Here is a 144,179-nt window from a genome sequence, read left to right as displayed (position 1 = left end):
CCTGAAAGCTAGATGTGGTGGCATGTCCCAGTAGTCCCAGCTATAGGAAGATTACTTGAGATCCCATCTCTTAAAAAGAAAAAGAAACTAAAGCCAGAGCCAGCTAATAAGCCATCTTATAGGACTGTTGTGAGAAATGAATGTGATGTTCAATAGTACTCTAAGCATGATGGCCTTTTATTAAACACTCCATAAATGACATTACCAAATTATTCCTAGAAGTAATAGTAGGTGATAGGTGACTGGCCAAGTAGATGAGTGATTGATTGAATAAACTATCAATTTGTTTGATCACAGAGCTCTTTGCTTTATCTTACTCTAAAAGCAAGTTTCAGGGAATATTATTATTCATCTAATAGTAAGTCAGCCCCCTTAATGCCTATCGAAGCTTGAATAAAAGCCTGAATTAAAACAGTGGAAACTAAAAAAAAAAAAGAAGGAAAAACAAAACAAAAAAAATAGCTTTATGCATAACATCATGCATAATAGATAAAAACCAGAAAACACCCACATTTTTTTTCACCCAAGTTTCTATCAGAAAGGTAAATGGATAAAGAGACTATAATGCAATGGGATAGTAGTAAGCAATAAAAAAGAGACCATTGATAATATGAAATAATTAGAATGAATCTCAAAATTATGCTGAGCAAAAGAAACCAGACACAAAAGGGTACATACTATAATACATGGTTTTGTTTACATAACAGTCTAGAGAGGGCAAATCTAGTTTATGGTTAGGAAGCACATCAGCCCTTGCTTAAAGCCAGGAATGAGGGTGGGATTAACTGCAAAGGAGCTGGTGGGGACCCTTCAGGGTGACGGAAATGTTCGAGATCTTAATTCTGGTGGTGGGAAGGCGCACAGTTGTTTCAAACCATGAAAATGTATACATTATAAATGGACTGACTTTGTTGTCTGCAAATTATGCCTCAATAAAGTTGACTGGAAGGAAAAAAGAAAGAAAAATAAACAAATAAGTAAAACTAGGAACAGTCTCTCTCCTACCTACGCCTGGAAGGTAGGGGGCTGGAGGGTTTGGAACCTGCACGCGGATCCGCTGGGGTGCACTAGGGAGGACCTGCATTCTGGGTGCCTCTGGATGCAGGCCACGCCCCTTCCAGGCAGCGCGATTTACCAGGGCTCCTCGCCCCTGGGAAGGCCACCTTGGAAATCACAGTACGGTTGAAAATGAAGTGCTTGTTCCAAGTAGATCAAATATTTCAAGCTTGTTCCTCAGGCTCTCGCCTGTTTTGCTGTTAAACTAAATGTTAACCTCTGATTGCAGCACCGACCTGGCATGGGTCCAAAATGCATTTAAATTCGATGCTGCAAGGCCCATAGGAACTATTCGGGGGCCCCAACAAATCTTAACAACTCGAGTCATCTTGAAAGCCTGTCTTGAAGGAATCGCTTCCCAGACTCCTACAATCACAGATTCCATGGGACTCCCAGCCCCACCGTAATGGAACCACCGTGGAGATTCACCCTTAAAGAATCCAGGCCAAAGTTGGGGACAGGAGATGAAGGCCCAAAGGGGGACTGCCTCTGCCCTCTGCCTCCCAGCTACCGTCTCCTTAGTCATCCATCTAGATCTTTCTCAAATAAAATTTCACAATCAAATTATAAAACCTGGTTATTTGGCTCATTTGAAGCATACAGAAAAACATGCACCAAATAAAAATCACTACAAATATTTAGTTAACTTTCGCTCTTTTTCTTTCTTTCTTTTTTTGTTATTAGGATACAACACACCAACTTCTTTAAAATAAAAATATGATCATAATGTATGAAATTGTTTTATCTGCTCTTTCTACCACTGAAATAATTCATTGGGAACATTTCCTCATGCCATCAGATAGTTTCAATCAACCTTCTATGAGTCAATTATAATTACATAACAACCTAAAAGCGCAGGATACAAGGCAGGAAGCATTTCTTTCTCAGGTGCTTGTGGATCAGTGTGGGTGACAGTCGTCATGCTTCCCTAGGATCAGCAAGCTAGTTCTAGCATGCACTTAGGATGATGAGAAAGGCACAAGGGGACTTGCAAGTGACACACTCATCTCTATTCATTTCACATGTGCTCACATCCCATCAGTCAGAGCAAGTCACATGGGTCAGTCAGAAGCTATGGGGCAAACAAACAGACTTCACTATTTGTGGAGAAATTGTAGGTATATAATGAAGGGCATAGATGCGGGGAGAGGGTTAAAACCGGGGTCAATAATTCAAATTACAACAAAATTCATTTTTCTATGCCAGATTCACACGGGTGTTTGCAAATTTATTTACCAGTCATGTAGTGCAACATATCAGCTACTGCTTTATAAATGTTTAGTGCTTGCTGGGCATGAAGGTGCACACTCATAATCCCAGTGACTTGGGAGGCTGAAGCAGGAGGATCACAAGTTCAAGGTCAACCTCAGCAACTTAGTGAGGACTTAAGCAACTTAGTGAGACCCTGTCTCAAAAAATACAAAGGGCCGGGGTTGTAGCTCAGTGATAAAGCACCCCTGGGTTCAATCTTCAGCACCCTGTACTACCCCTCCCCCCCAAAATGAAAAAAGATGGTTTAATCCTTAAAAAGGGCCTATAAAATAAGAACTATTTTTAACTCATTTTATAGATGAAGGGACTGAGACAAAGAGACAACTTGCCCACCGTCACTCAGCTAGTAAGCGAGGAGTGAGGATCCATGTCCAGAGTCAAGTTGATAAGCACCGTGCTAGACCCCTCTCTTCATTTTTTCCCTATCTCCCTGTCTCCACTAGACTGTGGGCAGGGATCAGCATCCAGTGCACACAGCATGTATTTGTTGAATGAGTTTAATAATGACCCTGTTGTTGGGTATTTGAGTTGGTTCTTATGTTTTCAGCTATTACATATTGCTATGGACCCCTGAGTTCCTCCTATCCAAGTTCCAGCCTTAACCCTCACTGCCTTGGAGTGCAACTGTATTGGGAGATAGGACCTTTAAAGGATGGTTAAGTGAAAACCATCAGGGTAGGTGCTAATCCTGTCTGACTGGTGTCCTAAAAAGAGCACAGGACAGACAGAGTGACACCAGGAGAGGAGGACAAAGTTGCAAGAACAGAGTCATTTGCAAGTGAAAAGAGAGGCCCCAGGAACTGAACCTGCTGCCACCTTCACCTTAGACTTGCAGCCCTCTGCCTCACAGCTACCAGGGAGGAAATATGAGGAAATAAATGTCTGCTGTTTGAACCATCCAACCAGTGGTACTTTGCAATGGCAGCCCTAGGAGATCAACCTATAGACTATGTTGTTATAAGCATCTTCGGTTTACATAAATTTATCTAAATCTGTGCATATATCTATAACTACTTGGGAGTTAGCCTTTGGGGAGAGAAGTATAGCCTTTTTTTTTTTTTTTTTTTTTTTTTTTTTGCAGTGTTGGAGATCAAATCCAGGGCCTCATGAATGCTAGGCAAGTGCTCTACCACTGAGCTACATCCCCAGTCCTTTTAATTTTTTTTTCTTTATTTTGGGTTTCATTAAGTCACTGAGGCTGACATTGAACTTGTGATCCTCTTGCCTCAGCCCCTGAGTTGCTAGGATGATAGGTGTGTATTACCATGTCCAGCAGTTATGTTTTTAATTCAGTAGAAATTGACTGTTTTCTCCATAAACCAAGTCATGTGACAAGGAGCATAGAATTCATTCTCTATATCCAATGACTCCTGAATATTTGAGACCCACTCAGCATTCAGTGAACATTAATCACAGGATTTAACAGAATCATACTTCCTTCTTTCTTTTGCCTCAGCCAGAACCAAGGCAAATAATTTACCAAGGGCTTCTGGTCAGAATGAGTGGGAAGAAGTGAGGCAATGGATTATGGAAATAAGGTCTCCAGTCCAGTTATCTGCTCATATAGATCAAGTGAGAATTAAGTACTCTTCCTGTCTCACTTCTAGGAATACGATGATGATTATGTAATGCCCTAGGTATATAAGAGTCAGACTATTTTGATTGTTGCTTTGACTTCCTTGTCCATTTTGGTAACTGTGCCCACCTTGACTTTGGGAGTTTAGTGCTGCCATTTGCCCCCTGACATCCTGGTATCTAGTTAAGTTTTCCAAATTGAATAATGGTGGTACCTACCTGTATTAGTCAGTTTCCATTATTATAATGAAATACCTGAGGCTGAGTACTTTATAAAGAAAAGAGGTTTCTTCAACTCACAGTTTTGGAAGCTGAAAGTCCAAGATTGGGCAGCTCCATTGACTTGTCTTCTAGCGTGGTGAATGTTACCAAGGTAGAAGCATGTGTGAGAGGGAGAAATCACATAGCAAGACAAGAAGCTGAGGGAGACTGGAGTCCCATGGGAACAATGTTGATCCCTTCTGAGGGCATGCCCCCAAGGACCTATTAACTTCTCACTTGGCCTCATCTCTTAAAGGTCCCACCACCTCTTCACATTAGCACATGGAGGACCAAGCTTCTGGCATGTGAACTTTTGGGAGACAAAATACATGCAAACTGTAACATTCTCAGGTCTAGCCTAGAGAGAAGAGCAACCCAACTGCTCTTTGGATACAGGGGCTCCCGTCCACAGTCTGGAGTATTGGTGAAAAGTATATGCTCTGGATCTTCCCCTTTGGGTGAGTAGCAGTCTTAATACCACACTAGTATTCCAATCTCCCCGGGGCCTCTGAGTTACTTTCTCTGTGCTAAACTGGAGGAGATCGAGCCTCTCTAACGTCATGCGGCCAGCTTTTGATCCAAGTTTCAGCCAGTCAATCATCACACAGGTAGAGCCCTTTCTAGATCCCCAAGCCACAATATTAAATGCAGAATCTCTGCTTCATGGGCTCATATCATGGATTTGGCCTGTTCAAACTCACCTTTAAAATTCTGTTCCTCTAGAACAACTCCTAGAACAACTCTGGGTTTTCCAGAGAGAATCAACAGGATATACACAGCCATGCATTGCTTGATGCCAAGGATATGTTCTGATAAATGTGTTTGTCGCCAGCTGATGGGGTTGACAAGATGAGCTGGGTTCAAAGGAGCTGGCTGCAACAATAAACGAAGAAAACGGTGAAGAAACCACGCAACACAGGAACACGAGTTTCAAGGGTGGGACTGCTCTGTGACCCCAAGGGTCAACTCCTTGCTATATAGCTCTGGAAGGAGCAAGAGATCGAGCACACCCCAAACCCACCCCCACCCCCCGTTTATTGGGGAAAAGACATTCATAGAATATTCCACCCAAATAAAGCAAGGGATAGGGTTTTGAAAGGTGAAATCTTGCTTGGTGATGTCTTGTCGTCAGCAGATTGATTGACATCTTGGCAAGTTACACCCATCTCAGGTGCTGTGAGGGATCACAGGCAGAGCAAGAGGAGAGGTACACTTGCATTGCACAGCCCAACCAGCACCCAACGCCAGACCAGTCCCCTCATACGCTCAAATGTGCGTAGCTCATGCACACAGCCCAGGGATGGCTCGCAACATGTGTTGTCCTGCAAACATCATAGAGTGCACGTCTGAACTATAGGGTATAGCTGATGGTTCCTAGGTTACAAACTGGTGCAGCATGTTATGAGCTGATACTGAGGGAAACGGCAACATAATGGTATTTGTATCTAAACATAGAAAGGGTATAGTAAAAATACCATATAAAAATCCTGATATGCCGCAGTCTGGCTGGGCACAATTCACGAGCCACTTGTCAAGCAGAAACAAACTTTATTTTTAGAACACACATCCGCACCACAGGAGCTCTTCAGGAATTCCCTCAGAGCCTAACTGCCATCAGCTTCCCACAAGCCTCTCAACCCCCCACTCCTCCTGCTCTTGAGGCCGATTGGCTGGGTTGTGTGGGCGGAGCCAAAAGAGTCCCCCAATGAGCAGCTCCGTGGTCTGAAAGGGCGGGGAAACAGCCCAATGAGCATCACCGCAGAGGAGCCAATCAGCTGGCAACTGGAAGTTTGCTGGGGCCATGGTGAGTCAATCAGCTGGAAGTTTGCTGGGGCCCCTTTGGCTGTGGCTCTCAACACTGATAAATAGTGGTGCTCTTGGGCTGGGGATTGGCTCTGTGGTAGAGTGCTTACCTAGCATGCAGAAGGCCCAGTATTCAATCCTTAGCACCTTAAAAAAAAAAAAAAAGAAAAAAAAAAAGAAAAGAAAGAAAAAGAAAAGGTGCACTTAATGTGAATGGAGCTTGCAGAACTGGATATTGTTTTGGGTGATTCAATAAGTGAAGAGTGAGTGGGAAGGCCTAGGTCATTACTGGGCATGACTGTAGACTTTGTAAATGCTGTACACTTCGGTTGTACTAAATTTATACAGTATAGTTTTCTTTCTTCAGTAATAAATTAAGCTTACCCTACTATAAATCTTTTTCACTTTATAGACTTTTTAGTTTTCAAAATGTTTTGATTGTTTTGTAATAAAATTTAGCTTGGACTACACATTGTAAAGTTGTGCCAATTGTTTTCTTTATATGCTAATTCTAAAAGCCTTTCTCTATTAAAGTTTTTTTCCATTTATTTTATTTTTTACCTTTTTAAGTTTTTGCTGTTAAAAACTAAGACACATTTGCCAAGGATCAGGATCATCCATGTCACTGTCTCCCAAGGGCTATCTCTCAAAGGACCTGCCTGGGGCTGCTTTAAAGGAGTATATGCTAAAGTAATGATAAAAAATATAGTATAGGGGCTGGGGATATAGCTCAGTTGGTAGAGTGCTTGCCTCATATGTACAAGGCCATAGGTTCAATCCTCAGCACCCCCCCAAAAAAAAAAGTATACATAGTAAAGATATGCAAGTCTGTATTGTGATCATTTATTATTATCAAGTATTATGTACTCTATGTAATTATATGTGCAGTAGGTTTGATTATACCAGCATCAGCACACATGCTGAATATGTGTTGTACTATGACACTATGATGATTATGACATCACCAGGTGATAGAAAAATTTTTTGTGTTTTTGGGGATTGAACCCAGGAGTCTCCTGCATACCACGAAAGTACTCAAGCATGCAGTTATATCCCTAACCCCTCATTCCCTTCCTCCCTCCTTCCCACCCTTTTTTTTCTTCCTTCCTTCTTATTTTCCTGTCTTTCTATAGGAATTTTCAGCTCCATTATAATCTAATGGGGCCATGGTTGTATATATGGCTCATCCTTAACTGAAACATTGTTAAACAGAGCATAACTTACATTATATGAATATATGAAAGAGGATCTGTTAGGGAAATTGACTCTACAATTGTAGAACATGAGAAGTCCCACAATAGGCCACCTGTAAACTAGAAAACTAAGAAAGCTGGTACATGGCTCAGTCTAAGTCCAAAGACCTGAAAATGAGGGGCTCCAACTGTAGAACTCTCAGTCTGAGGTCAAAGGCCCGAGAACCTAGAACTTCTGATGTGCAAAGGCAGAAAAAGATGAGTGTCTCAGCTCCAGAAGAGAGGGAGAGCGAATTCAGCTTTCCTCTGCCTTTTGGTTTTATCCAGGACCTGGACAGCATGATGCCTGCTCCCATGGGTGGTGGGTGTCTCTGTCTTACTTAGCCCACTGAGTCAAATGCCAGTCTCTTCCAGAAACATCCTTATGGGCATATCCAGGAATAATGCTTTCCCAGCTATCTGAGATTCCTTAATCCAGTCAAGTTGATACCTAAAATTATATCCATCACATGACCCTTGGCCCATCTGCTATGATTCAGGGAAGGGAGGGCCAAAGTGGCTGCCAGGCCACATCCCTGAAGGTGAATGAGGCAATTCTCAGGGAGCGGGGGGAGCCACACTTACACTCCAGGGTGTTTTCACAGTGTTCAAGAATGAGGAATTGAACGATTAATTTAAAAATCACTCAGGTGATCTGGCAGCACATAAGATGGAGAGTAGTAAATACCAGAGGCCCAGGTTGAATTCCTAAAGCAACAAGAGTAGATAAACCCCGAGGGACAGTAGAGTAAAGCATGGGGGGCAAACACTGTATCAGGGGATCAAGTAATAGAATGTTGGGTGATTTCTGTCGTTGATTTAACCAAGAGAGAGGAAGGATAATCAAATTTAGGGGGTCAGGCAGGGGCCTAAGTAAGGAGTTTGAAAGCTGGGAATAAGGGGGTAAAAATAAGCCAAAAATTAGAAAATTAAATCCGTCCATGTGGGAAGATAGTCGAAATAGTGGAATGGAAGAGGGTCTGGAATTCCCGTCTGAGGCACGGCAGGACGTGTGTGGTCACTGTGGATCTCCCAACCTTGATACTTGTGGCCATTTCAATGAGAAAGAATCAGACAGACAGCCTTCCAGAGAAGGGACATTCCTCTCCCTTTCAGTTCAAGAATTTCCCAGAAGCCTTTGGGACTGCTGGAATCTCTGTTATGAAAATCAGAAATCCTGATGATTTTTGGGCAGCACAACAAAAAAAAAAAAAAAAAAGAAAAGAAAAACTTCATAAAATATGAGTAACACCAGCCAAAAGGTATCACTTTAAAAAATCTGACCACCAGAAAAAGGGAAAGATGTAAGTTATAATTCCAGCTTACATTTTCAGACCTCTGAGGATATTAAACAGAGTCCACTGTGTCATCCTTGAATTCATTGCTTTGAGGACCTGCCAATGACTAAGCTGAGATGATTAAGAGAAGGAAGAGGAAAAGAAAGTAACAGAGTTCAAGGCTGGCCCTCCATGAGGCTTCTAATGTTTCTCAAAATGTGGTCCCAGGAACTCTGGGGGGGGGGGAGAGGAGTGATTCCTCACAAGTGTTTAAGGGGGTCTATAAGATCAAACCTTTAAAAAAAGTTTTTTCATAGTTGTAGATGGTCAGGACCTGTGTGGTCACTGTGGATCTCCCAACCTTGATACCCGTGGCCATTTTAATCATCTTTATTTATTTATTCTTTTATGTGGTGCTGAAGATGGAATCCAGTGCCTCATAGGTGCTAGGTAAGTGCTCTGCCACTGAGCTAAGCCCCAGCCCAAGATCAAACCTTTTTTATAACAATACTAGGACCTAATTTGCCCTCTTCACTGTGTGTGTATTTGCACTGCTGGTGCAAAACCTAGGGTGGAAGTTCAGGATGAATCAAGACAATGCTACCACCCATCCCATTTTTTTTTTAAACTCTCAAGTGTACTTTATTTTTCCACTATGCCATATTTAATAGGCACACGGTGCTTTTACTTGGCATCAATTATGAGATGGTTTTGAAACAATTCAGTATTACATCAGCTGGCATGATTACTGACTTCTCCATTCCTTTAGGATGACTCTGGCAACAGGGCACAGGTTTCTGTTCTATTCCAATTCCTGTTGCTGCCTAAGTTCAGACAGCAATAAGGAAAGTGGCTCCACCAGCTAATACAGAATTACCATATTTGTCATGGAAATCAGGTTTATGAGTCTGGTGGCTCTGCCTTGCTATGGTTTGCTGAATGCTTTGAACTTGGAGAAGGTTTACTTTGTTTTTGGCCAAGGGAAACTTCATGGAGCTAAAAGAGAATGGAAGCAACTGCAGCTGCTGGTTTGGTGCAGATTTGCCCCAGGTACCCTTGAAAAGAGCGCTGACGAACACAATGGCCTTGGCTGAGATCCTTATTGAGATTTGATGCCATCCCATGGTTTTGGTGATCCTTAGATTCTTTCCCATCATGCACTCACAGTGGAGAGAAATGCCAGTTTGACATAAGAGGGTATGTGATGAGTAAGAAAACTTGCTGATGCAACCTTCGAATGTCTGTGTTTTTAATATTCCACCAGACAGAATGGGAAGTGTGCACACAGCAGCGATCTTATCTAACAGAGTCCCTGGTGGGTGGTTTTCTTGGGGAAAAAGCACTAATACAATGGAGTTGTGACCTGAATGAGCTAGAGCTTTCACAAGGCACATCAGTTGTACCTGGAAGAATAAATGACAGACCAACTATCACCATTCAAGCTGGGGTGTCGGACAGACATTTTACTGAACAAAGTGAGCCTGTCACTTTAAAGAAAACAAATGTCAGTGTTTAGTCAGCCTTTTTGCTGCTGTGACTAAAAGATCTGACTAGAACAATTTTAAACTAGAACAATTTTTAAACTAGAACAAGTTTATTTGAGGGTTCATGGTTTCAGTCCATATGCAGCTGGCTCCATTCCTTGGGGCTCAAAGTGAGGAAGAATATCGTGGTGCAAGAGTGTGGCAGAGAGAAGCAGCTCACATGATAATCAGAAAGCAGAGACTCCACTTGCCAGATACAAACTATATACCCAAAGCCACGCTCCTCAGGGACCCACCCCCTCTAGCCACACCCTACCTGCCTTCAGTTAATTCCATCACAGGATTAATCAACTGATTGGATTAAGGCTCTCTATTATTTCACCTCTAAATCGTCTTGCACTATCTCATAAGTGATCTTTAGGGGGACACCTCACATCTAAACCATAACAGACAGTATATGTCACCAGTGACAATACTCATGCTTTCAAGTGAAAATCAGAATTATGGAAAACTTATATCTACCATTTTGAACCTTGCTTTTTCTTCATATTTAAAGATTTTTTTCAAATCAGGTTGGTGGTGATATTAACAAATGTGATTTCTTCAAATATTGTACAACAAAACGTGTCAACATTTGAAAGATCTGCATAACTCATTATCCAAATGAGCAATGGATGATGTCACAAAATCATGCCTGGGTAAAAGATCCATTCTAAGTACAAGATAAAAACCAATAGATTTTTTTCATATAATGAGATAAGAAAAAGTTCGCCAATGTGTTTTCAGATCTCACATTGCAAAAATAACCTTTAAGAACCTATCACTTGTTGCTGGTGCGGTGGTGCACACCTGTGATCCCCGTGACTCAGAGGCTGAGGCAGGAGGATTGCAGGTTTAGATATAGTATCAATGAAGAATATCCACAATTTTCTAAAAATGGCTATTAAAATACTCCCCCTTTTCACTACAGAAGTGTAAAGGGCTTATGGTTGAAACTAACAGGGTTTTAAAAAATATATTTCTTTAGTTGTAGATGGACACAATACCTTTATTTTATTTGTATGTGATGCTGAGGATCAAACACAGAGCCTTACACATGCGGGGCAGGTACTCAACCACTGAACTACAACCTCAGTCCCTAAAAGGGTTTTATTTCTTGTTGATGTACTGGGTCAGAGCAAGACCTGATCACCCCTAACTGATGAGACACTATAGCTTCTTCCATGTACTGTGGCCCTACCATCCTCTAGAATCTGTCAATCTTCTGCTTTCAGTTATCGGGAAGGGAAAGAGCATGGGCATGGGACATTGCAAGAAAAAGCATGGAAGTTGGGTAGATTTCACAGATCAGAGCTGGAAGTGGTACCCATCCATTCCCATCCATTCCTCCTTCTGTTGGCTAGAACTCCCTGATACCGCCATTCTAAATTCTAAAGAAGTGGGAAAATATAGTCTGTGTAACCAGAACAGAGAATAAATTGACTACTAGATCCTGATATATGACATTCAAGGTTCCTGTTACCAATTTATTTTTAAAAGTATTCCAGCCAGGTACAATAGCACATGCCTATAATCTCAGTGACTTGAGAGGCTGAAGCAGGAGGATCACAAGTCTGAGGCCAGCCTTAGCAATCTACCAAGACCCTTAGCAATTTGGTGAGAACCTGAGTCAAAAAAAAAAAAAAAAAAAGGACGGAAATGTAGCTCAGTGGTAAAGCACCTCTGGGTTCATTGCTCAGTACTAAACACACACACACACACACACACACACACACACACACACATACACACTCACTCACTCACATTTATATTTATAGACTATAGGAAGTTACAAAAATAGCGTGAAAAGTTTTATGCGTCCTGAACAGTTTCTCCCAAAAAGAGACTTTTTTTTTTTTTTTTTTAAATCAAACCCAGGGCCTTGTACATTATCAGGTGCTCTACCATTTAATCACACTCCCAACCAACAAAAGACTCATCTCATATAGCTGTAGTACAATAATAAACCAGGAAATTGATAATGGTTGACTATACACTTTGTGTAGTTTTCATCATTTTAAATCCTGCAATCATTTGTGTTACCTTAGTTTTTTAAAAAAACTGTTCTAATTAGGTATTGTAATACTTTTTTCACTGCTTAAGATTGAACTCAGGGACTACAGATTATAAAGGAATGAAAGTACCAAATAGGATATATCTTTACTCCTCTCACGTGAAAGGGATTCACGTCTTGTTAACATTGAAACTTGAGCAGTCAGCCGCTATAGAAAGGACTCATGGGAATTAGAGACCAATTTATTTGGGTTTAAATCTAACTTGTACCACTTCCCAGCTAGATGATTTAGGGCAGGCCACTTGCCCTCCCTGACTCCCCTCTACTACCATCAGCTGAATAATAAATAGTCTTCAGCTCTAAGAACAAAATGAGTTCACACAGATGAAGAATTTAGCACAAAGCCAGGCGTGAGGAGCACACCTGTCATCCCAGCAGCTTGGGAGGCTGAGGCAGGAGGATCGTAAATATAAGGCCAGCTTGGGCAGTTAAGCAAGGTCTCCAAATAAAAAAATAAAAAGAGCTGGGGCATAACTTAATGGTAGAGTGCTTGTTTAAAATATGCAAGGCCTTGGTTTCAATATCCAGTACCATTAAAAAAAAAAAGAAAGGAATTAGTACAATGTCAGACACAATTGTACTTAAAATCATAATCAGGAACATTAAAGAATTAGAAGGGTTGCCAGGGGCTGAGGATGTAGCTCAGGGGCAGAGTACTTGCTTAGAGTGTGAGAGCCCTGGGTTCAATCCTCTATACTGTCATAAATAAATAAAGCAAAAGGTAGAAGTGTTGCCAGGGCTTCTCCTAGGTTATCTGGGAACTCAGTGCTGGAACTTGGATTCTAAAACCCAGATTCAATAAAACAGTGCACCCAGTGAAGAGGTGAGTGTAAGTCCCAGCCTCTTGGGCATGAGGATGCCCTTCTAATGTCAAAATTTCCAAAAGACCCTCCTCCTTGCTCATGGCCTAACACAGACAGGACCTATGACCATCATGCCAATCTAACAGATTCTGGCAAGGGGCGAAGGGGGATAAGAAAAATAAAGACTCACAGACTCAGATTTTGAAGATAACAGCTGGGGTCAGGTGGGGCACTGCTCTCTGATGGAGAAGCAGGTCTAAGGAATTATGCATTCAGTCTTTATATATGTCTCATTATTAAAGACTATGCAAGTATTATTCTTTGTACTCATGAATGTTAACGAGATAGCAGCATTATGCAGCTTATTCCCCAGTTACATTCATTCTACAGTTGCAACGTGCAGTGTTTGGAGCTTTCTGTTTCTCTCAAGAAAGTCCATTGTTTAAAGTCACTGTTCTACAGGCCGATTCAGGAGCAGGGAGCTGGTGAAACACTGTGGTTGTCTAGCATGAGAGTTCCTCTATTCTCTGGAGCTGTGTGCCCGAGATCAGGGTCGAGGCTGATAAGACTCTAACACAGAGCCTCCTTATGGAGGGCATTATCATAGCAGCTAGGCATCCTGCACCTTTGCACAGAAATTTTCCCAGGCACTAAGCATGCCACAGCCATAAGGTCATCAGAGACCCCAATTTCAGACACTGCTCTCCCATTCTTTGTTACCACTCTCCATAGTTGTTCAGATCTCTGATTACACAGAATTCTGAAATCAAAGACTGAAAGGAGTCTTAAATAGCATTGGCTGGACACATCCCCAAATAGAGGCTAACACATCACAAGACCTTCTCAAATAACATGGAGGAGATGGATTTCCTCCTATATTTGAGGACTAGTCTCCATCATGAAAGTAGCATGGGGTCTTTATTTACTAGAACCTTCTGACCACCAGCTGACCTCCAATGCCCAGACAACTTAGAGCTGAGGGAATAGGGGTCCAGAAAGGTGAAGGCTATTGCCCAAATTGCACAGCTAACTAGACGACAAGATCAACCAAACCCAGCCCCCTACCTGCCTGTTCTGAACCCTTCCTCTCACACCATGATCCCTGTATCCTGAAGTTCTTTGTACTTTCTCTTCTTGCCTTCCCCCATTTTTTTGAGCCTCGCTCTCAGGAGTGGGTCTTACAGCTCCTTGGGTCTGAACTTCCTTGATTTGAGTACATCGTTCTCATCCCAACATTCATGCATTCTTTTTTGCAGGCCTCTATCCACCCATCACCCATTGACTGGTCTTTGGTACCCAGTACCACTCTGGGCACTGGGTGTAGAGCTGACTGTCAGAAGGTCCTAGTGAATGAAGGTTATGTGTCATCTCCATTATCGAGACTGGTCCCCAAATGTAGAAGGAAAGCCGTCCCTTGAGACCACCTAGGGACTTATAAGCACCCTCATTTCAGGGTTCTGAAGTCCTATAGGCTTCAGAGAGACTTTAGATCAGCCAGGTGGCATGTTTACACTGCCTGGTCTGCATTTTGGATCTGGTTTAATAAGGATTCTTTCTCCAACTAGCCATTTTGACATTCTCCTTTTCCCCCCTAGTGCACAGTTAAGGAAACTCAGTGAAAGGCTCGTGTTTGATTAATCAAGGAGAAAACAGCCATTCACAGGACTAAGAGAGTGAGCCATCCCAGGTACGTGGATTTTCTTAACCACATATTCATCTCCTGCCTTTAGAATAGCTGAAGTCTGATGGGATGTCAAGACATATTCAAGACAAAACCATATAAAATCAGAGCACTCACGACATTCTTTCCAGGCAAATATTAAATCAAGCACTGGTTTCTTATTTCTAAGATAACACATGTTCTCTTTTCATGTAATTTCAGTTGTTAAAGAGACTGATGAAACTGATGGCTGTTTGGCTGAAAATATTTTTGTTGGGTGATGTCCCTACCCTGTCCTTGTACCCAAGACCTTTATTCAAGAAATATTTATTAAATGATATTATAGGGGTATATGGGGTTTTCAAGATGTGGGCCACGGTATTATTGCTGGGTCATGAACTCTATATATTTGAGATTTAAGCAGTGTTTGTTTTGTTTTGTTGTTTCTGCAAGCAGCATTTTAAACAATGCAATAGATCCAAATAAAATAGAATAGAAAACATCAGTGTAAATTACCTGTGTGGTAAGGATCAATACAGTTGAATGAAACTCTTGATTTAATATGTATACATATGGGCATATGAGCATTGTGTTGTGCTATAAAATTGATTTTTTATTAAGGGTCATCTTAAAAAATATTTGGAACACACTGAAGTACCAGTTAAGAGAAGAGGCTCCGGAGTTACACAGAACAGAGTCAAATCCTGCCTCTACCACAATCTAGATGAAGGATTTCTGGGATGGTCTGAAGTTCTCTGTGAATTGGGGAGGGTGATAGAACTGACCTGTGGCCAATTCGCCCATTAGGCCCAGGAGACACACGGGCACAACACCAGGGTCCATGATATTTTTGGGAGGCTAGTATAATGCTTTGACTCCTTCAAAACCAGAAGAGAAAAAATATAAAACTTTAGCCCTGAAGATGTTTTGATTTTTTTTTCTCACATCATTGAAAAAAATGAATTTTATAGGGCCTGTGAAAAAACATGATGATGGATGGGCCTCAGATTAGGGAGGCCTGGGGTTGTGGTTTAGGCAGCTGGACTCCATCCTGAGGGGGTACTGGGAGCCTGTGAAGGTTTGAAGCAGGGCAGGGGAGCATAGGGAAAGCTCATTTCTCCGTGTTGGATATGCACTTTCTGGGCTCCTGGTGATATGATTTGGGTTTTTGAAGCCACAGGATAAATGGGTGCATATTCTTGCAAGTAAAGCATCAAGGGATAAAAAGTTAAGAACTATATCCAAGAAGCCACTTAAAGTTTACTTTTATACTAAATCAAGCACCCCTACAACATAAACGAAGATACAAGATTTGCAGAAATCATTTGCAGGATAATGATTATGAGTTTGTGGTAGTCCCCATTGGGCTATGATCCCAGTCTGTCTATACAAGTGAATTTTCTCTATAATCAAGGGGTTATTGGTAGAAAGTTGAAAGCCCTGGAAAAAATAAAACTATGCCACCAGGAAAATATCTTAATCCTCCTACCCCATATATTCCTTACCAGACTGTAGAGTCTGAGACTCCTTTGAGCTGAAAATCTTCCTTAACCGGAAAGCATCCCCCTGAGTAGAAGTATCAGAGAATACAATTCATTTGCAACTTGGAAATTTATCGAAACATACTGATCTGGATTGTTCTATTGCTAACTTGGATAACTGCGAATTTGATTTCCAGAATTCAATTTCCTGATTTCTGGTTAGAGTTGGCCAAAGTGTAACTTGCTTGCAGGGAATTGCAAAAATGGAGGAGAAGTGACAACCATTAGTCTCAGGGGCTCATCACATGGCTAGACGCAGAGAGATGCAGAGGTGGCCAGCAGCTACCAGCTTGTCCTTGCCCTTCTGCACTCTGTGACCTGCTTTTCTAAGACCCATTACCAGATGGATGGCTGTAGGCCCATAACCAATGCTGCCAACAGCTTCTTACAGATTTCTCTACCCCTTGACTTTGACAGTGGGATGTACTTCTCAGGTTAACAGGTTATTGACTCTCATCTTGCTGCTCCTCTGACCCTCCTTTTTCATCATTGTGTGAGGCATAACTCCCCTGCTCTTTGCAGGTCTGCCTTTCTGAGCCTGGATTGATAGAAATAATTTCCTTTTTGATGCTGTACTCAGCCCCGAGGAAGGAGAGGTTTTGAAAGAAAATAAAAAGAGGAGTTAATTTTTTTTTTTTTTATGTTACCAGGAATTGAACTCAGGAACACTTACCCACTGAGCCACACTCCCAGCCCTTTTTTGTATTTTATTTAGAAACAGAGTCTCACTGAGTTGTTTAGGGCCTTACTTTTGCTGAGGCTGGCTTTGACCTAATAATCCTCCTGCCTTAGCCTCCTGAGCCGCTGGGATTCCAGGTGTGTGCCACTGCATCCAGCCAAGAGGAGTTAGTTTTAAAACAAACATGGTGGTGGTGTTTGAGAAGGTGAGCCTCCCTGGAAGGTGGTAAGCCCAGTGAGCAGTAAGGACCAGCAGGAATTGGAAGAATCCAAAGCATGGGAAGTGAGAGTGTTATCAAAGGCAAAATGCTCTGGCTTTCTGTTTTTACCAGGGCCTTCTCTGAGCACAGTCTCCTCCTCATTCTCTTCCGACTTGTCAAGGTGGTTTGTAAAATGATGGCTTGTAACAGGCAATGCTTTTGTCCCCAGGAGAGAAACAGGATCAGAGACAAAGTAGAAACACAGAAGCAGCATAAAGGGGAACAGTGAATAAGAAGAATATTGCAGGATGGATTCAGGAGTCCAGACAGGACTTCTAAAAATTCTTTTTGTAGCATCGACTTTATCAAACTACCTCTTGCTTTAACATTTTCCCCTTCGGGAGTATAGAAGAAACAGGGATCAGTAAATCTCTACTTATTTTTTAAAATATTTTTTATTAGTTGTTGATGGACCTTTATTTTATTTACTTACTTATGTGTGGTGTGAGATTCAAACCCAGTGCCTCACAACTTGATAGGCAAGCGCTCTACCACTGAGCCACCACCCCAACCTCTCTACTTATTTTTTTGTTAATATGGTTACTGAGAATATTGCCTATTCCACTGCTCATGATCCCATACGTAATGATCCATGTAAAAATTTGTTCTTTCAGAATTCAAAGATTAGAAGAAAATGTGAGTCTTCTATTATACTTTGGGGCTTAACTCCTTTAAAAACAAAAGGAAACACCCTTCCTGCTTTATTTCTCCCTTTGCCCTGGCAGTCAGGAAACCTAGAAATACGTTTTCTGCTAAGATACAGGAAATTTTCTTTACTCCAGGTTGATATTTTCATTCTGTACTTGATCCCTTTGACAGTTTCTTACACCTTTTGAAAGCAGTTCTTTATGGCTACCTAAGGCAACTTTTTTTTTTTTTTTTTTTTTTTTAATTAGCTAATGCTCTTGACTCCTGCCTTCTCTTTTTGGCTTTGGAGATACCCTAGAGGGAAAAGATCTCCACCCCCTCCCCCCCCTCGCCCCCAAACTTGTCACCACTCTTTTCCATTCCACCCAAGAAACCAGCATGATTTTTGACCGAGAGGGAAGACCCATGAGAAGGTGGAGGTCATGTTTCCAGTTAGAACACAAGAAATTATGCTTGCATGTGGACATAGATACGGTTGGGAACTGAGGGTGCACCTAACAGGCACAAGGTGGAACACATTCTGAGCACCGCCACAAAGGAGAAATGAAAACAAAACAGAAAAGGTTGGTTTTGATAAGAAATAAAGCTAAGAACTGGAACCCATTCAGAATCATTCATTTGCTGGAGTTGTTAGAAAAACCTTCGTAGTTTGCTTCTAAACAATCCATAAAGAGTTTTCAAAGTCACATGATGAATCTTCTTATGGGTTACCATGGAGACGATAGGCTAGTTCTATTGGGTCCCTCAGCTTTTATTTTTAGGTAATAGTTCAGCTACTAAAAAAAAATTGTTTTTCCATAGAATCATGTATGGGCAATTTTTTTTCCAATTAAAAAATGTGGTCTATTATTTGTAATTACAATTAAATATATAAAGAAAAAATTATTCTGATAACAAACTGAGTTCACATGTGTGAGGTTGAAGCCTGCTGATTTAAACATAACAATTCTATCCCTAGGCTACAGAAAAGTGGATCAAAATCAACATGTAGAGTTTAATCTGAAGCCCTCAAGGGAATTCAACCTGGTTCCAGATAATGTGAAAACAATGTCAAGGAAAATTTACTTCCACTTTATTAGATGATGAAAGACCTGGGTAGCACAGTCCAGTTTTAATTATCAGTAAAAGGGCAGGAAATGATGTAGCTACATTGTAAACATTCACAGCAGTCCCAAACATAACACACACATGTACACACACAGAAGCACACATGTACAATATAAGCGCCATGAAAAAAGACATTCTCTTCTGGGATGTCAACAAAGCCATTTTTTTTTGTAGTAGTAGTAGTTACTGAAGTGTGTGTTGAATAAATAATGGAAATGCAAAAGCAAGCCGAGTGTGGTGGTGCACCCCTGTAGTCCAGCACCTTGGGAGGATGAGGCTGGAAGATTGCGAGTTCAAAGCCAGTCTCAGCACAAGCGAGGCACTAAGGAACTCAGTGAGACCCTGTCGCTAAATAAAATATAAAACAGGGCTGTGGATGTGGCTCAGTGGTTGAGTGCCCATGAGTTTAATTCCTGGTACCTGCTTTAAAAAGCAAAAGACACAGGAAGACACCAGTGAAAATGCAATTACCGTTCTCATGCAGAGGCATATGCTCCGTAAGTGTTTACCCTGTAGGAACACATGGAATATTTATATAATAAGATCCATGAGATGATAAGCTAAGAGAACAGAATGGATTAAAGAGGACATTGCAGAGATAAAGAAAAATGAACATTATTAGTTTTGTAAGTAGATAAACACTAAATTAGAAGCTGGATGTGGCTGAAAGTCAAATTTTGGTGGAGAGTCTTGAGATCGTCACAGTTAACACAGAGAAAAAAGGGAGAAAATTTTTTAAAAAATAGAAAGGTGATAGATATAGAAGAGAGTGAAGACAGTTCTTTGATAGCCTTGAAGTAGAGACTCTAATAAATGAAACAAAAATATTGAAGATATAATACTTGAAAGCTGTCCTGAAATAGAAGAAGAATAAAATTTTCAGGCAGAAGTGGCATATCATATATGGGAAAAAATGATTAAGAATGATGACAAAGTATGTTTACATGATCATTTTTTACATTCTTCTTGTAAACACATTGGGTCTCACTATGTTGCCCAGGCTAGCCTCAAGTTCTTGGGCTCCAGTGATCCTTCTGCTATAGCCTCCCAAGTAACTGGGACTATATACATGTGCCATCATACCTGGCTACATTTTGATTTATTCAAGAATTTGAAAAATGAAGAGAATTGATTCAGTACCCAGGAGGAAGCAGTAGGGGTAAAGAATTAGACTGACCCGACTTTTCACAATATTCAAAGCCAAGAGACCATGAAGCAAAGTCTTCCATCTCTGAGGGAAACTATGTGAATCAAGAACATTGTGTCTAGTCAAGTTCTCATTTAAACATAACAGAAATGGTCAGGCATGATCAAACAAGAAAGAAATCAGGTAGTATAAATACCTACCAGCCATTCTTGGAAAACTCCTGAAAGATAAAACCGTTTCCAAGAAGTGAGCAAAATAAAGAATCCACAGTAGGTGGGGTGGGGTACATACCTGTAATCCCAGAAACTTGGGAGGCCCAAGGGGAGGAGGATCACAGGTTCAAGGCCAGCCTTAACAACTTAAATAAAAACTAAGGCTGGAGGTGTAACTCAGTGGTAAAACACCGCTGGGTTCAATTCCTAGTACTGCAAACATCAACAAATACAAAAAGAAGAATCCAGGAAAAAAAACCAAAACACAATAGTATTAATAGTTCACTTAATATAGGTAGACTGAGACTACATAGCAAGAGGAATTATAGTTGCAGAAAACTGAATATTATAAACCTTGTTGAAGTAAGGAGTGTGTTTGTGTGTGGGGGGAGAGAGAGAGAGAGGAGAGAGAGAGAGAGAGAGAGAGAGAGAGAGAGAGAGAGAGAGAGAGAGAAGAGAGAAGAGAGAAGAGAGAAAGAAGAGAGGAGAAGAGAGAAAAGAGAGGAGAAGAGAGAAGAGAGAGAAGAGAGAAGAGAGAAGAGAGAAGAGAGAAGAAAAATTGTTTTTATGCTCATGATTACATTTCTTTGACACCAAAAATTGAACCCAGGGCTGCTTGATCACTGAGCTGTATCCCCAGCCCTATTTTTTATTTTGAGACAGGTTTTGCTAAATTGCTGAGGCTGGCCTCAAACTTGTGATTCTCCTCCCCCAGCCTCTGAGTTGCTGGAATTATAGGCATATAACAGCACTCCTGGCATGGATTCTTTTCTTCCTTCACTTCTTGGTCATGTTTTTATCTTTCAGGAATTTTCCAAGAAACTTTACAGGGTCTTGCTAAGTGGCGTAGGGTCTTGCCAATTTGCTGAGCCTCCCTTGAACTTGTGATTTTCTTGCCTCAGCCTCCCGAGCTGCTGGAATTACAGGTATGTACCACGGTGCCAGCTAATAATTATGTTTTACATTTTAGAGACAAAAATTGATGCTGTATAAAATTGAAAACTATATTTTAAAAAAAGACACACTGGGAGCTGGGGATATAGCTCAGTTGGTAGAGTGCTTGCCTCCCATGCACAAGGCCCTGGGTTCAATCTCCAGCACTACCAAAAATATAAAAAAAAAAAGACATACTATTACAACCTCTTAACAGTTTTATTCTCTCTTTAAAAAATTCTAGGCCAAGAAAAATCCTATAGCAATCCTATAGCAACTATTATTCTGAGATTATATATATCAGGCTTTGTATTTTAATTTCATTTTGCTTTTTATCCTTGTATTAAATTTAAGTGAAATTAAACTAAAAACTCAGTTTTCTTAAAAACAGCAAACTCAGTTTTCTTAAAAACAGCGTGTGTAACACAAACCTAATTGCATGGAGTGATTTGTAGTGGCTTCTTTTGAATCTCTCTCTGCCATCAATCCTTCCTGTGCACTGGGGCACAGAGGGCTTTACCCAAGCCCTCTCAGGGGTGAGATGGATGGTGAGATTTTAAGTGCTTCATTGTTTCTTTTTTTGTGGTGGGAAGATTACTGGGGATTGAATTTAGGGGCACTTACCCACTGAGCCACATCCCCAGCCCCCCCTTTTTTTTGTATTGTATTTAGAGACAGGGTCTCACTGAGTTGCTTAGTGCCTCACTTTTGCTGAGGCTGGCTTTGAACTTGTGATCCTCTGGCCTCAGCCTCCTGCGCCCCTGGGATTACAGGCATGTGCCTCTTCACTGTTTCTTATTTAAACTTCTCAGCATGGTGCAAGGTTCCCGTAATGCTCAGGCTTTTTTGATTTTTGAGTTTAAGGCCAGACCATTATGAATATTTTCAATCTCATCTGATTTTTATTTTGAAATAAGCTCAGACTTTCAGAAATGTTGCAAAAATAATACAAAGAATTCTCCTGTTCCCTTTATCTATGTTTCCCCGAAGACTTATTGTCTACCTCATTCACCTTCTCATCTCCCTAGGTGTTTGTTTTTCCTTCTTTTCCATTTGGAAGAAGGTTGCAGACAGGAGGCTCCCTTGATCCACTAACACCTCAGGGGGTTTTCCTACAACTGAGGACATGTCTGACATGACGGTAGCACAAAGATCAAAATAAGGAAATACATCTCATACTGTTATCTCACTTACAGACTTTAGTCAAATTTTATCCATTGTTTCAAATATGCATTTTATAACAAAAGAAAAAAAATACAACAAAAAACAATCGCAATGCAGGATCCAGTCCAGGTTCACGGCCGTTTGGTTGTCATGTCTCTTTAGTTGTCTTTCTTTGATACCATGTGCCTCTTGTTCCATTCTATGGTATTCCAACCTAATGTGTGCAGACCCAATCTGAGGAAATATCAGAAGAATCCAAGTGGAGGGGCTTCTATAAAATAACTAGTCTATTGGGGTGGGTTGAATTGTGTCTCCCAAATAGATATCTTGAAGTCCTAATTTCTGGTATACCTCCAAATGTGACCTGACTGAAAATAGGGTCACTGCAGATGCATTGTTAAGATGAGGTCATACTTGCTGGGCATGGTGGTACACACCCGTGATCCCAGAGGCTGAGGCAGGAGGATGGCAAATTTGAGGTCAGACTGGGCAACTTCGACACTGTCTCAACATAAAAAATAAAAGGGGTTGGGGGTAGAGCTCAGTGGTAAAGTGCCCTGGGGCTCTATCCCTGGATCTAAAAATAAATAAATAAATAAATAAAAAGATGGGTCATACTGAGGTGGGCTCTGACCCAATATTGCTGTGTCCTTCTAGAAAGAGAAGCAGAGACACAGATCCACAGGGGAAGAGTGTCAAGTGAAGACAGAGGCAGAGGCTGACATGCTGCCGATGCCACCAGGAACTGGGAGAGGCAGGGAACAACTCCCCCTTTTCTCCCTCCTGCAGGGTTCAGAGGGCAGGGCCTTGCTGACACCTTGACTTTGGACTTCTTGTCTCCAAAAGTGTGAGACTACACGTTCCTACTGTTTGAGGCCATCCAATTCATGCAATTTGTTATGGTGGCCCAGGAAATGAGCATACCTGTGCTTATCAAATGCTGATGTCACAAAACATACATGCAAAGACGGGGCTTTTTAGGAAGACTAAAGAGCCACGGCTATTGAATGTAACCCATGACTGGAATTTTCTTTTGGCTCTAAAGGACATCATTGAGACCCCTGGTGAAGTCTAAATAGGGTTTTCAGATTGAATAATAATATTATTGTCAACGTTAAGAGAATTTCCCTTTCTTCTTTTGTGGTGCTGGGGATCCAACCCAGGACCTCATGCATGAAAGGCAAGTGTGCTACCACTGAGTCACCCTCCCAGCCCCAAGCATTTCCTTTTTAAGAAACACTCATTGTGGGGGCTGGGGCTGTGGCTCAGTGGTAGAGTGCTCGCCTAGCACATGCGAGGCCCTGGGTTTGATTTTCAGCACCACATAAAAATAAATAAAATCAAGGCATTGTGCCCAATTACAACTTAAAAGAAAAGAAAAAGAAACACTTATTGAATTTTTTAGGGTAAAGGAACATCATGCCTGCTATTGACTTTCAGCTGGTTCAGAAGTCACAGCAAGTTATTTTGTAGATATTGACAAAGTGACTAAAGTTTAGGGTCAAAGACCCAGAAGAGGGATCACGATTCTGAAGAACAATACTGGTACTGCCTGACTTCCAGGCTTACTGTATAGCTGAAGTAGTCAAGACAGAGTGGTTTGTGAGAGAACAAAGAAACCAGCGGAACAAAATGGCCCAGAAATAGATCCACATGAATGTAGTCAACTCATCATTGACAGAGAATCGAAGACCACCTAAGAAGAGTTTTCAACAAATGGTGCTGGAACAACTGGACACGGAAAGCCTTTCCAAAATAACGCCTACTAATTTAAATTTGACAATAATTTAAATTATTATTTATTTTTATTAGCTTCGAATAATAAAATTTTAACACTTAAATTTTTGTTGCAATGTTTGCTGGTCAAAATTCCAGTCCATAAGTATAAAAGAAATTTAAATACAACTTAAAAAACAATTTTTTTTTTTTTGGTTAGGTTTCATAGCACTTCCGCTTCCAAAGTTAATGAAGTTCCAAAGTGCATTAAGCATTTTGGGACGGACTATGGCAGCTGCCTATGAGAATACTAATATTTACGTAATTTGAGTTAGGCATGTACAGGGATTTTTTGCTCATTCTTCCAATTCTTCCTAAGTCTGAAATTTTGCCAGACTGAAGATAAAGCAAGAGCCGGGCATGGTAGTTTGTAGCTACAATGCTAGCAATTCAGAAGGCTAAGGCAGGAGGATTTAAGTTCGAGGCCAGGCTCAGCAACTTAGTGAGACTCTGTCTCAAAAAATACAAAGGACTGGGCATGTAGCCCAGTGGGAAAGTGCCCTTAGGTCTTAGTACCATGATATTAATCAGTCAATCAAAAATAAAGAAAAAATACCTTGTAGTCTAATCGATTACTGAGTTAATGATTCACAGCCACCAATCTGATTTGTGTTACTTTTGAAATCAGGCTTTGTGTCTCTCTCTCTCTCCACGGTGGTTGGTATAAAGTACAACTTGCCTCTCACTTTGCAAGATCTATCCCAACAAACTCAGACTCTCAGCAGCTTTGTCCATGTGTTAGGCTCTTGGGAGGTCTCAGGGCTTATCTCCCATTCTCAGTCATGGAGGACATTCACTGAGCAACCTTAGGGTGCATGGTGGTGCAATCCCAGAGACTTGGGAGGTTCAGGCAGGAGGTTTTCAAGTTCAAAGCCAGCCTCAGCAAATTAGTGAGGACTGAGGCAATTTAGCGAGCCCGATTAGTATGATGAAAATATGTAATGGAACAGCTTGGACTTCTTTCCTGGGCTTTCCAGATGACATCCTGATCAAGGGCAGGCAAACTCACATAGCCCAGAGGCAAGACAGCAAAGATATACTTCTGTTCCTGTTAGAGTAGAGTAGGAGAACTGTGTGAGTCAGTTTTCCGCTACTGTAACAAATTCCACATATGAATCAACTTAAAGAGAGGGAAGTACATCATGGAGGGAGCATGCTACAGAGGAGGCCTGTTCACTTCATGGCCAGGAATAGAGAGGAGAAAAAGGAAGAGACAGGTATCCTACAATCCCCTAGAAGGGCACACCCTCCATAACCTCAAACCTCCCAGTAGGCCCCAGCTTTTAAAGGTTCCACCATCTACCTCCCAATAGTGCCAATTTGGAGACCAAGCCTTTTAGCACGTGGGCCTTTGGGAGAATATTCAAGATCTAAGCTGTAGCAAGAGGATTGGGAGGGGGAGAGCATTGGCCAGGTCAGTAGTGGCACAGGTGTCAGGGACCTTGTGGATTTCCTCCAGGAAAAATGCCACCTCTGTGATTCTTGTTGCATTTCATCTCTCTGCCTAATTACTCTGATAATCTGCAGTCATTCTCCATGACAACCTGGCTTATACACACACACACACACACACACACACACACACACACTCAAACAGATGAGTTATTGTGGGTACTGTAGGAATCAGCCTTCTGCATCTTCCAAGTCTTTGTTGATGGCACTAAGCTTCTGTGAGAATCAGAGAAAAAAACTTGTAAGAAGGTCTGCTCATTGCAAGAGCTTGATAAGCGGTAGCTATCATCATTGTTATTGTTTTAGCCAACTCTGGGTCAAATTTTATACTATTTCCACTTTTCTTTTTGAAGTAGCATATTTCCCTGATCCTAAGAAGCACACTGTTTCACACTTTAACATCTCTGAAATCGGGATGTAATAACATTTGATGGTGTATTATGATTGCCGTCAAATTGGATTAAGGTTGAGTTTATTCACATGGGGATTTTGACTTGCGCCTGCCAGTCACTTTGGGGCAGACTCAAATGAAACTAGAGTTTGGGATACCCTCAATTGCATATCTCTTTCAAGTCCCGAGAAGGGACCTTTTCGGGCTTCATGTGATCATGGTTTTTAAATTTTGCAAGAAAAATATATTTTGCACTTTTTTTTTTCTTAAAGGCCAGGTTATATAACCTTTGGGCTCTATCCCTGCCAGGGAACTCACAATACTATGAGACTACCTTAAAATAAATTCTGTAAATGACTGTACAAGTAGTACCCACAAGTCTGAACCAACTTGAGTTTCAAATTACCAGGGGGAACTATTTCTCTTCCTCCACTCAGTGGTAAAATTCAAGCGTGAAACTTCTCTTGCTGTTCTCTCTACAGGTCCTTTTCTTCCTCTATCTTTTCTATATTTATTACTTATCCCTATAGGGAGCCGTTTAGTGTCTTCGGGGTCTAGTAGACTCCCATTTGAAGTGGTTTTCTTTCTTAGTGGCACATTCAGCAAGGGCACATTTTACAATCAGTGAGGTATTAGGTTCCATGAACATAGTATGCTATAGGGTACAGCTGCTCCTTGACTTACAACAGGGTTGTGCTTCAATGAACCCATACTAAGTTGAGAATATCATAAATCAAAAATGTATTTAAACCAGGCGTGTGGGGTGGCACACGTCTGTAATCAGCGGCTCAAGAGGCTGAGGCAGGAGGATCCTGAGTTCAAAGCCAGCCTCAGCAAAAGGGAGGCAGTAAGAAACTCAGAACCTGTCTCTAAAATAAAATACAAAATAGGAAAATAGGGCTGAGTGTGGCTCAGTGGTCGAGTGCCCTTGAGTTCATTCTCCCATTACCCCCCTCCCCGAACAAAAACAACAACAAAAAAAAAACATTTAATACACCTAATTTATGAAACATCATAGCTTAGCAACACAGTTCACTCTAGAGTACTGGCAGTTTATTTTTGTGATCAAGTGATGGACCAGAAGATGCAGCTTACTGTTGCAGCCCAGTGTGGTATGAGCATATGGTACCACTTATCACTAGCCAGGGAAAAGATCAAAATTCAAAATTTGAGATACAGTGTCTACTGGATTTGTATCACTTTCACAGCACTCTGAAAATTAAAAAATCAGAAATCAAAATATGGTAAATCAGGGATGGTCTGTACTCAGGTTGGGTCCCGCTGAGACCTGCAAAAGTTTGTGGAGTTTGGACAACACTGCCCCCTAGAGGTCCCTATGGAATTGGAGTGGATTAGCCCCTTAATGACAACCAAAAGGGAGTTAAAAAACAAAACAGGAAGTGTTTGGGGATATTGAAACAGATGCCTGGTCACTTGCTTTTATTTCCATGGAAAGGAAATAAAAATTCAGCCCAGAGATAGGGTTATCTGCTTGAAGATAGGAAGTGGTTGGAGGTGAGTCCCTCCAACTGAGAGACTGAAGCTAGACTGAGAGTGAGGCTATGGGCCCTCACCCCTAGGGAGAGAAGAAAGTGGCAGACTGGTCCAGGTGTGTGGTCAGGGCCTAGCTGTGAGTTCATGCTGCCTGTGTGGATTCAGCTCGCCCCTCCCAGGGATTGCATTAGATTAAGGAAGAGAGGGAGAGAGGGGTGTTGCCTGACATGGAAGACCTAGGTCATCAGCGACTCAGCTCTGTTAATGAACTCTTCCAGAAGAGTTATGGTTATGGCAAGCAGTGCAGGAGAGTGGAAGAGTTGCCTAAGCCAAGTGGGAAGCCAGTGGAGCTGTTGGAATGGCAGTTTTATAGGTGAGATACCTACCTGCCTGCCTATGGGGAATTTCACAGAAATTGGGGGGAAAGTAGGATTTCTCACAAATAACCCCACCATTATGGCTTCAATCATTCCCACATACAGATCAACCTCCCAAACCCATCGCACTTTCCATCTTCTCCTACACAACTTCTGCTTGTACTTTTCACTATGGCAGCCACTGTCCACGTGTGGCTGTGGAGTTTTTGAAATGTGACCAGTGTGACTGAGAGACTGAATTTCAAATGTTATCTAATTTTCATGGATGCAAAATTGAATTTTGGCATTGAAGCAACACAAGGGCTAGAGATAGGGCTCAGGGGTAGAGTCCTTGCTTGGAGTGCGGGAGGTCCTGGATTTCATCCCCGGCACTGCAAAAAGACAAGACAAAATAAAACAGACAAACCCACAAAAACAAACAGACAAAACCCCAAAACACCCGAAGCAGCATAAAACATTTGTCCTGTCAAACTTATAAGAAAAACTCAAAAGGTTTTATTTATATTGAAAATTCAGAGTTTATTTTCAATATACGTAATACGTCTTTGAACATGATGTTGGTAACACTGGGTTACCAGGAGTTACTTAACTTGGACGGGATAAGTTTTGAAACTAATATCCTTTTGCTTCAAAGTCAAATGAATTCTTCTAAAAAAGGTGAACCAGTTATGTCAATTTGAACGTGAATATCAAAGGAAAACAATTTGGGGGGATCCTAAATTCAATTACTGGAAAACTTTTAACTATGTTTGAAACAACTTGGATATGTGAGTCTTCTGTATTCAAGTAAAAATTTTATGAAATCTTAATATGTATAGATCAAAAATTTGAGATGAAGATATAGTATCTGAATTGAGATGGGCTATCAGGGTAAAATACAGATTAGAAGACTTAGCACCTCACCCAAAGTAAAATATCTCATTCATGATTTTAAAATATAAATTTTTAAAAAAAAATAATGATGAAATGATAAGATCTTTAATATGATGAGATAATTTAAAATGTATTATTAAAATCATTTTCACCTAGTTATTTCCCTCTTTATAAAAAATGTGGCTCCTAGCTGGGTATGGTGACTCACACCTGTGATCCCAGCAACTCAGGAGGCTGAGGCAGGAGGATCGAAAGTTCGAAGCCAGCCTCAGCAACTTAGAGAGACCCTGTCATAAAATAAAAATAAACAGGGTTGAGGCTGTAGCTCAGTGGCAGAGCGCTTGCCTGGCACACGTGAGGCCCTGGGTTTGATCCTTAGCACCACATAAAAATAAACAAATAAAATAAAGGTATTATGTCCATCTACAACTAAAAATATTTAAAATAAAAAAATAAAAATAAACAAGGTTTGGGGTATAACTTAGTAGTATTGTACCCCAGGGCTCAATCTCTGGTACTGGAAAAAAAAAGTCACTTAACATAAGACCATGTAAAAGTTGCATAAATATTTATGGAGGAAGAGGATCTAGTCTTGGAGGGAGTTTTTCTCTAGGACTGAATTCCCAAAATAGTAATGTGAAGCTGCAATGCCACTTCCTCAGGGTGACAAATCACCCTCTCTCCCCCATGTTCTTCTCTGGCTCACCATCAGCCCAATGGCAAGGGCTGACCTCAGACCAGTCCCTTGATTTCCTGTCTCTCCTCCTTTGTTTCCCTCTCCAACATTCAAAGCACCACTAATAATCATAAAGTTGCAACAACTTGCCTTATAATCTAGTTAGCTTTGCCAGCTAGTCTCTTGAGTTTTAAATTGTGTTAGGTTGATTTATCTATTTATTTTATTTTTTTGGCAGTGCTGGGGACCAAACCTGGGGCCTCTTGCATGCTAGGCAACTGCTTCACCACAGAGCTACATCCACAGCTTTGTGCATTGAATCTCATACATTTTTTTTCCTGTCTCGAATGTCAATAAGAACTCTAGTGGCAGAAAACAAAAACGAAAGCACTTCTGACTTGGCCAAAGGAATTCAGTAGTTAATTGTTCATCTGCTTTGAAAATCCCTTCCCCTAAGATGCAAGGTGGCTTTTGTGTCCAATCTCAGAATTAACCTAAAAGCCTGACTCCCCATGGTGCAAATTACCTTCCACTCGCTGGAGGAGTGGAAGAAAACAGCACAGAATTTCCTTTTGGGCGTGTCAGGGGAAATTAGGTTTTCTGTTGACTTTGCATTGCAACCCATCTATGCTGGGATCTATTCCTGGTCCTGTTCAACCTTTTGTTCAAAATAACCAGTGTATATGATCTAATGAAGCCAGTCCCTTCAGCTGAGAAAACAGCTTGTTTTATTTCTTCACTCTGCTAGCAGATTTCTCTCTTGAAAACTTGTGTGCTGTTGTGTCAGGGGACGATTCCCAATGGAGACTGGGAGAGGACACAGTCTAGGTCACCCCTTTCCTTGATTCTGTTGGGTTGTCTTGGCCAATCCTTCACCTATCACATGGGGTTAGAGAACATTGCGGGAGGTACAAAGTGTGGACTGTTTCTGTCTGATCTTATTAAGGTTGCTGGATGATTTTTTGGTATATCTCATGCAGCATGTGGGATATTGTCGTGCTAAAAGTTAATTCATTGTTTTTCTGAAATCCAAATTAATCTGGGCATCCTCCTTTGTATATGTGTGTGTGTGTGTGTGTGTGTGTGTTGCTAGGGATTGAACCCAGGGTGCATGTGCATACAAGCAAGCATTCCACCAACTGAGCTATAGCCCCAGCCTGCATCCTCCATTTTTATTTGCTAAGTCTGGAAACCCCAGAGAAGATCTTAGATTTGTCCCTAAAGAGTCAACCCAGTGTTTCTCAAAATAGGTGAAATGGTTTAAGGGTTCATTAAAGAATATCTGTGGGGCGTTTAGACATAATCAGAGACCTGCATGGTGCTGGATGGTTCTTACTGAATCATCTTGCTGAAAAGCAACTGAGATTAGATTTGGATGTCTGTTTTCTTTCTCTCTTTTTCTTCTGCAGTGGTGGCGATTGGACCCAGGGCCTCCCACATGCGAGGCCAGCACTTTAGCACTGAGCTGCACCCCAGCCCATCAATGTCTGTTTTCATGTCTTTGATGACCTAATGAATTTTATGAAGGAGTCGTGCAAACTGTAATATGCTGCTGTACCTGTTTTGTTTTGTTTATCCTTCATTTTGACCCTTTTATAGGCACGTCTGGAATCCCTACCAGGATTGTAAACCCCCCAAAAAAGCAGGAACTGTCCTTTTTATTGGTGTCCCTTAAAGTCCAACTGGGCACCAATGCATGCCAAGAAGTGTTACAGATGATCATGAGGGTGAGATTTAAAAACATTAGTATAAAAGAAAATGGGGTCTGAAAGCCAGTGGATGTCCCAACAGTCTCTCTGGGAGTTCACACTGTGTTCCAGAAGTAAGGCTGGAGACCAGTGGGGTTGCCTGGTGTAGAAAGAGAGGTCAACCCTGGCTTAGCTGGAGTCCGTCGGAGGCCATTCTCTGGTCTGCTCCAGATCAAATGCTGTGTCCTTGACCCCAACACCAGCAGCCGCCTCCCTTACCACCTGTCAGTGTATGCTGCCAAAGGGTAATTGTACCAGGATGTTGTGAGAGGAAGTCTGGTTTAAATAAGGCCCTGGCCAAGTCAGGGGCAGGGGGCAGCAGTGCCTTTTCCTACCTGTTAATGAAGCCTCATTAGAAACAGCTAGAGCTTGCGCTGAAAACTGGAAGCTCCAGGCCACCATAGCTCTCCTTGCCAAAGGGTGATTAACTGAATGATTGACAGTAGCTGCTCTTTGAAGGTGTGCAGCTCTGCGCAGCGTGCTGTCTGGGGGAAAATGGAGAGTGCACATCCATTCTCCCCTCCATGGCTAGATAGATTTTGAGTTCTGCAACATGCATGGCCACTGAGACATACAAGTACCTCCCTTTGATAGCGGACCCTGGGATTTAGGTTTTGGCTGGGGCAACAATCACAGTAACAGGAAAGCAAGCAAAGAAAGCGTCCTCGGTGTCCGGTGCATCCAACATAGCTGGGCTAGCCGCGTTTGTCTTTGGGAGCTGCCCTTGTACCCAGGTGTGCAGTTACCAGGCAGCTGCGGAGGAGAAATGGATGCTGTCGTGTTAGGTAGCCTCTTGCCAAAAGCCGAGCCTCAGATGACAAACTGAATTATGTAGAGGTGTTGGGCACGCTGTAAAAAGCCCTTCTGCACTGTGAAAAGCCATTCTGCCCCTGTCACTTATTAATACAATTCCTTTGATCCTGCAGACTAGAAAGGAAAGCCAGGTAGAACAATTCCAGCCCCATTTCTTGCTTTGCTTCTTTTTTTTATTCATTTAAACAAACAAACAGGACTGGGGATGTGGCTCAAGCGGTAGCGCGCTCGCCTGGCATGTGTGCGGCCCGGGTTCGATCCTCAGCACCACATACAAACAAAGATGTTGTGTCTGCCGAAAACTGAAAAATAAATATTGAAATTCTCTCTCTCTCTCTCCTTTAAAAAAAAACCAGATAAATAAATAAATAAACAAACAAGGTTTCTTTTGCTTGGTTAGCCTTGGTGATCTGGAACCTCAGGTACGGAGGTCTTCAACTGTGCCTGTATCGGGTACATGCCTCTGTCTGGATTGGTAGCTCATGGGACAAAGACTGTGTTTGGATAGGTTGGTCTAATTCTGCATGAAACTTGACTAAGACGGACAGAAACTTGAGGGGAGGAATTCAGACATTAAGGTTGAGGTTGGGCTTTCTTTCTTTCTTTTTTTCTTTTGTGGTTTTAGAGGCACGATAGGACGCAGGTGGTGGTTTCAATTTTAATCAGAAGGCAGGAGGAGAGCTGGCCTGGGTTGGGGGCAGATGCACAAACTATATTTAGCTGACCCAAGCCCCCCCCTTCCCCCCATCTGAGAAGGCTGGGAAGGGACCCTGGAAGAAAATTCTGAGGCCAAGAGGGTGGCACAACCATGACCTAGTTAGTCTCCCACAGGTTTCAAGTGACGTTTCCTTTAAATCAGTTCATTTAAACCATGAGCCAACTCCTCTGTGGATCTGCACTTCAGTATTCATGCAGAGCACCTGAGAGAGGTCATGACATATGCAATCAAGCACTGGGCTAATCCCTCTGCGGCAAAAGTGGGAGTGTTTTGACCCCCCCCCCCCCACCAGTTGTGCCCTCTGCATGCTATGACTTTTGCCCAAGCAGCCCTTGGATATTGATAAACCCAAGAATGGTTGACCTTTGATGGTGAGGCTGATGGTATCACATTCAAAGAACCTTCCAGAAACCTGCAAGAATGGCTCCCTGGGCTGGGGGTGTGGCTCCGTGGTAGAGTAGTGAATGCTTAGCATGCTCAGAGCTCTGGGTTCCATCCCAAGCATCAACAGGTTTTAAAAAAGGAAAAGAAAAAGAAAAGTGATGCGTCCACCCACTGGTGATTAAACCCGGGAGGCAGAACTAGAGGCTGCACACAAAGCATTTAATTTGGAGAAGGACCAGGGAGTTTGCTCAAGCTACAGGCTACTTAAATGGAAAGCAGAAGGACGGCCCCCCTCCATTTCCAGGAAGACTTTTCAGCTCTCACTGAACCAACTAGACAATCCAGCAGGAACTGGAACTCCCCAAGCAGCGTCCGTCCGTTCAGTTGGTGAGTAAGGACAGGAGGAAGTTTCTCCACTAGCTGAAAAGAAACACATGTGAATCAGAAGCCATCGGTGAAGCACACTGGTAACATTATCAAAATAATAGGATTACGGGAAAGGCAGATGGGAAAGAATTTAGAACCACTGTGCTGGGTTTTAAATCCCTGTTCCATGGCCTTTTGCTGTGTGATCTGGGGCAGATGACTTAACCTCTCTGAGACTTTGTTTCTTGTCTTCACAGTGGGGATGATGGGATGCAGTCCTGGGGGACTTCAGGGGGGAGAAATGAAGATAACAGGAGTTAGGACTAAGCAGGCGGCAGGGCAGGCACTCACCAAGTGGAGCACTTCACGTTCTTGGAGTGGATTCAGCCTTACTCACTACTCCTGGTGTTTGTTTAAAATGACTCTGTGTATTTACTCAGATGTTCACAGGCATTCGAAAGAATCAGCTTTGTTAGGAACATCTGGCTTTTATAACCCCAAGAAAGCCATTCCATGAGAAGATGGTTGGAAGGGAGCCTGTGGGTTAGGGTTAGGTGACTTCCATGTGGCTCTCTTGCTTTCCCTCCCAAGGCAGAGCTGACACACTGCTGGAGTGACCGGGGGACCTGGCTCTGGTCCTGGTTCTGCTTCTCCCCTGCATGTCATGGTTCACCCATCTCTTCCGGCCAGGGCCTGTGCATTCTCTTTATGGGGAGGGGGGCGGTGGGCTGCATGATCCCTAACTGTCCCTTACAGCTTCTGTCCTGCTCCTTTTCCAATATATGGGACCCTGGAGGAACATAGGAGGCTACAGAACTATGAAAACAATAAATAAATAAAGTCCTGGATTTCTGGAGGGGAGTTTGGGATGGAGCTAAGCCCCACACCGACGTGGATGACCCTGGAATCCCTATCTATTAAGAAAAGAGTGGGGCTGGGGATGTGGCTCAAGCGGTAGCGTGCTCGCCTGGCACACGTGCGGCCCGGGTTCGATCCTCAGCGCCACATACAAACAAAGATGTTGTGTCCGCCGATAAATAAATATTAAAATTCTCTCTCAAAAAAAAAAATCTTAAAAAAAAGAGAAAAGGCTGTGTGCGTATGTGCTCATGTATTCATGTATGTGGGGCATGTGATGATGGCAGACCCTGTGCTGGCCAGCCCAAGTGCCATTCCTAGTGTCTGGCCTGCCTTCATTACCAAGACTGGAGTAGCCAGTTGCCTTCCTAGTGTCTCTTGCAGGTAGGTATGGAAACATGAACAGCTTCACTGGACACCTTCTCAAAAAAATTTTTTTTCTTCACTGATAAAAAGAGAGAGCCACTCAGGGGTAAGAGGTTTTGCTGCTACCTCTTCCCTCTCTCTTCTGTTGGCCATGAATAAGGATGTGATGTCTAGAGCTGTGGCAGGCATTTGGGCAACCACAGGGTAAAAAAAAAAAAAAAAAAAAAAGACCAAAAAAGCGAAGATATTGTGTTATGTTGGAAAGATGGAAAGAGCTGGAGTCCTTAGTGAAATCATTGAACAGCCTACATCCCCTATTTTTGAGACTCTGAAATAAATTGTTTCTCAAAATTTAAAAAATAAATAAATAAATAAAAATAAAAAGGACTGGGGATGTAACTCGGTGGTATAGTGTCTCTGGATTCAATTCCCAGGGCCACACACACAAAAGTACATATACATCTACACATGCATATATAATATACATGTATGTATATGTGAAAAAATATACGAATGTGAATAGAAAAATCCTGGAAGAACACAGCTAAACTATGGGAGTGGGAATGTGAGTGTGGTGTGGATGGAGGGAGCTCCCGAGTGATTTTTTCCTTTTAATCCATCCATCCTCCCTCCCTCCCTCCCTCCCTCCCTTCCTTCCTTCCTTCCATCCTTTCTTCCTTCCTTCCTCCCTCCCTTCCTTCCTTCCTTTTTTTGTACTGGTATTGAACCCAGGGCACTTAACCACTAAGCAACATCCCCAGCTTTTTTTTTTTTTTTTGTGCATCTTATTTAGAGACAGGGCCTTGCTGAGTTCCTTAGGGCCTCTCCAAGTTGCTGAGGCTGGCTTTGAACTTGAGATCCTCCTGCCTCAGCCTCCTAAGCCCTTGGGATTGCAGGTATGCGCCAACACGCCCTTAATGACTGGTATAAAGTTTTGGGAAAAAATAATGTTTAATGCACGCATGTGCATTTCCTGTGCGTGAAGAGGAGCCGCCACGTACCCGCTCTCCTCCCTGTCCAGCAGGGCGTGGTAGGAAGCCACGTCCTTCTGCAGCTGGCACTTGCGGGCCAGCAGGTGCGCGCGCTCCTGCTGCTGCTGCTCGGCCTCGGTGCGGATCTCGCGGAGCTCGGCCTCCAGTCGGCCCACCACGGCGCCCAGGTTCTGCAGCTCCATGTCGTGCCAGTGCTTGGCATCATGCAGGGTGTTCTCCAGGCCTCGTTTCTAGGAAAGAGCAACCTGGTTTACGCCCAGGGCCGACAGGCTGGGTCCCGGAGGGGCGGGTGTGCAGAGCGGGAGGAGGGCCCCGGGCTGGCTTGGTGGGGGCTGCCCATTCCTCTGGACAACGGCCTTGACCGTTTGAACACTGATGGGCAACCGTCTCCTAGGACTCATGGAAAAATCTAGAATTGTCAGGAGGCCAGGGTTTGGTTTAGTGTGATTCAATCTGTCCGTCCATCTATCTGTGTGTGTATATATATTTAATGGCAAGGAGGGGGAAGGAAGGAAAAAAGGCAGGGGTGGGGGAAGGAGGAAGGAAAGGAGAGAGAAGAGAGGACTCACAAGATGTTTTTCAAAGAAAAATCTCCTCTCTTCCTGGAGTGCCTGCGGGAGCCCTTGCCCTCTAGTGCCTGAGGCCCTGCCATCCATCCTTAGGTTAGAACTCGGGTCCTCCAGCGCCCTCTCCCACATCACTGCAGTTGGAATGGAGTCTCTGGCCTTCCACGCTCAGCATTTCCTTCTAGTATTTCAGTAGCATGTTCCTGCTCCTTCACTGTGGGCTTCTCACTGAGCCCCACCCGCTCTGAGCCACCAGCCTGAGGTGCAGCTGGTTGGCCTCCACCTCATTTGAAATTTTAGTGGTCTTCCCTAGGCTCCTGCCTGGGAACCTCTGGCACCCTGTCCCCCCAGCTGTGGGCGGCTACTGAACTTCTTCCTGGAAATATATCCTCAGACCTCAGATCAAGGTGTTCCAAATGGCGCCTTGTGGTTTCCTTCAGAATCTGTCGGCCCCTGGGGTTCTGGGCTTCAGCTGGTGAATCAGCCAGAGCTGAGCTCAAAGCTCTTTCTTCCCTTCCAAACGCCATCATCACTCTCTCTGGGGCTTCCCTCCTGTATGGGCTGGGAGATTTTCACATTTGTGTCTTCTCCTTCCCAGACTCCAAGACCCGGAATCAGATGCTCATCACCTTTCTCCTGGGGTCAGCTTAATGGCCTCTTTGCTCATCTCCCTGCTTCTGTGAACATTCCCCACACAGCAAGCACACTGCGTGTCCAGAGCCCAGGTCCGGGCTTCTGTCTCTTCTGCTTCACCTCATCCACAGCTCTGCAGCAGGGGACTGAACTCACAGAAGATCACTTAGTCCCTAGGTCTCTGGAGACTTGCAGGGACTTGTTGGATTTCTAAACCCTCCAGAAAGCAAAACAGCGCCTGCCTGTGGCTTTTGTGCCTGACTTCCTCCCAGTCCTGGTTTGGTGAATGTTGAGTAGACTTCAGTCCACAGCACTGGGGCATGCATTGGTGGCAAAGAGGACTGAAAGTCCAGCCAGCTTGGCCATCTGAAGTTTAGGTGGGCAGCGGGGACTTGGGGTGCACATTTACCCCCCAAAGTTAGGACCACAGGGTCTAAATGAGGTCACCGGGTGGCTGATCATGCCAACTCGGGGTAACTGATAATTTTATATGATACATAATAATAGATGCCATTTATTGACTGACCCCTCTGTGCTGGGCACAGCACTAGGGCTGGATATGCGTTACCTAACGAATCCTCCTGGTTTCACTTCATGAGGTAAATTACTATTCTGATCTTACAGTGGATCACATTTCCAAAGGCAGCTGCTACCATTATCACCATCCCACACAGTCTTTCTCAATGTGACCTTGTCACTGCCGTTCCATCAAGAGGGGGGTTTAATCTCCTTTCCTGTTGGAGGTGGCTGGTCTTGTCATTGCTTTCATCAAGAGAATGTGGGTCTGAGCGATATTCAGGGACTTCGAAACCCAAGTGTCAAGAGGCCTGGTAGCTTCTGTGCTCCAAGTCTGAGGGAAGCCAGATGCCACATCAGAAGTCCAAGTAATGTAAGGCTTTGAGACTCTATGAGATGAGAGACCCCAGCTAGCTACCCGGAGAGGTCACACAGCTAGAGAAGGAGATGCATAACCCAACCACCACACATGTGAGTTGAAGAAGCCACTCTTGGGTGTCCCAGCCCCGGCAGGTGCCCTTGGAACAGAGAAGAGCTATCCCCGCAGAACTCTGCCTAAATCACAGGAGGAGGGAGCAAATGATTCCCTGTTGTCATAAGCCACCAGATAGATATGCCAAACAGAGTAGACCCTCACTTGAGGCTGAGAGGGGGTCACACAGCCACACCCCCTCTAGCATCTGAGCAGCAGTCCCCAATTCCATAGGACTGCTGAACCTACTAGAAAAGTGGAGTCAGAGGTGGACGCCATGGTGCATGAAGCCCTGCAGACCCCAGCCCTAACTCCGCCCATCTCTACTTTCTCCTCTGCCAAACTGACCATGAGGCCTGCGGCTGACTCCCTCCCACGTGGGAGTGATCACCCTACCTGCCACCCACTTCCATGCCAAGCTCTCTCATTTCTGGGGTTATATGTGTTCCTCCACTGAAGTCCCCTTGGGGACTCCTTGGGGATTAATTAGACTTGTGTCCTCAAAGCACTTGGTTCAGTTCCAGGAACGTAGCACGTCTTTCAATGAGAGGCATGGAGTAGGAAGAGCATGCACATGTGCAGTCTCTCGTGGGATCCTCCTGGAAACCTTGAGAAGTGGGTGGATCGTGATTTCACCCGTCTTGCAGACGGGAAAATATGATGCAGGAATTGGCCATTTACATAGGTGCTGAGTGGTGGAGCACACCTGGCTGATTGCGTGACTCTTGATTTTGCTGCCCTCAGATCCTTTACTCTCATCCCCTTGCCTTGACGCAGATCCTGTTATTGGCCTTGCTGGACTCCAGAGCCTGTCAGCTGCACGAGGATTACATGCACCAACTCCTTTACACACTCAGACCTGCACCGACAGTGCTTGTGGGTAGAGCAATACAAGGGCTCCTGGAAGTGGCACCTTGGAGGAGCTATGTCTGACTCACCCCAATAGAACTTCGGTCCTTTGGGGATCGGGGGTGGACTGCAGCATTATTAACACAGGTGACCACTGGAGTCTGCAGGGCATGGTTTCTGGACAGCTGGGGAGACCAAAATCTGTGGATGCCCACGTCCCTTAGGGAAAATGATGTTGCATTTGCATATAACTTATGCAACCCTCCTGTCTTTTATACCTAACCCATGTAAATGCACTGTGCATTGTTGTTATACTGTTTTGTTTAGGATGCAACAAGGAAAAAAAAATTGTACATATGTAGTACGGGGGCATTTTTTTTTCTGAATATTTTCAGTTCAGGTTTGGTAGGATCCACTGATGTGGGATCTGTGGGTACAGAGGACTGACTATAATGACTTTCATAAAAATTAATAACTGCAAGAGTCCCGCCTGCAGAGCACAGTGAGTCCGGGGATGGGTCTTAGATTGAGTTCTTCGGAATGAGAGCCTGGGACAAGGATTTTGGAATTTCAGACAACCTGTCATTCCTCTTCTTATAAATAACAGAGTGTTCTCAGGAAAAGGAGGGGAGAGGAAAGCAGAACAGGGAAGGGGAAGGTGCTGAGTCGGGACCTGGCTCAGCTGGAAGGTTCTGGAGTGTGAACCATTCCACCTTGGAGCAAGTGGGCTGGGCTTTTACACCCCCCTGTCAGGTCAGGTCAATCCTGACCTCTGGGGTCAGGATCCTTCTGTCTGATGGAGGGCCATTCTCTGGGGATGTGGGCTACTGAAAAGGGGCAGCTGTGGGTGTTAGCCACCAACATTCCCAGCAGCATCCTACTGAGGGATGTCTTGATGGGCACTACAGTGTCCACTGTACTTGTTAGGATTCAATCTTTGATGATCCTTGGGAGTCAGAAGACCTTTCGGACTCCAAAGTCGTGTGCCGTGAGATGGGATTCCTTTGCAAACCGTGACCCGTATGCATGACTAGAATCTGTCAGTCCAGAGTTATAATTAATACAAGAAAGGCTGGGGCTCTTCTTGGCCACTTACCAGAGCCCGTAAGGATTCCGTCTCGGCCTGGAGGCTCTGGACTTGGCATGAAGTGTTGTGTAACTCTACCCTGAGGGTAGCGGCCAGCTTCTCTTCCTGGGTCTGGGACACGCAGGCCACCTCCGTGTGTTGCTGTGGAGAGGCAGATCTCAGGGTGAGCAAGGATGAGTCAGGAGCCTGGATCCCTCTCCCTTCCCAGCCTTCCTAATCTCCTGACTGCCTCTAACCAGAGGAAACACCCTGACCAATTAAAAAATCCCCCTCCTCAGCAGGGTGCAGTAGTGCATGCCTGTAATCCAAAGGGCTTGGGAGGCTGAGGCAGGAGGATTGTGAGTTCAAGGTCAGCCTTAGCAATTTAGTGAGGCCCCAAGCAACTTAGCAAGACCCTGTCTCTAAATAAAATATTAAAAAGGGCTAAGGATGTGGCTCAGTGGTTGAGCACCCCTGAGTTCAATCCCTGGTAGCAACAACAATAACAATAAATCCCTCTTCTTTACTGGCTTCCTCACCAGTACGTATATAAAGTTCTATTTAGTTTAAACATAGAATGCAAATGAAATAACCTTCTAAAAACTAGATGGTAGACAATCTCCTTTTCTCCTTATGCCCTAATTACACAGTTCTCCTGTCTCCCATCTCTTTCACCTCCTTCCAGCCATATTTCATATAGTTATGTGTTGATTAATGATGGGGATATGTCCTGAGTAACATGACATCAGTCTATGCAGTTGTGTGAACAGCACAGAGTGTCCCCGTACAAACTAAGATGGCTTTGATGTCACTAGGTGAGATAATCTCATGGGACCACCATTGCATATTGGGTCCATCATCTGCTGAAATATTGTTATATGGAGCATGGTTGAATTTACAAAATAAATGTGGATCACTCCCTTCCTTGCTTTAGCACAGTACTTACTACATCTTGAGAATTATTCTACATCAGTTTATAGAGATGGATTACATTCTTTTCTTTTAAATTACACACACACACACACACACACACACACATACACACACACACATACACATACACACACACACACACACACACACACACACACACGAGGCAAGCACTCTACCACTGAGCTACACCCCCATCCCAGAATACATTCTTTTTAATGGCTGCATAGCGTTGTCTTGTTTGGAAGAACTGTAATTTATTTAAAAGTCCTTACTAATGGATACTTAGATTGTTTCCAAATTTTCCCCATTACAGTGTTGCAAAGAATTACTTTCCATTTCTCATTTTACACTCCAAGGTGTGTCTCTGAGGGGGCATTTCTCTGGTTACATTGCTGGCTTAAAGGGCAAATATTTGTGATTTTGGAGAGTGCTTCCAAATTGTCCTTCAGATAACCTGTCATCCCTTCCAGCACCAGAAGACAGTGCCAGCTGCCCCACATCATCCTCAGACAAGGGATTATCCATCCTGATCTCCATTAATTTGATAGTCTCTGTTTCCTTATGAAAACCAACTATGAAAACAAGAAGTGAGAAATGCAGATTCCTGGGATCCTCTTTGCTGGGAAAAGGTGAAAAATGAGAGCTCACCCCCTCATTTTCTTCAATGTAGTCTGATGGACTGTCTCCCAGTCAATGATGTGGGAGGAGGGGAAAAATCCCATTTTCTCCTCTAGGTTTCTGACTTCCTGAATTTACCCCCCCTTTTTTTTTTGCCACATATGAACATTATTTATAGAATACAAAAATAGTCCAGTCTCATTGCCTGGCTGAGATACCCCACGCTGAGAGGCTCCCATCTCAGTCATAGTATCTCCAGCTCTTGCTGTTCAAAGGCTTCAAAGAACTCCCAAGAGTGATCATTGAAGGCCTGGGAGTGGCTGAAGGAGAGCAGAGGTGGGGCCAGCTCTACTGGTCAGTCAATGGCCATCATTCAGACCCCCAAAGTCTCCCTTCCCACAGAATGCAGGCGACAGTGAAAGAAGAATGATAATCGTATGAGTACCTCCTGAGTCACTATGGGGCATCCATTTTTTTATGATTATAGAAGCTTTTTAGGAGCTTAAAAGCATGGAAATATGGCTGCATATGTTTTCTATATGTTAAAAGTAACAATAGCCAACCAATGGGTGTGTAAAAACCACTGGGAGCTGAAGACCACTATGGCTAATTAATATGCATAAGGTGCTCACTCTGGGCCGAGCATCATGTTAACAGCCTTAGGTCTATTTTCTCATGTAACCTTGACAACCCTGTAACGCAAATGCCCTTATTATTCTCATTGTCCCCGAGGAGACAGTGGTGCAGAGAGATTGAGTTATTTGCTCCAGATCAGATGGCCCATAGGGACAGGACCAGGAGGGAAGTCCAGCAGGACCCCAGAGCTTGGCCTCCAGCCAGTATTGAATGCTGCTGCCTCTGCCAATCCATCCATTGAAGACCTTTGAAATGGGAGGGACCTTCCCCTGAAATTAGGTGGATCGCTCTGTTCTCACACATTACTGAGCAAGAGCATCATCTGGGATCTCGAAGATGCAGGCTCTGAGGCAGGAGATCCTGAGCCAGACCCAGGAATCTGCATTTCTCACTCTCAGGTGATACCAGATCCATGGAAGCAAAGTTCTAGATTGCTATAGAAACCGATAAGACAATCTTGCTTGCCATAGGTAGGAGATAACTGAAAAATTAATAAAATTAAAAACCAATACTCTTACATTTTAGCCACCATTGTCTGCTAAACTGCCAAGTCTCTAGGCCTATTTTCTATTTATTGAAAGGTGAGATTAATAACAGAGGTGTTAAAGACCTGCCAGCACCGGACAGAGATTTTCTTCTAATTTAATCCTCAAACAGATAAAAAAATTCATTTGGTCACTCTGAGCTCCAATGTCATCTAATATTGTATCCCACGCCTCAAATCAACAGAGTGCAAGTGAGTAGTAGCTTTAACTCACCTAAAAGTCCATGTTTTTTCTGGATGGATTTTTAGATTCATATTTTCTGGTTACTATAATAACCCTATTTCTATTTCCATTTTCTCCAGATTTCTTCTCTTGGACCAAATAGTAGGTGTGCGATCTTAGCCCCTGAGGATGGGTAGGTAGGACCCTGTAGGTAGGTGCTCAGGGCAGCTGGTAGAGTGTGTGATGAAATTCAAACATATCGGTCCCCAACCTTTGAAACCAGCTTGAAATCGTGGCTCCTCTGTGTAGGAGCTGAGCTGCTCATATTTGCACTTCATCTATATTTCTGGGGCAGGAGAGTTTATTATTATTATTATTATTATTATTATTATTATTATTATTATTTGGTGGTACAGGGGATAGAACCCAGAGGTGCTCCATCACTGAGCTACATCCCCAGCCTTTTTTATTTTTTATTTTGAGATGGGGTCTAATCTGCCCAGCCTGGCCTTGAACTCATGGTCCTCCTGCCTCAGCCTCCTGAGTTGCTAGAATTACAGGTATGCACCACTCACCATGCCTGGCATATATGTGTATTGTAAAATAAAGATTTTCAAATTTCAAAAATTTTAATCATAGTCAAGTATTTGAGATTTAGCCTTTGGGGGATACAAGTGTAGGAAGAAAAGGGAAATAGAGCCATCTCCAAACCTGCCCCACTTTGCTGACCACCTTTGCCATTCTTCCAAACAGCCTTGGCCATGACTCTGAACTGGAAGAAGTGCCACCAGCATTAGGGAAGAGTGATGCTCAGGAGGAAACAGAGGGTGGGGAGAGCGGTGAAGGTCCCTGATGCTAAACTAGCTGTTAGATTCTTGGCAGATCTTATACCCAGGATGGGCACTCGGGGGTTGCAAGGTGACTTCTGCCTTCCCCCAAGCAGTTGCTGTGTGGGTTTGAGCAAGGCTCTGGAGCTCTCTGGTTTTGGAAACTGGTGAACAACATCCTTCTAAGAAACATTGTTCTGCTGCAGAGAGCAACTGCCTGCCTGGGCTCTTACGCACTTCCCAGATTCAACAAGAACATACTAACCTCACTGTGTTCCCTGTCACAGGCAAAGGGGAAGCAGTGGTCCCCTGGAGGCCCAGGGGATCCTGGTCTTACCTTGCAGAAGAGAAAGGAACGTTGGCTGGTTTGGAAAGATCCTGAGAAAAGTCTGGCATAATCTTCAGTCCTCAGGACAAAGGCATCCCCAGGCTCATATCCCAACAGATACCTCTTGCTTATTTTTATTTTTGACTTTTTTTATTTTTATTTTTATTTTTTGTGGTTTTGGGGATTAAATCTAGGGCTTTGCACATGCCAGGCAAGTGCTCTACCACTAAGCTCTACCCCAGCCCTTTTTTTGTTTGTTTTTTGTTTGAGACAGGGTCTCACTACGTTGCCCAGGCTAGTCTCAATCTCCTGGTGTCAAGTGTCCTAAGCACTGGGACTTACAGGTAGGTGACACTATGTCTGGCTCACCTGCTCCTTCTAACGGTGACTCAGAATTCCTCCGTATTTGTGATCTGTGTAGTTCAGCCTAGCAGTTGAGAGCATTGATGGCAGTACCCATCTAGAGCTGTCAAGTGCACAGAACAGTGGCTGGCCTTTGCTAAGTGCTCAATAAATGCTCTGATGGCACTGCTTTCCTGGGTGTCTCCTTCTGCCCTGGGGAACAGTGGCTTTTCTATCCATTCCTTCCTCTTGTCCCTACCCTAGCAACCTTCACATTAGATTGAGGGTACCTTGTATACAGAGGCAACCTCTCTCCTGTCTTCCCACCCCCCCGGGGGATCCTAACATGGCTTTTTACACCTAGAATATGCTTGACAGTTTCTTTTTTCTTTTCTTTCTTTTTTTGGAACTATGAATTGAACCCAGGGGTGCTTTACCACTGAGCCACATCCGCAACCTTTTATATATATATATATATATATATATATATATATATATATATATATATATATATATATATATTTTTTTTTTTTTTTTGAGACAGGGTCTTGCTAAGTTGCAGAGGCTGGCTTTGAATTTGCAATCCTCCTGTCTCAGCCTCCCAAGCCACTGGGATTCTAGGTATGCACCACCAGGCCCAGCAATTTTTATTGAATGTCTACAGTTTGTGCCAGGTACCTGCTAGGGACTGGAAGAAGAGGAGAATGTACCAGGGATGGAATTAGACCAAATCTTCATATTAGAAGGATCAGTTACCATTATTACAGCAGTTGAATATCACTTTACAGTCATGGGATGTTATGTGTTTAGTTAAAGACAGCTGTTGACAGGTAGCACACATATTCCTGATCTCCCCTAGCTAGGTGTAGGATTTATTTGGGAAAAGGCTGGATGGCATTCAGTCTACTCTGGTGACACGGGTCCTCCTCAGCAGGAATTGAAGTGTGTGTCTCACTGGGTAAAACTTCATTACTGGCAGAACAGCTGGCCTTAGTAGGCAAGCATAATTTTCTCCATGGGTTTATACAAGAACTGCCTGGCCACCTATTAAAAAATATGGGAAAAAAATAAAAAAGAACTGCCTATCTGTTGAAGCTGCTCTTTTGGGGGGCATAGGAACAAGTCTCAGCCTCTTGAGAAAGCTTCTAAATACAGATGAGAAAATGGCTTTGTGGACTCCCAGTCCCCCTGGGTTGTTAGAAAACACACTATATTGATAAAAGTAGCAGAAGAGCTCAGCCATGAGGGAGAAGAATAGATTTTCCTGCTTAAAGGAGAAGAATAGATTCTCCTTCTTAAAGTAATTGTTGGAGAAGTCTGATTTAAAGTATTTTTGTAATAACCCCTCCTCACTGGCTAACCTATGACTTGAAAACTAGTTTAGTACCATAAACTAATTAAAAATGACAAATAACTGTCTGGGGAAATATGTGCAACTTATATCATGGGACCAACCACGACAAATCAGTAATTAAACAATACAAAATCTGGTGAAAAATGGGCAAAAGATAAGAGCCAGTAGCACATACAGAAGCAAATATGTATGAAGCCTAGTATATACAAAGATGTTCCACCTTCCTTTTGGGAAATTCAAAATAGAGATAGAATGAATAAGCATTGTTTCCCTAAAATATTGGCCAAGAGCATATGTACTATATTGGTGAGGATGTGGGGAAAAGGGTAATCAAATATTTCGGATGGGAATGTATATTATTATAGCTCTTGTAGAGGGTAATTTGGCTCTTCCTTCTCAAAATTACCAGGACACATGGTTTTCAAGCCAGAAATTCCTTATCAAGGAATTTATCCAACAGATCCATTGCTATATTTTGGAAATGATGGATGTACAAAATTATAGATTATAGTAACTATAATCTTTCTTGTAACAGCAAAAGATTGGAGGCCACCTGCATGCTATCAATAACACAGAGGCTACATGGGTTCTGGGGCATCCATTAGCCAGAGCAGGGGTCACTGGCTTTTCCTGTGAAGGACCAGAGAGTAAATATTTTAGCCTCAGCAGGCCATGTGGTCTCTGTTGCAACCATTCACTCTGCTAATGCAGTGAAGGTGCAGGCATAGATAATATGTAAATGAATGTGTGTGTGGCTGTGTTCCAATAAAACTTTATTTGCAAAAACAGGCAGTGAGCTGATTTTGACTTACAATCTGTAGTTTGCTACCCTTTGTGATATAATATCATGCAGTTGTAAAGCAATCTGGTCTGAATATTATAATTTGTGGAGATATATATATATATAGATATATATATATAATTAATATATATAATTAATGTTAATATATATATATATATATAAATATATATATAAATTTTTCTTAAAGGACAAAACAAAATAACATTAATTCACTCCAAAGAAAAGAACTGGATTGTAAAATATTTTTCACTTTTGTACATTTGAATTTTGAATGAAGTCAATGAGTTATCTTTAAAGTAAAAATATAAATAATTTAAAAACTAAATAAAGGGCCAGGCACAGGGCTGCATGCTTTGTAATTCAGCATCTTGGGAGGCTGAGGCAGAAGGATTTCTGAGTTCCAAGCCAGCCTCAGCAACTTAGTGAGGCCCTAAGCAACTTACAGAGACCCTGTCTCAATATAAAAAATATTAAACAGGCTGGGGATGTGGCTCAGTGGTTATGTACCCTTGGGTTCAATTCCTAGTGCCAAAAAAAAAAAAAAAGGGTAAACTGGGGCCCTTTTGCCAAGCTCTCTGCAACGTAAGCAAATATGGAAATGCTAGGCAATTCTCCTTAGGGCTTTCTATGAGCACATGGGTATAGCCATAGCTTATTTCCCTGTAGAGCCATGGGGAATTATAGCCAGCTATCCACACACAGGGGTTTCTGGATTACAGATGTTATCAGGGTTCTGCTCTACTGGGGATTGGACCCAGGGCCTCACTCATGCTAGGTAAATGCTCTACCATTGACACTCCTGGTCCTTTTTTTAAAAAAAGAAACCTTTTCTTTGGGACAGGATCTTGCTAAGTAAGCTGCCCAAACTGGCCTCAAAGTCATCCTCAAGTGATCCTCCTGCCCCAGCCTCCCAGACTATAGGTGTTCTCCACTATGCCCTTTCTATCCTCTTTAAAAGAAGGTCCCCTAGTTGGCTAATGTGGCAACATCACATCAGGCCATTTCATAGACTAGATTCAGAGAAGCAGAACCTCATTTTAATTCAATTGCACATATTCTAGAAAATATCAGCTCTTCTAGGTGAAAGCAAGCCAGGCAAGAGATAGATTATATTGAATATTTACCTTTATAAGGCAAATTATTGTACATGAATATGGATGACACAGAGAAGTGCTACCCAAGGCTTCTCATTTCCTCACAAGTAAATCTAGACCTATGCTGCCCAACATGGTAGCCTCTAGTCATATGTAGCTACTTCAATAAACACCAAATAAAATCAGGTAAACTCAGATTTCAGTTCCTCAGCCAGCATCTCAAGAGCTACATGAACTCATTCCTTATAGAAATAGAAAAAGCAATCATGAAATTCATTTGGAAAAATAAGAGACTCAGAATAGCCAAAGCAATCCTTAGCAAGAAGAGTGAAGCAGGAGGCATCACAATACCAGACCTTAAACTATATTACAAAGCTAAAGTAATGAAAATGGCATAGTTGCCAGTCAGAGTGGCAGTTATCAAAAATATAGACAACAGTGAATGTTGACAAGGATGTGGGGAAAAGGCACACTCATACATTGCTGGTGGGACTGCAAATTGGTGCAACCACTCTGGAAAGCAGTATGGAGGTTCCTTAGAAAACTCATAATGGAACCACCATTTGACCCAGCTATCCCACTCCTCAGTCTATATCCAAGGGGCTTAAAATCAGCATACTACAGGGACACAGCCACATCAATGTTTATAGCAGCTCAATTCACAATAGCTAAACTGTGGAAGCAAACTAGATGCACTTCAATAGACGGATGGATAAAGAAACTGTGGTATATATACACAGTGGAATATTACTCAGCATTAAAAGAGAATAAAATGATGGCATTTGCAGGTAAAGGGATGGAGTTGGAGAATATCATGTTCAGTGAAGTAAGTCAGTCCCCCCAAACCAAAGGCTGAATGTTCTCTCTGATAAATGGATGCTGATCCATAATGGGCGGAGAGTGGGGGTGGGGGTGGGACGAATGGAGGAACTTTGATGGGGCAAAGGGGAGGGAGGAAGGGAGGGGGTATGGGGTCAGTAAAGATGGTGGAATGAGATGGACATCATTACCCTAAGTACATGCATTACTGCACATATGATGCGACATTATAATGTGTACAACCAGAGAAATGAAAATTGTGCTGCAATTGTGTCCAGTGAATCAATAAGTAATAGAATAAGTAATAAGTAATAAATTTTAAAATTTTTTATTTGTTCTTTATAGTAATTATTTCCATTTTTGCTTCATGTATTTTTATGTTCAGTTATTAAGTGAGCATACATTCATGACTTTTATGTCTTACTGTTTAATTGATACCTTACCATTATGAAATGTCTCTCTTTATCTCTTGTAATGTTGTCTTTTAGTGTACTTTTTCTGATATTAAGATAACGATCCGTTAGCTTGATATATTTTCTTCCTTTTACTTTCGCTTTATTTGTGTCTTTATATCTAAAGTGCTTCTTTTAGACAACATATAGAGCAGTCTGCTTGAGCCTTACTTTTTCAATTTGCTTCCACTCTACCTTCACTTATAATAAAATTCTTTTACATTAAAAAAAAAAAGAGCTACATAAGCACATGTGGCCAGTTGCTACCATGCTGGATTACCACCGAGACTGGACTATACCTCCACTGTAGGACTTTCTAGTAGATGACCCTGCTGCAGACAATCTCTAATGTCTTTCCAGTTCTGAGAAATTCACTATTCCTTTCAATCTATCTACATCTCTCATTCTTAATGGTTTTCCACAATCGGTCGTCCTGACTGTTGAAGGCATGGTGGGCCCAGCTCAGATCAAGTTCCCGACCCCTAATGCTTCAAATAACCCCAAGGCAAGTACAGACCTATTATCAGAGCCACACAAGAGAGTAATTTGTGTGGCGCTGGGCGTGGAGGGTGGAGGTGCATGCTTGTAATCTCAGGGACTCGGGAGGATGAGGCAGGAGGATGGCAAATTCCAGGGTGGTCTCAGCAATATAGTGAGACCCTATCTCAGTGGGTTCCTGCCAGTGAAGACCACTCAGAGGGGCTGAGTTCTCTCAATCACCCCACCACCAGCTTGTGGTGAGTCACTGAATAAACTTTTGGCTGTTGTACATGCCACTCAGCTGCAGTGAGCAAGGAACAGGAAATGTGGAACCAGTTCTGGGCAAAAGAGAATGGAAGGGACATCTCCAGGAGGATGTTAGGGGGCAAAACAGAGCTTGCCTTGCTGCAAGCACACTGCAGACCAGGCGCGCGGCCAGGAAGCAAAGTCTTCTCCTTGCCCAGGCTGAGAAAACTGGACAAAGAAAAGGGGCTCTGTGTGCCCCTGGAGAAGGAGAGCTGTCTGCCAGGCAGAGGACAGTGACGGGAGGTAGGAGAGTCACAGGAGGTTCTCTGCTCCAGTGCTGGGGCCTGGTCTCGTGGGCAGGATCCCAGGATGGCCTCCCCTGCCCTCTGGGATTGTCTCACAACCAGGTGAGGATATTGTATGTCAATGGTGGGGGAGTTTTCAGGTTTCTGTTCCTAAGTCAGTTCATTTTGAGTTGATCAACAGGGAAAGTATCTGGGTGGGCCTGGCTTTGATTCTATGCTCTTTTCCTGCCCTTGAAGGAACAAAGTGTCTATTGGGGGCGGGGAGGAGGGCTTCTAGGAGTTGAGGGCCTTCTTCCAAACCTACAAGGAATTGCATTATGCCAGCCATCCCATGATGAGATTATGGGCCCTGTGGATACCTTGATTGAGACCTGGGAGACCCTGAGCAGAGGACCCTTATGTCACACCCCAACTCCTGACCCACAGAAACTGTGAGATCATAAATGTTTGTTGTTTAAGCCACGAAGTTTGCAGTAGTTTGTTACAAAGTAGCGGAAAGCGAATGCAACTCCGGAGGGGGCCATTCTAACCCATCAGTGGGAAACAGAAGTGGGGAAATTCAACCTTCTGAATTCCAAACAGCTTCATTCAGAGGCTTTGGAAGCCCTGAGCTTGCTGAGTGGCCTGTTTCCAGGAAAATCACACATTTTCAGAAAAAGGTCAGTTGGAAGAAATTCTAGATTCTATTCATCATCACGAACTGACACCCACAGGAAAGAGGAAATTTGCGTCATTTTCTTGAAAGTGTCTTTTTGGCTCCCCAGAGTGTCATTTTCCTGTTGGTCCTATGGACCTTTGAAATGGTAGCATTTCTGTGAAAGAAAACCTTGGCAGAAACTTGGAAAAGCTAGCAGCTCTCTGTTCCTTTCCTTCTTTCCTTCCCATTCCATACACTGGTAAAATGGGAAGTAAGATGATAGCTGCTGCTAGCCAGGCATTGTGGTGCATGCCTGTGATCCCAGTGGTTGGGAGGCTGAGGCAGGAGGATCTCCCATTCAAAGTCAGCCTCAGCAATAGTGAGGCACTAAGCAACTCAGTGAGACCCTGTCTCTAAATAAAATACAAAATAGGGCTGAGCATGTGGCTCAGTGGTCCAGTGCCCAGGAGTTCAATCCTTGGTACCCACCCCCCCCCAAAAAAAAATAGCTGCTGCTTATGAGGCTGTCATAAGAATTTGTACTGATTCTGTTTCTTTTTTCTCTTGGTGGTCTTAAGGATTGATCCTGGAGCTTCACACATGCTAGGCAAGTGCTCTACCAGTGAGCTACATCCCTAGCCCTGTCATGAGAATTTAATGAGCAGAAAAGGTTTATTGTTCAGATGGCAAAGATTTATGGTTCTCATCGTGTTATTAGTTTTATTCCTGAATTTTAGGTCTTTTAAAAGTTTTGGTTCTGGGGATTGAACCCAGGGGGCTTTACCACTGAGCTACATCCCTGGCCCTTTTTATATTTTACTTTGAGACAGGGTCTCCCTAGCCTCAAACTTGTGATCCTCCTGCCTCAGCCTCCTGAGTCACTGAGATTACGGGCATGCACCATTACACCCAGCTAAGCCTTTTAACAATGATTGATGGAGTGATTGTCTGAGCCCATGGGTTCCACTAAAGTTTTAGGGAAGAAGGGTGCTAAGATATCTCAACACAGCCAACACAGCTCTCCCAGGGAGAGCATTAGATTTTTCTTTTTTTGTTTGTACCTCCATAAAATGGAAACTCCTCAGTTTAAAAATCTAGGAAAAAGGTGAATGACAGCAAGACCTTTGGTGATTTCTCAACTCAAGTGGTCTTTTTTTTTTTTTTTTTTTTTTTTGGTACTGGGGATTGAACTCAGAGGCACTTGACCACTGAGCCACATCCCCAGCCCTATTTTGAATTTTATTTAGAGACAGGGTCTCACTGAGTTGCTCAGCACCTCGCTATTGCTGAGGCTGGCTTTGAACTTGTAATCATTCTGTCTCAGCCTCCCAAGCTGCTGGGATTAAAAGTATATATGCCATTGCATGCAGCCTCAAGGTGGTCTTCTTAAGGCCACCTGACTACAGACCTGGGAATGCATTCCATGGTGTGATGTTGTGATACAATGAGAAATATATATTTTTCATATTTGGGCTTTGTCCCTGGCTCCTGGGCAGAACTCTTAAAATCCTTACGATTTCCTAAGTAATAAGAGCCAGCCTGGGGTGGTGGTGCACACCTGTAATCCCAGCAATTTGGGAGGCTGAGGCAGGAAGATCCAAGTTCACAGGCCAACCTCAGCAACTTAGCAGAGATCTTGTCACAAAATAAAATCTAAAAAAGGCTGAGGATGTAGTTCACTGATAAAGTGCCATAGGTTCAATCCCCAGCGCCAAAGAAAAGAACAAAGAAAGCCATAGGAGCATCTTTTGTTATAATTAGTTTTTGTCTCCAGGGCCTGAAATAGCTCAGGTTGATAAATGTTAAAGGAGTGTGTCCTTTCCTAAGTCGTTCCTAACAAACCCCTTTCAGCCACACCTGAGTTTAGATTAAGGAGATGTCTTTGGGGCTACCCTTAAGGACTGGGTGCTGGTGGCTTGGGACATTAATTCATGTGATGAAGGGATTGGAACTTTCTGCCCCACCCCTGGTCCCAGGGAGAAAAAGGGACTGAATCACCAATGGTAATCTGATCAATCCTGCCTAGGAAATGAGTTCTGCACAAAACCCTGAAAGGAAGGGGCTTGAACTTCCAAGTTGGGGAACAGGTGCTGGGAAGGTGGCTCTTGGTCCCACACACAGCTGGTCATTAGTGGAAGAGGTTCAGACTTGTGATTGTCATCTGTGACAACGACAGGGCATTCTTATAGGACTGAGCCCTTAACTAGTGAGACCTGATGGTAACTCCAGTGTCAGAATTGAGCTGAACTGTGGGACATGCTGCTGGCATTTGGAGACTACACGTTTTGTGTGTTAAATCAAAATGACAGGAGGACATTGTTTTAGATGAAACTCCTGCACCCGCCCCCAACAGACCAGGCTAGAAATCAAAATGGAGTCACTCACGCTAAAGTTCCACCTCATTAAAGCTAAAACTAAGCTGCTTCTGACCTTCAGAGAAATCATCAGGATTAGAGAGAGAGCAGCCAAATTTCCCCACACCATCCAGTTTCGATTCACACGATAATGAAGTTCTTCTCTCTGCTATAATCTTTACTTGATGCTTACCAATCGGTGGTTTTTTTCTATTGTTCTGTCTCCCAGGTCCTGTTTCCCAAGGAAAATAACCTTGAAAGGACCAATCTACTTTTTGGTTGTTATTTCTGCTTTCTTCAACACTTTTCTGTCTATAAAACCAACCTCCTCTGCTCACCACAATACTATTCTGTCTTACAAAATGATGTGTTGCCTGAGCCTGGAATCGAAAATAAAGGCCATTAGGGTCATTAAACTAAGTTGTGATTTTTGTGCTCTGGCAGGAGAAGTGTCAGAAGTTGTGTGAGAGCATAGGGGGAAAGTTTTAAACTGGGGGTGATGGCACACACCTGTGATCCCAGCAACTTGGGAGGCTGAGACAGGAGGATCACAAATTGGAGGCTAGCTTCTGCAACTTAGGGAGACCCCCCCCCCATCTCAAAATAACAAATAAGAGGGGCTGGGGTTGTGGCTCAGTGGTAGAGTGTTTGCCTAACATGAGTGAGGCACTGAGTTCAATTCTAAGCAGTACATTAAAAAAAAAATAAAGATATTGTTTCCATTTACAGTATATATATGAAGGGCTGGGGATCTAGTCCAGTGATAGAGCAGGTGCAAAAGAAAAATAAAGAAAGTTTTTTTTTTTTCCTTTCATTTTCCACAAGGCTAAACAGGAGGTCTGGAGAGTAGGAGCACATTGTTTGAAGTTCCTGAGTATCCCTAAGTACCTGGAGTTAGGAAACCACAGCAAATACACAACAAAGAGCCAGACTTCAGGAACATGCATTCTCTGAACCAGCCTGATTTCTGCAACCCCTGAACCATACAGCTCAGAATCCTGGACCCCCAAGGTTCCTGACGCCAGACCACCCTGGCTGAAGGGAGTGTGGTCACTGTACTGACTCTGGCCAGAACTGCTTTTAACAATTAAAAACCAGAAAAGAGTTGGCAGATAGGTTGTAGCAGGTGCTCAATGCACCTGCCCTCATCCCTCAGGCCCTCAAGGTTTAGCGCTTCCTGGGCTTCCCACCACTAGATTCTGCCTCTCTGTCTGAGAGCTTTCCCTGAAGCTTTTGAAAGGTCACTCTGTTAGCAGATGGGGGAGGACTGACAGGAGAGAGCATGAATACCCCAGCTCCCAGCCTCTCCCCTCCTGCAGTCTAGACCCTTTCCCAGAATCCCCCTGGGCCTATGCGCCCATCTCCAGGGGGTAGCTGCTTTCATAATACACTCTTTGTTGGCTCCCTCTCTGCTTCTCCTTTACTGGGTATTTTGTGGGTCTCCTCCCTGCGCTCACTTAACTTCCCAATAAACCGCTTCCACTTCCAATATTTGTCTCCAGATCTGCTTCTGGGGGGAACTTAAACTAAGACATGAATTAATCATGTTAATTAATTTTCAGCCTCCTTGGGCTGAAAGGTAATTAAATGCATGTTTGCATTCTCTTTACAAAAGCTTTTGAAAGCCGGGCGTGTGCGCTAAGCCATTTCACATTTAGGCTGTGCTGCCAAGAAACAGACAAGAGACGCTCAGGACGGGCAAATGTCAGCCCCCGAGGGCAGAACTGCAGCTGACAAAACTATTTATTGGAGGAATTCCGGCTGTCAGTTCTGATCTTTGTTGATGATCAGAGGAATCCACTCATTCTGCAAATATTTTCTGAGCTCTGCCTCTCTGCAAGAGGCCCAGGCAGCCCTGGCCAAAGGAAAACAAGAACTGTCTGTTTTCTCTGAGATGTAGCTTTCAGATTACTCTATTAAAAAAACACTAATGAATCTGTTCAGAATTAATGTTGGAGTTACTGTTGGACTGGTAATGATTCTCAAAGGGGTGAGGTGTGAATAATAATGCCCAGTTTCTTTTTTTTTCTTTTTTTCATTGTAGGCAGGATTTAAGGACTTCCTTCCTTCCTTCCTCAGATCAGGCATTTGAAACCAGGGCACTTGACCCACTGAGCCATACCCCTAGCCCTTTTTATTTTGAGAATACTCTTGCTAAGTTGCTGAGGCTGATCCTCAAACTTGGGATCCTCCTGCCTCAGCCTGCTGAGTCGCTGGGATTATAGGTGTGCACCACTACTTCTGGCTAGCAGGATTTAGTTTTGATAATTATGATGGCCCTGCCTTTTGCCAAAGAAAAGGCTACTACAGTATGGCGTACATCCCAGCAATGCTGGGACAGATGTAAAATTGCAAATCCCACTGGGCCTCTGGGATTTAGCTTTGGGAACAGAGCTAGGAAAGAAACCATGCAGACCAACGAAGCAAAAAGGTCCCTGCACTAAGAGCCAGGGGGGTTGAATTTGGTGCTACCATCTTGCTGTGGAACCTTAGAAAATCAACTGTGCTCTCTGGCTTTCAAATTTCCTTACCTCTAAAAAGAGGGAATGGGATTCGATCACATATTTCTTACAAGAAGAGGCAAAACTGAATCCGTGTTTTGGCCTCACTTCACCTCTTTGGTCTACACCTGTCACCAGTTTGGGCAGAGGTGTATGTGTGGGGGTCATTTTCTGGAGGTGCTGGGTACCATTTGCCACAGAAAGTGTTGGTAGTGATCTGGATTGAGGAATTGATGAACAGAAAGGAAAGAAGTTATCAAAAAAAAAGGCCAAGGGGTGGAGGAATGGGGGATTATAAGATGTTTCTTGGGTTAGTGAAAATGGGGGAGGGGTTTCCAGAATTGGGAAAGATCATTGCTGGTTCCTGTTGGTCCTTGGGAGTCCAGGAGGTGGGGGACCTGGCAGAAGAAAGCACAGAACAGGCTCTCCTGGTTTCCTTGGGTGGCTTTTGTAACCATCACTGATTCTCAAGCCTGGCTGCGTGTTAGAATCATCCAGAGAGCTTGGCAAAAATCACAAAGTCCCTCCGCTCCTTCTGATTTAATTGTTCTAGAATGGAGCCTGGGCATTGGCGTTTGGAAAATGCTCTGAGATAGTTCTGCTGGGCAACCAGGATTAGAACCTCTGGCTGAAAACCCAGAGCACCGAGGTGGCCCTCTGGCCTTTATTCAAACAGCTACCGTCTGTCCCCACGCCTTTGCATTCTCCTTGCTCTTCTGCTGTTTTGCATCCTCTGCCTCAAAATTCAGCACCAAGAAAGGGTGGGAGACTGAGAAGGAAAGAACAAAGCCTCTGTATTCTAGCTCAGGGTGGCACATGCCTGTGATCCCAGCGGCTCGGGAGGCTGAGACAGGAGGATCGTGAGTTCAAAACCAGCCTCAGCAACGGTGAGGTGCAAAGCAACTCAGTGAGACCCTTTCTCTAAATAAAATACAAAATAGGGCTGGAGATGTGGTTCAGTGGTTGAGTGCCCCTGGGTTCAATCCCTAGTATCCCCTTCCGGCCCAAAACAATCTTCTACATTCTATTTTTCTGGTTAATTCCTTTGCCGTTCATGAGACTTTAATAAAAGTTGCTTTCCCCTCCTTGAGTATAATTCTTACTACTTAAGAAAAATTCGATAAATAGTCAAGACCAAAAAAGAAAAAAATACCTCCAAGTGTCAGAATAATCCGTTACTCCAAGAAAACCACTGCTAATACCATTAATATACCTTTATTTCTTTTCCTTCTCTTTTCTTCTTCTTTTGTGATGTTGTGGATCAAACCCAGGGGCGCTCTAACACTGAGTGACATCGTCAGCCCAGAATGTTATTTTTAAAATTTTGAGGCAGGTTCCTGCTAAGTTGTCTGAGGCTAGCCTCCAAATTGAGATCCTCTTACCTCAGCCTCCCAAGTTGCTGGGACGTAGGTATGTGCCACCCCAGCCAGCACCATTAATCTATTAGTCCTCTTTGCATTCTTTATTTTTTTGGTTCCAAGGCCTTGAACATGGTAGGCAAGTGCTCTACCACTGAGCCACACCCCCAGCCCTGTTAATGTTTCTTGAGGCTCAATTTCCTTGCTTGAATGCTTTACTCTACTGCACATACCAGGCACGGACACACAGCTACCTGAAGACCAAACAGGGCTAAGCTCCTGTTTTTTTTTTTTTTGGTAAATAAAGTTTTATTGGAACACAGTCATGTTTGTCCCTCCCCTGGTCTCTGGTGGCTTTCATGCTACTGTAGCGGAGCTGAGCAGTTCCAACAGAGACCATTCAGCCTCTGTAGTCTGAAATATTTACTATTTAGTTCTTTCAAAAAAGCTTGTTGGCCCCTAGAATATACCATTCTGCTTTTTCATGTTTCCTCTTTTACCATGAACATTCTCCCATCTTCTTGTAAATACTTTGTAAATGCCATTCCTAAGGAGTGCTTTCTATCTCATTGCACACAGCATAGTGAGCTTGTGGCTTAGCCTCTTTCCTACTATCAAACATGTATATACTTTGGCTTCCATTTTTTTTTTCACTTTTATAATGCTTCAGTGAGTGTATTTGGGCATTAACTATTTGTATTTTCTTTTTTTATTGCAGTGTTGGGGATTGAACCTGGGGCCTTGTGCATGCTAGGCGAGCACTCTATCACTGAGCTACACCCTGGCCCTTGTATTTTCAGTTATTTTATTTTAGGATTTTTTTTTAAGGATATAGATTTTTCAGCTGGTAGATATGGAGCTTTTAAGGCTCTTGATACATATTGCCAAATCCCTTATTCAAGGGTGTTATACTGGTTCATGCTCTTCAATAACCCAGCAAAGAAACTACTTTTCTGCATACCTGCTAGGATTATCATTTGAACCATCTTCTGCTTTTAAATAGGTCCACAAAACAATTATTATTGTTTACATGTATTAGTGCATGCCTGTAACCCCAGAGACTCCAGAGGCTGAGGCAGGAGGATTGCAAGTTCAAGGCCAGCCTGGGCAACTTAGGGAGACCCTGTCTCAAAATTTAAAAAAATAAATGAAGAGAGCTCTGGGGTGTAGCTGAGTGGTCACGTGCCCCTGGCTTCAATCCCCAATACTGAAAAAAAAAAGTTAATATATTAATTTGTATTTTTTCCATGTTAAATGAGACTGAGCTTGCTGCTCAGCCGTTGCGCTTCTTCTCCTGCAAGATGATGCCTTTCATGTTTGCCTGGGCTCCTTGGGCGAGGGGCTGGGCGCAGGATGCTGGCCCTGCCTCTTACCTTGGCCTGGAGCAGGGCTCCTGCCTCCGCCCGATTCTTTTCAACGTCTCTCTCCCACTGAATCCTGATTGTCTCAAGGATGCCATCCAGACCAGTGCCCATGGGAACGTTCATTTGCTCCAGCTCAGACCCTGCGAGCTGTTTGTACAGCACCTTTACATCCTGAAAATGACAAGAACACCCCAGGTGAGTTCCAGGAGAAAAAGCAAAGCCATGAGATTCTAGCCAGCAGGAGGCCGGCCCCTAATGCTTCTCTCTGCCAAACATGGGCCTTACAAAGACCGGCAAAGTCCCTGCTCCTCCTCCTGGCATAGGAACCGTGTTCCCTTCCCAAGGGTGCATTTCTTAGGCATTACAAATGCCCAAGGCCATGTCCACAAGGCCAGGCCCCAAGCAAAAATCAAAATACATAACTAAATAAAAACAAAAACAAAGTATGCAAGAATACTTAGGCATAAAGTCAGGCTGGGCCGAAAGACATTTAAGGATAACTTTGGAGTCTCTAAAGGGTTACTATCAGAATGTGGTCTGAAATGATGGAGATAGGTGCAGCAGGAAGTGGGCTTACGGTGGCTGGTTAGCTTAAGGTTGGACACAAAGAGGAACTTCCTGATGGGAGTGTTGTTAAGTGGGTTTGGATTCTTTTAACTGGAAGAACTTTAAATGGTGGATCAGACAATAATGTGATGAGGTGGTTTAGAGTCAGTGCAGTGCTGGGGGAATTGGATGGACCAAGTGACGGTAGGAGGTGTCCTTTAGTCCTGTCACTCAGAGATCTGACCTAGTTTTATTCATGAGTGTGTGTGATCCACAGCTTAGGTCTGAGCTCAGAGTTATCTTGTTGATCCTAGACAGGGTTGAAAAAGTGGGTGGCTATGGCCAGGCCAGCGCCTTGTCCCTGTGGTCAACCCTGCCATCCCGGTGCCACCCACCTCTTCGTAGTTCCTTGACAGAAAGCCAAGTTCTTCTTTTAGACTTTCTATTTGACTCTCCAGATCCATCTTTGCCAAATTAGCTTCATCAATGACTTTATACAGAGAGCTGATTTCCTCTTCCGCTGCCTTGCGAAATGGCTGCTCATTTTCATATCTGCAGATAAAGGAACTCAATCAGCATATCTGGCTGACCCAAAGGAAAAAAAAAATCAGATACTACCGGAAGGCCAATTATGGGACAGACCATGAATGTTTAAAAAGTTATTAGTTCCAATAACTTTGAGAGCCCTGTTGGTTGTTCCCAGGTCAATTTCCTAACATGAAAGCGATCACAGCTAACATCTGGTAAGCTGGCTTCGTGGGCTGTCACCCTCCTGGGGCCTTTGCAGCTCAGCTCTCCAGGGAAGGCTTGTCCAGGAGTTCAGATCCCTGTAAGGGGTCCAGCATCCTCATCGCTGTCCTGAATTGTCCTCCTTTTCACCTGAGGACCATTTAATGGACATCACTGAGGTCCTGCTAAGGACCAGGCTGGGGAATCCCCAAATGGGGACTGTGGCTGCAAACCCAAATGGGGAATGTGGATGAGGGACCCCAAGGGAAACGTGGGGGTGGAAGTACACTGCAGAACTCGTGCTTAACCTATAGGGGGCGCTGCTGCCCAGTTTCTCTCCACTGTGTGGGAAGGGGCTTGACACAGATCTCTTCCAGAGAAGCAGGAAGCTAGGATTTACATAGGACATATCCAGAGTTTTAAACACCTACATATGTATGTAATAACATGCACGTGTGCACCAGTGTGTGTACATGCACACTCACGCATACATGCACACACACACACACACACACACACACACACACATCTAAACTGCCTACTCTGTTCTGTTTCAATCCTAGTTCTCAAAATCGCTGGTTTGCAACAGAACTTTCTTTCTAGAAACTACCTGCCATCTTTGCCTGATTTCTCCTGGTGCGGTTCCCGCCCTTCCTTGGCTATGATATGCAAACTTCCCACCTGACCTCCATCCGTTCCCCAGAAGGGAGGAGTCTCACACTGCTCATTCCAGGCAGCCTCTTACGGTCTTAGAATTATAAGGGACATTAGAGCTCCACAGACAAACCCCTGCCCCGTGACAATCCCTCGATGGCATTCCTGACAGACCATCATCGCAGCCTCTGCTTGCTTATTTCCAGGGCTGGCCAACTGGTCACCTTTTAAGGTCACCTTTCCATCTTTGGGTTGCTTCCTTCAAGAGTTTAAATCTCGATTCCTGTAAAACTCTTGAGTTCTAATATCTGGAACACCCAGAGTCCGCTGACCCTGCCATTGGTAGTCCTACAGATATTTAGCGGCCTCCCCCCACACCCCATCCCCACAAGCCTTTTCTTTTTCAGATTAAACGTTTTCAGTTCCTTCCTCCATTCCTCAGGTAGATGGCTTCCACGTAATTGTCAAGGGCAGGGACTGCGGCCTTCCCCTCTTTGCGTTCCCTGCACCCCACTTTAGGCTTCAGATATATTTGTGGATTAATCAGAAATGCTTCTATTGGTCTGTGTCTATCTTAAAATATGAAACAGAAACTGAACTCAGAACTCCAGATGTTGCTGGATGAATTCAGATTCCTGTGAGGCCCTCTGCTCCTTTGTTTGACTCGAATTCTTTTCATCGTGGTCCCCAAGATTGATTTTGTGGCTTTTCGTCTCTTAGCACATTTGCTCATTTGATGACCCGCCGTGTTTGCTGCTGACTCATTTCGAACCTCCTGTCAACCTGAACCCCAGAGCATTTCCACCAGAGCTCCTCAAAGCCTGATTTCCCCAAGCCCCAAAGTAGAACTTGATATCTGTCCTCTTTCAATTTCCCTGGCCCATTATTCTAAGGTGTTGGGGTCATTTTTAATCCCAATTCTGCCATCCTTAGTCTTCACGGTCCCTCTTGGGTTTGTATGACCTGTCATTTAGCCAGACCTTGGACCATGTACCATGAAGATAAAGATAGTCAAACGGGGCTGGGGATGTGGCTCAGGGGTAGTAGTCTTTGTTGGATCCCCAGCATGAAAAACCTAACCAACCAACCAACTAAAGAAACAAACAAAAAGTTAAATGAAGGGATCAAGGAGACCTGCACCTTGAATCAGCTCTCAGGGGATGGCTTCTGAAGCATTCTTGTGAAGCCCTTTCTGTAGGATTAGATTTTTCTACCCAAATGTATTCTTTAGGAAGGAATGTATTTTCATTGACATTTTGTATTTTTTTTTCTTCTTTTGGATGCTAGGGGTTGAACCCAGGGTCTCATGCCTGCTAAGCCCACAGTCTATTGCTGAGCTACACCCCAGCCCCTTCCTTCATATTTTAGCCCTTCGGGAAACAAATTCTGTCCCTCCAGCTGAAGTGAAAACCCACCCATGTCAATCAGGATTTGTTTGTGCCCTTAGGTCCCATATAGACTTTTTAAAAAAAAAATTCTCTAAGGATTCAAAACACCCTGAATGTGTTTGATGCCCCCAAGGCTGATGTAAGATTTTAGCTTTTTCTTGCTCCCCTCTTTCCCTTTCCCTCCACCCTGAAGTCTTTGGTGAGCACCTCTGAGCTCCTGACACCCAGAATGGCCTGGCCTAGCCCCCCCACTTCTCCTGGGCTCCTCCACCACCACTCAGCTCTGAATTCGTCGTGTAGCCCTGAAAGCTGGACAGGCATTCCCTCCTCCATTCTTATTTCAGTAAATAGAATCACAAGTCTTCTCCTTAGCTCAGGGTCAAAACCTGGAATTGACCTTTGCTTCCTCGTTTCAGACTGGGTATGCAGATTATTGTCAGATCCTGCTGATACTTTCTTAGATGGTTGCTTAAGTCAGCCCGTGGCTACCGTCCTGAGCAGGCCCTCAACACTTGTACCTGAACTACAGTGGCCTCTGAGTTGCCTCCTTTAAGTCTGGCCCCAGAGTGACCATCATTGACCACACAGGGTCAGTGTTCTGATCAGAGGACTTCAGCCTCCTTAATAATTGGATCCACCTTATTTCCCAACAACTCCCAGTCCTGGCCCAGGCCCTTCTCTCCTGCTGGCCTTGTGGGAGCATCTTGCCAGCATATGTGGGAGACTGAGGCAGGAGGATCATAGGGTTGAGGCCAGACTCTGCTACTCAGCAAGACCTGGTCTCAAAATAAATCACATATCTCTCATCAAGGCAGAGACCCCTTTAGAGCTAAATCTGGTCTCCATGAGTCACTGCTCAAGTCTTTTCTTTCTGTGGGTTTCCCTGCTCTTACATTGGCACAATCTTCGGTAGGACTGACAAGGTCTCCTCCTAGGATTTGGCCTCTCTCTGGGTTTCCAGCCTTATCTGTGTTCCCCACCTCATTCCCTCCATGTGCACGGGCTGCTTTACACCCCCCCAAAGCACTCTGCTGTATGTACCTCTTTCTTTACACGTGTGCCTCCTCGGTGGCCAGGCCAACTCCTACCTGAGCTTTGGGACCCAAACCGGGTATCACCTGGCAGAGCTAAATGACCTTCCTCACCTGTGCTCATCCATCCTGCAATGTCATTATCCCTACAGCAACTTTACCATTGACCCTGAGGTCTAGAACCACGTCCCGTTCACCTCATTCCCAGCACCTGGCATGGCGCTGGGCACAGAGCTGGCATTCAAATATTTGTTGAATTGATTCGTTTATTGATTCAACAAGTATCTGTGGAGCATTCATCTCGTGCCTGGCACTGTGATAGCGAGAAGTGAAATAGACCAAGACCTTGCTTTTGGTGTGTCATGTGCTAGTCTGTGGCGTGGAAGAAGTGTGTGTGAATAAATAAATGCATCAATGGATGAATGAGTGAAATAAATTGCAGCCAGTTCCTCCCTTAATTTCATACTATTATGAAGTTCCATTTTAAATATATTTATTTATTTATTTTTGTGTTACTGGGATGGAACCCAAGGGCGCTTTACCACTGAATCAGATCCCCGGTCCTATTTATTTATTTATTTATATTTTGAGACCAGGTCTTGCTATGTAGCAGAGTCTGGCCTCAACCCTGTGATCCTCCTGCCTCAGTCTCCCACATTGCTGGGATTCAAGGTGTGTGCCACCATACCTGCTATTTAAAAGTTACTGCATGTGGCTTTATGTTCACTGGAGTCTCTCTTTGCATAGCTGTCAGAGGCTGGGGTGCTGGTTTCACTCCATGGGGCTGCTCTAAATGGGACGTGGGTGACCCAGCCACATTGTTTGGCTGAGAATTTCCTTGACCCCAGGGTGACTTATAATGGAGATACATATAGCGGATGGAGAAACCTGGGCTCTCAAGTTTACCCTAAGGTGTCCTCATCCTTAGATAAGATGGTAATGGGATCAGGTTCTTCTGTGGAGACTCCAAACCATATACTTTTCCTCTCTTGTCTTCATCAATTTAGGGGAAGAGTCCCTTGAAATAATCCCATTGCCCATCCACGAACCCAGCTCCCAGGTTGCTCTCCCTCAAGGCCTTCCTCATTTTGCTTCTCCATTCGACCACTGTTTTCCAAACTTCACTCATCTATATGATTTTGCTCTAAATGCATATCCCCCGTATCACTATTTACTTTCTATTTTTCCTTAAATGTAGCTACTGAAAAGGTAAATCTTGGGCTGGAGAGGTAGCTCAGTTGGTAGAGCACTTGCCTCACATGCATAAGGCCCTGGGTTCAATCCGCAGCACCACAAAAAATAAAATAAAGTAAATGTGCTGGGCATGGTGGTGCTTGCCTGTAATTCCAGCAGCTCGGGAGGCTGAGGCAGGATCTCAAGTTCAAAGCCAGCCTCAGCAATTTATCGAGTCCCTGAGCAACTCAGTGAGACCCTGTCTCTAAATAAAACACAAAAAAGGCTGGAGATGTGGCTCAGTGGTTAATCACCCCCGGTAACCCCTCCCCCCAGTAAATCTTAAAGTTTAAAATCTCTTTATATAAAATAAACTTTAAGTTGCTAATCTAAATGGTGCTACTATAGTGGGAAAATAACCTCATGGGTCATAAACAGAAGATAACTATAAAAATAAATACATCACTGTTAAAAATAAAATGTTTGTGGGCTGGGGATGTGGCTCAAGCCGTAGCATGCTGGCCTGGCATGCAAGTGCGGCCCGGGTTCGATCCTCAGCACCACATACCAACAAAGATGTTGTGTCCGCCGAAAACTAAAAAATAAAGATTAAAAATTCTCTCTCTCTCTCTCTCTCGCAAAAAAAATTATAAAAATAAAATGTTTGTTCTTATATTACTTAAAACAACCTGCAGAAATAGCATGCACATCACACATGAAGAAATACTGTGTTAAACTTCATATCAGTGGTTCTCAGGCCTGGGTAAGGTACCTGTGAGCTTTAAAAATCCTGAAGCCCAGGCCCCACCGCCAGGAATTTTGATTGAATTATTCCCTGGGGTTTGGTGTGCTGGTATTTTAGGTATCCAGGTAATTCCAATATGCAGCCAGGGTTGCAAGTTCTTACTCTAAACCAGTGGCTCTCAAAGTGTGGTGTGAGGATCAGCAGAATCAGCACACCTGGGAACTCATTAAAAATGGAAATGTCAGGTGCCGCTCCAGACCCTTGGAATCAGAAACTCAGGGTGGGGCCCAGCAGTCGGTGATTTCTGTAAGGTCCCAGAGTGATTAGGATGCACCCAAGAGCTTGAGAACCCTGCTCTAAACCAAGTGCCCTTGGGGCCTAACATTTATGGATCTGCAGTCTCCTGGGCCTCTGTTATCCCACCCCAGCCTCCCATGAGGATGGACGTGAGAGATACAGACCCCAGGACAGTGTGGTCTGTGTTGCCCAGAACTCTGGGGGCGTGGAGGGGATGTCCCCTCTGCTGCAGAGCCTTACCTCTCTTTAAAGTCATCAGCGCCCGCCTGGAGAGTCTCATTCTGCAGCATGAGCCTGGCATTTTCCAGAACGGCCTCGCCCACCTGCAATGACACACATCAAGGGAGGTGAGGTTGCTGACCACTGTGACCCGCGTGGGACACAGAGGCTCTGGGGAACTGGAAGCAACTTTCACCAGGCTGATGTTTTTAGAATTCATTTCCCTACATGTTTTTAGAATTAATTGAAAAGGGGGAGGAGGAAGAGATGAGAAGGCCCAACTTCTGGATGTCTCTTAGGAGTTTTTAGAATTTGATTTTTGGAACAAAAGGATCATCCAAAGGCAGACTTGCCCACAGTCCCTCTCACAGTGAGGAGCTCTGACTCTCCAGGAAAGAGTTCTGACTCCTTAAAACAAAATGTCACTAGCTTTGCTTAGCAGCTCTTAACACTATCGGATCACAGATGCCTCTGAAGCCCGTGGAGATGAAATCTCTAGACCAATGCAGCCCAGCAGGACTTCCTGTGGTGCCGGGCAAGTGCTAGATCAGCACGTACAACCCAGTGGCCACAAGTGGCTACTGACACTCAAGATGGAGCAAGCAGGGGCTGAGGGGCTGAAAATTCAATTTAATTTAACTGTATTTAATTTAAATTTAAATAACCACACGTGGCAGTTGGCCACCATGTAGTGTGACGGTAGAATTTCATTCACCCTCAGGGTTTCATGGAGGCTTGAAGAGTAGTTTTTAAATTTGGTCCCTCATGGGTATGGATTAGTGTATGTAAATATAGTGTGCTTATATATGTACACATATATATGCTTATATATATACACACACGCACTAGTGTGTATATATACAACACCTATATGTATTTACACATATACATAAACATATATACATATATGCACACATACATATGTGTATTATTTATATATATAGAAAGTTCTTTTAAAAATCTTTTATTTTTAATTGACAAATAATAATTTCATGTATTTACGGGTGCCATCTACTTTTTAAAAATATCTATTTTGCATTGTGGAATGATTAAATCAAGCTCATTAACATGCTCGACACCAACAATCCTCAGGAAAATGCAAATGAAAACCACAAGAAGATATATCATATTGCACCAGATAGGATGCCTGTTATCAAAAAGGTGAAGGATCACAAGTGCTGGCGAGGACGTGGAGGGAAGGACTCCTGCCGGCAGGGACGTGAATTGGTGCAGCCACTTTGGAAGACAGTCTGCAGGTTCCTCAAAACACTTACAACCACATGATTCAGCAATCCCACTTGTGGGTTTCTATCTTTAGTTGCAAGTTCTTTACTGACTAGAAGAAGGACTCCACACACCAAAGACAAAAGACAGGAATAAGATCAGAAATAAATGGGGGAGGATCCTAGTTTATCCCTTCTGCAGTGTGCCTGAGGGCCAGGCCAGAATAGAGAAAAGATTAGTTTTGCCAGTGGGAAATTCAATGAAATGAAACAAAATAAGGTGACCATATTGGAACAAGAGGGGTGCATAATCATTGCTACCTCCCTAGATGGGACTTGCTTCTGCCCCTGGGCTCCTCAGCCTTCCCTTATCATGGCTCTTAGCCTGTACTTTCAAGATAACATTTTACAGTTGACTATTTAAGGCTGATTTTTCACAGTGATGCCTCTGGAAAATGTTCCACTCAAGCATTGGACCTTGGGTCATGGCCGGTGTCCAGACTGTGTGCTCAAAAACCACCAAGGCAGAAGGTTATAAAGGTTATAAAGAAGGTTGCTTCAAAAGTGGTTCAGACTAGTAGCCACGCAGGGGCTGATGCAGAGGGATGCAGGGCATTCGCTGATAAAACTTGGGAGAACCTCTTTAAGAAAAAGAATTTTAACTGACTGAGGGGCGCATGCGTATAAAAAAAACTAGTGGCTCAGGAGGCTGAGTCAGGAGGATCACAATTTCAAAAAGCCAGCCTCAGCAATTTAGCAAGGCCCTAAACAACTTAGTGAGACCCTGTCTCAAAATGAAAAATAAAAAGGGCTGAGGATGTGGCTAAGTGGTTAAGCACCCCTGGGTTCGATCTCTGATACCAATAATTAATTAATTAATTAATTAATTGATGTAAGGGATTAGACTAAGTTACAGGACCCAGGAGGGGACTGTGCAGGTGAAGGATCCAAAGCTCTTAAGTTCTCCGCTTTGGTACAACTTAATTTTATTTGTGTATTTATTTTGACGTTTTGAACTTGGGACCCAGGCTGTAGACAGCAAAAAATAAAAGAAACAAAAAACCCCCAAACAAAGCCTTGGTGTGTGTCTGTGTGTGGGGGGGGATTAAATTCTGGAAAAGCAGAAAGATGAGTAGAAACCTAGTCACCCCAGAGTCCTGCTGGCAGAATCAACACCGCTGGATTTTTGGACTTTGTCCCATAAATCTGTGGCTTTGCATTGTCCTGTACGGAGTGAGTTGGTGACATTTCTCCAGTTTATTGGAAACTGTTTATAAGGAAGAGGATGCCTGGGGCCGTCAACCTGTAGAGGGGCTGGGGAGGAAACGTGAAGGGCTTGAAGGTGAGGTGAGGCCGAGCTCTGCTTCTCAGTGTCCTTGCTCCTGGGTGACCTCTGAGTTCCCACTGTGGTCTGGGAAGGAACAAGAGTGCCTTCTGAGGGTAATTTGGATGCTTCTTGCAGATAGGGCAGCTCTGTCCAAATGTCTGTCCTTGGAGGCTTGTATGGCTGGAGAAACTGGAGGCCTTCCTGCTTTTTCTGTTGTTTAGTAACAACCAGGGGTTTATTTCACCCTCAACCAGAGCCTAATTATAGGCCCTGGCTTGCCAAAGTACAGCTTGCTGGCCCTGTTTACCCATCTCCTTCCCAGACAGAGATCCTAAAATAAACCCGCAGTCTCCACTCTCTAGCCATAGAGAGGAGTCAATCCCTTCTCTGTAGTTAGTTGTTCCTTGGCTTCTCAGCTGGAGAAAAGACCAGTCAGGGGGCAGGAGCAGGATTAGGACCTTCCCTGAGGTTTAGCTCAGATTGAGGACTGGGATGATGGCCCAGAGGGGTTGAGGCCAAAGGTAAGGAGCCTGCAGGGGAACAGAGTATGTCTTTGTCTCCACTTGGGAAAACCTTCATGAAATCTCCCCCAGGGCTGTGGACAGCAAAGGAAGAGGGAGGATCAGTTAAATTTACTGACCACTACACGTGTGCCCAGACACATGCTGGAGCTGGCTGATGAGAGCTCGATTGTTAAATATTTTAGGAGTTTTCATGAACTGTTTGTGAAATACAGCCAGCATGAAAATTTAAATTATGTAAACTTTTAATTAAATCAATCCCTTTAAAAACAAAGGCCATCAAATTCGATTGTCACATTGTGTGCATATGTGAATATCTTAACAAATCCTACCATTATGTACCACTATAATGCACCAATAAAAATGTGGAAGGAAAAAAAAAACACAAAGGCAGTAAGTATTCAAAAGGCAAGGGTAAGTTTCCTCACTTATTAATTATTTTGCTATGTCTACGTGTCTGTTCTGTTCTTAAGGTTATTTCCTTCAGTGGTGACATCTCTTCCCAAATCCTTATTCAGCAACATGTTGTTAGCTCAATATCAGCCATGGTGAGAGTATTTACACCAGGGAAATTGGCAAACAACTATAAACCAGAGACTTATTCATGGATACCAGCTTTTTTTTTTTTTTTTTTGTACTGGGATTTGAACCCAGGGATGCATTATCACTGAACTACATCCCTGGACCTTTTTGTTTTTTTATTTTCAGACAGGGTCCCACTAAGTTGTCCAGGCTGGCCTTGAACTCTGGATCCTCCTACCTCAGTCTCCAGTGACTATAATAGACAATCCTGCAAAGGACAGCCAACTCTTAAGCAGGCACCAATTCACTGACGGTGCCCTGTACTGAACTAGATACTCAACATGCACAGCTTCATTAAATGATCATGACATCCCTCTAAAGCTGATAGCAACAGCCCCATTTCACAAACGAGAGTATTGAGGCTCAGAGAGCTTATGTCAGTTATCCCAAACCACATAGCTGGAAATTAGCAGAACCAGAACACCAACCCATGTCAATGTGACTCAAAAATGTGCAGGATTTTGTCATTAGCTTTGAAAACTCAAAGGCACATTACATTCTTGTGCAGAATTATTTTCTGCCTTTTTCCTGTAACAGGACCAAACTAGCACCCACTTCAAACCCCTCAGCCTTATCTCAGATCCCTGTAAACTGAGGAGAGCAGGAGACAGATCTATGGGCCCAAATGAGGACCCGGGGAACTTGTGCTACTAAGCACTTCCCTTTTGAGTCCCAGAGAAGAAAGATCACTTGTATCTTAAGCTGCAAGAGATATACATTAATGATCGGGTCCTGTCTGATTTTTGGTTGAAGGGGATGCAAATTAACGTTGCCTCTTGGATCAACTTTTCTTTCCAGGGCAGAAGGCAATAAAAAATACCAAATGTGATGATGTCCAGCCATTGGGCTGATGCTATGAGTAACAGAATATTTACTCAAGACCTTGCAACCATCTCTATCCTCTTCTCTAATTGGAAAAAAGTGCACATGAATGTGATAGTGGCCTTTGTGTGTAAATCTGAAGGGTGGGCAGCCAGCAGCATGCTACCAGGACCATCTCTATCCTCTTCTCTAATTGGAAAAAAGTGCACATGAATGTGATAGTGGCCTTTGTGTGTAAATCTGAAGGGTGGGCAGCCAGCAGCATGCTACCAGGAGTGCTGGGTGGGGGGAGCACCAGGGGAAGTCCTCTTCTCTGATCTTCCTGCCTAATCAGAGCTGAAGATACGACGTCACGGCCACTTGATTTCATACCAGGCTTCTTGTTAAAAAGAGACCCTGTCAGGGCATCACGAGTGTGAATTGCCACGTGAAATTAGGTGGTTTTGGGGATGAGTTTCAGTGGAGAGAGAAACTAGTGTTTCAAAGCATACTATGCTGTCCAAAGGGGACGGACAGGGCTGAGTTCCAGGGGAATGGGTTGTAGAAGGTCATAGGTCAAGATCCCAGGAGGGTGAGATCGAGGAGGAAGAGGTCACTAGGGCCATCTTCCTCTGCTCCTCCGCAGGGGGCTTCCTTTAGCCCATTTCATGTCGGTGGTTCTCAAAATTTGCTTACTGGGCCCACAGTATCAGTATGACTTGGAAGCTCATGAGAAATGCAAATTCTTAGAGCCTATCTCCAATATATGAATCAGGATTTCTGGGGGTGGGTGGCAATGATTCTTATTTGAACAATTCACCCGACAGTCACTGAACAACTGCTTTGTGCAAAGACAAGCAACAATCATCATAATGGCCACCATTCATGGAATGCTTCTCCTGTGCCAGGCAGCCTGCTCTCAGGGGCCTCCATGCCCACTGGACTTTGAGAACCAGGCTTTCCTGAGACCCGCCCCCAGGCTTGCTCATCGCACACTGCAGCAGCACGCCCTGGTCCTCATTGGAGCTGTTTGTCCATGATACCTGGAACACCTTGCTTTACCACCTCGCACTCCCAGGCATTCTTGCCTGAGAAACCATTTATTCTCACCTTCATTTCCTCTGCATGTAATTGTTGGTGACTTGATGCCAGTTTCTGGGCCAGTTGTTGGAGAATTAGCAGCCAATGTAGGAGCTGAGGTTCAAAAGGTAGGCAAAGTCCTGATTATGGAAGGACAGCCCCAGAGACCACGGAAAGAAGATGGGATTTGCTGGGAAGAGACATGACCTCTGTGTTAAGCAGACCCCCTGACTACCAAGATCAAGAGGATGGAGGGAGCTGGAGAGGATGCCGAGGGTCAGCCAGGAGGCTCCTGCATAGTCCAGGGAGTCTATCTTATTGATGGTGGCATCCCTGAGGGTGGATTAGGGAAGTGGAAGAGCAGCAGATAGGTTTGACATAGTGGGGGATGGAATGGGCAGTTCTTGGGGTTGGAGTAGTCATTCGAGATCGAGGGAAAAGAATGGAGGATGACTCCTAGGTGTGTAGCCTGAGCAACTGAAAACATGGTGTGCCCTTTGTTGATGCTCTTCCTTCTCCATGGATCATCCTTGTATCTGCACCCCACCCCAGTGGCCTGTTATCCCTGCTTTACCACATTCAGTGTGATGTACTTTAGAGTCAATGGCAGCAGTTCTTATTCTTTAACTTAACTCCTCCACTCACCAGCTTGGGCCAGTAACTGAAAGCAATGCTAAGATTTGGTTTCCTTATCCATATAAGGAAGATAACAACACTCCCTACCTCCCTGAGGTGGTTGGGAGCATTAAATGAGCCAATGTATGGGAAGCACTCGCAGACCACCTGGCACAGACTGAGCATGCTATGAATAGTGCCCATTATTATTATTGTTATTTGTCTTTGTACAAGGCAGTTGTTCAATGAATGTCAAATGAATTAGATTGGTTTGTACAGTCGAACACTGTTTGCACTCCACTTTTTCTTCTTTTTGTTGGGTTGTTGGGTGCTGGGGATTGAACCCAGGGCTTTGCATATGCTAGGCACATGCTCTACCACTGAGCTGCATCCCCAGATTCCTCTGTTCCAGTTTTTCTGAATGCATAGGCAGTTGAAAAAAGATTTCCATCTAGTGGCTTGATATATATATATATATATATATATATATATATATATATATATATATATATATATATATATATTTTTTTTTTTTTTTTCTTTCAGTTTTTCCTGTCCAGAGTGATTTGAAAAACCCTGATCATTTGTATTATGAGAATGAGGATTTTATCCTTTCCTATTACTGTCTGCATCAGGGATGTGGTTATTAAAACAAGCGGAGCTGGTAGTGGCAAATGAGGGATTGGAACATTATTGTGTTTAAAAAAGGCAAAGACAAGCAGCATTTTAAAAAAGATTATCATTTGGACCCAAGAGTACAATTAACGTTTTACTCAGAGTTAAGGTTATTGGCATCCCAGCAGCTGGAATTGCGGGCTTGGGGAGGAGGCTGGCAAGACGGGGCTCCTGGGAAATTAAACTCAGCTGGCACAGAGGCGAGAGGCAGGATTCCCTTGGAAATCCTTATCACATTTCTTTGACTTTCAAGTTTAGGAGGGATGCTCAGCATGACTTGCTTCTAACAATAAATGAACAAGAAGCCATCATCTATCCCAGCACCTAGCCACACTGACCTTACCAAGATGGCGGAGCCTGCCCTATGACCAAAGCTGCAGGTGCTTCTCTGCGTTCATCTTGACCTTCCAGTTTCACGGGTTGCAGAAGATGCACTTTTCTCTCTTGGTTTCCATGACACCACTCTCTCCTGCTCTCCCTCCCACTTCATTGATTATTTTTTTTCTCACCATTCTCTTGTTTAATAGGTTGTTCTCCCTTACCAGACCCCTAAGTGGTAGAGTTTCTTGGCCTCAGATTTAGGGGCTTCCTTTGATCTGATCTGTTCACACGGACTTAAGCGCCATTGCACATGCTAGTGACTTCCACCTTTACATCCCTAGCTCAGAAACTGTCCTTCTGACTCCAGACATGCAGACCCACTCTCCCTGGCATCTTCAAACTGAACATGTCCCCAAGATGGAAATCTAGATTTTTTTTTTGCCCTCAAATCTTTCCTTTTCCCATTTCCCCAGAAACCAGGGTGTCATCTCGACTTCTCACTTTCTCTGATCTACACGTTGAATCCAACACGGGGTCTATCCGCTGTGCCCCATGGGGCACGTCAGATCCATCTGCTCATCTCCATTTCTCCCGTTGTCACCCATGCATGTCACCATCACGTTCTCCTAAGCCACGTCTTCTAACTGCCTGCTCTGTTCTTCTCTCCTCCAGTGTATTCTACATCTTGCTTCCAGAGGGATTGTCTTAAGCTCCCCAAATCAGATCATGTCAGCCTGATTTAATTAAATCCAACTCTTTAGAGGTGGAATAAAACCCAAACTCATGACAATGGCCTTTAAGACCCTGTCCATCTTCCCAGTGCTCACAAGGCTCCAACCATGCTGGTCTCTGGTCTTTATATACCACTCCAGGCTCCCTCCTACCTCAAATCCTTAGCAATGCTGATGCCTGTGCCTGGATCCCTCATCTTCTCTCCTTTGCCTGGGTAGCTCTCTTACCCTGACTCCTTTACCTAAAGTAGAGCTTCATTGGCTCCATGCCCCTCTGCCTTGTTAGTTTTCCTTCAAACACTTGCTATGACTTGTAATTATGATCAGTTTTTGTTTGGTGATTAACTAGAGAAACTCCCTTTCCTGTCCTCTTGGTTTTTCTGTCCTAGCTCAGCGTCTGGTACAGTAGGGTCAGTGGAGTTAATGAGCCCAGCAAAGAGTGATGTCTCCTTATGTGGAACCAAAGCAGGGGACCAGCTGGTTCTTGCCCTCAGAGAACTCCCAGGTTCCACCTGATTCCAACCTGAGAATCACCACGGATACTTTCCCATTCCTTATCTCTAAGTCAAAACACTACCAATTCCATCTCTCTCTCTCTCTCTCTCTCTCTCTCTCTCTCTCTCTCTCTCTCTCTCTCTCTCTCTCTCTCTCTCATCTATCTATCTATTTATCTATCTATCATCTATCTATCTATTTATCTTCCCAATCCACTCCCCTTCCATTATCCAACTTACTTCAAGCCCTAATGTCTTTTCTTTGGTTTAACCTGGCAGTTGCTACCTGGGGATGAAGGGAAGAAATCCAAGCACTGAGGTGAAGAGGGCATCTGGAAGTGGACCCAGGGAACCGTCATCCAGTTAGGGAGGAGGTCAGCCATCTCTGGAGACAGTTCAACCCAAACACAGTCGCAGCCATTGGGTGTCCTAGGAGCATGAGGGACACGTGAGGGTCAAGGCTGGGGCGTGCTTTGGAAGGTCAGAGCCGTGGACACTACTGAGGCTGGACTGCAGTAACCCTTGACAGCGACAGGCTGGGCTCTGGCTGAAGGAGGAGTACCCTTGAAGAGGGGGAGCAGGGACAGTGGGGCTGAGACTGGTGGGGGACATTTGTTGCCCTTGTTGGGCAAACAGGAACATTTTGGTTCCTAGGAGTTGCCCTCTGCCACGATGAGGACCGGTCCTTAGGCCCCACCTTTCCTGGGAACCTCTCCACCCCTCCATGTTCTAGTGCGGGCCTCACCTGGCCTGGCACCTGGAGCCTCCTTGGAGCTAGGGGGGTGGCTTTGGGCTACAGGAACCAGTACTGGACACCACAGAGGTCTCACCACTGTATACTTATAACACCTTCCTGGGTGCATAGGTCTGCAGAACTTGTCATGAGCCAGCTTCTCAAGGCTTGGTTTTCTCTGGATGCCCTACAATGTCTAAGTTGTAAGCATCAAGCACGTCAAGATTCAGGGATCCTGGGGACCTGTGGACAGCCAGCTGGCCTCCCTCTAGGACCTCTCTGCTTTCTGCCCCCCATCATCCCCTCGTCTACTAGATGTCCTTACAAGATACAGATTTGAACTCACACACTATTCAAAGTGTGCTCCTGAACAAACCCTCCCAGGTCCCCATGCCCCATGAACTCTTTAGCCTGGGGTACAAGGCCTCTTACAATTTAGGGCTTGTTCTTCTCTCTAGTTTGATCTTTTCCTCATTTGCTTGCATGGACTGAATCAATTTTCTGCATAGACTCAGGCCATTCCAGCTTCCAGACCTTGACTAATGCTGCTGCTTCTATACATCGTGACCTCACCAGCCCCTGCTTCTGTATTTTGCTTTGCCCAGTGAACTCCTATTCATCCCTTAAAACCCGACTCAAGCAGTGCTGGGTATCCTCTACTCAGATCTCCTGAGGTGGGCCTCAGTCTCTGCAGTTGTCATGCTGTATTCTATTATAATTGTTTTTCTTTCTACCATTGACATTGGTGTCCTGGGGTCAGGGACAACCTCTCATTTCTGCCTCCTTAGCACCCAGTCCAGTGCCTGGCACACAGGTGCTCAATAAATGTTAACTGAATGGATGAAGCAGCTTGCTGAAGAGAGAAAACCAACCCACTATTCTAGTAAACATAAGGCAGGACACAAGTGAAGGTGTAGAACTAAATAGAAGATTTCTGAGCAGCAGAACTCAGATTTTAGGGTCAAACTTTATAAAGTCTAAAATCAAATCCACCAAATTCAAGCTTTTTAAAGCACTTACTATGTGTTCTGCAATAATAAACACTTCGCAGGCATGATCTCATTTAATCCCTATACCTCATGCCAAGCGGTTGTACAAAATGGGCCTACGTCTCTTGTTTCCATTGTACAAATGAGGGAACTGAGGCCCAGAGAGTTTAGGTAACTTGCCCACATAACTAAGTGGCCCAGGAAGAACTTAGCTCACAACTCTCTGACTTCACAGCTCATGATGTTTTTTTTTTCTTATTGTGGAAAATTAAAAAAAATATATAATGATATGTTAAGTTAGAGGGAGACTAGAACACTAACCCCCATCTTCCTGCTTCAATGGTTGAAATCTCAAGTTTAATTTTTAAAATCTCCTATACCATTTTGTATCTCCATCCCAGAGATCATCCTATATCCATCACTTGAAATATCTATAATTATTTCAGTAGTCCTTGCTCTATTTTTTTTGTTTTTGTTTTTTAATTTAAAAAATTATCAAAATAAAGTTGGGTACCATGGATCCTGTCTGTAATTCCAGCAATTCGGGAGGCTGAGGCAGGAGGATTGCAAGTTTGAGGCCAGCCTCAGCAATTTAGCGAGACCCTAAGCAACTTGGCAAGACTCTGTCTCAAAATGAAAAGGGCTGGGGATGTGGCTCAGTGGTTAAGCACTCCTGAGTTCAATCCTCAGCTCTGCCCCTTTCCCCCAAATTATTACAATAACACCTATGCTTGGTTTTAAATATTCAATAGTACTGAAGATCTTATAAAGAAAAACAATTCCCTGTCTCACATCATCTTCTTTTCCCTCACAACCTGCTTCCAGAAATTTCATTTTTTTCTTTTGTCCAGACCTTGCCCTGATGACTCTACATCTTTCTGGCCCACTGAGTTACCAGCCAGACATTGTTTACTGACTTCCCGGCTGGCAGATGAGGATGCCACCTCCCTCCCTTTCTACTGGCTAACTTGGTGACTTTAAATAATAAAGCTCTATTTCTTCTTGTATTAATTATAGACAATTGCTTGTACTCTCTCTTTTATGATCACAGATGTTTTATTTTCTAAGGTCAAAAGGGAAGACAAAAAAATAAACACAAAAAAAAAACACCCCAATTTAATTACCAAACTCCTGTGCTTCTGTCTGTGTGAAATAAAGGTCTTTTCTGCTAAGAATTACGATGTAGGTGCCCCTGGCTGTCAGGAGCTGCGGGCAGATGGCCAAATTGTTGTTTTACTTCCCAACTGAGCATCCCTGGGCCTGCAGAATAATGCCAACTATTTGACTATTTCTCCTGGTGCTCCCTCAGGACAGGCCTGTGGAATCCATGCTCAGCCATCCTGCCTTGACGCCCTGTTGAAACTATGATTCTAACATTCAAGAGCTCTGCTCCTTCCCTTGAAAAACAGGTCAGTTTTATCTCAATAGTCCTCGGTGCATACAAATCCCCTAATACATGTTTGTTCAATAAGTGATATACTTCTAAAGAGCCAAAGATGGAAACAATGAGAAACCAGTTCGAAAGTTATCTGATTGGCAAATCTTTTCATGTCTGAAAAACCAAGGGAGATGAGAATATGAAGGAATCAGAGCTCTTACACATTGTTTCTGGGAGGGTAAATTTATGTAGCCACTTGGGAGAAAAATTGGGCAATGCCATATAAAAGCTGTGGATTGTAGCCAGACAAGGTGGAGCAGTCCTGTAATCCCAGCTACTCAAGAGGCTGAGCCAAGAGGATCGAAAGTTGGAGGCCAGCCTGGGCAACTTAGTGAGATTCTGTCTCAAAATAAAATTAAAATGGCTGGGAATGTGGCTCAGAGGTCGAGTATACCTGGGTTCAATCCCTAGGACCTCAAAAAAGGAAAAAAAAAAGTTGTTGATTCTATTTCTAACCTAGAACAGGTTGGGAAGCCTTTCTTTCCAGGAACAGGTGGCAAATATCTTAGGTTTTGTGGGGCACACATCTTTATTGCCATTATACAACTCTGCTCTTGAAATGCAAAAGCAGCTGTAGGAAGTACAAGAATGGTCATGACCGTGTTATAATAAAACTTTATTTACAAAAACAGAACATGACCGTGTTCTAATAAAACTTTATTTACAAAAACAGATGGTATACCTCTGACTTAGAGAAACTAGGCTATGCGAATATGAGGAAGACAGTTTATACTCCTGCCTACTTGTGACACAGAAAACTGCAAGAAACCAAGTCCATCAGTAGAAAAATTCATAACCTATGGTACATATAGAATGAAATGCTACATTTATGAACACAGATGAATCTCAAAAACAGAAAGAGCAAAGAAAGCAAGTTTCAGAAGGAAATTAAGCATGTGCTGGTCAATTCTATGTGTCATTCTCTCTGGGCCACAGAGCCCAGATATTTGGTCAACCAAGTATTCTAGATGTTTCTGTGAGGATGTTTTGGGATGAGATTAACATTTACATGAGTGGATTTTGCGTCAAGGAGATTGCCCTCCATAATGGGGGTGGGTCTCCTCCAATGAGTTGCAGAATTGAATAGTGCAGAGATTGAGGTTCTCTGAGAAAACTGAAATTACCAGTCAATGGTCTTCAGACTTGAACTGAGCTGTAACATTAGCTCTTGCCTGGCCTTCCAACCAACTGACACCTTGATCATGGACTCAAGGATCATGTGAACCAATTTCCTAAAAATCAATCTATATGCTGGGCATGGTAGCTCATGCCTGTAATCCCAGTGACTCGGAGGCTGAGGCAGGAGGATGGCAAGTTCAAAGCCAGCCTCATCAATTTAGCAAAGCCCTAAGCAACTTAGTGAGACCTTGTCTCAAAATTTAAAAAATAAATGAATAAATAAAATGGACTGAGAATGTATCTCAGTGGTTAAAGATCCCTGGGTTCCATCCTTGATACCAATATCTATCAACCAATCTCTCTCTCTCTCTCTCTCTCTCTCTCTCTCTTTCTCTCTCTCGGTTCTGTTTCTCTGGATAGCTCTAATACACAGTATAATACAATTTAATATAAAGTTTCAAATCACATAAAACAATCCTATAAAGGGTTTCTATACATTTGTAGTAAAAATGGAGCAATATGCATGGGAATGATAGATGCCACATTAAGAGCAGGAGTGACCTCTGTGGAGGGGAACTGAATCACGGTAGATCAGGAAGGGGTTTCTATTGTACCTAAAGCCTTTCATTTTAGGTTAGAGTGAAGCCTGCAGCACATGATGTTGAGACTTGACCATGCTGAGTGTTGGGGACCCTTTTTATACGTTCAGAAGAATTCAGAATAAAAATATAAGGTGACATTAGCACAATCAACCAGAAAAAAAACTAGCACAGTGGCTAATGCATGATGGTCCCTGATAGAGACCAGCTGGGGCAGGTTTGATGGGGAAGGCAGGCCAGAGCCAGTAGGGAGTGAGTAGGTGGTGGCCAGGCCAGAGCCTGTGAAGGTGGCAGTAGTGAAACAGAGTGGGATTCACTGGGGCCTGGAGTGTGGCCACAGGGAGCAGTGCACAGGGAGTCTGCAGAAGCGCAGGCAGTGGGCGGGTCACTTGGACATCAACACAGATGCCCCTGTTCTCCAGGAGGCCTTTTCCATGGGCCTGGAGGTGGGGACGTGCAGAAACCATTATCCCCGACTTTGGGCGCTCAGCCAGCATCAGAGGAATTTATGTCCTCAGAAAAACGCTCAGGACTTGTTGAGGCTTAAACCAGATCACAGGCGCTCCTTTCCTGCTCAGGTGTGGCCAACAGATCTTCTAGGTTTTTCTTTAAAAAAAAAAAAATCTTTTTTTTTTTTGTGTCCCCAGGTTCCTGTCCTTTCACTTCCCACAGCCAGCACAGTGGCTCTGTTTGGAGCAGGGCCTCAGGCCTCCAGAACCCCCCTTTAAGTTCACATGATAGACAGCTGTGGGAACGTGAAGGCCTAGCACCTTTGCTTGGGGTCAGAGCAACACTGAGACTGAAGCTGGGATTTGGCCAGAGATGGGCCCCTTGCTGGAACCTCTCCTGTCCTTTCCTGCTCCCTGCAAGACTCCTGGGAGCACTTCCACAGCATCCTGGACTGGGGTTCTGCTTCTTGGGAATTGCACCTGAGCCCCGTGTTTTTCTCTGCCTTGTGCTCCTCTTCCTGGAAACTCTCAGGGGTACCATCTATCTGGAGTCTTAGTCTGGAGTGGACCTGGGCACCCAGGTTCTGGAATACAAGACCTAAGTTCAAAGTCTTATCTCTATCACTTCCTAGCTGTGGGATTTTGGAAAAATTATATAACTACTTTGGGCTTTGGTTTCCTGATCCATTACCCCGCCTCCCCCCCCCCCCCACATATGGTAATGAAAATCATGACCTCATCGGGTTGTGAGGTTAAGGAATCAGGATGTGCAAAGCCCTTAGAACAAATTCTATAGTAAGTGCTCAATAAATTTTAGTTTTCCTATTCTTCACTGAAACCAAGGGAAACTTATGAGTAATCAAGGAATAGAAATGCTTTACCCATGAGCCTAGGTCTTCAAAGCCAGCCTAATTTAATGCAGGGAACGAGTTGTGCTCTGCTGTGCAGACATAGAACGTCAATTTATTCTGATAGAACAGAATGGGCAATGTTGTAGATTGTTGGCAGGGTGGATGTAGTTGATATTCTGTTGAAAGGTTAGAAGAATCCTCACCTTTGCTCTGCCTGAGACTTTATCCCACCCCCCAATCTAAGCTGACAGAAAAACAGGGAAATGTCTTGGGGCCCATAGGTCAGGGAATGGGATTCTGGTGGGTGGAGGATCAGGAACGGGAGAAGAATGTTCCAGTCACTTAGTTTTGTGCAAGTACCAGAAATGAAGAGGGGATTGAGAAACCAAAGTATCAGAGGGGATTGAGAAACCAAAGTGCAAATCCTGGCTCTGTTTCTCATCTCTGAGCCTCAGTTTCCCTCTCTGTCAGAAGGAGTTAACTAAACCTGCTCTGCTTACTACACAGGGAGGCTGTGAGGAGCTAGGGGACACGGCAGGCAGAACGAGCCAGGTTCCCTGGGCTGCTCGGCCCTGGAGTCCCATCTGCACTGGCAAAGTGAGGGCCCTAGGAGAACAAGGCGACCTTTAGAAGGGCAGGACTCAGAGACCCGTCCATAAGGCCAGCATTTGGACAGATTGCTGTCGCTCTGGTTGAACCATAGATGGGACCCTTGGTTTCAACTAGGAATCCTGTTATCTGGAAAGTTCCTCTCTCTTGCGACACCAGCCTCAAGCTCCAGTGTAGCACACCCACCCATCTGAGAGGCACAGAGAACCCAGTATCTTTGAAGGGAAGCAGATGCGTGCCTTCCAGCTGCCCCCCGCTTGGGCATCTCCTGGAGGGAATGGAAGTGCCAGCCCCATTTAGCTGGTGGTCCTCAGGCTACCTGAAGCCATAAGCCCACAGGAGGAGGGTGTCAGAGCAGAAAGGGGAGGAGCTAGCAGCAGACCCTCCCACCTCTGCAGGATTCTCCACCTTGTGCCTCTAGGTGACCTCTACCCTGGAACTGAAGAGTACTTTAAAATGCAAAGGGCTCTTAGAGGTCATGAAAGTTGATCAAGGCAGGGGTTTAATGGCTCATGCAAGGTCCCAGAGTGGGTCCTGTGCTTCTAAAGCCCAGCAGCAAGGACTCATGGGAAAATCATGGGCTTTGATTCAGACAGACAGGGCTCAAATCCCACCTTTGTCAATCAGGGATTGCCTGACGCTCTGAAAGTCTCCCTATTCATAGAGTGGGTTTCTGAATTAGTCAACTTCTCATCACTGTGACCAAAATACCTGACCGGAGCAACTTAGAGGAGGAAAAATTTATTTCATGTTCACGGCTTCAGAGGTCCATTGCTAACACCATTGCTCTGGGCCCAAGGTGAGGCAGAACATCATGGTGGAAATGAATGGCTGAGGAAAATGGCTCCACTCACCACAGCCAGGAAAGAGAGAGAGTGAGAGCACAAGAGCCAGGGAGACAAGAGCAAAACCCTGAGGTCATATCCCAAGGTCACACCCAAGTTACCTGCTTTCTCTAGCCACACCCCACCCTCCCACAGTGACCACTGGGTAATCCATTCAAATTGTCAATCCATCAAATGGATTAGTCCATGGGTTGAGTCCCAGCTCTCATAATGCAATCATTTCACCTCTGAACATTCCTGCATTGTCTATCCCATGAGCTTCTGAGGGGACACCTTGTATCCAAACCGTAACAATGGGGATCAGAAAACTTTCTCCTTTGAATTACAGATGATTAAAAGAGACTTACATGAAACAGGAAACTCAATTGCCTGATCTGAGTCACTGCCCTCCTCTTACAGAGACCCTTAGGTGTACCCATCCTGGGGAGCAGATGTGGAGCCTGGGACAGGGAGGGTCATTTGAAAGGGCAGCCTGCAAGGTGAGGGCATGTCAGTGGGGTATCCTGCCAGGGGCAGAAGTGGGGGGATCATTCACACACAGCTGAAGGCAGGTCTTGTGTTTGCAGATGGTGGAGCAGAGACATCTCAGAATACAAAAACGTGTCCTCAAGAACAAATATCTTGTCTAAACGTTAGCCAGACCCAGACGCCGTGTCTACCAAGGAAGAACTTTCCTGCCCTCTTGTCCTCTCCCTTCTTTTTGCTTAGACTGTAGTTGGGTTAAAGACAGCAAAGAATAGAGAAATGGGGTTGAGAAGAACAGCCAAAGAGAAAACCTAGCTGACCTCACCCCTCCCCAGACATTAGGACTACTCTGCAGAAGGGGGTGAAAATAAGGTTTGATGTGTTGAAGAAGGTATTGATCAGATATTCTATTTCCTGAATTAGGACTGTGTTTTGTGACTGAAAGTGAGAGTGTAGAATTTTTAGTTACCTACTATGGATCAGAAAAATCATGGAACTGCTTTTGTCCAGAAACCAAGATGCAGGATCTGCCTCATCCTGAGCAGTGTGATGAGATCCTGGGAGAGGGCACTCTCAGACCAAAGCTGCCTTTATAACTCGACTTCATGAGTCCCTGCTGTTCGATGCATGTAGACATTCATCACACACAGCCCGCACACTGCTGGCACGTCGCAGGCACTTAACAGGGCTGGACCACTGTGTGGACGTGTTAACTGTGTTAACTTGTAATCCCCTTTAGACTCCTACAGCCCAGAGTCTGAGAACCTTAGCACTTTGATATTCGAATCTCACAGGACCTGGTGCATGGAAGAGCCACATTGAGTGTCACATAGGGGAATGGAATAAAAGCGAATTCTGTGTCATCCCCGTAGTATCTACAATGACAAATGTCACACTTGGGGCTGCTGGTGCGGGCGGAGGCAGGGCCAACTCATGTGACACTAATTACACACACTGGCTGAGGCGTGTGGTCTCTTAACACTGACAAAGCCTTTCCCGCTCCTGTGATTTCCCCTTAAGCTTCAAAAGGACCGCAGCTGAGGGCAAGTGTAATTATCTCCTTCCTTTGCAGAGGAGGAGGCTAGCTGATGGCTGATGGAGAGATTAGGAACCTGGTCAAAGTATTTTGGCGAACCAAGACTGGAACTCAGGACCCCTGACTCCAAACTCCATCTCTGCTCCAAACACCCAAAGCAACACGAAATGCAACTGAAAAAGCAAAGGAGGGAGGGGACTTCGGGAGCATTTCTTCTGTCACTAATAGCAGCAGCAGCAGAGAATAGGGACAGCTATGCTGGGCTAATCTATGTAAAGTCTTAGGGCAGAGAGAAATTTTATGGTTGATTTATAATCCTCAGGAAATTGGGAGCTGTCATGGAAATTCTGATACGACAGAGCATTTGCAGGGTGGTGAGAATTGTGTGGCTTCCCTCCCAAGATCAAGGAGGCTCTGGCAGTGAGAAGATGATTATAGGAATCCAGGACTTGACACTAACAACGTTTTGCAGGGGAGGGTTGGAGGGCAACCTAGGTGTGCAAGACCAGTCCAGGAGCAGCCAGAAGGTGGCGCCACTTGCAAAGGTAACCAGGTCAAAGGTAGGAGCCTGGGACTCCCCCACCAAGGGGCTTGGAGGCCGCTCTGGGATTGCTTTGCTACCACAAAGAGGGACACCAAGGTCCCACCCCTATGTGCTGTTGGGCAAATGCCTGAGATACTGCAGGGTAGGTGGTGATAGAAGGGCCCTGTGTGATTATGATTATTTTAACAAATGCAAATAAGGACACAAATTACTCCCACAGTTAATTGAGTGCTCACCACGGTCAGGCCCCTATACTAGGTGCTTCAGGTAAATTATTTGATTTAATTCCCACAACCACCTTGTGGGCATGAAATATCACCCTCATTTTACAAATCAGAGTGTCACAGTGTCCACTTAATGCTCTGAATATGGCCCTTGCTGCTGTGCCACTGTGACTTATTTTTAAAGTGGACATGGCTCTTTCTCTTCTTCTCTCCTGGCTCCTCCCTAATGTCTCCCCCTCCCTGATCTTAAGGGAAACAGGATTACCTTTCCTCCCCATCCTAGGCAGAGTTATCTGTCCCTGTGTATACACCCATCACAGGAAGTAATCCAGACTTTGGGGATGGCACCAGAAGATCTCAGAAGTGACTATCTCCCAAATTAACAAGTGAATTACAATTCCAACAGAGAACACACAGAACAGAACTAGCCTTTGAATCACCTCTTTAAAAGCCCCCTGTTCTGGCTGATGGGCAGAACCACAGCCTCTGGGACAGGAGTCCCCTGTGTTTCTCCTTTGCTAACAAAGCAATAAACCTTTTTTTTTTCCCCATTTTCTCAAAACTGTGTCCTCATTACTGGATTGCCACTGGGGACAAGGACCGAGCTTTTGGCAACAAGAATATCGAAGTTCAAAGAGGTAAAGGGATTTGTTTTAAAGCTCACGAGGTTGGTGGATGGCCAAGCCAGAGTTTGAACTCACTTCTTTGAGTCCTGTCCCTTGTACTAGTCGCCTCTGTGGTATGCCATCATGATATGCTTCCCTCCATCTTCTCTTTCCTTCTTGCCTCCCTTCTGTACTTTGTACCTGGCATTGTGCTAGGTACTCGTTAGGTTCAGGAATGATGGGAACAGACCTCTGCTCTTGAGGACCCTCAGTGGAATGAGTAGACTGAGAATGGCCGCCATGGGGGACCCGGGCTGTCATGGTCATGTGTCCAAAAGGGGAAAGAATGTTCAGAGGTATTCAGCACCAGCTACACCCGGGACGCGATGCAACGGGTCATCCAAGCTGGAAATCTCCGTTGTTCTTTGGTTTACTTTCATCTGGATTTTTGTGAGTTTGGATCAGGAGTGGACTTTGCTTATTGTTAGTAAACCCCCTGCCTAGGTGATTTCTCCCCTCACCCTCATTTGGCAACACTGGGGATATATTCTGGCTGATAGAACTGTTGCTTCATCAATGTTGGGGCACAGGCCACCACCTGATGCTTAGGGATGAGGGAGGAGGCCCACGTGTCCTGAACATTCCCAGCCCTCAACAGCCACCCAGCTGAGCTGACGAGGATTAGGGAAATGGGCTCAGGAAGGTTTCTCTCTCTCTCTCTCTCTCTCTCTCTCTCTCTCTCTCTCTCTGATTGAACACAGGTCCTTGTGCATACTAGGCAAGCACTCTACCACTGCACTATACCCCTGGTAACTGTCTCTATCTAAAGGGTTGAGAGCTCAGAGAATTCTACCCTCTGATTTTACAAATGAAGAGCCCCAGAGGGAAAAGGATTTGTCCCAGGGTAAATAATTAATTACCCTGGGAGTCCAGGTCCATGAAGAGGATCCATTTCATGTGCCTGCCAGACTCATGAAAGGGAATCTGGTCCATTTCCTTTGTGTCAGCAGGAAGATGTCATTGAGATCTAATCCCTTCGTTTACCTGTTGAGGAAACTAAGGTTCAGAGAGGCAGGATAACTTGTCACAATGTCACACAGTAGTCTAGGGACATTTGCTGTGCTTCTACTACATGAGTAGCATTCTCCAGGGCTTTCTGTATTATGACTTTCCTTTCTGAACCACAAGTCCCATGTGGTTTAAAAAGGATGTAGGATCTGATTTCAAATGCAAAAGGAAGAGGGTCAGATGAAAAAGCATTGGTTTTTCAGGGAACTTTTCAAGTGGCTTTTGAGAAAATAGAACAAAATGTTGGAAATCAGGTATTTCCAACTGTGAACAGAACAACACCGCTCCCCCCCTCCCCCCAATAGCTCCCAGTGCAGGTCAGATACCAGAAGATAAGCAGAAGTCCTGTCCCTAGGATCTGTGAATATGATCTTCTTTGGAGATAAGGTCTTTGAAGTGTAACTCAGGTTAAGATGAGGTCATGAGGGTGGACCTTACTCTAATGCAATTGACGTCCTTATGAGAAGAGGGGCATCTGGACACAGATACGGAGAGAACGAGGCAGAACTTGTGGTGGGGGCTGTGGGTACAAGCCAGGACCACCACCGCCAAGGACTTGTAGCCATTGCCAGGAGTTAGAGCTGTGTGGACCATATTGTCCCTCAGAACCTCAAGGGGAACCCACCTCCATGACACCTTGATTTTCAACTCCATTCCAGGACTACGAGAGAATAATTATTTTTTTGTTATTTTGAGCCACTCAGTTGGTGGCACATTGCCATGGTAGCCCTAGGAGACAGACACAGCTGCCTTTTATGATTTTTCTGGGCATGTCTTTTGGTTTGATTTCATCAATATTTATTGATTAAATATTATGATGTGCCAGGCACCGTCCTGGGAGCTGGAGAAAGCCAGCTTGCCTTGAGCTCCTCTGTGACAATTCTGTGAAATAGAGATTATTCTCCCTCAATTTATAGAGAAGGAACAGGATCTGAGGGGGTTCTGTTAAGGACTTGGCTTGGACTTGGCTCTGTTCTACCTGTGAGCTGCTCATGTGTGTGAGCGCTGGCACAGGCTCTGCAGGGCAGGAAGGGGACGGGCAGGAGGGTGAGCCCTTCTCAGCACCTGTGAGGCACAGTGGGCCCAGGACTCCACCTCAGCCCGTGGCCACCCTTGTGGCCCTGCGAGGTGAGAGGTCCCTGCATATCAGTTCTGTGTCCTCACCCTGCCACGCTGTGGGTGAGGAGGCCGGGGAAGCTGGTTTGGTGTGAGGAACTCTCACAGCGAGGCCCCGCTCACCTGCACGTGAACACACACAGAGTATGGGCCACCATCAGACAAGGCTGCCCTGTGATCATGGCAGAAAGGGACAGAGACAAGGGCCTGCTGTGATTAGATCTGAACAAGAGGCAAGGACATTGTCAACCACGGAAACCCCACAGCCCTCTTCCAGCTGGCCTTAGGGACGAGCGACGTGGCTTCCCGGTGGGTGGTGGCTCTATGCCCCCCCCCCCCATTCCTCAGGCCTCCTGAGAAAATTCCAGTAAGATCCCCAGTCATCGAGCCCACCCCACTTCCTGCCGGCATCCAATGCAGAGCAAACCCTCACTTCTTCAACCTTTCCTTCCAGAACCACCCAGCATGAACTCAATCCTCACAAGTCTCTCCTGTTTCCTCCTCCCAAGACACCAGGTTCTGCCCATGTTTCTCTCTCCCAGGGACACGTAACCATGGAGCCATATCCCTAGACCTTTCTAATATTTTTATTTAGAGACAGGGTCTTGCTGAGTTGCTTAGGATCTCGGTAAGTTGCTGAGGCTGGTTTTGAACTCGTGATCTGCCTGCCTCAGCCTCCTGAGCCACTGGGATTACAGCGTGTGCCACTGCACCTGCCCTGGTTTCTTCTCTTTTGCTGCAACAAACTAATAAGCCCGACTTTGCCCACCCAACCCCTTCCCTCCATAAGTATGTTCTCAGTGGTCTTTGGTGGGATTTAAGAGGCACATGCTTCACCCCCCAGCCCCAGGACCCATGGGATTTAGCATCTGGGGCCCCTGATACTAAGTGTGGCCTCATCTCCTGCAAGGATCCCTTAGCTCTCCAGGTTGCCCAGGAAACCAGGTGCTGGTGGGAGATGGTGGCCCTGTGGGGGACAGGGATCCCAACCTGATGTAGGTGTCATCGGCGGGGTAGAGGCCTCTCCCTCACAGGAAGGTGACCACCTCTGGTGGTGGAGTGGCTTGGGGTAGCTGGAGCCACGCACCTTGGGGAATCTCTGAATCTACTCAGATAAAGACATCCTGCCTTAAGGGCCCACTGCTCAGCATATTTTTTTCCTGAGCATTAGAATCACTGAAAAGGAAAAAAAAAAAAAAAAAGAAATCCCCAGGGAGGCCGCCCCTCCTCGGCAGCATGGCCACGAAGCTTTCCAGCCCCAGTCTTGAGCTCTCTGGTGACCTGGAAGCCACCCCGGCCTCCTGCGTCCCAATTCAAGCAGTTATTTCCAGCCACAGCTGAGTTTGGATGAGGATCAATCCTCCTTTCTGACAGCTTCTTCCAAACTAAAGGAGGCAGAGAAGGGGACAGAAAGGAGGCACAACCCTTAGATTTGAACCCACTGGGGAGGCTCTTTGCTGGTGCTGATCCAGTTTACCAGACGGAAGGGGGTCAAAGTAGACAGTGGCCCCGCTGAGCCCCAAGCATAATTGGGGCAGGCCCCTCAGGCCTGTAATAGGAAGCTCCTAAGTAATATTTTGGCGGTTGAAACCACACCAAATTGTTTCTGGTTGGAGCATGAACTCAGTGAGGGACTCAATCTCTGGATGCCTCAGTTTCTTTATAAAATGGGGATTATGCCCTGACTGGTGTCCCCTCCCATATCATAACTCCCCAGTATCTCAAAACGGGGCTGTTTATGGAGAGAGGGTCTTTCAAGAGGTAATGAGTTAAAATGAGGTCAAGAGGGTGAACTCTAATCCAGTGTGACTGGGGTGTTTGTAAAAAGAAAGTTGGACACATATACAGAGATGAGATCATTGGACGGCTCCTGCAGAAGAGGCCCCATCTATGGGCCAAGGAGAGAGGCCTCAGAAAAGACAGTCCTGCCCACACCTTGATCTTGGACTTGCAGCCGTGTCAGACAAGCAAGAAATAAATTTCTATTGTTGAAGCTCCCAGTCTGGGGTCCTTTGTTCTGGCAGCCCGAGCTGGATCGCAAGTTTGAGGCCAGACTGGGCAACCTAACAAGACCCTACCCTGAGCTGACTCTGGGGGTGACTGGATCTAGCAACACTGCACCTGGGAATTGAGGGCCTTTCCACAGCTGCCCCTGGAGGTGATTCCTGGCCTGGGCTTGCTCCCTCCCTTGCACCTGCAGTCTGTCTGAAATACTACCAAAGCCACTCATTTCCCAGGTGCTGCTACTTGGGGACCACCAGCTGACACCCGTGAGCCCCCTGACAGGCCCCAGGGATCCACCTCCTTGTCTCATTTACTCCTCCCACTACTCATGAGGGATGTCTACACCTTCCTTAGGCAGAGGAACCTATGCTCTTGTAAGTTAAGGGACTGGACAAGGTTCTAGTCAGTTGGCAGAAAGATTCCTGTATCAGGGAACCTTTGTCCCCAGAGCTGGCTGGGAGCAGGCCTGAAGGAGGGGGTCTTACCTGGGGGTGGGAAGAAGATGAGGAAGAGGTAGTGAGATCTGCAGTTGGGGTCGTTTCTTTGCAGCTCAGGGCTCAGGTGGCTGGGGCTGGGCTGGGCAGGGGTGGGCACCCAGGGCTCGGGCACAGTGCATTGTCTTCTGTGAAACCGTGCCCAGAGCCTGCCTAGCGTCATTCCTCTCTGCACACCCCCATCCCCACCCCCGAGACTTGTTCAGATGGTGATTCATTGGCCCATGAAATAAATAAATAAAAATTGCAAGTTGTTTTCCCTAGCCGGTCGGGGCTGTGGCCGAACTGTCTCTCTCTTTTCATTACCTCCTCGTAATACTCAAATAGCTTCTCGATTCTGCTGAATAATGCATCTGTGATTGTCAGCTCCACTGGCTCGTTTACAACCAGATAAATGAGTCTTTATGTGCCGTTCCCCAGCCAGATGACCATAAATGATGTTTTATTTGCCTAAATGGAGACTTCGACTTCAGCGTGAACCCTGCGGGGGCTCCCTGGGGGGACCATGCACTTCAGCCCTCCTTTCAGAAATTCCCCAGAAAGAGCCACCATACCTTTGTCTTCAACACTTGTGCCAACCGCCTGGATTAAGTTTTAATTTAGTCCTTCTGGAGAGGGTGGCCCATTAGCAGGAGCTACCACTGTTGTGTATGGATGTTGAGTTTTGCTGGGTTTTTGATTTGAGAGGAAGGGTCTTCTCCCCTCTTGCCAGGGGATGCTCATGGAAGGTTCTCTGAGGCTACAAGGGCTTCCCTGTTCTGGACCTGGCAGGGTCCACCTCCTAACATCACCACTAGTAATAAGCTGCTGTCAGGAGATGTATTTATTGCTACATATTTTATTTAAGCTAAATGTTCTAACAGTGCCAAAGAGCATGTAGCCAAAGGCAGCCACGTCTCAGGCACCCGGCCCTCTCCCTGAATCCCTCACTGCTATTTCCCCCATGTACGCTGCCCTTCCACTGTGGCTTTTCTTAAACCCAAGTAGTGGGAGTACACAGACACGGTTTGGTGGTCTGCTTTTTACCCACCCCTACATCTTGGTGCTATTCTACATCAGTATGTACCGAGCTCCCTTGTTCTTTTCTTACAGCTGCAAAGGATTGCCCACTTATTCAGGGGCGTTAGATGCTGAAGCTGTTCCCTTTCTTTTCTGGTCTGGAATTTTAAAGAAGACACCCCCCCACCTCCCCCCCATCTTCAGGTTGGATTTGACTTGAGCCTGTGTGGCTCCATATTCAGCTCTCACAGCAGACATTGGTTGGACATCTGCTATGTGCCCTGTATTACCTCTCAGTGCCAGGCTCTGGGAATAGGGGAGGGACACAGCTGCAGGCTGCCCTGCTGTGGCCACTCCTCATCCTTGGTCCTCGCTGGGCCCCAGTCTGAAGGGATGCTCTTTGGATCCATAGTCAGTCTCTACACCTGAGCCTCCTCTACCTCCTGCTCTTTCTGAGAATGCCTGCAGCCTGTGTGGGTTGAACTCATGACTGTATGTGAGAAACATGGCTGTTTATACGACTCCTCACCCAAGGTGTGTATCTTCAAGTTCACTCAATTCCATAACCTTGAATTTGTCACTGATGATGCACCAGTGATATATATAGGTTATTTCATTTAATACCCATGGACCAACCCAATGAAGAAGGTCTTCTATCTTTGTTTTGATGCAGAACATTTCAAACCCATATAAAAAGAAAGAATGGACCCCCATAGGCCCATCACCCAGTTCCATGAATGTAAACGCGTGACTTATTTTGTTTTATTTATATAAAAAAATGCTTTTTAAAAATTTATAACTTCACAAACATGGTCATATTTAAAAATTAATAATTCTTCCATACCATCAACTATCCATTTGATGTTCATTTCCCTTCCTTGGTCTAATATATTTTTTAACACTTTGAATAGTGATCCAGACAAAGAACATCTCCGTGGGTTGGCATCAACTTGGTCTCTGAATTTACAGCTTTCTCCCTCCATTTTCCTCCTTCCCCCTAGCAATTTTTTATTTATGAAACAATTGAGTCTTTTATTCTATAGACTTTCTTGAAGTCTAGGTTTTGCTCATTTCATCCCTGTATATCAATTAACATGTTGTTTTGATCCTTGTATTTTTCTATAAATTAGTAGTTTAATCTTGAGTCTTAGTCACATTTAGTTTTGATTTTTTTCCCCCCAAGCCTATCTCCTAGGTGTTTTTTTTTTGTACTCTATCAGCAAGGTACAGATGCCTGCTGGTCTCTTTTTGTGACGTTAGTAGTTATTCAATGATTTTTCATGATCTGGAGCCAAGGTTTTATTATGGTTGCAAAGTGGTGATGTTATAATTCTATTTAATAAAATCATAAAGATTAATAATGTTTCTTTATTAGTTGGAATATTTCTACACAATGATGTCTTCAATTATTTCTTTTTTTCCCCCACCTGATGCATCTGTAGGTGAGGAAAAATATTTAATTCTTCCTCAATATTTACCAGTTTTCAAAGTAATGAGCTTGTTTCCCAGCAGACTACAAAGGTGATTAATTAATTCTTTTTGTTTTATACTGAATTCATGGATTAAAATGTATTTGATGTGTTTTGACCCACTCCAGTTGTTGTTGTTGTTATTATTATTATTATTATTATTATGGCACTGGAGTTTGAACCCAGGGGTAATTTACCATTGAGGTACATCCCAAGTTCTTTTTATTTTGAGACAGAATCTCACTAAGTTTCTAGGGTTTTGCTAAGTTTCTGAGGCTGGCCTCAGACTTGCAATTCTCCTGCCTCAGACTCCCAAGTTTCTGGGATTACCTAAATGTGCCACTGCCCCACCCAGTTAATATCCACGGAACCATCTTTGGATCGTGGGAATACTGGGATTGATTTCTGTGTCTTTTGACATGACTCTAGTGGTTTTGGACAGCTTCCTTGCTTTCTGGTATGACAAAATGTTCCAGACTCATCTTGTACATCTACGGTTCCCCAAACATGGATTCAGCCACTTCTCCAAGGAACTCAGCTTTTCATGAAACATGGTTGTTAGAGACCAAAATTGGAGGCTAAAACTGTCCACTGCCAATGGGTTGGCCATTGCTGCTAGATATTTTCATCGTTTCTAGATCTCTTCAGTGGTTCATATTTGGAAATAGGTATATTTTAATTTTTATGATCACAAGATATCACAGGTTTATACTGATAAATCCAAATTTAAATCCAGGACTAAAGAATTGCCATGAATTTAATCAGTCTTTCAATGGTATCTCCATTCACCCACACTAAAGTCTCAGTTCTTAATAACACAAATATAATGATTCTTTCACTTTATCCTACAGTATACATCCACACACACACACACACACACACACACACGCACACACACACGTGTCAGAAAAACACCAATGCTACTGCCAACGATGTGATCCCTGAAAACTTAAGCACCCTCACCCCCAGTTCTCTTATACATTCCTCTTAGGGATGTACAGACAAATTACTGTGGTTTAAATAATCACTTTGAATAGTTCTTCTGTGTGTAATTACACCATCAACTTGATACATCATTGGATTTATTTGTTTTCTTTTCTTTTTTTTTATATTTTAGGATTTGCTTAAGATTTAATTTTGCTTTACAATTATGTAAAATATTTTCATGGTTCCCAAATCATCTCCACATAAGAAGATAAATTTAAAAACTCCAGTGTCCATTCCTCCTTCCCTCCATCTATTTACTCCCTCCTCTTTTAAGTAATCATTTAAAAACATTTTTTTTCATTCTTTTCGTTTTTTCTTCCTTCCTTCCTTCCTTCCTTCCTTCCTTCCTTCCTTCCTTCCTTCCTTCCTTCCTTCCTTTCTTTCTTTCTTTCTTTCTTTCTTTCTTTCTTTCTTTCTTTCTTTCTTTCTTTCTTTCTTTTTTGGTTACCAGGGATTGAATTCAGGAGCACTTGACCACTGAGCCACATCCCCAGCCCTATTTTGCATTTTATTTAGAAACAGGGTCTCACGGAGCTTGCTTAGCTCCTCAATTTTGCTGAGGCTGGCTTTGATCTCATAATCCACCTGCCTCAGCCTCCTGAGCCTCTGGGATTACAGGCTTGTGCCACCATGCCTGGCTCTCTTCCTCTTTCTTAAGGGGTAAAGTCCACACTCTCCTTTTTAACTTGTCTTTTAACTCAGTAGGAGATCCTGGAAAGAATCACTGCATAATATGGATGATTTCCCATCTGCAGGGAAGTATCCCTACTGATAGGCAATTGGATCACTTCCAGTCTCTTGGTATTACACATAGGATTGAAATGAACATTCTTATCAGATTTTTGCCAATGTATCATTGGCAGAGAGACCTCAAAGTAGGATTCTTAGGTCAAATTCCATATAAATGCCTATATCATTTGCCTACATGCTGCCAAATTCTTCTCCATAGGGGTTGTATCATTTTCTACTCCTGTCAGCATGGCAAAAATATGTCTGTTTCCCCAGAGTCACACATACACACTCACACACACACACACACACACACACAAATAGGTGGACACACTTTTAATATTTTGGCAATCTGAGAGTTGAAACTGGTATCTCAGATAGGTTTTTAAAATTTCTCTTATGCCGGTTGAGCATCCTTTTATATTATCCAGAGAATTTTTCCTTTATTTTTATGTCAACCTTTCATATTGCTCATCTATTTATAAGTAGTTCTGATAACTCTTTTTAACCTCAAATTTTAAATGCTATTTATAAAATAGAGATATGAACCCTTTGTCTTCAAAGTTGTAAATATTGTTTCTAGTTTACCATTTATCTTTTAATTTTGCTTATGGTGTTATTTTGCAATGCAAACATTTTTTAAAATTTTTGGTAATGAAATTTATCAATATGCCTCTTTGTTGCTCCTGGATTTTGAATTTTAAAGAGGAAAATACTTCCCTTCTGCAGATTATAAAGAAATTCATCATATATTTCTATGTGTATTTCCTTTTAACACTTAAATCTGGGATATGCTTAGAATCCATTCTAGCATACAGCAAGGGATGGATCCAGTTTTATTATATTCCTTGTGACTGTCTAACTGTTGGAATGGCACTTATCTGAGACCATGTATCCATCATTGGCCTCAAATGCTGTCTTTATCAACAAATGCATTTCCACATGCAAAGGCGCCTGCTTTTGGATTTTCTATTCTGTTCCATTGGGCATCCTATCTTCTTCTAAATGAAATAGTTCTAGAGGGCAGTATGTCTTAGTGTCTTCCCTCTTGATTTTGTGTCATTTTAATTTATCCATGCCTTTGTTCTTTTTTTTTAAATACCTTTATTTAATTAATTAATTTATTTTTATGTGGTGCTGAGGATCAAACCCAGCACCTTGGATGTGCAAGGTGAGCACTACACCACTGAGCCACAACCTAGCTTGCCTTTGTTCTTACAAATGGAATTTATACTCCACTTATTTAGCTCTGGGAAAGAAAGATGAAATTAAAAAAAATTCTAAGGGCATTACATTTATAAATGAGTTTAGGGAGAATTTGCTCTCTCTATGCTAATGAGTCTTTCTATTTGAGCACATGGGATTTCTTTCCATTTGTTCCAGACTACTTTTGAGTCTTTAGGGAGGGTTTTGCTATTGTCTCATAGAGATTTGGGACATTTAAAAAGTTTATTCAGAGGCATTTCATTTTATTTATGCTATCACAAGTGAAAATTCCTCTTCAATTGTATCTTTGTTTATACAGATAATCATCATTGACTTTTTTTTAATTGGTTGTTCACAACATTACAAAGCTCTTGACATATCATATTTCATACATTAGATTGAAGTGGGTTATGAACTCCCAATTCATCATTGACTTTTGACATGTTTTTTTGGAACCTGCTACTTTATTCAATCATCTTATTGCTTATTATATAGTTTTTATCTACATCTTTCTGGGTTTTCCAGAAAGATCAAGATTTCCCCTCATTCTTTCCAGTTCTCACATCATTGCTTTCTCTTGTCTAATCATGTAGACTACTACCTCTGACTAAGGTTACAGAGCAGGGGAGAGAGTGGACATCCTTTTCTCATTCCTAATACCCTAATTTCTGCAGAAGATCTCCACTATGTCCTCCTTAGAGATATTTTTTAATCAAATCAATGACATCTCCAAATATCCTGATTATTCTGAGCTATAGAGAGATCAATGAAGAACTTGGCTCAAGGTCCTGAAGTTATTAAGTGTCAGGGCCTGGGTTTGACCTTGGGGCTGTCTGGCTTCAAAACCTGGGATCTTCCGTAGCACCCCTCCCTGTTTTTCATTACTCCAAACTCAACTTTTAAGATATTTAAAGAGGGTCAAGGGTGGCAAAGTGCAGCCTATGGGAAGGGCGGGAAACAAGGCCCTGAATGCCAGGCCCAGGCTCTTCCTTCCTCTCTTTAGCGTCTTCCTCATTCCCAGACTCCTGCTGCCTAGCAAAACAGTTTAGCAACTACCTTTGAGAGCAGTCTACTGCTGCCTGTCCCCCTCTGCCCTATCTATTTCTTCCAATCTTATTCATCTCTCTCCCTATGAAAAAGTCTCCTGAATATATTCTTCCTTGTTATTACATTTCTAACCAAACTATAGTGTTCTGCTCTGCTAAACACACTGCAGTTAGTAAGAAATCCCCTGGGTGATTTTGTCTGGGAGAAACCTATCCAGTCTTGTGCAGGTACCAAAATAGCTCAGTCCTGTTCTGCCTCAATCCTGTGCTTCCTTTCAGGGCCATCAGCTTGTCAATCATGAACAATGACCTTTATGGGTAGGATTAATTAGTTTTTTTTTTAAATTTTTTTCCAGAAAGGTGCTGGGGATTGAACCCAGGGCCTCATGCATGCTAGGCAAGCACTGTACCACGGAGCTACACCCCACCCCATTGGTGGGTTTCAAAAATACATCCTAGGGCCACAGGTTCTGTGGGGGAGAACCTAGCCCTGATCTAAGCTGCTGGAGTTTCCAGCAGTTTCCCCAATTTGGCAAATAAATGCGCAGAGTATGGGCTGCCTTGCCAAGGGACAGAGAGGGGGTGTGAGCAGCAGGAGAGCGAGTCCTGTCAGGCCCATTTCAAACTCTAGCCCTTGTGCCTTTCCATCATTTTGATTTCCCCTGCCTGGGCTGACAGTCTTGGCTGGCAGAGGGGTGAGCTGCTGTGTCCTCCCGGGGAGATGGCCAACGTCCCGCTCCTCCACTGAGAGCCTCTGTGGTCCTCTTTCTTCCCCCTGCAGCTTCGTCCTTGCCTGGCCCTTGGCTGCTTCCTTTTGCATTGGGATTCACAGTGTGCCTGCTGTCCCTCTGTCCTTCCCTCTGTAGCTCCCGGGCAGGGAGATGGCCTCTTTCCAAGCTTGTGTTTAGCCTACTGGAGAAGGAAAGGCCTGGGGTCGCCAACAGAGCTTATTATCAGCACCATTCACTTGGCAAGAGCAAGGCCAGGAGGGGCAGTGGGGAGGGTGTCCAGGTCTTCCTGGGGGCCACCACCTGGGACTTTTCCCATCTGTTTCCACTGCTGAGTGGGAGAAGGGACAGGGCGGTACTAACACAGCTGAGGACCTGAGAGAGAGAAGCTTGGAATTGAAAAGACATTTTATATGATATGAACCCGGGACTGGCTACATGATTTGTAGGTTCCAGTCAAAATGAAAATGCAGGGCCTCTTATTTAAATAGCAGGACAAAAGGACAATTAAAATATAAAGTTTTTTTTTCTTTCATGGTCTCTTTCTTTTCTTTTTTTTTTCGGGTACTGGGGTTTGAACCCTAGTATGCGCAACCATTGAGCCACATCCCTAGCCCTTTCTATTTTTTTTTTATTTTGAGTCAGGGTCTCACTCAATTGCCCAGTCTGGCCTCCACCTTATGATCCTCCTGCCTCCACCTCCCAAGTTGCTTGGATTATAGGTGTGCACCACCATACACTGCTTTATGTTCAGGCTCTTGTTATGGTGATTTTATTTGCTATTTAAACCTGCACTCTCTTGGGCTTGGAGATACTCAGGTAGACCCTTGTGGACACCCGTGGGCTTGCTCCATCATGTGTATAGCCCATCAGCTGCTGGGTACCTTTCTCACCAACTACTGGGCTGTTCTGGTGGCAGATAGTTGAAGAGATGTTAACCCCTAAAGCATTAGAATCTCAGGGCCACCCTGTGGACCTGGATCAGAATGCCCAAGAGGCTTGTCTTTTCTCTCCAGCTGGTGTCACCCCCAGGGGCCACATGCCACTCTAGAGGGGCTGGTGCTTAGGGAGGCAGGGGAATGGGCAGCTGAGAACCTATCCCAGGGAGCCAGAAGGGGATGAGAGCCAGCAGGAGCTCCCACATGGTCTCTACGGTGTGGCCTCAGTCAACAAAACACAAGTTAAAGATGAAACTGTTGAGAATGTCAAGATGGCAACCTCAGAGCATCAAGACCCAAGTGTGGCCCTTGTGAGAACAGGGTCCTGTGGGACTGCACTCACGGGGCTCCAGGGAAGCCAGCCTTGTTCCTCGGGATGACCATCCAAACCTCACAAACAGAGGTAGTGACAAGGTTGGAGAAGATTCCCCGCCCCAGGACACTTTGCTGATTCTGACAAGGTGGGTGGTGCCCTCCTGGTCCCTAAGTTTTGTGTTGCTTTCTGAGTCGTGACTTTCTGCAGTCATAGTACCCATTCCTTCCCCTCTTGCCCTCTTCCTTGTTTTTTTTGAAAGCCCTCCATTGTCTCCTTGCAGGTAGTAGGAGATTCCAGGACAGAGGTGGCCCCACTTCCCAGAATGGCTTTGGCCACTTTCTGCATTCCGGAGGGTGAGGAGGATGAGGAGGGTGAGGGGAGGCAGAGTCTGCTTCCTCCCAACCCTTTTGGATTCTCTCTGAAAACAAATTCCTCATCTATAGAGGTAATGCTTGGAATTTCCCTCCCAAATTGCTTCCAGGCTGGTCTGAGACAGTGCCATGCAAACAGATGTCCTCCGATCTGCTCCTGGGGGACTCAGGTCCTCTTGGAGGCTGTTTGTAAGGAGTAGGTGGGATTTTTCTCCAGGTGCCTGGCCACCTTTCAGCCGGCTCAGGGCCGTGAATGGGAACTTGCTCTGAGATTTTTGTGCTGTGGGCCTGGTGAAGGCAAAGAGGACCAGGAAAGTTGAGCGCCTGGGGTCTGGGCTGGAAGGAGGAAGCGTTCCTCTACACAGACAAGCTGGGCAGGAGGTGGCTGCTGATGGAGAAAAGGAGGCTACAAAGGGGAGAGGGTCAGAGTTCGGAACATGCGGCCCAGAACGAGAAGTGTCAATGAGGGAGCTCTGGATTCCTGGAGGCTGGGAGCACTGAGCACAACGTGGCTGCCTCTGATCCCCAAGGGAGGAGGGGACAGCACTTCATGAAGGTCACTTGACTCTGGGTGGGCTCTCCATTAGGTCTGGCAGGGGCTGGGGGCTGGCTGGAAAAATCATGTGTATTTATGGTACGCAGAGTATTCTTTTGCTCTTTTTTGATGGAATTGAGCTTCATAATAACTAGAAGGCAGATCAGCAAGGCAGAAATAACTCCATTTTTTTTTTTAGGTTGGTTAACTATATCCTTAAGTCCATATTCAAAAAGGAAAAAGAAAAATCACAGGTCTCTATTCACACATAGGACTTCATTTATGGGCACTAAAGAGGAACATGACTCCTTTGGGGGATTCTGAACCCCAGAGGCAGAGGTCGAAAGTCTTGGCCTGTAGTCCTTCTGTGCTGTTCTGTCATGGAGGGTCTTTTACAGCTCCCCAGTCTCTAGTCTGCTTATCTATGGATTTGCTGGATTATTCAGGCATTATTACACCCACTCTGCAGATGAGGGAATTGAGGTCCAGAGCAGTGGAGTAAGTTGCAAAAACTTCTATAGCTGGCCTCAGCCAGGCAAGTCAGCATCTATTGAGCGTGCGTAGGTTTTGTGGCCATACATCCTAACCTCGGTATTGCAGTGCCTGGTTCCTCTGGGCATGTCTGCATGGCCACATGGGCTCGTCCAGAAGATGCTGACACGCCGGAATATGTAGGGTGTTCTAATGGCTGCTAGGGCACCATATTTAGAATCAGGACTATTGTGGACACTCTGGAGGAATAGCTACCTCTTTGTCCCGACAGATAGAAGGCTCCAGAATGTTCTAAGATGGCTCTCTCTCACAGCCCAGGTGGATGGGAGTGGAACAGCAGCCCCCCTGGGGAAGCCTGAGAGGACAATGTTGTATATCGTGTGTACTGTGCTGACCTTCAGATGCTGGTGACAGCAAAGAAGCAGCACTGTGGAGTGAAATGAGGTGGGGGCCGGAGGCTGATGGAGAGTCCCTGTGGGCATCTGCTCAGCATCACCTGGCCACACACCAATGGTTTGTGACCTCTTGGGAGGCTGCATGATGCCCCAGGGGGCAAAGTGTCTGAGTTAGCAGTTCGTCACAGGATTAGAGACTGATTTAGCTCAGAGGGATCCCAAGGCCAGCACTTGGGGAAGGGACAGGAGCAAAGAAGACAGCCACCCACAGAGAGCCCAGCTGAGACAGGCAGTGCTGGCGGAAGTTCAGCATTAGAACCTCAGGCTGCAGGCCGACATGATGGATGAGTGCCATGCTCTGCAGAAGTCACCCTGGAGGGCAGGAAAGCCGGGGCCACCAAGCAAGAGACGGACCTCTGCATCCTGCCTTGTCCAATAGGATAACCACTAGTCATATGTTGCTATTTAAAGTCATGAAAATTAAATAAAATAAAAAATTCTATTCCTCAGTCTCATTGGCCACATGTCCAGTGCTCTCTCGCCACAAATGGCTAGTGGCTGGCTGATTGGATGATACAGATACATTTCCATTGCTCTAGAAGGTTCTATTTGAATCCACACCATCTCATTAATATTTTTTTTCTATTGATTACATATTGAAATAACATTGTGGATATACTAAGTTAAATCAGATATGATACTAATATTAACTTCACCTGTTTCTTTTTCCTTTCTTTTACTGTAGGTAATGGAAACATAAATTATTGACGTGGCTCATATTTCTGTTGGACAGTGCTATTGCAGAGTGAAATGGGGCAGGGGCAGGAGGCTGATGGAGAGTCCCTGTGGGCATCTGCTCAGCATTACCCGGCCACACACCAGTGGTGACATGTCCATTTATTCATAGTTTTTAATACCCATTCATTCAGTGTATTCAGTCAGATGAAGACTGTAAAAGCCCTTTCTCAATAGCGGCAGCTCAGGGTAATGGGACAAAGGCAACTTTGGAGCTGGGGATCTTCAGCTTCAAATCTCAGCTCCATCTCCCTATTAGCTTATGACCAAATTACATGCCTTAGTTTTTCCATCTGAAAAATGCAATCAATGGTGATTCGACACACAGCATGGCTTTGAATGTTCCAGAAAGAAGTGCATGAGCTGGAACTAGCAGGTCCTGCCCTTTTAAGACTCAGTAAATGGGGGCCCAATGTCCTCATCGTGTGACCATTAGCGTTTTTAATATGAAAGTGTGGGTGGTGTGGCCAGTTTTTCTGGCCTCAGAGCACCCACGACCCTTCCCCTTGCCCTCAGCATCCCCTTCTGAGAGCTGTCTGCCGAGCCCTTGGGCATGGCCTGGTACTCACCTGCTGGCAGCTGCTGGCCCAGGAGGCCCGGAGGGCGCCCCAACCCCCAGAACGCTTGGCCTTGCTCTCCAGGTGCATCCGCAGCTGCGTCTCCATCTCCTGGCTGACTTGCTCGAGGGCATGCACCTTGGCCATGTACTCCACCAGGCAGCCCCCTAGGTCCTCCACAGAAGCATGGTCCCTCTCCAGGCCCGGAGCAGGCACCGCCGCCAGGCCTGAGCTCCGCAGGCCCTGCAGGAACACACTGCTGATGCCCAGGGCCCGGCGGGTCACCCGGGCACCCAGGCCACCTATGCCCCCGCTGGGCGTGGTCCCTACATAGACCCCAGGGGTGCGGATGAGGCTGCCCATGACATTGGTCCTGGAGGCTGGGGGGCTGTCCAGGGAGGACGATGATCGTGTCCCCCTGAAAGATGTCCTGCGCCTCTGGAGGGGCATGCTGGAGCTGGTGCCGGCGGGCGAGTCCACCACCACCCTCCTCTCACTCATCACTCCTCTGCCTCTGCGGCGCCCAGCAGGGTTAGGTTAGAGTCCAGTGGCTTTTGGGTTCCAGCCCCAGCAGCCCTGTGGCCTGGTCATGGGCCTCTCTGGAAGCTCCCCTACCCCGGGGGCTCTTTGTCTGCTGCCTTCCATGAGCTTCCACCATTCACTGAGCTGAAAGAGCAATGGGCCCTGCCCAGGGCTGCGTGCAGAAAGGCGCTCATGCGTTCTCTGATGCGGGGTCAGGTGCCCAACCTCCCAGAGTTTTCTACTGGTGGTGGGGGAGGCTGGGTCAGTGCAGGCTGTGGGGGCGGCTCGTCGGGGCTTGTTGATCTCACAACCGGAGAGAGGGCAAAGTAGGCCCCCCCCCCCCCCCGCCGCCCCATTTCACAGGTTACAAACTGATGCCCCAGGGGGACCTCTGATCACAAGTGTAAAGATCACTTTCCCCAGATTTCAGCTGCAAGCCAGGACTCTACATAGGTGTTTCAGAGCCAATTCTGATGCTTTCCACCTTCCTACATGTGCTGGTGTGGGGGAAGATGCACAAATACCTGACAGGTGATTGAAGTGGAGAATGGACCGGAACCAGCCCCACAGGAGGCAGTCTGCTGCTTCTTCCCTGCTTCTCAGCTCCAGAGTAGCAGTTTCAGGTCCCTCCCTAATTCAGGTCCCTCTCCTCATTCTCATCTCTGCCCTCCAAGAGTCTGCACTTGACCTTCTGCTTGACCTTCTGGACTTCACTTCCTCAGACTCGATGATCTTTTTTATTTTTTAATATTTTTTTAGTTGTCAATGGATCTTTATTTATCTTTATCTGGTGCTGAGAATCCAACCCAGTGCCTCACACATGCTAGGCAAGCGCTCTACCACTGAGCCACAATCCCAGCCCCTCTGATGGGCTCTTGAGCAAGTTTAGATCCCATGTATTGGACACCTGCTTGCTCCCTCTGTCCCCCACGCTGCCATTTCCCCATTTATCAGAAAACTCACAAACAAAAACAACCAAGAGAGTGATTTCTGGTAAGGTCTCCGAGGGAGCTCCAGGTTAGGATTTGGTGGGATCCTCTGGGTTCTAGTTCCTACCCTGAGTGGTCACTAAGTCATGCTGTCAAGGTTGACACCCCAGTCCCTTCCAGAGGATCAGAAAGATGCCTCCAGCCCCAGGGATGATAAAATGGACTTACAAATCACTGCACTGAAGTTTTGCCCTGGAAAAACCAGATGGCCCAAACGTAGAGCTGGATATTTATGAAATGTGGAAATGTGCCTCAGGTGAGACAAGAGGAAGGAAGACAAATTCCATTCCAGTGCCATACCTGATTCCATCTTTGTTTCACTGAAATCTTAATTCTACCTTAGAAGATGAGTTGACATGTATGGCTGTTCGGGCTGTGTCCTGCACAACTCATGATCACCTGTCTACAGTTGGCTATTGTCCCCCTATGTGATAAGAACTGAAGTGACTCGCCTAAGGTCCTTTGTTCAGAAAGTAGCAGAGCTAAGCTGAGAAGGCTTCTTCTGACTCCTAGTCCAGGAACTTATTTAGGACCCTCTCTGGTGCCCACCACCCAGAAAGCAGAGCACCTATCTGAGGTCACACAGGCAAAGTTAAAAAAATCTGGTTGCGGGCTGGGGATGTGGCTCAAGCAGTAACATGCTTGCCTGGCATGTGCGGGGCGCTGGGTTCGATCCTCAGCACCACATAAAAAAAAAAAAATAAAGATGTTGTGTTCACCGAAAACTAAAAAATAAATATTAAAAGTTTTTTCTCTCTCTCTTAAAAAAAAAAAATCTGGTTGCCTACCAGAATGTTCCTGTGTGATTAGGATACCATAACCCTTCCTTCTGTCTTTCTTTCATTTCCCCCTTCCACATTGTCTATTTGAGATGACATGGAAGGTACTTTATAAATGCAAATGTTTGCTATTTGATTAACAGATGGAGGAGACCTCTGGATAAGTCAAGGCCAGTAGGACCCTGGTTTATTTGGGTGTGGCATCCCTGCAGCGCACAAGAAGGGCCCATAGTGCACTGGAGACTGTATCACAATGACATCCTCCTGCTACAGGTGATGTTGGCTGGGTCCTGAAGATCTGTACTCTATCAATTCCAGGATGTACCTACCAGGCTAACTGAAGGGATCAAGCTACCCATTAAAATGTTGGCAAAGGTGTCATGTTCATGCACTGTTATTGCACCAAATGGTAACACTCAGTTGCCAGGTTAATTTACAGGTCTTTCTGACTCAAGGATATTTACCATAAATCCACAGAGTGGAGAATGGGGAAGGAAGGTACCCTGATGGACACCAACCACCCACCCCAGAGACCCTAAGAGAGAGGATTCTCCTCTGGAAAAGTCACAAGCATGTTCTAAAGGACCCACTTTACCCAATGACACACTGCTCATCCTATTATCTCATCATACTCACAAAACCCAACTTCACGTGCAAGCAGATTAAAAAACACAGATGGACACGTACAAGCGAGACTTGAAAGTTATTTTCCGATGAAAAAGAAGGCAAAATATATTAGCGACTGAATCCTTTGGGTAATAAAATAAGTTTATTTATATATCCATGGTAGCGGAATTCTGTGGGTACGGAAAAATAAGTCATACATCCACAAATGTATATATAACATATGTATCCTTGATTACATATATTATATATAAATTTTACTTTACAAACAGATTTCTCACTCTATGTACTCACACACGTTGATATAGTCAATGCAATAGCTAAAGAAACATGAGAAGGTTAAGGTCAGAGAACAACATAGACAGTAACAGAGAAAACAAATCTCAGGGCAACATTTAACCTGCTCCTTTGGGGTCTGAGAGACCACAGAACTCGGGTCGAGGAGGTTCATACAGACATCGAGAACACACATTTTCGAAGGCCATCTTGCTTTTTTGAAAAAGGGCAACGTGGGTGGGAAGGAGAAAGTCATGGTAAGAAGACCACAGTAAGTAACAACACAAACGGATGAACCGACATTCAATTTCAATTCCCAATCTGCCTATAAGAACATCTATATTCAAAATAGACTATCAAACTATTTTTCTTTTTTTAGAGAAAGGAAGCGTCAAAGCAGTTATCTTCTCTTCTAGCCACTCTTAGGAAAATATCAGAGGAGCAGCCACCTCTTGAAGCCCCCTCTTGTGTGGCTGAGAGTCTGAGCCTCACTGGTGCTGGTCGCTGGGCACCGTGGGAGTCCGGAGGCAGCCTGGCAGGATGCGGGGAGCAGGAGAGAGAAAGGAGGGCAAAGGAAGAGCCCATAGCAGATCCTTGGGCCCAAGGGGCAGGAGGGTCTGCAGTACCTCTGCAGGTGGACGGAACCAGCTTCTGGCTTCTCCCAAGTGGCTGGCTTTGGCAATCTGGTTTGCTTTAGGAGTGCAGGAGGAAGGTTTCAAAAGTGGCAAGCCCTTAGACCTGCTCCTTGGGACACAATACCATCATCACTTTTGGAGAAAACCCCAAATGAACATCTGATCCTTAAGGAAGGGCGAGTGTTCTAAAGCTCCAGGGTTGGGACCTGTGCCTACACCCTCCCCGAGAGAAGAGGTGCCATTGTGGGATGCAGATGTGGGGCTTCCAGGGACGGGAGGTCCTGTGGTTGGCCTGGCGGGAGCACCCATGGGGTGATCACAGGGCAGGCGCCTTAGGATGCTTCCACGTCCTCCTTGGATCTCCTGAGGGTGGTCGGCTCCTGCCTCCGCCTACGACATTGGCATTGAACTTGACATCCAATGGTGTCACCGCGAGTCCCCAGGGTTCCTGTCCTCCAGGGTGAAGACATTTTTGCTTTTCCTGCTTTGGTTTGAGTATGCTGTACCTCGTGCTCCTCCTGGGTGGCCCAGTCCCCTTCATGCATGTGCACATGAGGAGGAAGGAGACGGGTCTCGAATCTAAGGAACCGGAGCTTTAGGAATCAGGCAACAGACCATGCCCTTGACCACTTTAGCATTCTGCTTGTCCAGGAGGTCGGTCTCTTCCCTCACCTGCCCGGGCTCCTGCGACTCCCCGAGGGCTCAGAGACAGTTATCAAGAGAAGCAACTGATGCCACTGCTTTGCTTAGAAATACCTTTATTTTATAAAGCCACGGGTCATTCTGTAAAGTTTGTTTTTTTTTTTTCTGATTTTAAACCACACTTATAAAAAAGATGTTGACAATTCTTAGGAAAAAAAGCTGAAAATGTTTCTCATTAAGTCAGGGTTACACAAAGGTTATATTTATAATATATATATTTGTATATTTATCATTTAGAGATGAAAAATAGGGAACGGCAGAGTGAAGGCTGCTGCAGCTAGATCTCGGACACTTGATCGTTTCCCACGAACAGTGTCTCTTGACAGAAGGGGTTCACGAGGACCATCCCCGTGTCTCGATAGTCGCCGTTGGCTGGGGACCGGGGCTCTGAGAGCTGGTCCTGGGGAGAGAGAGGGAGGAGATGCTGTGAGCTGGGGAAGGTGTTCTCAAACAAATGCATACAGAGGAACATTTATTTCAGGATCGCTTGGTATGCGTTTGTCACCTCTACTGCCAAGGCGGGGGCGCACAGTGCTCTCTGCTGTTCTTTCAGATTTTTTTTCTAACAACTTCCAAAAAAGGCTTCCTGCTTTCTGAGTTACCTCTACCCTAAGGTTGCCAGAGATGGTACTGCTTTCCTTGACTAAGTCTGAGAGGGGCTCACCGTGCAGGACAGACATCGTGTGTGTGGCTTGCTTCCTTCAAGGGCAAACATTGGTTCACTTGGACCTCAGACTCTACTTGTGTCTTTCTCATAGATCTCTAGGAGACGTCTCTGCTCTTCCTTCCTGAACGCACCTACGTCCACTCACTTCTTTCCTCTCCTGTCACCCATCAGAGTCTTTGATGTCCAATTTCTCCTCCTCCACCTGACCCTCTCAGAGCCTGTTCAGGATTATTGCCCAGTTTTTTGTAGCACTAGAAGCTGAGCTTATAGCTAGAAGCTGAGCTCAGGGAACCTGAATCTTTGTGCGATTGTATAATAGATGGTCAGGGAAAATGCTCAAGCCCTGTCTGCTCAACCCCAGGAGCAGGAAAGCCTAGCAATAGGCAATCCATGCTCAGAAGGCAATCTGATTGCATTGGCAGGGAAGGATCAGGAAGGATCAGGAAGGATTGCCACACCTGTGGGTTGCTAAAGGGCTGTCCTCAGATTCAGGTGCAGGTATTAACCCATTTTGTCCCATTGTCCCAGATTTGGGACACCTATAAACCCTAAAATTGAGGCAATGAATATACCACTTACGGTAACTTTGAGATAATTATTATGTTCACAGAATTGACAGCTTGGGACTCAATGGTTTCATTTAGAAAAAAGGAAGAAAGAAAAGCCACAGCTTATTCCAACACTAAACAAGTGAAATCTAAGACCCTCTGAGCCATTTCAGGGCAAATGAACTCAAGAGCAGACTTAAGGTATAATGGCTCATGCCAGATCTGCCCACAAATATCTTTTTTTTTTTAAGAAGCCACAATTAATTCTCTGTAGTTTATTTTTAAACAAAACATCGATGCTTTTTGAGGAGGGCTGATTGCTTCATGGATCACAAGGAGAGAAGAAACTCCACTGTTGATAAAATATCTTTTCAGGAGACAAGAAGATCCTTCCCAGGTGGGACTTTGCTGAGGAGGGTGGCCCTGGGCCACCTTGCAGTAAAGGACAATAGGGCGGCACTCAGAGGGGACAGAAATCCCTTTTGTCCACCTTGCTGTTGGGCTGAGGGGGTTTGGAGGTTGAAATGTGGTCCACTGGTTTACAGTTCTTCCAAAGTAAGAATGTGCCCTGGGTGAACCACATCATACGTGTCACTGCATAGAAAGAAGGTTATTTAGAAAACAACCAAGGCAGGAAAGGAGAGAAAGAAAGAAAGGAGGAGGAGGAGGAGGAGGAGGAGGAGGAGGAGGAGGAGGAGGAGGAGGAGGAGGAGGAGGAGGAGAAGCAGGAGGAGGAGGAGGAAGAGGAGGAGGAGGAGGAAAAAGAAGAGAGAATAGGAAAGTTACCAGGGAACCCTTGGCTGTCACCATCTTGCCTGTCTAATTCTGGATTTGCTTGGCTGCTTCCATGGACATGGATGAGGAGCAGGGAGCAGAGAAACTTGCTTAGGCAAAGCATTTGGTGCTTCTAAAGCTGATGGCTAAAAGGCAGGGGGTGGGTGATCTGAGAGTGTGCAGCACGGTGGAATTTGCTCCAGGACATCTGGCATGGTCTGCAGCCCACACATGTCCCCAGCTGTCTCTGTCCAGGCTCCGGGCTGCCCTCCTCTGCCCTCAGACAGCATGAGCTCAGATAATTGGAACAAATGGCCATATTTCTCTAAATAAAGCAGAAGTAGGTGAGTAGAGTGCCGGGAGGCGAACAGCACTAAAATCTGCTCTGAACCCAAGCTGAGCTTTTAGCTGGGGCTTGGGTGGCACCCTCCTGTTCTGGAGACCACAAGCAGCTGGGACGGCCCTTTCCACCAGAGGCTTTGGCTTGTGTTGGACGGTGGCCCTGGTGCTCCAGGCTGGAATAATGCCTGACAGTGGAGCTCTGCAAACGGGGACTTTACTGCGGTGAGCTCTGGAGCACTGTCCTTTGGCTTTGGTTTTCATTTACAGATATGCAAAAAGCATATGTGAAATTGGGAGTTCAGGGGCTCATAGCCCACACTCAAAATGGGGCCAGTTAGGGAGTTTCTTTGCCAAGTTAGAATTGTTTTCACTTACTCTAATACAAAATGTGCTCTGTCTCCACTCCAAGTTTATTCCTCCATGGGCCTTCTGTTTGTCCTTTGTTTAATTCATTATTAATTTTTATTAAGTGACTACTATGTGTGAGGGTAAACGGCAGTGAACGGAATTCATGGTTCCTTCATTTCATGTGATTTACCAGAGGGCTGCCTTGGGTCAGGCACTGTCCTAGGTGCTGGGAATGGAGCAGTGAACCCAAGGAACAAGGCCCCTGCCCTCAGGCAGTTTATATTACAGCAGGGAATGGACCAAAACCAGGGCAAAAGAGGGATAAGGATGTGACATTAGAGGGTTCTTATCAGTTCAGAACAGTGAGGGCAAGACTCTCCCAGGAGATGACCTTTGAACAGAGACCAGAAGGGAGTGAGAGATGGAGACATGCAGGAGAAAAGCATTCCAGACAGGTGCCAGGGCAGCGGGCTTCCTGTGTAGGGGGAAGAGCAAAAAGACCAGTGCAAACCCAGCTGCTTGGGAGGCTGAGGCAGGAGGATGGCAAGTTCAAGGCCAGCCTGGGTGACTTAATCAGGAAAATTTAAAAAAAAAGAGATGGTGGTGCTGGGGAGGTAGCTCAGTGGTAGAGCACCTGTGGGTCCAATCCCAGTACCACTAAGTGGCTTGGGGGTGTGTGGGGTGATATGGCAGTGGGCAGGGCCAGCTTCTGAAGAGTCTGTATGGAAGGAGGAGCCCGAATTTTATCTAATGTGTGAAGAGGAGCCACTGAGATGCGGGAGCCTTGGCTGTCACGGGGTCTGGCTGGTGGTGGCTGTCTGTCTTCATAGATTTCAGGTGGCCAGATGGTAATGGGGAGCCCCGATTTCAGAGCTGGCTACAGCCATTATGAGGTGGGGTGAGGATGGGCTGGGCCCTGCTGAAGGAAGGATCTGCAGGGCTTCTCAGACTGGGGCGCCAGAGGCAAAACCCTCTGCTGTGACGTCTATGTAACAAAGAAACCATGAGAGTTTTGAGTTTGGGGGTGGGAGAGAGGAATGAAGAATTCAGACCTGGGCAGGTGGAGTTTGAGACAATTATTAGACATGTGTGTGTGGTAGGTGGCCGGGCAATTGGGTCTGGCGTTCAGGAGAGATGTCAAGGCAAGAGAGAAATCTGGAGTCAATGGTGTGGCAATAGCAATGGCTTTTCAATTGTGGAACTTAAGTAGAAAAAGAGGAGCCAAGGCAGGACTGAGCCTGGGCTCCAGTGACAAAAGGCCAGGGAAAGACAGGGACTCAGTGACAAACTGGGAAGGAGCTGCCAGGAGTAGGGGAGAGCTGGAGAGGGACATGCAGTGGTGGTGCACGCCTGTAATCCCAGTAGTTCAGGAGGCTGAGGCAGGAGGATCGTGAGTTCAAAGCCAGCCTCAGCAACTTAGCAAGGTCCTAAGCAACTCAATGAGACCCTGTCTCTAAATAACATACAAAATAGGGTTGGGGATGTGGCTCAGTGGTTAAGTGCAACTGGGTCCAATCCCTGGTACCAAATAAATAAATAAATAAATAAGGAGGGGATGGCTGGTAGATCTGGTAAGAAGGGTACTTAGAACTGACCACTGGGGTTAGCAGTGTGGAATCAACTGGCTATTCCATGTGAGCAGAATCAGACCAGGAGCCACGTGACCACAACTCCAGTGAATGCTAAAATGCTAAAATGGACAAGCACAGTGGGCTGAGGCCCTAGGGTAGAAGGCCAAGGTCAGCCTGGCAGGTCAGGGAAGGTCACATGCAGACGGGGCCCTGAATGATGGCAGAGGTCACTGAGGTGAACAAGGGGAGATACAGGAGACACTAAAGGAGAGGGAATGGCCCATGCACAGGTCTAGAGAGCGTGCCATGTCACTTGGTACCATGAGGGATCCTGTGTGGCTGGAGCACAGCAGGTGAGGGGAGAGCAGCTCCAGAACGTTGGCAGGAGGCAGGTCTACTTTGTAAAACACTTTGAACTTTAGCTAAAGGGCAATGGGAAGTGGCAGAAGGGTCTTGGGCATGGAGCTCTGTGGCCACACTGACATTTGTAATGGTCTGCCGGGGAAGTGGGGGGTGTGCCTCCCAAAGAGCTCTTCTCACCCGCCTGCCTGTTCAGAAGTCCGCCATCTTTCTCTTGGCCTGTCTCCACCGCGCTCTAGTTGACCTATTATTTCTGCTTGGTTTTTCTGTCTATTTTCCCATCCATTCATCCATCTACCAAACCACCCTTCTTTTCCTTCCTAATTCATTCTCTGACCACACATGAAGAGCCTTCACCAGGTAACAGCATAATTCTCCTAACCCTGGCTCACCCAGCCCTGGAGACCTCCAATGACCCTTTGCTGCCCCAAAGTAATGTCCACAATCCGTGATACCCCATCCAGGATCATGCCTCATCTGGCCTCTTCATCCCTCTTTCTTGCTCCCCGCTGCTGTTCCCCCTGCTCCATGGGGAATAAAAAGAGTGTGGACTCCGATCACAGAGTCAAGGCCAGGCTTTCTCACTGGCCAGCCAGTAGCTGCAGGCCAGCTCTCCCAGTGACTTCTCCCTCTCCAGTGCCTTCTCCTTGGTCTGATGTACTACACCTTCACTAGATCCCTTCCTGGACTTAGGCTTCTTCTTTTTCACGAAAACCTGCTTGAAATCCAGATGTCCTTCCCAGCACCTCCCCTGGGCAGGCTTCTCTTCCCTGTAGCTCTTTGTCTGTAACCGGTCCTTGTGTCCCCTAGTCTGTTTCTGAGAGATGCTGGGGTTCATCTCCCAGCCACATCTCAGACTTTGAGTCCCTGAGAAGTAGCTGTCATCTCCATGGTGCCCCCAAAGTGCCTGCCACCAAACAGGTTCTCAATCAGTATTTGTTATTATTCCTGGAAACCAGGAGTGCTAAGAACACTGCTCCTCCAACGTGCAGAAGGCACCTGGGAATTCTTGTTAAAATGCAGATCCTGGTTCAGCAGGGTAGGGGTGGGCATGGCGGCTGCTGCCCGAGCATAGAGCACTGGGATGGGAGTGGCTCTCTCTGAGGGGCCGTGCTGTTCCCTGCACTCCTGGGGGACCTCGAGGTGTGGGGCTCCTTACCTCGGAGGTCTCCAGGGACTGAATCTCCCTGGGCAGCTCCACGGCGTGCCTGTTAAAGTAGTCCATGGTGATGGCGTTGTTCCAGTAGCTCAGGTTGTTCTCGGGGTTGGCTGTCTTCTTCTTCCTCCTCATGCAGCACACAGTCAGCAAGACGGCTGTGGAGAGAGTACAAGTCAGAGAGGGAGGTGACAAGGACAAGGACGGAGGCAATGGTCCTGGTGATGAATGCCCGTCTCCAGGCAGGGCTTGCGAAGGCCAGACATCCTTCCTTCTTCTCTTCCTTTGTCCTTCCAACCAGTATCTATGTATATTGAGTGCCTATCTTGTGCCAGAAACTGTTAAAATTATTGGGGAGGTAGGTGCCGCAGTCTGACTGGGCACAAATCACGAGCCAGAGCCACTCAAACAGGAACAAACTTTATTTCCAAACTCCACCAGCACACTCCCCGGGAACACTCCCCGGGAACTCTCCACCCATGCGGCTCCTCCAGGAACATACCACACCGGAACTCCCTCTCCCGCACTTCCCCAACCAATTCGAACTCTCCAGGAATCTCCAGGAACTCCAAAGTAGCAGGCTGAGGCGGACAGCAGGGGTCTGATATACAATTGAATCAATCCAGCATCATCTTAATGGCTCGCCTCTCAACTATTACTTCTGGCAAAATGCCAGGGGCCATTCCAACTTGGCTGTGGCTCTCAGCAGGTAGGGGAAGAAGAAAAGGACCCCTAACTTTCCTGAGCATCTATTGCAACACAAGTATGGAGGGATGCAGAGCGGTTAGACCATAATCACAGACAAAATGAATAAATAAGGCAAATTCAGGGAGTCATAACCATTCAATGAAGATAATAGGGCAAAGTGAGAGAGATGATGAGGGGAGCTGGGGGAGAGGCTGATTTAGAATCACCATGATGGGCTGCCCTGAGGAGGTAACCTTAGAGCAGAGAGCCAGTTCTATTGTGGGATGGGACAGTATGTTCTAGCAGGGTGAACAGCATGTGCAAAGGGGCTGAGGTGGGGACAAGCTAATTGTGCAGGAGAACAGGAAGAGCAGCAGTGGAGTGGAATGTGTGTGTGGAGCAGGAGGTGAGGTCAGAGCAGTGTTTAGAGGCTGCCCCAAGGGGCTGAGGGTCCCGGGACTTGCATGGAGCTTGATGATATCTATGGTTACCGCAGGTCTATAGTTTTAGTTGGCCAAGAAAGGTCTTTCTCTTGCTCATCTGGTGGGAAGGCTCCCCAGAGCTTGGCTGCAAATAAGAGTGGATGCACCCTGAGCTGCACCTGTGGACTGAGAGGAGCATTCTCAGCTGGAGCGGAAGTATAGCAGAAAGGGAAGCAGGGCTCAGTGAATTTTATAAAATAAGCCCTTGACTTCTATAGAGGAACTGGAGGGCAGAGGCTCACAGTGAAATCCCTGATAGAACAGCTTTTCTGGCACTATCATGAGAAAAATCATCCCCCCCCAAAAAAAAGCTGCTAAAATCTATGCAAGAATTATGTTCCAGGCACATTAGAAATATGACTTCATTGCTGGGTGTGGTGGCACACACCTGTAATCTCAGAGACTTGGGAGGCTGAGACAGGAGGTTGCAAGTTCGAGCCTAGCCTAACCAATCTGAGACCCTGTCTGAAAATAAAATATGAAAAGAGCTAGGGATGTGCCACAGTAATAAAGTGCTGGGTTCCATTCTCTGTACCCCCCCATTTTTTTCCATTTAATTCTCCATTTAACGCTTGAGGTCAGTATTACCAGGCTTACTGATTTTATAGATAGGAAAACAGGCTTGGGGAGGAAAAGTGATATGCCCAAGAGCAAACCTAGATACCTGGACTCCAAAGCCCATGCCCTTAAACATCCATGGTTCTGCTCTGGGCAGGTACAGAGGCTCAACTTGTGCAGGTGGCCTGATCAGGACTCAGTGGCCTGACTGCATGCACCCACTGTGACGTGTGGCTCTCTCCGCTTAATTGCTAGGACTCCCAGCCCCCAGGAGGAAGGCACATGTCTGGATTTTGTGGATGAACTAGGTATGGACAGAGTGGCTTGGGCATGCTGGCAGGGAAGGCTTCTGAGGTCATTGAGTAGAGTGGCCTATCCTGATTCACACAGTGGGATGGCAATGCAACAGGGTGATAAAAGTCCTCATGGGGAGAAGCCAGTAAGTGAGGACTGAGTGCATCCTACTCTAGGTTCTCTACCAGTAGAATCTCTGGGTGTGGCGCAGGGGATGGCCAGGGCTGCATGCACCCAACCCCTGGTGGTGCCAATCACTTCTGTGTGAGACAACGGGCAATAAATTGCAATAAGCAATCAATTGAATAACCCTTTAACGGGGGCAGGTTGCGCTGCCAGAGGCCAGCACCAGGGGGCAGCAGAGCACCGGTTCCATCCACAGCAGCCGGAGAGTCTGGCCAGCATTCTGTGGGTCGCATCAGTGCACCAGGCAGCTGCAAAAGCTGGCATCCATGCAGACTGAGACCTCAGAACCAGACCCAGAGCCCCAGGGGGGTGACTGGGTATTCTGTAGTTTTCTTTCCAGCTGCCAGCCTTGGTGGCATCTCAACCTGAAAGGCCTCTGAACAAGGTCAAGAGATAGGGTGAGTTTCCCTTTCCTTGAATCTGCTAGGAACTGTCTTTTAAAAACTGCTTCTCATCCCTCCAGGTTCCTTTTAAAAAGGCTCTAAAACATAAGGGAGATTTCTGAATGGGCTAAAGGGATTCTAGAGATTAGCTGGCATCTAATTGTTCAGAATTTTGTGGGTCTCCTTCTTGCCCTCCTTTGTCTCAAAAGTCCTTTCTTTTAAATAGTTAAAGGAGAAAACAGGGTGCAGAAAGGATCCGCCTGGACACCTGCTCCTTCAGGCCACCTTCTCATTCTGCAGGTGAAACACCACAGCCCGAAGCTCAGCTGACTTGCCACCGGCCGTGGCTGGGTTGGGACAGCACTTCAAGTCCCCTCTCTTATTTTCTGATGCGATTCTTCTTCATGGCCACTACCCGTCAGCCGGCTCCTGGACCTGGGATGGTGAAATAGTGGGGGAATTCAGACTGGTGAAACAGAAGCCATGAAGAGAGGGATGTGGGCAAAGTGACACTCCCTCAGCTCCTGCTCCGTCCTGGTGGAGGGTTGTCAGGAAGGTCTCCTCTGTTGGGACAAACAGAGCCACTCTTCAGCTCTTCAGAGCCACCTCCCATCATGTCACACAGACCCCAAACACAGGCTGGCAGGGGAGGAAAGGTGCCCATGAGCTAGATTTGTGTAGTCTGTGCAGCCCCTTAACGGAGAAGGGTATCTGCGCCTCCCATGTGGTCTTAGCTGTCCCCTAGTCAACATGGCAGGAGGGATGTAGAATTTAGAATCTAGATGATAGTTGATCACTCGCATGACCTGAGTAAATTACTTAGTCCTTCTCAGCCTCAGCCTCCTCCGGGATGATGAGATGCAACCAGGCACTTGAAATTGTTCCTGGGCACAGTAGGTGGGTAACCCAACCTGTCCCTTCTTCCATTCTTCCTACATTCTTACTCTACAAAGTGGGGAATGGTAACCCGGAGAGGTGAGCTTGCCCACGGCTGTGCTGCCAACCTGGGCTGGAAGTGGGCAGAATCCTGGTCTGCTGGCCCCTCGTCCAGTGCTGTGTCTAACAACCCACGTTGCCCCTGGATCTGAAGAAAGCCAGGTGCAGGGATCCTACCCTACAGGGAGGGCTGATGCCATTGCGGGATAACCTAGGACTGGAACAGGGTGCTCTCTTCCAGGCTTCTCCCAGTCACATGGTGTTAGGGTGCCTGGCTGGTTATGTTTCTCTCAGGGAGTTTCAGGGCTTCTCTCCATTTCATATTTTTAACGGAAGCCAGACTTACTACAGAGAGAGCAGGCTTGGCGACAGAGAGGCCTGGGTTCAAGTCCCAGCTCGGCCACATATTACACCTGGTAGGCCACTGCATCTCTCTGACCAATATGGACTTCATGGGGTTGTAAGCACAATGCCTGACCCACTATGGCTGCTTCATTAACACATGCTCTTTTCTTTTCTCCCAGCAGCCTGCACAAGAAAGATCTAGAAAGAAAAGCTGGGCTGCAAGCCTATTGGGATGCTTGAGGCCCAAGCTCCACCTGGGACTTAGAATTTTCATTATTTCAGTGGTCTGAAATTTCACCTAAGAGATAAATACAACTCAGATTGTGGAGTGTGTAATGTTTTCCCAGCACCTGAGCACTTTACACGCCAATTTAAGCCCTCAACACAAACCACCTGGGAAAGGTACTGGTGCTCATCCTATTTATGGAAGAGGTAATTAAAGGTCATGGGAGTTAACGAGATGGATCATGATCACCCAGTTAATTAAAGCAATTTGAACACAGGTCTCGGTGACCTTCAAGTTGATGCCTGCTGTCCTATGTCATCCTGAACACTGGGGGACACCTGCATTGGGTATGGAGAGTGCTGTGCCAACTTCACAGGTGCATCCAAACTCAGGTTGCCAGCTACCCCTCCCCCATTTAGTTGAACATCTTCAATTGTCTGTGTCACCAGAGGCAATGGCCATCAAGGCCAGCAGACATGAATGAGGCCCCTGATTCCTCGAGTTTTCAAACAGGGGTGACATTTAAGCAGACTCTCTTGGCTTCCCATGAATGTCAACAGGGAACCATTCACGGCTTGTCAGATGTGACAGGAGAAGAGGAGGTCATGGATTTTAAGGCATAGCCCTAGATATTATGTTCAAATTTCTGGGAGGGGAAATGCTTTCAGATGAAGGGATCTGCCATGGGCTAAGACATGGAAATGAAGCCCCATAGGTCCCCAGGGAGCCGACCTTTCTAAACACTGGCTGAATGGCTCTCTGCTTGGCCTGTTGGGCACACACTGTAAATCCTAATAGCAACGAGATGGATAATGAATGTGACTCAATCGCTGCCATTTGTGAGCACCCTCTCCGTGGCGGACCCTCACCTAAGTCCTTGCACGTATCACCTCTGCTGTTTTACAAGTCTTCAAGGTGGGTGTTGCAGACATGGAAATGTCTGCGTCCCACAACCAGTGAGTGGCAAGAGCTGGGCTGACATGCAAGCGTGTTTGATTCCATGAGCCAGATCTTTCTAGCGCAGCAGGGTTAGCCATGCAGGGTTCAAATTAGGGAAGTTGAAGAGAACAGCAAGTGGTGATATATTTCATACTGGGCCCCTCAATTTATAGATGAGAAAACAGACCAGCGAGTAGAAGGAATAATCCAGTAGTGTCACTATGAAGACCAAGCAGGACTGTGGACGGTCATTTCCCTCCTTTGGAGATTGAGTGAGGAGCCTGCAGGGAGACCTTAGGGTGTGGGATGAGGCCAGAGGCCTGGGGAAGCCAGGTTGTGGGGCTTAGTGTCTGGCTCCCCAGCCTGGCAGGTGGGAATATGCCTAGAGAAGCCCAGCAGGGGGCGCTAGCTGGGAAGCACTGATAAGAGCTGTCAGAAGGAGTGCATGACACTGCTGTGGCAGGGTGACATTCCCTGGACAACCGTACCTTGCCCTAGGCTTCCCCCCTTCCCTCTTCTTCCATTGGTCCATAAACTCTAAGGAGAAAAGCCTCCCATTCACCCTTCCTTCTAATCCCAACATCTTCTATTCTTTTCATTGCTAGGAGTCATTCTGACCCAGGATGTCTTATAGAATTACAAAATGACTGAAGGCCTATGAGTGACACAGGAACCTATATTCTCAGAGCAGGCTGCATGAACAATCAACATGGCTACCCATCACTGGATGCAACGATAGGTTATCTCAGGAATGCTGCCTAATGCTCCAGAGTCTGGAGGGAATCAGACTGTCCTGGAGCAAGGTGCACATGAACTCTCAGGTGTCCAGGGTTGCTGGGAGGCTCAACTCTGTCTGCCAGGCTCAGCTTGGCAGATGAGCAGCACCTGCCAGGGGCCTTGCTGTCTGATCTCATCCCCCATTGCTAATGGCGGGGCAGGGAGAAAATATTCTGGAGGATGGATGTGACACATGTACACAGGCAAGAGAGCCTGGTAGGGCCTCTGGACTGATGTTCCTGTGAAAACCCAGACCACTGACTTGTGGGTGAGGACCACAATTCATGCCAGGCCAGAGGCTTCTAGTAGGAGGCTGTAGGTACCATGCATCCTGATGGTGGCAGCAGAGACCAGCTCAGGAGCCACATGGCTCCCCTGCTGTGGCTGGCTGTGGCTTGGATCCAATCAATTTCAGTTCTTAGCACTTCTGAAACCCTGTTGGCTGCGAGTGTCTGGCAGGACTCAGAAAAAAAAAAGCTTTTTTTTTTTTTTTTTTTTTTCAGCCCTGGCACAAATATACTCTTCCAGTCACTGGGTGGGGCAAGTGATCTGGAAGGGCAGGTGAACTGTGGGTGCCCTTCTTGGGACAAGCAGGGGAGGTTTTGCTAACCCTCCCTGCTGCTTCTACCAGAAGCAGAGAAATCATGCACCCCCTGACCAGGGCCAGAGCTGATGCTGGTCTGAATGGCCAGAGGGAGGAAGTCTGTACTTGAACCTAGCCCACATGGCCTATAATACCTGGTGGGAACATCGTCCAGACAGATGAGGACATTTCCAGAGACAGCCTGGGGTTTAGAGGATCATAAATTTTTTTTTTTTATCTTAGTTTCCCTCTCACAGGGGCCTTCACAGAGTTAACAATGGTCCCATAGGAGTCGGGACCATGAACAAGGACACAGAGCTGATATGAAGGCAGCCAGGGTCAGGCAGAAGTGAGGGGCCTTCAGTATGGAGATGGGCTCTGTCATTCCCAAGGGGCTACCAGAGTCTACTTTGAACAGCATTCATAATTCACTTTAGAAAATAAGATGTTCTACCCCCAGCACCTGAAGGCTCCTTTCAGAACATCAGGAGTGTCCTCCTGGTACAGTCCTGGGCTGTGTCCTTGCTCCTGTCTCTGCTGACATTTGGATCCATGGTGTAGGCAGCCTCTGGGATTTTCAGCTTTGCAGCAGGATCTAATTTCGAACTCACACTTCCCAGAAGCACAGGGGGAGAAGTAGGAGTCATTTTAGAACAGCAAAAACAGGTGGGTGTGGTCTGCAGGGTCTTTGGGTCTACCCTGCCCTCTCTAGCTCAGGCAAAGGACAGCCAGGGGGTTACTGGGTGCTGAGAGTTGGGGAGAGTTGCACATCTGTGGTTCTCGAGTGCTTGGCACAGTGCCTGGCATACAGTGGGCACTTGCAAAACACTGCACTGAATCAGACAAATGGATTTTACACACCACCTCAGGGCTGACTGACTGCAAGATGGGGACTCTGGGCAAATTACTTTACCTAGCAACTTAATTCCCATCTGTAAAGGGTGGATGATGACCACAGTCCACCCTGGTACCTCGTTTTCGTTTTTTGTTTTATTTTCTCTGACTAGTTTGTTTTAAAGAAGGAATGATTAAGGAATGATTAAGAACTCACTTTGTAAACTAGAGTGTCCAAGACACATGTAAAGGGTGGAAAAGTAAAAAGCTGTCTCTTGTGTGGTTCCTTCTCAAACACGACCATTAATCATTTTATTGGGGCAGGAGGTTCATAAATTCAAAGCCAGCCTCAGCAACTTAGCAATACCCTAAGCAACTCAGTGAGATCCTGTTTTTTTTTTTTTTTTAAATGTATCTATATAGAAAAGGGCTGGGGATGTGGCTCAGTGCTAAAGTGCCACTAGGTTCAATCCGTAGTACAAAAATAAAATAAAATAAAATAAAATTGGCCAAGAGTGCTACATTGTCTCATTATCATTCTTCCATTTTAGAAGTAGGCAATCACAGTTTATAAATTATGTGTTTCCACGAGAGATGATACAGCTGCTTTTATTAAGAATGAAATATGCAACTTGCAAATATTTTCACTTTTCCTGATTAGGGTCCTAGAGCAGCAGCAGGCTGCCTGCAAACACGGAAAGTTTGTGTGGCTTAATGAGCAGGCGGAAGTGGCGCCTGGGAAGAATCTAGATTCCAGATTAGAAAATATCTGGGGGGAGTCTAATGCCAAGCGGAAATCCCAGCTCATGTTAAAGGCACGGACCACTCACACTCATCCTGGGTTCACTGCCTGCGCTGGAGGAGGCCTCTGCCCTGTGGGAAGCCTGTTGAGGTCAAGGAGCGCCCGTGGCATGACCTCAAGTCAGTACAACCAACAGGGCTGATGCCAGTGCAGGTCGACTGTGGCCAAAGCGTCCACCATTAGCTTCCTCCGACATGGCTGGGCACGTGTGAAAAACTGTGTTCCTTTCTAGATAAACAGGAATAAAGTGGTGGCCATACAGAGGGGACAGATGGGGGATAGGACCAGGGCCAAGGCAGCCCTATGAAAGAGACTTGAAGGTCAAGGATGAGCAGATTGGACAAAGAACGCTGCTCTTCAGAGCCATTCCATTGCTCCCAGATTGTTAGATGGACTGATTTGTGTGGTTTCAGAAGGCATAGCTTGGGGTCATGGGGTAAAAATTATAAGGGGGCCAACTTCAGGCCCCCAGGAGAGCAGGAGAAATCCTGAAGGGTCCAAGAAGAAGAGGCTGTCCAGGGAGTGAGGAGTATGGTGGGAGCTCTCATCACTAGAAGGGTCCAGGGAATGGCAACCAGGTGGGGTGGGATGGGGCTGAGGCCAGTGAAGATCCTTGCAAGGTTACCAGAGAAACTGAGAAGATCAACCACCTGGAGAAGACGAAGGAAGCCCTAAGGTTCTGAGAGACCACAGCACACTCTTTATGGAGACATCGGGGAAAATGTCCCCCGACTCCTCACTCACACAGGGACAGGCAGCAGTAAGGAGATGCTGGTGGACCTCACGAGAGCAAAATGGAAGGATGAGGTCCACCCTGCACCCAGCTCATACCACCCAAGAACAAATAAAGCGGGCTGGGGGTGGCGTGCAGGTGGAGAGGAGCTAAAATGCACATAACCACATAACTCTCAAGCCTTCCTTTAGCTGCAAGAGCCATGTTGTTGTTGTTTTTCCCCCTAAGGCCCATGGAACTCCCCACTGCATGGAAGCATTACCTCCTCTTCTTTCTCAGGAGAAGGGAGTGAGGAGGAAAGGAATGAAAAGACAAGAAGGAACGCAGAGGAGGAGAGGTCAGTGAGGACTTGGCTGGTTGGGAGGCTGTTTCTTTGGAAGGCTCAGCTTTCACCCTCTGACTTCATGCCATGTTACTGTAGGGTCTGGCAGGCTGCCCAGGAGGCAGGGCAGTGTCATGGCAGGAGCACTGGCTGGAAGGTGCTCTAAGGTCCAGTCCCAGCCCTGCCTGTGACTCTTGGAACCTGAGTAAGCTTTTTACTTTTTTTTTTCTTCTTCTTTTTTTTTTTCCTGAAAAATACATGGTTGGATTAGATTGTCTGTAAGGTCCTCCCCAGCTCTTGGGAACTGTGGCTTTATGACCTGAGGACATTTGAGCCATGGCCTGGTGGGTCCCAGAACCAGGGACAGGGTGAAGCTGTGATTCTTGTCTCCTGCTCCCTGGTTTCCTGGGACTCAGGGAACCTTGCAGCCCACTGGGTGGGGGTGGGAGAACTCTAGGGCGAAGGATGAGTACTGTTGGCATGGTGGGTGGAGAGGGAGGAGGGAGGGGAGTGGGGAGAAGCCAGGCACTTACAGCAGGAGGAGATGGGTACGCTGATGGCCAGGATCACCCAGACGATGTCCATCTTGCTCAGGCAGATGGTGGTTCTGTGCTGGGGCTTGTCTCCTTCAGCCACGTGGGAGATGTTCCCTGCTGTTCCGGGCTTCCAGGTCCCGGCGGGGACCAGGCGGTTGAGGAAGTTTCCTGTGGCTGTGGACACCACGGTGGAGAGAGGACTGGGCACCCTGTCGGTCACGGTGGGGGAGGCCGCTGCCTCCTCCTCGGCTGGAGAAACAGTGTTTTCTGAGGCCCCGGGGGGACGGGCTGGGGCCTGTGGGGTTGTGGATGCTCCCTGAGGAATCCCCTGGGAAGGGGCTGAGCCACTGGCATCAAAGGCAGCCTGTGTGGACCCCGGGGCAGCTGGGAAGACCCCAGAGCTGCCAGACGGAGGTCTGTTGGTGCCAGGGGTGACAGTAAGCCAAGAGTCACTGTGGCTGGGGCTGTCCTGCACGTCACCACGGGGGCGTTGAGAAGGCACTGGGGCAGGTTGTGGACGGGCAGGGGCACCTGAGGCAGCGGTGGCGACCGGCTCCCCTCCTGGGCTGGTGAAGGTGGGGACACCCCCCTGGTCTGCTCTGCTAAGGCTTGGCTTGTCCTCTGCAGGCACCGCAGGGGTAGTGGGGGGTGCCCACGAGGTACTTCCGGATGCTGTGGTCACAGCCACTGTCTGGGGCTGTGGCGAAGAGGCGTTCCCCCAGGGTGGTGTCCTGGGGGAAAGGACCAAGGGTTCGGGGTCCACAGACCCTGTGAAGTTGCCCTTGTAGATCTGGAATATCTTCCCCAGGGGTCGCTTCGGCCCCAGGTGCGTGGAGCTCTGATTGCGTCCTCGCTGGCCTTCTTTCCTCCCAGAGTAGCCGCCACCGGGGGCAGGTGGGACAGGGCGCAATGAACCCCCAGCCCCCTTTCGGGAAGAGCCGGGGGGCCTGGGGGGCCTGCGGGTGGTAGCCCGGGGGACTGCGGCGGTGGGCCGGCTGGTGACTCCTGTTGGCTTTGTCAGCAGGATGGTGGGGGCGGCCTCCCCCGGGGGGCGGCCCTCTGAATGCGAGGGTGTGGTTGCCATAGGAACTGGAGGGGAACCTGTGAGCAGGGGCCTTTCGGGAGGGGGGGTGGTTGCTGTCACCACGACGGTGGGAACAGTGTTTGTAGGAGGGTGCCCATCTGGATGGGCTGTCGTTGCCGTGGTAGCTGCGGCCTGTGAGGAGGGTTCATCGGCATGGGGGTTCGTCGCCGTGGAGGAGGGTCTTGTAGGGCTGTGGGATGCTGTCACCATGGTGCCTGGGGGACTGCCTGAGGGGAGGACCTGGAGAGATTCCCTGGGAGATGGTTCCTGGACAGCAAGTACCAGTGCTTCGGTCAGTGCCAAGGTCAGGAGGAAGCCTGGAGAGGGAGACAGAGAGGAGAGGTGAGGTCCCCGAGGAGCTGTTTTTAGGGGCTCCCTCCTTACCCATGACCTTAGAAAGCTTTGGGATTGCAGGGGATGCATCAGGAGCATTTTTGAGGCTCACACTGATGCATGACACTCAGTGGGACACAGAACCATATGTGCAGCTGGACATGCCTATGGCGTAGGTGCCACCAGCACAGGCTAGGAAGAGATGCCAGCACCAGGAGACCCAGAGCCAGTGGAACTGGCTAGACCGTCCTTTCTCAAATGTCTTAGGCCATTAGCCTCTGCCTAAGGCAAAGCAGGAGCCTCAGAGGCTGTGGCTTCCACGGTACCTCGTCTTCTACAGCTAAAGAGTGAGCAAGGCCAGCTTGGCCACATGAGCCACTCAGAACTGCCTGAGGAAGGCCGGCCGGGCAGAGCGAACCAGCTCCCCTTCCCTTCTCTGAACTGGACAAAGGTACAAATGTTGAGCCTCTGCTCACCAAGACCGAATCACCAAACAATTAAAGAGGGGCTACCCTCTCCTTGACCCTGAGGACCCCAAATGGAGCAGGGCAGCACCTGGCCCTGGATGAGCTTGCATAAATCCACAAACAATCCTAAAAGAAGGCAGAGGTGTCTCAGTGTCAAAGAGGAGGGACAGAAGGAAGGGGACACTGGTCCAGGGAAAGGGCATCCAGACCAGACACCCATAAAGCACTTGATACAGAGTTTGGAATAGAAAACACACTCTATGCAAGCCAGCTGGCATTGTAATTTTTGTTATTAGTAACAGCTCTTCCGATGGCACCTAAGTGGCTGAACTCTGAAAAATCTCCTGGGTGGTACCCAGTCTTTTTGAGTAGGAGGAGCCCTTTTGAACATTAAAAAAAAAATTGCATGATAGTCAATGTGTGTACTTTTTAGTTCATTGAAAAGATGCAAAAGATAAAAACCTATACATTTAAAAACATTTCTAAATATGCATGGTCTTATTAATCTTAGCAGCATGAGTCAGTCTTTAAAAATAATATCTCATATACACCGTCGGATCCCTCAGATCACAGACTGCCAGGTGGACTGGGCCCGCACGTGGGTTAGGAAGAGCTGGTCTCTCCTGCTGAGGAGCGGCAGACATTTCCTAGGTCCTGATTCTGACCTGCCCACTCCCCTTTGTTCATATGAACACACTTCTTTGCGATTCTAGACTTTGGCCCCTGGACTAACTTTGTCAGAGCTCTTGTCCAGATTCCAGCAGGACATATGGTCAATGCAGGGGCCCCAAATGGGATTCACACACTGGCTGGGAGGGCCAGCAGCTGCTGACAGGGCAGGGACCCAAAGCTCTGTGATCACCTTAGGTACGTGTGTAGACCCCTGTGCCTCTCACCTGAACTTCTAAGTGAGAGGTGAAGGGTTAAGTAACTTGGGGTTGAGTGAAGGTTACCATGCCCATCATCCCTAGGACCAATAATGGGCCCTAAGCAGCCTATTCTTTTAGGCATTCATTCATGGCTTCAATCATACATCAACAGAGCACCTGGCTTATTTCAGTCAGTCCTAAAAATGTGCTTGATTTAATCCTCACAACCACTTTGCACAGTGGGAAACTGAGGCTCGAAGAGATCATATCAGAAGTATGTGAAACCAGTGTTATCTCTAAAATGTATGCTTTTTCTGGTCAACTGCCCCCATTAATGCAGGAAGAGGAAGAGGAACCTAAATTGCAACCACAAAAGAAACAATGTGTTGCTATGCTTGTTGGCTCTGTGTTATTTCAGCTCCCCCTTCACCCCGCCCCATACACCTTGCACCTTAGCACCAAAGGAACAGTCTTGAGGCTGATGGGCAATCGCCAATGTTTCATAGAATATTCCCTTAAAAGCCCCCAGGTTGTTTCATGAGTGACTTGGTCTGATATAAATGTTGTTAAGACCTGAATTGTGTCCCCCACCCTGAATTTATATATGGAAGTTCTAACCCTCAAGAATCTCAGAATGTGACTATATTTGGAGATAATCAAGTTAAAATGAGGCCAATAGGGCAACTTTAATCTGGCCAACTGGTGTTCTTCTAAGACGAAGAGATTAGAACCTACAGAGTGACACCAGGGGCTTTGTCTGCAGAGGGATGAAATTGTGAGGTCAAAGCAGAAAGTGTGTAGGTGGTAGGAAAGAGGCCTCAGGAATCCAACCCTGCTGCCATCTTCATTTTGGACTTCCTGCCTCCAGAACCCATAAAGAGGTATTTTGTTATAGCAGCCTAGCCAACTAATACAAACTAATACAAGCATTTGTCTGAAAAGGGAGAGACAGAAACAGGGGCTTGTGTGCAGGCAGTTTATATTGGAGGTGATGTGAGGTCAGCTGTCGGGGTCTGAGATGAGTGAAATAGGGAAAAACCATCCGGGGCAGCTCTGAGATGATGGGATGGGCAACTCAAACTCACTGGGTATGTCTGAGGAGCTGGGTATGCTGAACCCCACATTGCCTGCTTGGAGAATACTCCTCACCTAGGGGCTGTCCTCTGCACTAGCCTGCACTAGCCGAGTGGGCCTCCCCTGCACTCACTCCCTGGACCTCATGAGGCTGAGTCAGGGAAGCCTTGGGCCTAGGGTCTGACAGATTATGCCTGCACTCAGCTGATGGGGCTGCAACAGCTGGAGTTAAACCATAGACTCCTGAGGATTGCCGGGGCAAAGCCCCAGATGTGTCTGATACAATCACAACCCAGAGACTAAGGACACAGTGGTCTTTTGGCAGAGTCCAGGGTGGCACAGAGGTTTGGGAAAGATACCAACTGGCCCCACGGACAGGCTTGCTGTGAAAGAGCAGCCACTCTGGCCTCCAGGAGAATTTTTTTCAGAGGCAGAGGGGTTATAAGGCCTAGTCTTCAAAATACTCAGGGAGAGAAATTGCCCTGACTTCCCCACTGTGAGCACTGCACAGGCTCAGAGCCTCCCGGCAGGAAGCCCAAAGAACTTGCTAGAACTTACTCTGTAAGTCTCTTGGCCCTTGCTGCTGCTGTTTTTCTGCATCCTGGAAGTTATAAGTCCTCTCTAGGAGGACTGTGAAATGACCTCTCAGCCACTTCTTTAATCTTTTTTTTTTCCTTCTTCTTTCAGTACTGAGGATTGAACATAGGGGTGCTTAACCACTGGGCAACACCTCCAGTCCTTTTAAATTTTTTATTTGAGACAGGGTCTGGCTCAGTTGCTTAGGGCCTCATGAAGTTGCAGAGCCTGGCCTGAAACTTATCCTCCTGCTTCAGCCTTCGGAGTTGCTGGGATTACGGGTGTGAGCCGCTGTGTGAGATTAGAGTGAATCCTTGATATAACGAACAGGTACGGCCATCATAGGCTTTTACCTGGAGGATGACACTTGGACGTCACAATGAAGAGCCCTGAAGTTCACCTAATGCAATCCCTTCATTGCACACAGGGAGACACTGGCGGAAGGGACTTGTTGGAGAACACACAGCTGGCTGGGGAGACGGCCAGGACCACGGGACCATGGGACCACGGGACCACGGGACCACGGCCATGATTTCAAAGCAACTTTTCAATTGTATCATAAAATCATGGCCCCAACATGCCCTTCCACCACCATTGCCACCTTCATTATGGAAATCAGACAGGAGTTCACCTCTCCTCCTTGGCACGAAATGTTAGCAACTGAATGTGATGCACACTGTCACAATAAACGTGCAAGGCCTTCAACCTGGGCTCCCCTAACACATGCAAATTTTCATTCAAGACCCTTTGTGCTGGCCTACACACTCCCCTCCCCACAATCTGGGGCTACTGCTGTTTTGCATATCATTTGCATTGATTTGCATAATGGACTCTGGAGGCTCTAATTCCAAATATCAAAGAGAGACTAAAACGAAAATCTAGCTTGACATGCTTAAAATGTGGAACCAATTTTTAAAACGTGTCAGAATAAGGGTAGGTGTTGGGGATGGAAGCCCACAGATTGACAGATGCCCAGATGTCGCAGGAAGACTTCCTTCTTCCTAGAATTCCACTGCATAAGTGATCTCAGGAGCCAAGGGAAGGAAAGGGACTCCTTCTCGTGTGTTTATTTGGTTGGCTGCCTGTACTCCATAGTGGGCATGACATTTGCATCTGGCAAAGGCAATTGGTAAAAAAAAAAAATGTCTAGTATTGTTTAATACACTGAGCAATTCCTATGTGCCACGTACTACTCAAAGGTAACCTGCATGGACATACTTAATCCTCTAGCAACCTGATGAGGCAGGTACTATTACTAGCTCCCTGTTACAATTGAGAGAAAGAAGCCAGAGGGGTAGAGGAACCCGTTCATGGTCACACAGCTGGGGAATGGCAAGCCGGGATTAGAACCTGGGAAGTGTAGCCCTGGAATCTAGACTATCAACCACTTCACTTACCAAGCCTGCTCTGCTGTCCCACCCCTCTGCCCCCTCAGGATGCTCCGCACAGTCAAAAGTAATGATCTACAATCTTTGGTAATTATTTTCCCTTGCTGGTCTCTTCTCTCTTACTTATTTCCTTCTATCTTGATTCCAGGGCTTCGTTTGACACATTTGATATTCTTTTAAATAATTTCATTAATTAGCTTTATTGTGCATGTATGGGGGTGGGGGTGGGGAAGCTTGTATCAGGACAATAAAAGCATCAGAAACCCCTGCTTTAATTCACTCCTCTTTCCCAATTCTGACATATCTTGCATGCCTTTGTTTGGGAGAAGAAAAATTACATACATAAATTAAATTTTTCTTAAAATTGCTTTTACACACAGACACACACCATATTTGATCCATGGATAATTCATAAAAATAGAAAATCTATCTCATTTCCTTGCAATTTTAAATATCTTCTTGTAAGTAGATCGATCTCCTTTCACATTAAACTAAGTTTCTACTGCAAGATCTTTTTGGCTATTTTTTTTCCTTTGGGTACCAGGGATTGAACTCAGGGGCTCTCTACCACTGAGTCACACCCCCATCCCTATTTTGTGTTTTATTTAGAGAAAGGGTCTCACTGAATTGCTTGAGTGCCTCACTGTTGCTGAGGCTGGCTTTGAACTTGTAATCCTCCTGCCTCAGCCTCCCATGCTGCCTAGGATTACAGGTGTGTGCCACCATGCCTAGCTTGGCCATTGCCTTTTGAAACCCCTGTGGCAGAGAATCACAGGAGTTGGAGTCATTCAACTTCAGTAAGCAAGGCAGCAGCTTAGCCATGCTGAATATTTGGTATGGTGTTTTAGAGTCACGCTTGCAAGTTCTCAGAAACTCTTCCACCAAGGGGGGGTGTGTGTGGGGGGGAGCAGGGGGTGGCGGTATCTATTTTTCCTCCCTTAGTGCCTAGGTAGGTCTTTGTGACTGTCTTGAACAGAGTTCGGCAGAGGTGACATCACATGCTTACCATGGCTGGGGCAGAATAGGTTACAGCTTCTGCATTTCTCTTGGGGAGTTTGAACTCCCATGTGAGAAGTCAAGAGCCCTCAAGGCAGGCACATGGAGTAGACCCAGAGGCACACGGCAGGAACACCTGAGAAGCCCCCACTGTCCCAGTCCCACCCAGGCACCAGGCCTGACAGTGAAGAAGTCTACAAGATGAGCCTGGCTCCTGGACAGCAATCACACAAGCCACCCCAGTGAGAACCTGCCTCCCTGAGCTCAGTTAGCCCTGAGATTCCTGAACAAAGAAATTATTTTGTGACTGCTTTAAGCCTCTTATGGGTATTTTTTTTGTTTTTATTGGAACATGCTGGCTGCAATGGTTGGAATGGGTCCCCCAAAGATCATGAGTTGTTCACTTCAAGGTGGGGAGGTGGGGCCGGTGGGAGGTGTTTGGGCTATGGGGGCACCACCCTCATGCATGGATTCATGTCATTTTGGAGGGAGAAGGTTCATTAGAGCAGACGACAGTCCTTTTTAAAGAGATGAATTGGGTCCCCTTTGATCTCTTCTGCCATGGGATAACCCAGCACCAGACCCTTACCAGATGCCAGTCCCTCCAACATGGAGTTCCTAGTCTCTGAAACTGTGAGGAAATAAATTACCCAGTCTCTGACATTTTTGTTACAGCAGCACAAAAGGACCTAAGACACTTGGGACTTTAGCTTCTTCATGTGATGTTTGGATAACACAAGGAAGGAGTGTCGACAGCACACCAAGTCTGGCCATCAGGGAAGCCGTTGTTGTCTACATGGGTAGTAATATGAAACCTTGCCAGGAAATGACCTTTTCTAATTTCAAGCTCATCACCTTTTATTTGGTGATGAGCTCTCTTGGTATCATCCTACCGATGAGAAGGTGGAGGCCCAAGAAAGTGAAATGACTTACCCTGGGCACTCAGCCAGGGGGAGGGCTGGGAGGGACCGTGGCCAATTCACTGCTGGCCAAGTCCACTAAGTTCCATAGTCAGAGTTTCTCCATTCCCTGTGGTTCCAGGATTCCCGTGTGCTCTGACCTCTGAACTCCAATGATTTCTTTTATCTTCAAGATTAAGTATAAACTCCTAGATCTTTGGAGCCTGGTTTTCCTTACTCAGAAATAAATATGCAGCCTTGACTCAGGGTGAGCTGAGTGACTGCTCTCAACAGGCATAAGCCATGCCTATGACCTGTGACCTTGGTGCTTTTGCTTTTTTTTTTTTTAAATGGAACCAAAGAGTTTTCAGAACCAATCTTTGCAGCTGCCTTTTCTATAGGGCCACATTTCAAAAGTTCCCTCCCATCAAGTCCTGCTAGGGAGATGCCTCCAACCACAGGGCGGAAGGGCAGAAGGTTCTGCTCCGTACTTAGAGCTAACTGGGGACATCACCTGGTGGGTTCCAGAAATGTCCGGAGATCACTGGTTCAACAGCTGGACTGATGAGGTCCATGACTCCACTGGGAACTGTTTCCCAGAGCACAATCTCTAGAACACATGCAAGAAAACCATGTGAGACGGGCCTGTGGGCCCCAGGCACACCCGTGGCCTCTGGTCAACATGAATCCATCCTGTGCTGCAGCTTTGAGTGGCTGACAGGTCACAGCGTGTCAACAGAAACACGTACATGCACACACATGTGCCCACACTTGCCTGCTCTTCCTTTCATTTCCCTGTGCATGCATTCATTCTCTCTCTCTCTCTCTCTCCACACACACACACACACACACACACACACACACACACCTCTTTTTCCTGGGAGCAAAAAAACAGGTGAGCATGACACATCTGCAGCCTGAGTCCCCCCATCATCTCCAAGTTAACTCACTGCTAAGTCTAAGGCCAAAAGGGCCACCATGTGGCAGTCCCGGGATTTAAAACCAGGCTTTTCTGATCCTGGCTGCCCCAGATGAGGAACCCAATTTAATTCTATCCTAAGATCGAGAGCCATCTCGTCACAAAGTTAATTCCAAACTCACCCATGTCTGGCTCTCCTTGACCAGATACTAACCCTCCCTAAAACCTCAGCGGGGCCTCATAAATTCTGATGTTGGAATCTTGATTTACTCCCTACCTTGAAATGTTAAGCCACGTAGCTCATTAACCTGCTATCTGCCTTTGTATTATGCTTGCCAGAACCCCGTTAGCTATAAGTTCCCAAGACACCCCATTTTGTAACTTTTTGTGCAATAAAATCTTTTTCCTGGAGGGCTGGAGTGCTGTTCTCTAGCCCGGCTTTGGGTGAGACAGTCGCTGGCCAGCTCTCTCTGGTACACAATATAAGCTTGCTTTAATTTGATTTAAAATTGGAATTGGCGGTCTTTCTTTGTGTCGTGGTTCAACATAGAGATGCTGGGGACTGAGAAATATTTTTTTTTCTTTTGGGTACTAGGATTGAACTCAGGAGTTTTCTACCACTGAGAACTTTCTTTTTATTTATTTTTAATTTGAGACAAGGTCTCAAATTAAGTTTCGGAGGCTGGCCTTGAACTTGTGATTCTCCTGCCTCAGCCTCCTGAGTAGCTGGAATTGCAGGCTATTTCTGAGCATTCCACTAACATGCTGGCCATGGACTGACAAATTTTTGATCTAGGAAAATGTCCTACATGAGCAGAAGAGTTATTGCTAAAGATAACAATAATAACAACTGTTAAGGTTTGGATGTGAGGTGTCCCCCAAAAGCTCATGTGTGAGACAATGCAAGAAGGTTCAGAGGAGAAACTATTGGGTTGTAAGAGTCTTAACCCAATCAGTGAATTAACCCCTGATAGGGATTAACGGAGTGCTAACTGAAGTGGTGGGGTGTGGCTGGAGGAGGTGGGGATTGGGGGGTGCCTATGGGATATATATTTGAAACTGGTGAGTGGTGACCTCTCTCTCTGCTTCCTTCCACCACTCTCTGCTACCATGTCCTGACTCACCAAGAGCCCTGAGGATCTAACTCGGGACATCACCTGGTGGTTTCCAGCTTTCTATGGACTAAGACCTTGGAAACTATGAGCCCTCAAATAAACATTTCCTCCTGTAAAATTGTTCTGGTAAGATATTTTAGTCACAGCAGCAGAAAAGCTGACTACAACAAGAAGATTGTTGTTATTGATGAGAACAACTATTATCATTGAGCATCACAATTTAAAATAACCTTTTCCTAAGTACAGGCACCCATGAGGCAACTATGCTGCCTTTTCTCTTCAGCTTTCTATCTCGGTCTTTTGTTGGAATAAACATTTTCCTAGATTGTTCTTGGAAGGGTTCTCAGGCCTCAAAGACTTTGTTAGGAATCCCTTCTGGGTGCTTGTGATCTCTAAGCTCACCTGTACCTTTGCATCTCACTCAATGGAAATGACCACGGTCTGGTCTGTCTGCCCACCCGTGTGAACTCTGTTGAAGCTTCCAGGACTAGGACTGTCTCAGGTTCAATGTCACATTTCCATGTCTAGACCAGCACCTGAGCTATAACAGGTATTTGCTGAAAAAGAAGAAAACTCTTCAAGTTGCTTAAAAATGACCATCACTGTACATCTCAACCTACTCTTTCTTTCTAAATGTGACTTTGGATGAAGAGATGTCACCTGACTTGCAAGGCCAGGCCATAAAGACGAACAGTTTCTTCCTTGTTCTTGGGGTATTTCCTCTTGGATGCCAGCCAGCATGCTGTGAGGAAATTTGAGCAGCCCAGGGAGGGGCCCATGTGAAGGGAACAGAGGCAGGCCCCTGGCCTTCAGTCCAGCTGGACTTCCAGATGACAGCTGGCACAACCTGCCAACCACGTGGGTGAGCCATCTTGGAAGAGCATCTCCCAGCACCCATCATCAAGCCGCCCAGCCTGGGTGAAGCAGAGACCCGTGACCCCTACCCAAACTATACACTGATGATCAAAATGAGTGGTTTCTATTGGTTAAGCTGCTCAATCTTGGGGTGGTTTCTGAGGCAGCAATAATAACCAGAATGCCACTCACAGAGAAGTGAAATTGAAGCCCTTTCAGTGACCAGCATGGATTGAGACTTCAGGGGACTTTCCTTGCTGGATATTTGAATTGGGTTTTCTTACTGTCCTTTCTCTTGTCCAGACTCTGGGGAAGGAAGACATCTTGATTCTGGGCTCTTCCCACAGCACCATGATGTCTCTGACACATGGCTATAGGCTCCCCTGAAGGAAGAAAGGAACAAGTGCATACAAGGAGTGACACAAAGCTCCTGGCACGAGGGGAGGTGGACGGAATAAAGCTGGAGGCTGGTACAGTACATGGCGCCCACAGACTGAAGGCCATGGCTGCTGCTTCCCAGGAGCTACCCTGCAGGCACGGAATAGAATCAGCTGTGATGGGGATGTGAGGTCACACAGCGAGGGCATCCTCCTAAAGACAAACGGGGGAGTCGGAATGAGATGGAGGTCAAGGTCAGCTTGGCCTCTCATAAAATACAACAGGAACGTGTTAGTATTCAGGGAACATCTTGCTGACATCATGAAAAAGGACACAAGTGCTCTATCTTGCTGGCCCTGCCCACTCCCCAGCAGGAAGGAAGAGGCTCATAAAAGTGATGCAAAGGCAGGTGTGAGGTCAAGTGGGGAAGGGGGGGGCATTGGTGCAAGGGGAACGTTGGTGCAGGGGCCCTAGGTCTCAGTTAGGAGGAATGAGTCCCGCTGGTCGGTCGCACAGCACAGGGCCTACAGTCAGCAATGGGTGGCATGTTTCCAAATAAGTAAAAGAATTTTGAATGTTTTCACCATTAAAGAAAAATGATAAATATTTGAGGTGATGGATATGTTAATTAGCCTGATTGAATCATTCCACAATGTAAGCATTATCAAAACATCACATCGCGCCCCATACATGAATGCAATTATTATTTGCTGTTACAGGGTTAGATATGAGGTGTCCCCCCAAAGTTCATGTGTGAGAAAATGTAAGAATGTTTAGAGGTGAAATGATAGATAGGGTTATAGGAGTTTTAACGTAATCATTAGTGCATTAATCCCTGGATAGGGATTAGCTTGGTGATAACTATAAGCAGATAGGGTGTGGCCAGAGGAGGGGGGTCCCTGTGGCATGCCTTTGGGGTACACATTGCCTCCTTATTGAGCAGAGCTCTCTGTTTCCTTGTGAGATGTGCCGAGCCCCTTATATCTGCCATACTCTTCAGCCATGGGCCATCTCTGGACTGAGATCTCTGAAACCATGAACCCCAAATAACCTTTCTCTCCCCTGACTGTTCTTGTTAGATCTTTTGGTCACCGCAGTGAAAAAGCTGCTGATCTGCTGATCCACCACAAAATTAAACTTTAAAGAGAGCACTCCATATATTTTATAGAAGAGAATTTGACTGACAGCTACCTTAGTCAGGTGATCAAGGTCACCATCCACCATGATACAAAAATCATGCTGATGGGATAGAATTCGATATGAAAATGGCATTCTGCTTTTTTGCAGCCTTTTCCCCCTCAAGCATATATCCCAGTATAAACCCCAGAAGGGGGGAAATAAAAGCCCACATTGAGGGACAGTCTACAAAATACCTGACCAGTACTCCTCAACACGCTCAAGGTCATCAGAAATGAGGGAAGTCTGAGAAACGGTCCTGGCCAAGAGCACCCTAAGGAGACATGACAGCTGAACATAACGTGGCATCCTGGGTGGGATTCTGGGATGGGAAAAGGCCATGAGGCAAGAACGAGGGAAGTCTGAATGAAGTCTGGACTTCCGTTCACGATAGTGCCTTCAGATTGGTTCATTCATTGTGACAAATGAACCAGAGGATGTCAGAGATGAATAACGGAGGAAATGGATCACAGGTATCTAGGAATACTCTGTACTGCCTTTTCAACTCTGTAGATTTAAAACTATTCTAAAATAAAGAAATTTAAAAAAAATGCTCTATGGAGGTCAGATAGTGGGGACAACGTAAGGCCATCGCATGGGCTGACTCAGAAGGGGACAGAACTGAAGGGAAGTTTGTGGTTAACTTTCCCAGCAACCTGGAGTGGGACCATGTGCCCAAAGACACAGAGAGACAGATGAGGAGGGGCCTGAGTTCCTTCCTGCCCTGATGCCAGCTGCTGGCTTATGGTTTTTTTAGCAAAGTGGCTATATTCTGGGCTAACCTACCTACTGAAAGGCTTTGGAACCTTCTAGGGAGAGGAAGCGGTAAAGACTCCATGAGTATTGCTGCGTCTATTGATAATTCCTTGATTTTCATCTTTTTAATATTCTCATTTGGAATCACAGTGTGGAGTTTGGAGGTGAAAGGGTCAGGGAGATTAGCAGCCTCAACGTACAGCTTTTTCAAACCCATTCAGGGTTAAAAGTTCCAACTGCTCACTCAGGGTCAATGCCATCTATGTACCATCAATAACCGTGACTTTCTTGACCAAGGAAGCAGGTAAGGAAAAATTAGAGCTTCATCATCCCGTGTGCTCTGCTGCCCTGGTGCTTAAACATAGAGGCCAGATAAGTATGGGATATGAACACACCCATCCTCCTTCAAAGTCTCTGCCCTGTTATGGTTTGGTTCTAGAATGTCCCCAAGGGCTCACGTGTTGAGGGTTTGGTCCCCACTGTAACCATGTTCAGAGATAAAGCTTTTGGGAAGTAATTGGATGAGAGTTTTAATTTCTTCAGGTCAATCCATTGATGAATTCATAGTTGAATAGCTGAATGGGTATTTGGGAGGTGGTGGAATTGCTGAAGGGAGTAGATCCTGGGGGGTGTGCCCTTGGAAGCTTTATCTTGTCCCAGGTTCCTCCTTGCACCCTAGCCCCAACCTTTTTCTGTTTCCTAGTTGCTGTGTGCTGAGTAGCTTCCTGTGCCATCCTGTGCCAAACTCTGAAACCATGAGCCCAAAACATTTTTTCTCCATTAGGTTGTTTTCCTCAGATATTTTGTCACAGTGACGAAAGCTGACTTACACATACCCATACTCCTTTCCTGTTAGGTGATGATGAATTCACCTCTAAAACCCAATTTGATTTTCACCTCATCCTGACCAAGTTGAGTTTCCTCATCTTGCAGGGCAGAAATGTTATCTCCCTGCCCAGAGCTCCCAGGGCACTCTGTTCCCATTCCTATTGTGACTCTTCTCCCCAGAGACCTGCAGTAGAGGTGACTTTGGGAAAGTTATGACCTGTGGTTCCAGGGACTTGGTCTCTAGGAGTGTGCCCTTGGGGACTATATCTTGTCCAGAAGCTGGGATTACAGGCATGTGCCGTAGAGCCCAGTGCTCTGGGGCTTTTGACTTGACATCCTCATGGACATGTTGACAGTCTGAAGTGTCTTCCTCTAGCAACTCCCTTTTCCAATAAAAGAGCTTCTGAGGAGAGAGGAGAAGGGTGGCAGCTGGCAGGGACCCGTGGGGAAGTATCCTGGAGGAGGGGTCAGGCAGGGAACAGGAGGGAACGGCATCTGCTCCAGGTTCTCTGGAGCCTCATGCAAAGCTGCTTGGTATTCCCACGTGGTTCCCTGTCAGGCTGGCTGCAGGGCTGTCTGGCCCTGCTCTCCTCCACTGCCAAAGGTTCACTGCCTGCTCCAGTTTGCCAGGAACAAAATGGCTCAGGCCACACATCTGCGCATTCTTGTGAAATTGCCTAATATCCCATTTCAAGGCAGGGTGCCCGTAGCCCACGCTATAATTTAGGTTTTCGGGCATGAGTTGGATTTCACAATTGAATTCTGAAATTCAGCCTTCCACCCTCCAGGCTGTGTGTGCTGGGGAATTAAAGCTTCCCTCCCCATCTTCCTTCTCCCCATAACCAATACTGATATTGTCATTAATGCTAAATTTCCATTGCTTGAGCACCTACTGTGTGCCAGGCACTGTAACTAAGCCATTTTCATTTTAATCTTCACAAAGTCCTAAGAGCAAATATCAATCATCTATAGGATTACAGGAGTATCCACCCTCCACTTTTTACATGTTCTTTTTTTTGGGGGGGGGGATATAAAGCTGTGGATTTAGGTACCTGAATGATTCAACGTGGACCTGAAGGTAAGTTCATGGTAGAAATGCTAAGTAAGTCATTCCATTCATGCTAAGCTGAAGAGACAAGAACAACACCCACAGAACAGGGAGGGAAAGATGGGAGATGGACTCTTTTGGGTGGATTTTATGTGCAGCAGCTTGTCAGGGGACTCATGAAAGCAAAGGGAACCTGGAAGGCTTCCAGGAAGAGGAGAGACCTGAGTCCTCTTATAATCACTCCACTATTTGTTCATCTCTTCGTTCACACATTTAGCAAACATTTATGGAGTGCTGAGTGTAGTAGCTTTGTAATTAGTCAACTGGTGTCAGCACGGCTGCTACCACCTCATTCGCACCACGGGCCATAAAATGAATATGGGTAGGGGAAAAGCCTGGAAAATTCTGGAAAGGTAAGTTTATATATGGAAGAAAACATTCTATAGGATGCCGTGTTCGTTATAGGAATACACATTATTGAACACCTATGATGTCTGCAAGTATTTTACCCCTGAAAACTGATCTAATACTCACCAAAACTTTGGTGAGGTGGGTCTCATTGCCTAAAACTGAGGTTCGGGAGATGTTTTTCAAGGTCACACATTCAAGGTGGAGCTAAGATGCTCCCCTGGATATTGAAGCAAAATTAGACAGGCAGATAGGGAAAGGTCAGATCCAGAGAAGGGAGAAATGGAAATGTTAATTCCTTCAGAGCCCTTCCTCCACCCTTATCAAGATAACCTGCCCCTCTTCCAACCTGTTGCTAAGGTAACCTGTCCCAGGCATTGTCCCTCCATACAGGGAGTTGTAAAAGTTGTTAATTAATGCACCCTGGGCCCCCTTCCTGCATGGATCATTCCACCTTGGCCCCTGCTTCTTACCTTTTAGACATCCGGGAGCATCTCCCCTGGCCTAGTCATGTAGGCAGGAAGGAGAGAGATAAGGGGAAGAGAGCAGAAGAACAAAGGAAGCCCAGGACATATAAAAAGGCAGAAAGCTCGCACTTCTTGGGATACCAGGATACCAGCTCTGGCTCCCTTCTCTCTCCTGGGAGGGGAGAGGTCTAATGTCACCCTTTGGTTTTTTTTTTTTTTTTTTTTTTAAGAGAGAGAGAGAGAGAGAGAGAGAGAGAGAGAGAGAGAGAGAGAGAGAATTTTTTTTAAAATTTATTTTTTAGTTTCCGGCGGACACAACATCTTTGTTGATATGTGGTGCTGAGGATTGAACCCGGGCCACACGCATGCCAGGGGAGCGCGCTACCTCTTGAGCCACATCCCCAGCCCCAATGTTACCCTTTTTAAAATAAACCCTGCTTTATTTGCTTGCCTGGGCATGCTTCTCTAATGTTCAAACTTCAACATGTGAGGGAGCAGGACTCGTCACTGATAACCAGTGGTATCAATATGTTCCTGTTTTAGAAATATTATTGTTTACTAAAAAAAAAAAAAAAGAAATAGGGGAGGAAAGCCCCCCGCCCCCAGGACCTACTCCCTTAAGTAGGTTTACCTGTGGATGCTGCCACTTGTAAACCACTTTTAGTAGCAAGTCTTGATTACTTCTGCTCCCAGTTAGCTCACCACCGATCAAAGGCTCTTAGATTCAGCAGATTCTGCTGACTCAGCAGAGTCAGGCTCCCTAGAGACAGCTATGCCACTCTTGTCCTGCCTCTGAGTTGAACCCCTAAAAAAAGATCTGAATCAAAGCTGAAGCACATCTCCTGAAGGGCTCCAATCCCTAGGCCAAGGCTAAGGGTGAAGGGCAAACCCCGCTCTAGGGTTCCCCTTAGGATTAGCAACTGCACTGCAGCCCAACTATTCCCCAACCCCCGACTGCTCCCCTTACTCTCCTAAAGGTGTCAATGTGGAAGCACTTTCCAAATACTTCCTGTATGCAATTTTCCAGCTTCTATCTGGTCTTGGTGATTCAGTCAGCTTTTTATGCTGCTATAACTAGAAGACCTGACCAGAACAACTGTAGAGGAGGAAAAGTTTATTTGAGGGCTCACTATTCAGAGGTCTCAGTCCATAGATAGCTGGCTCCATTCCTTGGGGCTCAAGGTGAGGCTGAACATCATGGTGGAAGAGTGTGGCAGAGGGCAGCAGCTCACATGATGATCAGGAAGCAGAGAGAGACTCCACTCACCAGATATAAAACATATATCCCAAAGGCACTCCTGCAATGATTCACTTCCTCCAGCCATGCCCCACCCACCCTCAGTTACCATTCAGTTTATCCCATCCGGGGATTCATTCACTGGTTGGGTTAATATTCTCATAACCCAATTGTTTCTCCTTTAAACCTTCTTGCACTGTCTTACACGTGAGTTTTTGGGGACACCTAATATCTAGACCATAATACTTGGTATCCAAACACTGCTGATGATTTTTCCTTCTTCTTCTTTTTTTTTATGGTACTTGGATTGAACCCAGGATGCTCTACATCCCCAGTCCTTTTTATTTTGAGACAGGGTCTCCCTAAGTTGGCCAGGCTGGTCTCCTGCCTCAGCCTGCCAAGTTCCTGGTATTATACGCATGCCCCACTGCATCGCACACTGCTTCTGATCACCCCTTTCCCTGTTTTATTTTAGTTAGGAAGCTCCTTGGGAATAGATAATTTCAAATTTAATTTAAAAATATCTCCCCTCACAGCGATCATTGAGGCACTTAATCCTGCTGGCTGGGCAAGTCTGACACAGCCCTCATCCCTTCCCCACCTTCCTCTCCCACTCATTTAAATTATTTGGGGACTGGCTATCCTATCTGAGCTAAGCATTGCCTATATTGTGGACAAAGAAATAATGTTCCCTGATGCCGTTTGCTGAGGTTTAGACTTTTCTCTCCCCCTTACTAGCTGGGGGACCTGGGGCAAGTTACTTCAGCTCTTTTTATCTTCCTTATGTCATCTGTAGAACGAGAATAACTTTGTAGAATCATTGTGAGGATTAGAGGAGTCAATATATATGAGATTTACAACACTGTCTGGCACATGGTAGACATTAAGTTTGCCCTTTCCAATATGGTAGCCACCAGCCAAATGTAGCTACCGAGCACTCAAAATGTAGTTACGCCCTCTAAGTATAAATACATACCTAAATTGGGAGATTTAATATGAAAAAAAACTAGAATATTCACTTAATTTTTTGATATTGATTGCTGTAAAGATGATAATATACGGAATTAAATAAAATCTTAATATTTTTTATTGCTATGGCTACTATACAACTTGAAATTATATTTGTGACTTGTATTTCTCCTGGACAGTGCTGATCTAAGTCTTTGCTTTAAAATTAATAAAGAAAAGCAGAATATAATAAATATCATAAGTGAGGAATATGTCCTGTTACAAGAATTACTCTAAGCATGGGCCAGTAGCAGCATCTCTAGCACCTGGGGATGTGTATAAATAGACTCTTGGGCTCTAGTTCTACAGGAAATGAATCAGAAATTCCAGGGAAAGGTCCATCAATCTGCTCAAACAAACAAACAAACAAAATATTCCAGTGATTCTGGCCAAAGTTTGGAGGTTCTTGCCTAAGGAGTGCAGAAGATGGGGGGCCCAGCTGTGCAGGGTCCACTGCCTAGGAAGGGAGAGAGGCGTGAGGGGAGCCAGAAGGCAGTGCCCCAGGCTCCTTCAGGTACCACTGCTTCTGGAAACAGTGCCCTCTAGCTGGCTGGCTCCCTGCCCTCTGCTCCTTTTTTAAAGCTCAAGGGAGCCAAGAACAAATGGCATCTAACCTGTCTGCCCTTGGTAGAATCAATTTGCATTTGTAAAGCATGACCTCAAAAGGCATGTTTGTTATTCTCTCTTGTGTGCTCACCAGCCACTGAATATGGGGCAGAGGGGCAGCTGAGGTCCAGAAACAGTCCTAGAGAAAAGTGGCAGGAGCCCAGGAGCCAGCCAATGACAAGTGGGTTGGCTCCTGAGGGATCCACTTTCCAAGAGCTTGTAAGCCAGGGGAGAAGAAGGAGGTGCTTCATGAAAGGAGGCTGCCCTAACTCCATGATTCTGCACTTTGGATTCATGCTCTTTATTTTCCTTTGGGCTCCAACCAAATGGATGCCTTTCAATTGGGACGGTCCAAATTCTGCCCTTGATCTTCTGTGGGGCCAAACAGGGACTTGAGTCCAGAGGAGCCCATGCACTGTAGTGTGGGTATGATCCATTGTGCATTCAAGGACTTGGTAAGCTCAGGCCACATTTCTTTCCCTGGGGATCGTGGGGGAGAGCTGGGCAGGAGGGACCGCATGGAGGGGGCTGACTCGGCAGGGCACAAAAGCCTGTCCTGCTGTCCACCCACTGGGTTTCATTTTCACTTACAGCTTATGTATTGGCAGCCGTCTCTGCTCACAGCGACAATATCACTTTCAGGCACCATGCGGTGTGCTGCAGAATTTTTGGGCCAGCAGCAAAGTTCCTGTTACTCTATTTCCTAGAAGTAGCTTTGAGTCTGTGGCCGTCACCCACCCACAGCAGGAAGGGCAAGCGTCAGATTGTCGGTGTGACAGCCACACCAAGTTTCCTGGCAACAATGCTAATAATATGGCTTATAGAAGCGACAGCAGTTGCAGAGGAAGAAATGGTCAGATATCATTTATTTGAGCCTGTTATTTTCCAGGTGCTGCACGCGTCACTTCACTGCTGTGCTGGATTCGATTTTCTAAACATGAACGCGCCAACATATCTCATCCCACAGTCTCTTCTTCCTGTGATGTTGACTCATTGAGCTGCGGGGTCTCTGTTCTCCCCTTGCATCTGGGCAGCCCAGTGACTATGGTGATAGTGATCGTGAGGTCCAAGGCTAAGTCATGAAGGCTGACATGTCCTGCTACCTGCAGCCTCTGCTGGACGGAGGACAGAGGTGGTGGCAGATGCCCACAAAGCCCTAGCTGTCAGTCTTCCTGGTGACCACTGTCAGATGTGAGTGGGCACACCTTCAGGTGACTGCAGCACAGCTAGTGCTGAATGAAGCAGGGATGAGCTGTCCCCACCAAGTCCTTTCCAGGTATCAGGTTTTCAAATAAAATAAAGTGAGTCATCATTTTAAGATGCTAGTTTTGGGGGGTGTTTTGTGGAGCTCCTTACATGATCTGTTTAACCCTACATAACTTTTGAAACAGGGGATTATTATCCGAGCCATCTTACAGATGCAGAAACATGCAAAGGGGTTGAGGGATTTGCCTAAAATTGCATAGCTGGAGAGCTTCGATGCACGCCCAGGACTGAACAGCTCTGGGCGCAGGCTGAGAGCCACGCCTGACCTGCCCAGCCACATTCCCTGCACAGGCTGCAGTCCCCAGCGGGTCTGTATCCCGGCTGAGAGGCATCTTTTAGACTCCAAAGGATACCACGTGAACATCTGGAGGCAGAAATGACCAGTAGGTCTTTTATATGTCATAGGAAAGAACATCACCCTTAGAAGCTGGCAGATAAGACTGATTCTTATATCCAGTATAAAAGGACACTTGGCTTCGGAACAAAGAATGCTGGTGGCCTCCAGGTTAGGTGACAGCTGTCCTGTCCTAGAACTTTGGTGGGATTTTAGACATTGGCCTCTTAAGTTTTAAAAACCCTTCATAATATCATTTTGATCAGGAAAGGTGTTCTAAGGGTTAAATAGCTCCTTAATTGCCTTTTACTTTGAAGATCAGCTGGTTTGAACTTTACACAGATTGCCGAGTTTTGACAAATACACAAGAGTAGCCACTATCACAGTCAAGATATAGAACGTTTCCATGTCCCTTATGAAGTTTCCTTGTGTCCCTTTGTAGTCAAATCTCCCCTGCCCCCAACAAGTCCAAGGGAATCTCTCTCTATCATTCTTGTTTTATCTGTTCTAGATTTTCACATATGTAGAATGAGAGAACTGTGTGTCTGGCTTTCCCTCAGCCTAACAGCTGTGAAATCTATCGATTTTCTGTGTGCATTAGTGGCTTGCTCCCTTTTTATTACTGCATAGTATTCTATTACACGGCACTGCCCATCATTCATCTGTCAATAAACACAACTGGGCGGGCTCCACTTTAGGGCTATTATGAATGAAGCTGCTCTGAACCCTTGTTTACAGGCTTTTGTGTGGACATATGTTTTCATTTATCTTGGGTAAAAATACCTAGAGGCAGAAGTGCTGGGACATATGGTAAGTATATATTTAACTGTGTTAAAAACGTCCCAACTCTTTTCCCAAGGGGTTTACCATTTCACATTTCTATTTTAAAACTTAATTATGTTGATTGACAGATTAATCGATTGCTTAGGTAATAAAATATATTAGCATAATTCAAAAGTCAAAACGCAGAAAATAAATACAGTGTGACATTAACTTCCCAGTTCCCACCCCACAAAGGTGGGCAGCATCACCTGCCCCTGAGAGACCTTTATAGAGGTCATCAGAACAGTCAGGAATACTTCCCTACGTTTTCCCACCCAGTTTCTTTTTCATATATATATTTTTAAATAGTTGCAGACCTTTATTTATTAGTTTATTTCTATATGGTGCTGAGAAATGAACCCAGTGCCTCACACATGCTAGGCGAGCGCTCGACCACTGAGCCATCACCCCAGCCCTCCCACCCAGTTTTTACACAGATGAGTGTGTCCCAGACAAACCTGGCTTTTCCTACCACAGTGTCTTGGAGACTCTTAAGCAGCCGTTTTCCTGAAGTGGCTGCTTTTCTGTCAGGTGTTAATGTAGCAAAAGGGGTTCCCATAAAAACTTGGGGAAAAAAATCTATCTCTGACAGCTTCCTCTTAGAAAGAGGGTGTGTATACGAGCTTATTGAAAAATCTACCAAGTCCTGGGATTAAAAAGCACTCCAGGTTTACCTGGAATCAACAAACTTTTTCTGTGACTGTCCAGGTGGTAAACGTGTTTAGGAGTATGTCACCGTGACTCCAATCTGCCCTTGTGTGTAAGCAGCCACAGAGGAGAGGTGAGGGGGCGGGTGAGGCTGTTTCAACATCACCTTATTTACCAAGAGGAGGGGCAGGCTATCAGGTTGGCCAACTCCTGATTCACAGCACGGCAGGCTTTGAGTAGGGGAAGGTGCCCGTTGACTTTCAAACTGTTTTTCGAAGCCTTGCCGTTTGTATTGTTTTCTTTGTCCCTGCATGTCCCCAACTCCTTCCCTGCCCCAACAAATCTGCCACTTCCAGGTGTACAAGAGGAGGGGAGAGGGGTGGAGAGAAGCAGAGGAGGCTGGGATGGAGGGGGGAGAGGCGTCCCAGAGCAGAGATGGAAGACAATAGAAATGCCAAGAGCCCGGTGAGGGACCTTTCAGTCTGCAACCACTTCTCCATCCTCAGGAGTCCCCTGGGACGGCAGAAAGTGCATTGTGCTTCATGTTCCTCTTCAATGAGTGTCTGGTGCCTAAGCAGAGGCTTTGGATTCTGGGCTTCAGATTTGAGAATCTGAGGTTTTTGAGAATTTGAGATTTGGACATCTGAGACCACAGATTTCCTTACAGCACCCTCATTCTACCAGCCCAAGAACTCCTTGTTGTCCAAGTCAAGTTATCTGAGGATGAGGGAGCTTGTATCCAGATACGAGCTACACCAATTTGATTCTGGAAATGAATTTTATGAGTTCTCTCTTCAAACAACGGGGCAATAGATGTAAGAGTTATCTAGGGAAATTCCAGCTCTTCTGATTTAAGCAATCTTATTGCACCAAATATAAAAAAGCAACACACTATGGTTTTCTGTGCCAGTAAGAGAGAGAGAGAAAAATACTGTCAATCAAACTGTGACACACTTCCTTACATTTACAATTTTTATTCTATCTTGACGGAAAGAGTGCCTTTAGACATGTATAGACAGTTCTATCACATGTTCCTGCCACCTTCCATTATGGCTTGGGGTGTACTATTGCTGATCCTTTTCTATACACCTCAATAACAAAACAATCCAGCTTTATCTTTGCCAGTGTCTTCTTTCTTTTGGTCTCATTTAGGGCTTGGTTGTGGCTTCGGAACAAGGAATGGAGATCATTCTTTTTGTTGTTGTTGTTACTGGGGATTGAACTCAGGGGCACTCAACCACTGAGCCACAACCCCAGCCCTATTTTGTATTTTATTTGGAGACAAGGTCTCACTCAGTTGCTCAGCGCCTCCCTATTGCTGAGGCTGGCTTTGAACTCTCCATCCTCCTGCCTTAGCCTCCTGAGCCTAGCGGTTGGGATTATAGGCATGTGACACTGTGCCCAGCTAGAGACCATTCTTATTGTTTCCACCACAAATACCTCTGCTACTCTGCTTCAGTAGTCACAACCTTTTGTTTCGATTTTGAGTTGCAGGGAATCTTTGTGAAAACTTCAAAAAAAAAAAAAAAGCACTAAGTTTCACATTGTATCAACAATGCACATGCCTCAAATGGCAAAATGTAAATAGAGAGGTGAACCATGACCTGCCCCACACAGGTAGTGACAACTGCATCAGAGTAGTCTGGCAGATGGCAGATCATGATATGCATCCTGGTTTCAGAAAGATTTAAAACGAACAGAAATTTCTCTAACAACATAAACCCAGAAGAATGTATGTGCTTACTTAAACAATGTCCTCATTTTGAACTTTATGAACCAAACCAAACCAAAGACCTCAATGTAGTATTTTTTTTTTTCTTTACAACTAATCCCAAATTCTCTGCAGGGATTCTCAGATTCTTCCAGGTAAATAGCAGGGCACTGGAAGTCACCTGGATGGAAATAGGTCTCACTATGGGATAGGTGCAGGTGCTAACTTGGTGTGACCCACACAACTATCTTCACACTTGCCGGCCCACCCCACTTCCCTCTCGTGAGCTCAAAAAGGATCTTGGTTGACATACTGAATTATGCATAAGAGTGTGAAGGGCTGATCATTTTAAATAAGAAAATCAGAATTGAACTATAGCTAGATTTTTGAAGCATGTGCTTAGCACATATGCCAAAAGAATGTGTAAAGGAAGAAGCCAAATTAGAAATTTATATCCATGTTAAAAAAAAAATGGTTAGATGACATTTAAAGTAAGATCTGACAAGCTCCTGCTACAAGCTTAGAAGTCTGCCTGGCTCCTTAGACCCCTTTCTGAGCTGGGCCTGCCAGATTCTGTCTGGCAGAGTGGGATCTGGTGATGGGGAGGACACTGGTGGGGCAGAGCGGGCACTGGGTCATTATGAGGAGTCTAACCCCAAACCCATTCTTTCCACCTCACCCTGATTCACAGAGGTGCTGCTAGAATCCACTACACAAACCCTAAGATTTCTTTCTGTAGGACTCACTGAGATAGACATGCTTCTTGGCGAAGCTCTCCTGGGGTTGTGCTGGGTGGGTGATGTTGCAGATGCCAGCTCACCCTTTTGTGCCCCTGTGATGTGGCTGGAATCCATCAGATGCCTGACCACATCTCTTGGGTGGCTCCACATGGGTCTGCATCTCCAGATGTGCACATCTGGGCATTGCCCCCAGCTCAGAGCCTCACTGGCACACGCCCGGCATGGTGTCTGCCACGTTCTCACGGCGGACTCAGAGGCCTGACATGACAGCATCTGTCTGTCATGTATGCTTTCCAAAGGGCTGCAGGGTGGTTTGCAACAGAAGAGCCACTGACAGTAAATCTTGTAACAAAAATTGAGATCAAGTCTTTCCGGAAGAATAAGGAGACTAAAATGAACAGAAGCAAAGTGGAAACAAATGTATGGGGAAGAAGCAAGAGCCCCTTGCCCTGACTCCTGTGATCTCATTGCTAAGCAACCTTAAAGGACCAGGACCCATTAATGCACAACAAATGAACACTTCCAGAATGTCAAGGAACAAAGTTAGTGACAGCTCACTTGGCTGCCTTGGACTGATAAAAGG

At 45.6% G+C, this 144,179-nt stretch overlaps 2 protein-coding genes and 1 pseudogene across 2 annotated transcripts; all 3 read right to left on the bottom strand.

The window, feature by feature from the left end:
- Window positions 1-9,221: 9,221 nt before the first annotated feature.
- On the bottom strand, window positions 9,222-9,630 carry LOC113179353 (cytochrome c oxidase subunit 7B, mitochondrial pseudogene; annotated as a pseudogene).
- An 18,402-nt stretch (window positions 9,631-28,032) lies between these two features.
- On the bottom strand, window positions 28,033-100,173 carry Bfsp2 (beaded filament structural protein 2). The gene is made up of 7 exons (XM_026383928.2): window positions 99,685-100,173; window positions 64,573-64,655; window positions 58,711-58,867; window positions 57,779-57,940; window positions 39,643-39,774; window positions 35,520-35,740; window positions 28,033-28,087 (listed from the first exon to the last, which is right to left on the bottom strand). The coding sequence occupies exons 1-7, from the start codon at window positions 100,171-100,173 to the stop codon at window positions 28,033-28,035; spliced, it is 1,299 nt and encodes a 432-aa protein (XP_026239713.1).
- Window positions 100,174-104,476: 4,303 nt separating this feature from the next.
- Window positions 104,477-121,060, bottom strand: Tmem108 (transmembrane protein 108). Its single transcript, XM_077795492.1, has 4 exons — window positions 121,057-121,060; window positions 119,586-120,989; window positions 109,969-110,123; window positions 104,477-104,599 (listed from the first exon to the last, which is right to left on the bottom strand). Exons 1-4 carry the CDS (start codon window positions 121,058-121,060, stop codon window positions 104,477-104,479), a joined length of 1,686 nt encoding a protein of 561 aa, XP_077651618.1.
- Between the last annotated feature and the right edge of the window lie 23,119 nt (window positions 121,061-144,179).

Source organism: Urocitellus parryii, chromosome 2 (assembly GCF_045843805.1).
Source record: "Urocitellus parryii isolate mUroPar1 chromosome 2, mUroPar1.hap1, whole genome shotgun sequence".
In the NCBI taxonomy this organism is placed as follows: Eukaryota; Metazoa; Chordata; class Mammalia; order Rodentia; family Sciuridae; genus Urocitellus; species Urocitellus parryii.
The sequence above is the reverse complement of the archived record's forward strand: the minus strand, read 5'-3'. Positions and strand labels throughout refer to the sequence as shown.

Coding starts and splice junctions, on each gene's coding strand:
- Tmem108 (XM_077795492.1), bottom strand. Junction 110,124..119,585: donor CGTACCCATCTCCTCCTGCT/GTAAGTGCCTGG, acceptor CTCTCTCCACAG/CCGTCTTGCTGACTGTGTGC. Junction 104,600..109,968: donor AGTCCCTGGAGACCTCCGAG/GTAAGGAGCCCC, acceptor CTCTCTCCCCAG/GACCAGCTCTCAGAGCCCCG.
- Bfsp2 (XM_026383928.2), bottom strand. CDS start 100,173: ATGAGTGAGAGGAGGGTGGTGGTGGACTCGCCCGCCGGCACCAGCTCC. Junction 57,941..58,710: donor TGTCAAGGAACTACGAAGAG/GTGGGTGGCACC, acceptor TGTCATTTTCAG/GATGTAAAGGTGCTGTACAA. Junction 35,741..39,642: donor CGGAATCCTTACGGGCTCTG/GTAAGTGGCCAA, acceptor GCTCTTTCCTAG/AAACGAGGCCTGGAGAACAC.